Consider the following 120113-nt stretch of genomic DNA (forward strand, 5'->3'; position numbering starts at 1 on the left):
ATCAAACTTTTTAATGTTGAAAAACTCCTTTTCAGACATGGAAGAGGATGCCATGATGCAAATAAAGCAAAATCCCAAATGCTAGTGCCTGCAAGAGAGAATCACACCAAATACTAGGTGAACCCAAATGTGTATGCCACAATAGAGTGAAATATCACCAAAACTCAAAGCTCAAAGCATGAAAAGATACAATTGTCTCATATGCATGTACTATGCATCCATATGAGAAAATCTGGCCCAAAAGAAAATGCCAACTATAATGGCAATCCAAAATGCCAATAAGTGCCAAATGGCTCAAGCATAAACACCGTCCATGAGAGTTCAACATGGGAAAGGGTAAGCAATCTCCAGAGGAGGTTTCCCAATTTTGTATTCGATGCATAAACCATTCTTAAGGGGAAGGGAATGTTACGTCAGCCATAATCCCGGAACCATGTATTGTGATTGTGGTTAGGTGGGAAACCAGAGGGCTTGACAGTGCTTGCATACTATGAGCCTAGAGGGTTTGGGTCTAGGGTCACGCCTAGGCCTAGACATTAGTTAAGAGGTGCAAAGGGGAGCCCATGAGGGGGCTAAAAGGGTAAGGTCCCTTGTGGGACACATGGCACCAAAAGAGTAGGCCACTTTGCAAGCATTGGACTTGGGGGAGGTTTCGAGAGAGAGATCTCCAGGGTGATGAAAAAAGAAAGAGTTCTCACGAGGAAAGGGTATCACTGGGGAAACCGTGGCTGGGAGGAATGAGCAGAGAGCCCTCTTTTTATCTAGTTGTATCATTGCTATCAAATTCCCTTCAGCTTAAGAATTGCCTCCCTATAGTTTGCTGTGTATTGGACTAGAGTGTTTTTACCCATAGTGCAATTGTCCCAAGCCTCCCACACTCTTTCTAATTCATTTTCCAGTAAACACTCTTTTAGGAAGGCTTGTTCAAACTCAATCCAACACCTAGGAATTCTTTCACTCTCCCTAAGGCTCATCCACCATTTATAGGCTTTATTTCCAAGGGAAAAACTTGCTTCCAGGACTTGATTTTCAGGAGATGTATTCTTGAGTTGGTGGAAGTCTTGCCACTTTTGCAAGAACATATTAATCACATCTTTATTACGCTCCTTTTCTTCACCATTGAAAATTGGCGGATTTAAGTCCTTAAGGATGTTCGAGGTTTCTCTAAGTCGAGAGGTGGACCTCTCAACTTGATTAGGAGAAATCAGTGATTTTTCAATAATAGATACCGATTGAGAATCGGCTATCTTAGTTATAGCTTCAGCTAGGTTTTTTAGTATTTTACTGATAACTCCTAGCTGTGTTTCTATAGTTTCAAGTTTAGTGAATTCCGTATACAGAATTCCATAATCACCGTAATTTATATCCTCCATTTCCACATTATCCTCTTGAGTTTCAGTTTGTACCTCCTCATGTGTTTCCTCTCCAACTATTGCTTTTCCCTTTCTAGCCCTTTCCTTGGCCTCCCTAATCACATCATCCCTTTTTGGAGTTGTCATTTCAAAGTCGTATATTTTCCAAAAATTATAAAGCGAAACGCTTTATGTCAAAGAGAGAAAATGTAATGCCCACTTCCCTGATATTTGTTTAAGGCATTGGATTTGTCTTTGAAGTCGACGCGTGCCCTAATGTTTTTAATTCTATTTGCTTCGAACTTCTCGACCCGTTCTTCAATCTTCTTTGAGTTTGGGAGGCTAAGGAGATTGGAAAGAAGAAGGGGGTGAAAAGACTTTGAAAAGAGAGGGGGGCTTTAAACTTTAGAAGTATAAATACTCTCATGAGGTGGCTTTTTCCAAAGGTTTTGAAAACCTTAGATTACATGGCTTTTACAAAGCTTAGAACTCTGTGTGTTTATGCAGCATGCAGGTCGACGAACAGACGAAAGCGCCGATTTGCTTTCAAATATCTACCAGAATCCGTAAGCTGCCCCTGGAGTTTGGACCTCTGAGAACCTTAGTAATCAAAGGCTCCAGCACTGACAACCGCTCTAGTCTCAGTCCCGCAGTGATGATGACGGCCGCATGTAGCCTTGGAAGTTAGAAAGCTTCAGATTCGCAGGCTCGTAGCACTTCCACAGTCCCGGTGTGCAACTGTATTTAACAGTAGGCTATTAGTTATCAACGACGTCAACGCTCTTTGAGTGCAGAATCGTCCGTAGTTTTCCAAACCCCATCGTCCCACTGCGCCATTGAATTATTGCTACGCCATCGATCAGGATTTGTACCAGCTCGCTTTCATCAATTCGTAGGAGCTCGCTTCCATCAATTCGTAGCAGCCCGCTTCCATCAATTCGTAGGTCCTTTCAGTGAATCTATAAGTACTAGCAGGCTGCAGCACAACAGCAAAGCTAACAACCTAAGACGCCTTAATTTGCACACGCCTTCGACTTGATTCGCGAGCTACTGAAGATGGCAGTCTTCATCTTTTCCTTCATCATTGAACCTTACACTCGATACCAATGATACAACTAGATAAAAAGAGGGCTCTCTGCTCATTCCTCCCAGCCACGGTTTCCCCAAGTGATCCTTTTCCTCGTGAGAACTCTTTCTTTTTTCATCACCCTGGAGATCTCTCTCTCGAAACCTCCCCCAAACCCAATGCTTGCAAAGTGGCCTCCTCTTTTGGTGCCATGTGCCCCACAAGGGACCTTACCCTTCTAGCCCCCTCATTGGCTCCCCTTTTCACCTCTTAACTAATAATGTCTAGACCTAGGCGTGACCCTAGACCCAAACCCTTTAGGCCTCATAGTATGCAAGCACCGTCAAGCCCTCTGGTTTCTCGCCTAACCACAATCACAATACATGGTTCCGAGATTATGGCTGACGTAACACTATAGGGCATAGTTGCATTCTAATACTATCATAAGGTGGTCTTTATAACATTAGTTTAAGACTGAGAGTCTTTGGGTTTGGATTTGAAGTCCCTAATCCAGTCTTCATTTGCCTGCTTTGTATCTGCTTCGCAAGCTTCCTTTACTTTGGTGAGTTCACTGTTTCTTTGTATGAGCTTGATCGTAGTGAGCTCCTTACATGTCCAAATATTTGTGCCCTTTAGCTTACGTGTTTGTCTGAGGATCTTAACTCTTGTTGCCTTCCATCTGAAGTAGACATGTGCTTGTGTGCCATGTCTAATATTGCATGTCATTTTTGTCCCACTCAACTTGTGGTACTTCCTTCTTAAGGCATATAATTATGTCATCTATGTCTTTCTCCTCATCATTATGAAGGCAATTGCTGTCTTTCAATTCCCCAATGCGTAGATCAACTTATTGCATGCTGTGGTTTCATGCTCTTTTACTTACACATAAAGGTCTGCTTTATTGACTTTGTTGTCGACATCAGCACGACCTATTCTTGCTTGATTGAGTTCACTTGATTGGTGATCATATCCTTAACCATGGAGACACGTATCGGTGCCTGTAGGGATGCATTAGAGGTGTGTATGACCTCTGTAATAATTTCCTGCTTTCCACTATTCTCCATATCCTGCACTTTTCTCCCAAGGGCAGTAAGCTGAAGCTTGAGTTCTCTTTTTTCTTGTTGCAAAGAATAAATTCTCTCCTGTGGGTCTAAGATAATACTCTCTTTTGAAGAAGTCTTCACATAGGGAGTGGGTGTTGATAATGCTACAATGGCTAAGTATGAAGGCTTGTTTGAGGGAGTAAACGACTTCAGCTTGGGAGGCTTAAGAGACCCCATGTTGCCTTGCAAAGATTTGACTACTCCAAAGCTAAACTAATCGCCATGTTTGGCCAAGAATTCAACCCAACCTAGAGTTATGTGAACTTAATTGAACTAAAAGAGAGGGCCTAACTGGACTGAATTGAGAGAAATTGAAATGAGACAACTGTGTTCCGAATTGGGACTAAATTAAAAGCTCTGGGGGCAACCTGGAATGTGTAGACATTGTTGACCTGAAATGTGGCAACTGATGCAGTAAATATATAGTCACCTCAAATTAGAGGGGGTGTAAACCATAACATCAACCATGATTTGGAAACCGCATAGGGAAAGGCCAGACTTACATGAAAGGTTTCAAGTGGTGAGTGGGCAAGTCTTCTATAGTAAGAAGGAAGGCAAGACTATGTAGACAACCACACTATATCCATTATATCAAAAGTGGGATAGGATGACAATGAGAAAGAAGGACCCTTATAGGTTAAGGATAGATTATGCAAGGGGACACATTTTTAGAGAAGGACCACATGGGCAATGGAGACGTATGTCTATTTCTACATTTTCATGAATATAAAAGTCCATTAGAGCATTTAGGCGGGTGAAAAACATGTGCTACTGTGATTAACGATCACCTTTAATCACTCATTACCAGGCACTCTAATACTCTATCAAGCATGAAAGCCCGGTGACTAGTAATTTTTACTACACTCATAGTGATCATGCATGCTTAAGCCCGGTGGTGGGTGAGCAGGCCACTACGGTGGCTGGTAATTAACCGCCAACCCAGTGGAATCATAGCCACGACAGACATGGATGATGAGAGCCACCACTACCAGGCAGTAATTCCCACCTAAGAAAAGGCTTGTAAGAAGGGTAGGCATGCGTGCGTGCGTGCGTGCATGTGTGTGTGTGTGTGTGTGTGTGTGTGTGTGTGTGTGTGTTTGAGAGAGAGAGAGAGAAAGAGAGAGAGAGAGAGAGAGAGAGAGAGAGAGAGAGAGATTGACATCTACAGAATACCTCAGGGTCTATGATACAAAATACAATGTCCAAAAAGTGACCTACTACATTTGGATAACTAGAGAATTATAGGAGTGCACAAAGCTTCCTCCCCTCGAGTTATTATAGGGCATAGTTGCATTCTAATACTATCATAAGGTGGTCTTTAAAACATTAGTTTAAGACTTAGTCTCTTTGGGTTTGGATTTGAAGTCCCTAATCCAGTCTTCATTTGCCTACTTTGCAGGCTTCCTTTACTTTGGTGAGTTCACTGTTTCTTTGTATGAGCTTGATCGCAGTGAGCTCCTTACATCTTTGTGCCCTTTAGCTTATGTGTTTGTCTAAGGATCTTAACTTTTGTTGCCTTCCATCTGAAGTAGACATGTGCTTGTGTGCCATGTCTAATATTGCATGGCATTTTTGTCCCACTCAACTTGTGGTACTTCCTTCTTAAGGCATACAATTATGTCATCTATGTCTTTCTCCTCATCATCATGAAGGCAACTGCTGTCTTTCAAATCCCCAATGGGTAGATCAACTTATTGCGTGTTGTGGTTTCATGCTCTTTTACTTACACATAAAGGTCTGCTTTATTGACTTTGTTGCCGGCATCAGCACGACCTATTCTTGCTTGATTGAGTTCACTTGATTGGTGATCATATCCTTAACCATGGAGACACGTATCGGTGCCTGTAGGGATGCATTAGAGCTGTGTATGACCTCTGTAATAATTTCCTACTTTCCACTACTCTCCATATCCTGCACTTTTCTCCCAAGGGCAGTAGCGAAGCTTGAGTTCTCTTTTTTCTTGTTGAAAATAATAAATTCTCTCCTATGGGTCTAAGATAATACTCTCTTTTAAAGAAGTCTTCACATAGGGAGTGGGTGTTGATAATGCTACAATGGCTAAGTATGAAGGCTTGCTTGAGGGAGTAAACGACTTCAGCTTGGGAGGCTTAAGAGACACCATGTTGCCCTACAAAGATTTGACTACTCCAAAGCTAAACTAATCGCCATGTTTGGCGAAGAATTCAACCCAACCTAGAGTTATGTGAACTTAATTGAACTAAAAGAGAGGGCCTAATTGGACTGAATTGAGAGAAACTGAAATGAGACAACTGTGTACCGAACTCGGACTAAATTGAAAGCTGTGGGGGCAACCTAAAATGTGTAAAGATTGTTGACCTGAAATGTGGCAACTCATGCAGTGAACCTTGGGAGCTATTGAGAATTTTGGCGACTGGACTATTACGATTAGGCAACGAACTTTGAAGCTGTGGCAAAGTGTGGGCTACGAGGGAGGCGACCGAGAGGTTAGTGTGTGTGTGAGAGAGAGAGAGAGAGAGAGAGAGAGAGGACATCTAAACCTTCCATTCTTGTGACTTGCTTTGGTTTTGTCACTATCTCAACTCTTGCCATAAGCCACCACAAATGCTATGCCAATCCTAAATGGTTCCAAAAATCAAGGTCCCATTAGGCACTTCTTTTAAAGTCCAATCCTTGCTGCTTTTTACGTGTAGAGCTCCTACTTAAACTCTTCCACCAACAAGGGATCAACCAAGGGCAAAAGTACGTAAGTCAGGAAGTATCGTATTTCCGCTATATATTCAATTACTGTTATGCTTCTTTGAAGTCGAAAAGTAGGGAAGCAATTGGTTTAAAAAAAAATTTCCTTTGACTATAACACACGTTCTTGGAGCCACCAGATTACATTGTAGGAAATCAATTTCCAATTGGGCCAAAAGCACAACCCATGCATGCTTGCTCTAGCGCTAATTCCATTTTTCCATAGAGTGAGCCTAAGTTCAAAGGATGAGGAGGCACCCCTAGCACAAATAAGAGGTCCAAGAGATTGGCAAGAAATAGAATGGAAGCCATCTAAAGCAAAGAAGTAATGGATGAAATGAGGGAAGAAAGCTACAATTTACAATTAATATAGAGCTTGGAAAGAGATATAGGGATTGCATTAGGGAAGCAAAACTACTAGAGCCTTTGCATGTGTCAATAACTATCAACAAACAAGAGAAGAAGACAGAGATAGAAGGGAGCCAAAGTAAGTGTGGACAAAAGAGGCAACAAAAGACCTCAGTGAACCTCTTCTTATCCAAGTCCAGCCCTGAGATCTCAAAATTAGCAATAAAAATGAAGTCACAACTACTACTTCAATATATAGAGGCCAAAAAATGAGTTTTAGCCTTGCATAGCTCACTTAACAATGGGCTCAGAATCCCAAAAAAAGACACCAATACTTTGAGGCTAAAGGACCTCAATGTACAAGGTAAAAATTAGGGCATACAAGAGGAAAAAAGCAAGGTCCAATATGGGCGTATGGAATCGCACGAGTAGTAAACTAATGAAGTTTAAGATCCAAGAGGAGAGTCACACTCAAACCCTAAATGATTGATGTAGAAAGCCTTGCAAACCTAAGCCCTAGTGAAACCGTAAGCAACCCCCCCCGCCCCCCCCTATTTGAACTAAAATCAAATAATATGTAAGTATGGAGGCGATATCTATCTGCTTAAGTAGGTATTTGTATGTTTATTTACCGGATTTGAATAACACCAATTTAAAACTCTGCACCTTGGCTTCGCAATCCACACGATATCAGGAAAAGCACATGATATTGTCCATGGACATCTTCACATGGCACAAAAAATTAGGATGCGAATAGAATATATTGTGAAATGCTCTGTTACATCAAAACAATAAAATTGAATCCAGCAAGTTGCAGAGTCCTCGGCAACAATATTTTCCAGCATGCTTAATGACCACCCATGATCAACAGCATCTGAAATCCATTAGTGGAAACTAATCATGGGATTCGGTTGAAGATTTCTTTAAGACCCGTCAGGGATGCCACAAGCAATCGCATGACAAATGCAGTAATTGCCCAATATGTAAAACAGCTGCCCTTGCACCATACACAGAACACCTCATTTGTGAAGCTGTCAACGTAAATAGGCTGATGAAAGCCATAAAGCAACCAGCACCAACTCACTAACAACCACTGCAGGTGAGCTGATCCCAAAAACAGGGATCAGATCTACACGCAACCATGACTCAACAGCTCCTCCAAAGACTGCCCCAGCAACCAGGCCACCAATGGTCAATGCAGCTGCCTTTCCTGCAAAATATCGCACTTTAAGAAGACTTCATGAAGAACTAGGCCTTCAAAGTTAGGCTCTGACTTAAGGCATAGTCGTATAATTAGCCCATACAATTCACTAACAATTACAATGCATGCTGCATGCATGAAATCACAACTGTGGACTTTATCAGTATTAGCTCGCACTGTATATAAGGTGAAAATATCAGCCCATTTTTCCTTTTGTATGATTATAACACCCCATTCAATATTTGAGTATGCCACCCAACTTATTTGACATTTGAATGCCCTAAGAATTCACCAACAATAACAATGCATGCTGCATGAAATCGTAAATGTGAATTTATCAATATTAGCCCCCATTGTACTTCTGGGTTGTCCAAGGTGAAAATTCCATCGCATCCTTCAGTTAAAATTTTGTACTTGACTACACCATCCAATATGAGATTTGAATATACCAATTTATTTGACTACGCCACCTGACTTGATATTTGGACAGGAGGTTTTTTTAGTTGACGACAAGCCCACATTTATTAGGACAAGAACCCACGGCTGCAAAATGAGATTCACATACCCTAAGAATGATTGCCCTGATGTTCCCAAGATGATATTTTCCTCCCTTAGCTTTTCATTCACCTACAGTAAGTACACCTAAAGCAGAACTCCTGAATATGGGAAGCAGAAAAAATAACAAATGCAAGAAGAATAACTAAATAAACAATCGAAAACTTGCTTAGCTGTTTTAATCATATAAATGCCCCTCCATCAAAATTAACCTTAAAAAGGAAATTAATACTAAGTCAAGCATTACTTGCAATATGAAGACCAGACCTCTTTGCCTTTAGAATCTTAAAAAAAGCAAATAAACTTTGTTTTGTATTGCCTGCTCTGATTTCAATACTCAAATCATCAGCACCCAATGAAATCCCCCCATGTCCCCTGTTCTCTCTCTCTCTCTCTCTCTCTCTCTCTCTCCTCAGCATTTCAGCACATTCTTACGATATGGATGAACCACATAGATCTTTCTACTGGTGTGTTTCTTGTTGTATCAGCTGTTGGTCTCAGGCACCACTTTCAGTCTATGGTAAACTTTAACGAGGTTTTCTTTCTTTCTTCTCATCACTATACCTTACACTGTGTGTGTATTTTTGAGGCACAAGGTGCTCCTATGGTTTTGACTTGATATGGATGCTGTTTTAGCAGCCTTATGTTAATGAATCTCTCTCTCTCTCTCTCTCTCTCTCTCTCTCTCTCTCTCTCTGTGTAGCGATGCCACAGGTCCCTGAGATCAACAGAGCACAGCCACGTGTTACAGATTTCTATGCATCTGAGTCAGCTACCGGGGAGGCTGAGGGAGAGGAGCTTGATGAAATAAGAGCATCGTGGATTATCAGTGAGAGTCTCCGCCACGATGCTGCCAAATGAGAGGCACACACACCGCATGCTACACAAAGAGTGACTAGAGCACGCAGGACCGAGGTCCAGTCTATTTCAGCCCTCCTCAGAGGAGACCGGCAAAGATGAGGCGTCACCCTTGACGTAGCCCATCGGATACAAAGATCGAGGAGACCACGCCCTCCACTGCATCAAGAGACAGCTCGACACGCAGATATGAGATCTCCTCACATCCCATCAGAGAGCCACCAGGGTACCTGGATATATGGAGCCTGGGCGTGTACTAGGAGCATTAGCTCATACTCTTCTGCTATTTTGCTTACTAGTTTAGCACTTCAGCTTTCAGCAATGGCCTTAGTGAGCCCTTTGTACTTCGTCTCATAGGCCCACGAGGCCTCCTGTAGACGTTAATACATCTTTCTTCTTTCTCTCTGTTTTTCTCTTTTATGTGTGCTGATAGATTTAGGCTATTGCAATTCATTTGCGTAGTCCTTTCTCTATGACAGCATTGTCTCTCATAACTACCTTCTCAAAGAAAATTATTCGAGGGATGGAAAAAGGCACTTGCCAAGTGGGATTGAAAGGATACGATTAGCTTGCGCTTTACTACAGTATAACTGATTTTTCAAACAAATGTAATATCCATGGGCAATTGCATCTGGACAACTTGCCATGTGTGTTTTTTCAGGAGGCCTCACAGGCCTATGAGACAAGGTACAACCGTACAATCAAAAAATGGGAAGCCACTATGGGCTGTGGCAAAGGGCTCACTCGGGTCCTTGCTGAGTGCTATACTCAGAAACTCAACTCAAGAACTAGTAGTCAAAACCCAAATTCAGGAATCCTAAAACAGCAGTAGATGTGATCGACTTCGTCTATGATCGTCTATCCTGAGATGGCAAAAGATGTGATCGATTATCATATATTATCATGGTGCTATGGCAGCCCTCTGGTGAAATGTGAAGATATGCATATGTATCTCTTTCCGGTCGTCTCTCACTGCGGTTGGCACCGTGATATCTCTGTATCCGGCGAGTCATAACGAGTGTCATTTCGACTCTGATGACCCCTCTAAGTAAAGCCGAGATAGGCTGGACCTCCATCGTGCATGCTCTAGTCAACCTCTACACCATGTGTGGTCTCTAAGTCTCTAGCTCCACAACTCCACGTCGTCTCTTCCCGCTAATCCAATCGGTCCTCATGTCAGCTAGCAGAACTCCACTCCACTGTGTGTTGGGGCTGACTTGAATGTCTGTGAAATCTGTGACATGCCGCTGTGTCAGATCTATGTATGTCTCATATGACACAGGGACCTCCTATTGTTTGATCTGTCTCAGCAGCATCAGAATGAAAGTGGATGACCCGAGAGAGAGAGAGAGAGAGAGAGAGAGAGAGAGAGAGAGAGCGCAAAAGAGAAAGGAGCGGAAGAACGATTTATTGGTCGCTACAAAAGCTTAAAAATAGGGATCATGATATAAAATTTAGATGCATTATCAGGTTGTGGAAGCTTGGTGAGCTGCCTATATTAGAGATTGAGGTAATTGGTGGCATGAGAGGAGAGGACTCAAGCATATCAGATGAGCTTCGATTGATGTATCTATTAGATCAGTTTCTTCTGTTTTAATGGGTGGATCCAGGACTGTATGATGCAGGCTCCTTGTTAGAGGTGGTGACAAATACACGTGGTGATAAGGACTTTGAAGCCTTTACTTCTTTTGCATATGATGAGGATAGGGAGTATTGTGGAGTGGTTACTCATACGATACTTGTCTGTTCAAAGACAGAAAGTCCTATGGGTGCTCAAAGCTTGTACATGAGATGCATAATATGGTTTGCTTTATGATGGGGCAGACAAAATACCTTGGACCCTAAGAATATGTGTTGGTTATCCTTTTGTGGAGGATACCCTTGGAATTGTTGGAAAGATGGAGGCTTGAGAAGGCTATCTTCCATGGTTATGAAGAGGTTTTGATTGCTAAACAGGATAAGATCCATGGCAAGCATGAATGCCTATCCATAAGTCTTGGGGAGGGCAAGGATAGCGTGAAAAACGTGTTATTCGACACATGGTCCTTAGGATTGTTTACGCCATTGGCGCCAAAGTGAAGTATTGCGTGTATGGCTATATTAGGAAGAACTGAATCACGCGAGTCACTTCCCAACACAACAAATTCCAACAAGTCATTGCTTCATCAACCAACCCATACAAGACACTCCAACCTTCACCACATGAAATCTCTTTCATGCTAGAGTTATGAATTTCCCCTTAATAGAAGTCATGCAACACCACCCTAACCTCGTGATCATCAGATCACTTAATGCCAAAAAGTATACGTAGTCTTCCTCTTCTAGCAATATTGATTTCCACATGCATTCAAGTTGTCATCAACCTCTCTTTTTGTCCTTTTTTCTTTTTGCAAAGAAAGGAACCTTCTATTAATGCTTGAAAGACTTCATACAAAACAGCAGCCCCGAAGGCGCTGAGTATGGGAAAATTTGGAAAAGGCTGAAAGGAAAAACTGGCCTGTTCCAGAGAAACCTAGCTCACTACCTTGGGGATCTCTGGTACTGGGGCTAATAGCCAGGTGGGGAGACCATACAACCAGTGAACCCCTCGCCGAGTGAATCTGTAAAAAACTCCTGCAGACCAAGTCTTGCAGAAGCGCACCTCGCGACAATCGCCCTAGAGCCTCGGGTCCTACACTCCCAGGTGGAGTGGATGGTGTAGTTGATATCCTGCAAGACGGCGACCAAGGTAGCTGAGGGTGGAACCGGATGCTCACCCATCACCAGATTGCAGCAAGCAACCCAAATGTTCCACGCCGTGATACTAGCTACTACCTCCCATACGCTGTCCTCTGGAGGAGAATGGGGAACGAGGCTATCACAAGGGACTGCCCCATGGAGCTCTATCCTCTGAATGCTATGACCCTATATCCCGTAAGCTGGGGAGACCTCATCAATCTGGAACGTGTGTCCTCCCTCAGTAAACCAGGCCACCATCCCCCAAGTGTAGTCGCTATGAACGCTCTGCATCCGGGTCATAATCCTGAGGGCTCCCATCCAAATCCTCGCAGCGCTACGACAGCTCCAGAAGCAGTGAGGAATCGCCTCTAAAAAACCAGCAGAGCAACAATGACACTGCCCCTCCACCCGCATCTGCTCCAACCACGAGCCAATGGGCAAGCCACCGTGGGCGGCCAGCCAGAAGAAGTAGGAGATCTTCATCGGCCGCAAACTGGACCATAACCGCGTCCAAAACCTGGAATGGACCTCTTGGGGCACTCCCTGGGCCACCCAATGCCTCTCCCTCGAAGGGGTCCAAATCGAAGGGTCCATCTAAAGCCTCTTGCCAATCCGTGTGGTGTAGGAAAAGAAGGGCACCTCGTCCACCTGCTCGACGCCTCTCCCTCGAAGGGGTCCAAATCGAAGGGTCCATCTAAAGCCTCTTGCCAATCCGTGTGGTGTAGGAAAAGAAGGGCACCTCGTCCACCTGCTCGACAAGGCCGCCCATAGAGGGCCAGAACCACTCTCCCGGATCCCACTGGACCTCCCTTAGGGCCTACCCTCCCAAAGCCAAAGACGCCATCTCGGGGCATCTTGCGTTGGGATACTAGGAGGATCAATGTGCCACAAACGTCCCACCACTCTAATCATCTGCCAATAAATTCCATCCAGACTCCCATCCATCTCTGGGTCTCTCTCAATGAGTGCTTGGAGTAGGCCTCTAGGTCCTACACGAAAAAAACATGGCTGCTTGTTGCCTTGGTGCATCATCATCCTCAAGGGGACACCATTCCGAGAAAACTGACCCAACCATCTAGTGTCCATCCACAAGCGAAGTCCATCCCACCAAAACTCAAGGATGGCTAGGTCAATCTCTCTCATCTGCTGCCTTGCCCATCGCAAATGCGCTAAGACGCCAAGCCTCGCCACTACCTCCATGGATAATCTGCTCCATCTGCCAACGGAGCCAGTCCTATTGTGCCCACCCAATTGTGCCCACCCAATGTGAGTCCGTTGCCCAAGCATACGCCCATCATGATCCCTGATCTCCGAGTGTCAAACAAGAGGCTGACGCTCAAAACTCCTCTTTGCATCAGGGCTAAGAATGAATGAGGCCCCCTGCTAATCTCTGCCATCGAGGGGAAACCCTTCCCCGTAAGGGGGCCTCTAAGAAGATCCATCTATGTGAATGCTTCCACTGCCCCCAACGCATGGGGTATTCTTGAGAAGCCCTCACTGTAAGAGGAGCTTCCAAGGCTCTGTACCTAGGGTGAGGCCGCGCACAACCAACTTACCCAAGAGAGCTCTGCTCTGCATCTCAGGATCAATGATACCCAAGTCTCCCAATGCATGCGCCATGATCACCGTCTAGCCAAGCGACCCGATCTCTAGTATTCCTCGTGTTGTCCGATCCTACCCAAAGGAAGTTCCAAACCAACCATAGTAGCTGCCCAATGCACCCTCTGTGAGAACACCAGCAGGAGGCGATATACCAGGCCATGGCAAGAAGGACCTGGTTTGCCACTAAGGCACGGCCCGCTAGGGAGAGTTTGGCCGAGCTCCAATAGAGAAGCTTGCGCCGAACACTCTGGAGGACCAGGGTGATCTGCTGCTCTGCTGTGATATCAATACCCACCTGGCATCCGAGATAGCTCGCCGTCTGACCCCACGGTATCCAACGGAAGCCAAAGTCACTCCCCCACTCTCGAACCTCCTGCGTCTCCTCAGAGCCTGTGAAGAAACCTATGGATTTCGTCAAGTTGATCCGTGCACCCGAGGCCTCACAGTAGATAGCTAGGGCTCCCCTGACTCTCTCCAAACTTGTTGTGGTGCCCTCTACGTACAAGGCCGTGTCATCTGCAAACTCAGAGTCTAGCAGCTCCTCCTCCTGTTTGATTAGGAGCCTCAACCATGTGAGGCTCGCTATCTGTGATCTCAAGTAGTAGCCCAAAGCATCCACCACAAACAAGAAGAAGGAAGCGAGGGGACAGCCCTAGCGGACCGAGCAGGAGAGGAAAAGCCTCGCCCATGTGTCCACTGACAAGCATCTAACTAGAGCTCCCCGCATAAAGTGCAGAAACTCCTCTAATCCATCTGTCTGAAAAACCCAATCCCCGCATGGTACCCTCCAGGAAAGATCACTCCACCATGCCGTAAGCCTACTCAAAATCAAATCCAAGAGAAGAATGGCCAAAGGCTATGACTCCTCCTTGGACCAATCCACTACCTCCCAGAACGTGAAGATGTTGTTCAGGATGCTGCGCTCCTGAACAAACCCGGTCTGAGTATCGTGGACTATGTCAGTAAGATGGGGCCGTAACCGCAAACTCAAGACCTTAGCGAGGATCTTGTATGCAGTATCAAGCAAAGTGATCGGCCTCCACTGTCGGATCTTTGACCTATCTCCCCCTTTCGGGATCAAACAAATCCATCCCCTACTCAAGGAAGCCCGTGTAGAAGATCTCTTGGCAAGCTAGGCAAAAAGGGGTGGAGATAACCTCCCAGATGTTTCGAAAGAATGCCGTAGTCAAGCCATCCTTGCCACGACACTTGTGGGTCGGGAGAGCCTTGAGGGCTTCCCAAAGCTCCTCATTCGTGAAAGGCTCCTCCAGACTCCTGCACAAATCCTACGAGACTACCGTCGAAACATGGTCCCAAACTAAATCACGGGCCACAAGACAAGCTGGAGTCATCCTCTCTGTCTTAAAGAGCTGGCTGTAAAATCTTGTAGTCAGTTCTAATATCTCTTGTGGATCAATGTGCATGATGCCCTGCAGATCCCGTAGACGCAACTGCCTCCCTGCCGATCATGGCCCAGTAGTTTGCAAGAACTGCTTCGTCATCCTGTCCCCCTGCTGTACCCAACGGGCCTAGGAGGAGTGATAGGAGAACTCAGCCCACCGAATCTCCGTATCCTGAAGCTCAAGGCACGCGATCTCAACAACCTGCCACTAAGCCGAATCTGGCGGAGACTCTAGCACAGTGTCAAATGCTCGACCAATGGAGGGGAGGATGGCTCTATATTCCTCTGGGAGCCCTGGGAAGCAGAGTGTCACTGGAAAACGGGGAACATGGCGTGTTGTGTCCATGTCCTCCACTATAAATCCATGGTACCAAGGAAAGAGGTACACCAAATGTGGGCCAAGGACGATGGGGCTTTGCTCCACAAGTGTCGAGGTAGTATCAAGGGCACTCAACTGGATGAGGAAGATGCCTCTTCCATAGATGGTGACCTCCTGAATGTGGCCACCCTCTAGTACCAAGCTTGCCTAGATCCACTCTCGCACCTATCTCCTTGTGGGTGTGAGGCCCACAATTCTGCCCAAGATCGCCTTGTCCTAGAGGGACTGAATTGCTTGCTGTACTTGTTGCTTGTCGGCTTGGGAAAGGACCTTAACAGCTGTGGGATTTGAGGGTGTTCCCATAGATTCCCTCTCCCAAACCAATGGTCACTACCAAGATTTTCTTTCTCCGCACAAGACAGACGCTCCCGCTGCAGGGAGGGAAAAGATACAAGGCGAGGTGAGGCGGAGAGATGTCAAAGGAGGAGGCGGAGAAGAGGCGAGGAGGAGAGGCAGGCTGAGGGAAGGAGGAAGAAGGCAGGGAAGGCGGCGGAGGGACGGCGGGGGATGGCAAGGAAGAGGGGGCGAAAAGGCGGGGGAAGAGAGGTGGAGAAGGCAAGGAGGAGGAGGCAGGGAAGGAGTGGAGGCAAGGGGCAGCAGAAGGAGGAGCAACGAGAGGCAGAGGAGAAGGTGGCAGGGGGAGGCCGAAGAGAAGGCCGGGGAGGTGAAAGAAATGACGGGGGGGCGGAAGAGCAGGCGGAGGGAAGGAGGCAGAGGAGATGGCGGAAGAGCAGGTGAAGGGGAGGAGGCAGGAGGCGGAGGAGAAGGCGAAAGGGACGCCGAGATGGCGAGGGGGGCAAAAGAGATGACAGGGGGAGGAGCTGATAGGGGGCAGGCGGAGGAGAAGGACGGGAGGAAGGCGAAGGAGACTGCGGGAGGGAAGAGATGGCAGGGCAGCAACGGCTCACGCGAGAGCTCGGCTCCTCAACTATAGTCGTCATCAAACTAGCTAGAAATGCCCTACCCACTTACCTTCCAAAATGTCCAACACATTTAGTCCCTGATCCAACGCAAGCATCATCTCCAATTTCCAAATCAATAGATCTTGCATCTTCATGATACCAACTCAAGCCCATGCTCGGCTCCACTAGCACTAGCACAATGAGCATCATGAAAATAGTAATAGTAAGGCCCAAGTACTACATGCAAGGATATACTAGTATCCACTCTAACTTCCCTCTCTGCTTCTTTGCAATGTGGACAAAGGCATCACAACCAAACACACGGAAGCAGGAAACATCGAGCTTCTTGTCAAAATAGGCCTCAAAAGAAATTGCTTTGGGAACAATAGACATCCAGGTACTTACTACCGTGGCAATGGCCTCACCCCAAAGAAACCGAGGAACCGCCCAAACACATCATTCGAGGGCATCCTTGCCTAGTTCTTCACCGACATACCTCTTCGCATCAGGATGTGCGCACTCTTGTGTGGTAGCTACTTCGGGAATCATGGGTTCTCTGCCCTTGCTATGCATAAAATGAATGAAAATATTTATAAGTTTAAGTTAAAGGTCCCTCCAAAATGGATGTTTGAAGAGTCAATAAGACGTCCTCTGCCCTGGGTTGTCCCCCAAAAATGATTGTATTGTGTTTTACTTTGGTTGATGGTATTGACCACCCAGTTCAGAGTAAGGGGGGATGACAAGTGATGATTTGCCCTTGCCGGTCGCAAGCTGAATGAGAAGTCACTATCACATGGGAGGTGTTGGATAGTTGGACTTGCTCTTTGCAATATTGTGGTGGAGGCGGGATCGGTCTACTCTTGCGTGTTGGGTCTCACACCTCTTTGCTCTGAAGGGGGGTGTTGGAGATATCATAGTCAAAGAGTGTGTTAGTGTGTAGTACTAGGTGATCTAGTACTAGTTTATGTGTGTGAGTCTTGTGTGAGTGCCACGTGTCATCATGGGACTTATCCCATATGCACTAGGTGCTACAGTGTGTATTTTTAATACCACATTATGTCTCTGTAATAGTTGCAAACTGACATCGTTCACATGGCCAAATCTGGAATGCCACAATTTACATCTTTCATTGCAGAAGCTATTGTTGCCACACAAGCATTTTGCATGATGTTGTCATCCATATCCAGCTGCGATATAAACATGATGTAAAGTGCATGTGGTCTCTCTCTCTCTCTCTCTGTGTGGCAACAAGCATTTTGCATGCTGTTGTCATCCATATCCAGCTGCGATATAAACATGATGTAAAGTGCATGTGCACTCTCTCTCTCTCTCTCTCTCTCTCTCTCTCTCTCTCTCTCTCTGTCTCATATGTAGTGGAGGCAATTCCTCTCCATCGCCCATAGCCCTCCGTCGCCAGTAGCCCTCAGCTGTTCTACCCGTCGCGTAGCTCGCCCGGTCTGCCCATCGCCGCTCCTGTTTCCTGCCCTTTTAGTCAGCTTTAGCTGCAGCTAGCTAGCTGCGCTAGTAGCCAGCCAACAGCACTGCCAGCAGCGGAACCGCCCACAGCAGCTCCTTCGCTCCTCGCAAGCTCCTAGGATCTCTAACCCCAAGTTGGGCTAAACCCCCAGCCCAACCCAGGGGTTAGGTTCAGCTCGGGGTTCTACAGAAATAGCCAATATGGAATGGCCTATCCTCTCTTGCAAATCCCCCTCAACTCCATCAACCTCAACTATCAGGACACGGTACTCTACAGTTGCAGCCATGACACCCTCTCTGTATGCACGCAATTACCAACAAGAAGGGTCCAAACGACCCATCATTGGGCAACATGAACAGATTTATTATTTGCAGCAATCAGTCAGAGAGTTAAGGCTTGAGCTGGTATAAGTAAAAGCCCAGCTTCAAGTTTTAGAGGGACCTGGAAAGCAGGCAGTAATTGCTGAGATTGTGAACTCATGTAAGAATTCTCCTCCTACTCCTCAACTAGTCTCTCCAGTCAAAGATATGGTTCATACTGAAGTACAATCAATCAAGAAAGAAGTGAGTGAGGAGTTCGACACAAAGGCAAACAAGAATAATACCCAAGAAGAGATCAAAAAACACGAAGCCAGACGCGATGTCAAAGCAGCCATGCCTAATATTGAATGGAAGGTTGATGAGGATGATGATGATGGAGCAACTTATATCCGGCACTCCAGAGTACATGCTATCCTTAGACTTAAGTCGAGAGCTTTATGAATCAAGCTTTTTCGACAATCTTACAAGTTGAAAGGGACCAAGATATGGATAGCTGAGGAACTTACACCAGCTCAATTGAAGAATAAGGCAACACAATTAGCTAAAGTCAGGGCTGCTAGGAAGGATGGGAAATGGGCAGTTTACCGTGATGACATAGCACTAAACAAAGAGTTTAAATCCAAACCAAAAGACTCTCAGTCTTAAACTGATGTATGGGCCGATTACTCTTTCAGACTATTATGTAGGTACTCTAAATAATTGGGGTTGCTTTTGCACTCCCTAAAGCAGATGTACTAGATGGTTTTTTCCTGTCCCATAGACCTGTTGGTCTCCCATGGACATTAATAGACCTTCTTTCTTTCTTTCTTTCTCAAAATGAACTGATCACCCTAATTGTGACACCATTTCCTCTTCTACCACAAGAGGGAACAATAAATGGATGCTCAAGTATGTGTGGGTGTGTGGATTTGTATTTGTGAGAGCATATTTTTATACTATGGTCTACACCCACTGTTGAGCGTTAATGACGTCACAAGGGATGTCATAGTAGCTAGTCTCTAGCACTAAAGGAGAGGGCTAATCGAAAAGTAGTCCAAAATCTCTTCATTCAAGCTACAACTGCTTGTGAAGTCTAAACGATTTCATTTTAGCCTCTCCCAAACGAGCATCTAAATCTAGCTGATAGGGCAACGCACCATTTAAGATAGAAAGAATTATCGCAATACCAGCGGCCATAACTTGGACGAAACTTCACAAGGTGAAATTTGCATATCCGCTAATACGGCAGAAGCATATACCTAGATGAATCCAAGAACATTCCCAAACTCATCCTCTAAAAACACAACATAGTGTAGTTTCAATCTCACGATAGTCACTCATAAGATTGAAAACCATAAACTCCATCATGCATAGCAGAGACTAGCTCCTATGACATCCCCACTGACATCATCAGTGCCCAATAGTGGGTGTAGACCATAGTATAGAAATATGCTCTCACACATACAAATCCACACACCCACACATACTTGAGTATCCATTTATACAAAGTCTTCGTATTCATATTTTTTATATCTCAGGCAGACACTGCTGGGCTGAGACTACCCATGAGATAGGACGAGGACCTCTTGGATAGTGAGCTGGCTGACGATACTACTATTTTTTTGAATGCCATTGCATAGAGCCTCGATTCTTTTAGGGCAGCCTTGGATTTACTATGCTATGCAGATTTATGTTGACTTGCAAAAATCCTTTTGGAAGAGACAAAATTACTTTTTTTCTTTTGACTTTCTATTCATGGAGGGATTGCACTGAGAACATTGCTCATGGGACTGCAAACAGGTAAGGATTATCTGAAAAGAGATTGGTAGCTTATTGAGCACCTTTATGCACTCTCCTTTCTTCATGATCTAGGGCTAAGTAGACAAGCTCTCTCTTTCGCAACCTCAGATCTTTTATGGAAGCATGAATCTTCTCGACAACTGTTACGGAATTGTATTTCCGATATTTCTTGCTATGGAAATTATTTTATTTTAGTCAAGTGTGACTATGGCAAAGTATTCCATAAGAGCGCATCGGACACGATCGAGGTTTTTGTGGATGCTTTGTGGGGTTTAGTGGGGGACGCCTAACTACCTATGTTTTGCCAAGCTAGATGGTTAGTATTGTGGGTGATTCCATGTTAAAACTAATGTTGCTAGTGTTACTGGTGTTATTGCAATTGGTCACAAGGTGTGTATTTTGATGTTTGTATATCAAGCATACAATTGTGTTGGGATTAGTTGGCATGATGATTCATTAATTGATTGTAACAACTAACACAATTGGTGGCTTGAGTACAGATGATGAGTTGGATAACGAGGAACCGAGATCAGGACAGTGATTTGGATTGATTGGACAGTGATTTGGATTGATTGAAGTATCGAATGGCTGTCCCAAAGGCCATGGGCCACATTGTAAAGTAATGATTATTAAGCCATGGGCTAATTTATTTTATTAATTTTGGATCAGGGCATATTGAGCCTTGTGATATTTTGAGCTCGTGGAGCTATGTTGAGAAATTCTCTAATTGTGGACAAGGGATGCTTTTAGATGTACTATTATTGGCTCTTTGCTTTTTGGAATTACAATTATAAATATATACCTAGATGAATCCAGGAACATTCCCAAACTCATCCTCTAAAAACACAACATAGTGCAGTTTCAATCTCATGATAGTCACTCACAAGGTTGAAAACCATAAACTCCATCATGCATAGCAGGGACTAGCTACTATGACATCCCCACTGACGTCATCAGCGCCCAACAGTGGGTGTAGACCATAGTATAAAAATATGCTCTCACACATACAAATCCACACACCCACACATACTTGAGCATCCATTTACAATTATAAATACTCTAGATGGGAAGCAAGAGCCACCATCTAGGGAGCGAGATTGTACCCACTCTGTTGTCGCTATCGTGGTGTGATTGTGTTCTTCTTCTTCAATTAAGTTAAGTGGTGAATTTGTGGAAAGATCTCCCTTTTGGTTTCAGTGGTATCAGAGCCTGGCTATACTCTAGAATGATTGTGGGAGGCAAGCAACATCATTTTCTCCATGAGATAGTCAGTCTTAGAATGTTCTTCCTCATCATTTCGACTACTTGATCGATAGGTTTTGAGTTTATATGCAAAAGTTATAAAAGATGCTTTGGAAATCGACTCTACAATTACGATTGACAAAAAAGGCCCACACTGGCTTGTTCAAAGGATATGCACCATTTCTTTTGAGTGGTTGGATCACTATATTCCGACTTGAGGTAAAAAAATTTATGGTTGTTTCTTTTCACTGCCTACAATCAACAAATTGGTAGAAGCAATATAGGAAGATGAACAGCCACAACTAGAGATGACTTAATCTTAGGGCATGAGGACAGAAAAGCTCCATATTCTTATAGCATCATGTGATTTCAAGAATGAAAATCGCAACGGGGATGTCACTCTCCTAAGCGAAAAACCACGGCTATTTAATTTGGACGAAAGCAATAAGACTAAATGAAGAATCCAGAGCTACAGATGAAACAAGGACAAATAGATGCACTATATGCATGTTATTGCTTTGACAACAATCGGCAATTTCTCTTGTCAGCTTATGTGATACACAGTTCTATCACCCATCATGGAGATCATATGACTTAGAATGATCACATTGGATAATTTATTCTCGAAATGGCATACACCACCCATATGTACATGTCAATAGACAACTTTAGCATCTCCTCTTATTTAGAAATTTCCAAGTTTTTTTGCTAATGCATCACCATGCATATCATTTTGTTCATAGCCCCTTGACAGTAGGCCCTACACTTGTGCTTTCACTTCCTTTTTATCTTTGTTTAATAAACGTGTATCCCACCAACGTCCTGGTACATCTATCAACATCAGCCAAGACTAAAAGCCCTGGCCCTTTTATATATCTTGAGAGAAAGAAAACCTTTTATGGCTTGCCCACCATAAAGCTTGAAAGAAAGTTCTGTTTGAGAAAGACCATAAAACATGATGATAATAATTTAAAGGAAGACAATCATTAGGCCTGTGCCAGACTGAAATACATACTCCTGTGTCAATAATGCACTAGACTACCGGCACTGCTTATTATGGTTCTAGCCACTGTCCCTGTTTTTACTCTTACAAGCTCAGCAAAACCAAAAGTTAAGACTTCCTCACCGTACTTTACCACATCCTCATTTCATGTACCTTTCTTTCTCCCTTCTCTAATGGGTGTAAGCTTCAATATTCTATGCCCTGTCCAAGCATCACCAACACCCTCTCGTGTGTGAACGCTCCAACCTCTCTTACGTCATTAGAGACAGGCTTGCCTAAATCCCCATGCTATTCACTGAATGGCCTCATATATAAGTAGACATGATAGTCATAACAACATGTAGAAGAAGAAAAACTGTGCATGCCATATTCTCAATTAAAGCAAAAAAGAGAGTGTGACTCAGAATTTCTAATGCATATGTGACAAAAACCAGACAAAAGAGAGAAATAATAAATATACACGACAGAACCAGAAATATACTGTCCTAAGACCATTCCTATGTGGTTGAGAGGTTGCTTACCCAAATTAACATTCTGCTTTCTTAGAAAATACAGTGAAGAACCAAATCCAATTGCCAAGATAAGACCAGGCACATCTGCATGTGTGTTCAAAGATGACTCCGATGAAACTCCAGTTGCAAAGGTCCAAACCATCAATCCTGCATATACAGCAGTTTGAGTTCCAAGAGCAGTAGGTGATGGACTCTCCACAGCAACAGGAGATTTAATGAGGGCATCTCTGATCCACTGCGGTCCTCCATTACTCCCGAGAATCGAGGAGCTACTGGAAACCTTTTTCACATCAGCATAGCGAACACTGTTGTCAACAACTTTCCCTGACCTGCGCTGCATCAAACTCTGCATAAGTAGCAGATCGTATGCAGCCTCTACCTGCATTCACAAATAATGCCTTGCTATCAAAATAACTCCGTAGCTTTAATTACAATCACACAAAAAGTGACAAACGTTTGGAACTATATTGCAAGCTAATGTCACATCAGAACTGCAGAGAAAGGAGGACAGGCTAAACACTTCACCACTCTGCCAGAGGGTGAAATTTGCTGGCATATGCATAGACATTGGAGTCTTTACACAAACTAAAAAGTGTGAGCCTTGAGTAAATACTATTAGCTGAATTACGACAACACAATCACCTCACAACTGTAAACATCATTTCAAGCATAGAATAAACATAGAGAGAAATGTTTAAAATGGGGAAAAAAACACTAGAGCTGTCAGAGAAGAGAGTTGCTTGCTGTAGCCACTCTCACATGGCGGAAAGAGATAGATTAATACCACACAACGCCACTCCAAGAGCCAACTCACTCCATATGAAAAGACACTTCAGATCGACAGAGAGAGAAAGAAAGAAAGATGTATTAACTCTGCGGAAGGCCTCGCGGGCCTATGGGACAAGGTACAAAGTACACCAAAAAGGATGATCTCATACAAGCCCAAGTGGGCTGGAGCAAAGGGCGCGCTAAGGCCCTTGCTGAGTGCTAAGACTGCTAAACTGATAAACTGAAAATCTGATAACTCTGCAGAGCTCAATAGCTCGACCAAAATCAAAATCAGATATAACCCAGAGACTAGCAACCATCTGAGAGATGTAGCATGCTGAGAGCTGAGACTTTCCATCATGCCAACACTAACCAAAGGAGAAATGGAGGCTTCTTGGAAGTATGGGAAACTCTGACTCTTGCCAGGGGTATATCCTGACAATAAATTGCTCCCATGTACTCCTCTCTACTGCCAGCATCTCCCAGAAGGATGCTACACCCTACTTATCCTCCCCTTAGTCTAAATTGTTAAATTTTCCTAACAACAATCCAAAAGTCTACATCTAGGAGGCTCCATCAGCTGCCTCCAAAAAAAACAAGCCGTTGCTACCTACAAGTAGGATCATAGACATTAAAGATCCCTATTCTTAAAGTCACCTGAATGAATGCCCGTCTAGACTAGTGTGTCAGAAATGCTATGTCCAAGGACCCAAATAGATTTCTACTATTTTGGTATTAAATTTGGTGGTTTTGGCATCATCATTGTGTCTGGGTGGTAGGCTGAAATGAACAGTAGAGTTGTACCCAAAGATTCGAATAGTGAAATCCAAAAGTGACTAGAATGCCCCTGCTCAATGAAAATAGTGCACAGTGCACCCACTGGCCCCAAATGCCTTGGCGCCCCTTACGGTATTTATTTAATGCTTCTGAATGGAAATGCTTTACAACAAGGGTTCAACCCTGCTTCGTTCCTCTCTACAGATCCTCTACTTGTCTTCAAGGCATCTAATCCAAGTGCACCACTAGAATTCACACTGGCAAGGCATACTCAGGCATCCATACCTCTGACAAACTGAGTTTAAGGCAGCCTCAAGGCTATCACATGCATCCACAGTGTCCTTAGGCCTTCCATAGGAGCACCCTTGCCTCTGGGTGCTTGCTAGAACCTGTAGGAGTCCTAAAAGGACTGCAAACAACACGCATGCACTGCAAAAAGCTGCAAAACAAGAAAGAACCAAGGAAAAACAGAACCTGGAACCAATTCCTGCTGTCTGTGGTAGAGGGGCGAGCTCCTTCCTTGCACCTATCCTTTGTCCAGGCTCCCCGGAAGGTGCAAGTGTCTTCCAACAATCCGGATAAGAGAGAAATAAAGGTGAAGAGCGGAGGGTGAACAAGAAAAAGCTGTAGAGGAAAGATGGTCCACAAATCTGCCCTGAAATGACTGCCTCGAAATCTGTGCATGAGTCCTCCTAAGAGAGGATGCCAAAAGCAGCAGAGAAAGTTGCTCCTGCAGCCTGCACTAGTCCAGAACAGCTCTAGTAACCACCACGCAACAAGAAACACGTGCAGAAAGGTCCAGCATAGGAAAAGACAACCTCGGGCACCTGCTGGACGATGCCGTACACGTCCGTACGGATTCCGCACGAACGTCCGTACAGCCCGTACGAAAAAATGACTTCTAGCACTTCCTAGAAGTGCATACTAGCCTAGGAATAGCCAAAACACGCTTAAAACGGCTCAAAACAGGCTTGAAACAGCTCAAACAGCTCAATAACAGCACAAGAACAACAGAAAACGTCCGACACCTCTGGGAGAGTGAGGGGAGAGAGATGGAAGGTGGGGGAAGGGCATGCATACACATGTATGACAAATGGCACCTCCTTCTTGCCATTTGCCCCTTCATTAAAGTCCTAACACCCATACCAATGACAACGTTGGTTGCCCTTGGGGCCAACTTTTAGACCGCTCTTTTAAAGTCTTTGCCTTGCCCCTGGGACCTAGTGGTGCACCTAGACTTTGCCCCTAGGAACTTCTAGGAAGTGTGCACTTCCTCTAGCCAATCCCTCATGGCCAAACCATTACAAGACTTCACCATGGTTAATCTCGGGTTAAGCATAGGTTGAGTTACGAAGATACTTTACATCACTTTTCACGTTCCCATGACACGTGTGTCAAGTCAATGATTGACCAGCAAAGCCACATGTGTGTCAAGACATGTCAAAAACTTGTCATGGTGAAAAATCTTCTCTTTCTTAAATCATTGTTTCATGAGTGCAACATTCAAATGCACAACATGCAATATCATCGCAACCTCTCCCTGGTAGGAGATGGTGCTGACAACTGATATTTGCTATTGAAAAGAAGTCCACTACTCATCCTACCATCCCTCCCTATAGCTACTGGCAGAGTATAAAGTAGTATTAAGGCTACTGAAAAGAAGTCCACTACTCATCCTACCATCCCTCCCTATAGCTACTGGCAGAGTATAAAGTAGTATTAAGGCTACTGACACATCTGATTGTGGAGCTCATACTAGAGGCGATGGGAGGTATCCAGGTTCACCCTTCCCAAGCTATGGTCAGCATTTGGACCGACATAGTACACAGTGCACACTCTGATGGCCATATGGGCGAGCATGCAGGGATCCTCTAGAGCAGCCACTGCTAGGAGAGTTACTTTCTTTAGAGTTTGGAGAGATCTCCTTTCTTCTCTGAGTCTCCGTCGGGGTTGAGGTGGTATTTTCAGCCTCCGCCTTGGTCTTTTATTAGCTCCTTTGGAGCTGTTTTTTTCCCTCATGCATTGCATGATGTACTCCCACATTTAAGCTTGCTCTCGCGGTTTTCATTCATACTTAATGAAGTAATTTTCTTGAAAAAAGAAAGAAAGAAAGGAAGTTGATATTTGCCAGCAATTGGCAGCCCTACAGAGGAAGGGGCGGAAGTGTTCTATTGTTGCTTGGATTCAGGAGTGCCTTGCTACAGTAAGGACTCACCAGCAACTATTGTTAGATGAGAGAGCAACACTGCTACTTTTCATCTTGGTTTCTCCGTGGAGAGACTGGGCATAGGCTTCACAATGGGTGTAATCTGCCTGAGACCTGAGGTACACTACATACAAGTCACACATTGGTCACTCAAATAGTGCACAGCCAAATTGGGGGCAAAGGTCTCTTTCATGATGTAGTGGGCCCTCAACATAGGCATGGAACCTATCATGTCTTTGGTACGGTGATGCACAGATTTGGAATACTCCCCTTCCAATCCCCCTCCAAAATCACATAAGTACGATGTGGTGGTGCAGGCTCCTACTCATAAACAAGCCTTGTTCTCCTAAGCCTCTTCTCCATGAGTTGGACCATAATGAGCTAGAATATACACTTGACTCTCCAAATATGCCAAGCTGAAATGCTAGCCAGAATCTCCCAAGACGTGTCTACTAAGACATGAGCAGCTCTGAAAGGAGTGAAGAGAAAGGGAACAAGACTCCACTAAGTGTCGCCGTACAATGAGAGCTGGATCTGGATCCTGTCCCTTGAAAAACACCTGAGGACCAGTAAGAGATAACAAAGCTATTGAACCCCAGGTCATATAGAAAGGTGCTGTATGAAAGATACTGAATATCCTAGCAACACCTTTCCAGATCGTCCTAGCCTCTCTGTACTCCCAGCTGCAATGCTATACTGACTCAGCTGCAATGCTATACTGCCCGCATGTCACTCCTAGTGTGCAAAGCATACATATCCGATGCTTCCTAGGTATGCATGCTGCTCTCCCCGTCTCGATCCTCAACTAATGAGATGAAACACGGATCTAGCCTATGGCAATCCTCAGTGCATGCGAGACTCATCTGTCCTCAAGATACTGGGGTCTGATGATGAATCTCTCCTCTGATACTCTCAAGAAGTGGTCGCGGTAGAACTGGGACTTGGTGGGCAGCTCCTAGTCCCCCCCCCAGTACGAGATGTATGGAGCTTAAGGAAATTTAACCGTATGATACATTGATCTCATCTTGCGGGATTGACTCAAGGGTGCGTCCATGCTGCACTAAAAAGGGTGGGAGCCTGTCCATCTAGATATCGTGCCTGGTCAATCATGTGGATATTCATGCATACCATGTGTTTGCTCCGCTCTTTGCCAGTCGTCTAGATGACTCCAAGGCCAGTCTCGGTAATCTCCATCCAGGCAAGTCCCAGACTCTGTGGATGAAAGTCACTGTCTGAAAGATGGCATCAATCTGTAGGTAAGTCATGGTGAACTCTACATGTACTATCTCATGTGAAACTGAGGGCTTACTCGAATCATCATGGACCCCATAGTCACCTATAGCCGCTCAAATTCCCTCCACTCGGTCTTCGGTAAGTCACACCCCCAGAAATGTGTTGCATACATGGCCATCGGCCGCACTATTGTGTCGAAGAGCAAGCTCTTCGTTGGTGGATCCTGAAAGTGTGCCTGGAAGCATTGTCTCTCTAGTCGGGCCAAAGAAGGAGAGGGCTAGGGAAGAGGATGAAGAAGCTGATAGCCCAATGTACCTTCACTACTCGCTATCCGTCCCTCAAAAACACCTCCTCTCTGGTCTGAAAATGCCCTTCAAAGTCACCCCATGCTGGGCACCCAAATAGTCCACTCCTCGCACACGCTCCTCCTACAAGACACCTCCTAACAGCACCCTAAACCTCCCCTCTGTATGTTAGCTCAACACTCCCTCTGCTCCCTAAACCTCGCCTCTGTTGTTAGCTCAACACTCCCTCTGCTCCTCGGGTCTCTAGCCAACTGTGGCTCTGATACCATGTGAAGAGAGCAGAGGAAATGAACAAAAATGGAGAGAGAGAGTACATCTCACACACATCACACTGAGAGAGAGAGAGAGAGAGGAGCAGGAGAGAACTGCAAGTGATCTCTAGCAAAAGCCCCTCTATACCAACAGGCTGCTCTAGAGCTGAACACAACCGCTCAACAACCACCACAAGGAGCTGCTCACTAGTGTGGAAGAACTGCTCCACAACCTGCTCCAGAAGATGGAAGGACTCCTCCACCACAATGGCTGGAAGGACTGCTCCTGTGAGTGGGTAATGAGGGGAGGAGGGAGGCCCATATATAGCAAAGCATGAAGAGACATGCCCCGAAAGTGCTTTACCTTGCTTTAAGCTCGCTCTCTCTCTCTCTCTCTCTCTCTCTCTCTCTCTCTCATGCAGGGACTTGTCGACTCAGCTTCACCTATCGTGACGAGCCAATGGAGATAGTGCAGTCCTACACATATTTGGGAGCAATCTTCACAGGACCCCTTTTCACGAGGTACTACACTACTTTAACTTTCCTGCAAATTCTACTGAACTTAGTAGTGTTTACTGTTAGTTAGGAGCAGTCCTGTTGCATTGGTATCAAAGCACTTTTCGTGGGAATTTGTGGGAAATTCTTTGTCCAATCACTTTGAAATTTGGAGCATCTACTCTTGAGCCTACGGCCTACCTTTGTGCAAAAATTCAGTGCCAGAAGTGCTCTCTGTTGTGAGCTGCCACATGGCAAGCTCTGAGAAACCCTGATTTTCAAAGTGCTCAGAATTTGGGGCTTCTTGCATCAGTGAAAAGCCCTTGCTTCCCTAATCATTTCTATGTGTGGGAATCCTAAAATGGAGTATTGAATTAACATTGAGGGTTTTTTCTCTCTAGCGCAAGAATGTGAGGAAATTGACGATCTGCTGCTTCGCTACACCAAATAAGGTTAGATATGGCTTGAACTGTTCGCCCTAAGCTCCAATGTCTGCCCTCATAGTTTGGTGGAAATCCGAGCTTGGATGGAGGAGTTATGAAGAAATCCGACTGCTAGCTAAGAAGATTTGCGACGATCTAGGAGCTGACCATTCCGGTTTCTGATTTGCCTTTCCCCAAGGAGTCGCCTCTGCTTTAGGAACTCCCACACCAAGTTCCAACAAGATACAGGTCTGTTGCGTGGGATCTTCCCCGATTTTCTTTGTTTGGAATTGACGCGTACATTGCCTAGTAAATGACCTGAATACATGTCACTTCGTAATTACTCGTAGCTGTTGTTGAGGTGTCGTTCTAACTGCTGGAACCACTCCACAAAGCTTCATGTCAAATGAAGGAGGAATCTTCCAGATGAAGAACAGCAAATCTGATTTTACCTTGATCACCCTTTGGATATAGAAGGAAGTAGTCATCTATGTTGCTGAGCCATTCCTCCAATTCCTCAGGAGAGGTAGAATCACCTTTGAACTTAGGAAGTATAATCTTGCCTTTCATTTCTTTGTCTTGATGAACAGGTCCTTTTGATTCAATAGATTTAACTATTTGTATATATTGCTGGAATGTCATTGCTGCCCTAAGGTCTTCTGATAGCAACTTATATTCATGGAATTTTTGACACAACTCTTTAGCTACTGAACTGTTCTTATCCATATGAGCTGTAACTCCACTAGAGTGATAGGTCCTTCGGGCAGAAGCCATAAAACCAACCGGTTCAGTTACATGTATAGGATCATCATCATCATCATCTGAACCTGAGTCTCCATCAATTTGGGGATCCACAGGTCTCTTTCCATCATAAATTTGGCTTCTCTTGAACTGGTCAAACCTTTTATTAAAAGTGGCAGACATGTTCTGCATCCTTTGGTCAATCCTCTGATTATTGGTCTTAATCTCATTAGTTAACTCCTTGAATATCTGTAGCATTGGGTCCATACAACTCTTTGTGATCTGCTCTTGGTTAAGGGATGCTTGTACTTGAGGAGTTGCTGCTAAATCCCCTTGAATATTGCTAACATGAGGATCATTGGGCTCAGAAACTACAGTTTGATCATCAATTGCTTTCCTCTCTGAGATGGAATCAAGGATTCCCATTGGCTGCTTACTAGCTTGACCCGTAGACCTCTTTACAGGCATCTTTAATGACTCGAATCAAGAGTAAATGCATTGTCTTAAGCCCTGATCAAGAATAGCTCAATTTCCAAGGAGTAACAGACTGTTGCAAGGCTCCTTTTGCACACTGTGTAAACCAATCTGTATAGAGACCTATGTAGGTCTTTGAATTCTTTGGACAGCCAATTCCCTGTCAAAGCTATAGCCAGAAGCGCTGTTCGACAATATACTACTGTACCAAACTGTCAATGAACAGTCGGGTCACTGTCCACATCGCTGAACTCCAGGGTTGGTGGAGGCATCTACAGTTAGAAGGGTTAACTTTTAATGCTTCGGATAAATTCAAGGCTGAAATGCTTAAAACTTTTATTTCTCCTTTTACTAGAGATCAATATATTTGTGAGTGGTATGATCTTACCTTTCCCTTTGATCCAGGTGGGTTATCCATGTTTGACACCATGCTTATGGATGATAGTTTGGCAAGGTGCCCAAATAGATCTAGACAATGGAACATTGAAGTTGTTGAAGGTTATGAGGATGAGATCAGAAATTCTGATGGAAATGATGCTGTTGATGATGATGAAGTATATTGGGATACACAATCAGTTGTGTACAGCATATATCCTGATGTTTTTATGGGCTGCAAGGGCTCTCAAACCCTTAGGTTAAAAGGAACAATCAATAACAGACCAGTCCACATTTTGGTTGACAGTGGGAGCACTCATAACTTCATTAATGCAAAGACACTTCAAACAGTGAGGTTATGCCCATCCACTTTGGATCATGGGATCAAAGTTGAGGTGGCTAATGGTAAGCACTCCCACAGTAAGCAATATTGTCAGGCTGCTCAAGTGCAACTTTCTCAAGACTATACTTTTCATGGAGATCTAATTGTCTTGGAAATGGGACCTATTGACATTGTCCTTGATTGTGAATGGTTGAGAACCTTGGGAGAATTCTCTATGGACCTTAACAGCTTGTATATGAAGTTTATGCATGAAGGTAAGCACATCACTTTGATGGGTCACCAATCTCCTAAATTGTCCTTAATTTCTACAAGAAGAATGGCCAGAGACCTCAAAGGTGTTTGTGGAGTCTATGCTATTCAGTTGACCAAGTCTCAAGAGGGTAATGGGTTGTTGGTGGAGGATAAAGACATGCAGTCAATATTACAGTAATACTCTAATGTATTTGCTGATCTTCCCAACCATCTTCCTCCCATGAGAGATGTGGATCATGCAATTGTGTTGGAGCTAGGATCTAAGCCAATCAACAAGGCTCCATACAGACTTTCTAGAGCTGAAAGAGAAGAGGTGGCAAGGCAAATAAAGGAACTCCTTGACAAGGAATTTATTACACACAGTCAGTCACCCTTTGCCTCTCCTATGTTATTGGCTAAGAAGAAGGATGGCTCATTTAGAATGTGTATTGATTACACGGATTTGAACAAAATAACAATTAAGAACAGGTTTCCTATCCCTAGAATTGATGATCAATGAGCTTAGAGGGGCAAAGTACTTCACAACGATTGACTTAAGGTTAGGCTATCATCAAATAAGGATGGAGGAGGGAGATGAACATAAAACTGCCTTCAGAACAGAACATGGGCTTTATCAATTCAAAGTGATGGCATTTGGTCTAACCAATGCACCTGCAACTTTCCAGGCCCTAATGAACAAGGTATTGCAGCCTTTCCTCTATAAATTTGTGCTGGTATTCTTTGATGATATATTGATCTACAGCAAAACAAAAGACGAGCATTTATTGCATGTCCAGCAAGTATTGGAAGTATTGAGGTCACACCAGTTGTATGCCAAATCAAGTAAATGCACTTTCATGGCTGAAGAAGTGGAATATCTGGGCCATATTGTCAACAGTAGTGGGATTAAGGTAGGTAAAGTGTGTAAAGGATTGGCCTATACCTCAGGAGTCAGAATATCACCCAGCTGAGAGGTTTCCTTGGTCTAGCATCATTTTATAGAGGATTTATAAGGCATTTTGCCAAATTGGCAGCTCCTCTCACTGATCTTCTAAAAAAGAATGCTTTCCAATGGTCTAACAGTGCCAATAAGAGATTTGAAGCATTAAAGGAGGCATTAACTTCAGCGCCTATCTTGGTATGTCCTGATTTCTCTCAACCTTTAATAATTGAGGCTGATGCTAGTGGAAGGGGCATTGGAGCTGTCCTAAAGCAGAGTCATGGAGTTATTGCCTTTGAAAGTCGGAAATTAGGAGTCAAGTTTCCACATTTATGACCAAGAGATGTTGGCAATACTTCATGCAATCAAAAAGTGGCACCACTACATTTATGGCAGCCATTTCAACGTCAAGACCCATCATAAGACTCTCAGATATTTTCTATCTCAGTCTTCTCTATCACCCAAGCAAAGGAGATGGCTATCCATTGTGCAAAACTATGACTTTGACATAGATTACAAGATGGGCAAAAAAAATATTATGGCAGATTCTCTTTCCACGATATGGGCTTGTACTTTATCATCTATTACTGAGGTTTATAAAGATTGGATCCATGGCATTCAAGAAGAGTATCTCAATGATCCTCAAGCAGCTGCTATGTTCCAAGACTTGCCAGATCCTGACTGTCAGCAATATCCCAATTTCAAGTTGCACAATGGGCTCTTGTGGTATAATGATAGAATATTTCTTACTGAAAATTCCTCCTATAAGCTACTAATCTTGCAGGAATTTCACTCATCTCCTATGGCTGGGCATATAGGCCTCAACAAGACGTATGATAAGGTAAAAAAGAGTTTTAACTGGAAGGGGCTTTGGAAGGATGTTCTTGCTTATGTACAAAGCTGTAAGCCCTGTCAACAAAACAGGGAGTTGAATCTGAGACCAGCTGGTCTACTAACACCTCTCCCTGTACCTCAAGGTAAATGGACACATATCAGCATGGACTTTATTACAGGTCTATCAGTGACCTCTAAGGGTTGGAACAGCATCTTTGTGGTTATTGATAGACTTACTAAAGCTGCCCACTTCATTCCTACTAAGACACAATTTACAGCTTCCAAGGTGACTAAGCAATTCATGGAGAATGTGTTCAAATTACATGGACTCCCTCAGGAAATTGTGAGTGATCGTGATGCTAAGTTCATGGGGCATTTTTGGCAAGAGCTTTTCAGTTCTATGGAAACATTTCTCACCCCAAGTACAGCAGATCACCCTCAAACTGATGGACAAACAGAGAGGGTTAACCGCTGGTTGGAAGAGTATCTAAGGCATTTTTGCTTTGAGACCCAAGCATCGTGGGACCAATGGTTGCATCTAGCTGAGTTTTGTTATAATACCACCAAGCACACTTCAATTGGTATGAGCCCTTTTGAAGCCATGTTTGGTTGTAAAGCTTATGTTCCATCAACCATTATTGATCAAGCATTGACCAGCCAGCAAGCCAAGGATGATTTGGCTAACATGACTGCTCTATTACAGCAATGTAAAGATAATATGGTAAGGGCCCAAGCAAGGATGAAGGATTATGCTGATGAGCATAGGAGAGATCTTCATTTTGAAGAAGGGGATTATGTGTTTCTCAGATTACATAAGTCCAGGCATGCTTCTGATACCAATGTTGAACTTGCTCATAGGTATTATGGACCTTACAAGGTTTTGAGGAAAGATGGGGAAGTGGCTTATGAGTTGGAGCTTCCATCATCCTCTAGAATACACAAGGTATTCCATGTATCACTTCTCAAGAAGTATTTGGGGCCTAAGGAGCAAGTTATGGAAGAGCTACCTCCTATGGATGAAGAGGGGCAGATTGAGTATATACCTGAAAAGATCCTTGGATTTAGAGATCATGTATTGAGGAACAAGTCCTACATGGAATATCTTATCTAATGGAGAGGTCTACCTGATGAGGAGTCTTCTTGGCAGCCATCTACAATTGTGGAGCAGTACCCTCAATTGCTTAGCTGAACTCTGTGGCCAAAATTGCATCTTTATGAGCAGATCTGATTTTCTCTTGCTATATGGCATATATGGACATGTTGCAGCCAGCATTCACTAACCTTTCTTAGATCAGCATGTCTCACTGGATTTTATGATCAGATCTGTTATATTGGACAGCATAGCTCTGTCACCCGGTTGCTTGATTTCTTGGGAATATTATATGATCCATTTACAGATCAGCATGCCTACAAGGAGGTATTTGACTGAGAAACTTCATTGTTCAGCTGATATGACCAGAATTGAGCTATTCAGGTTTACAAGGAGCATTGTATGTCCAGGTTACAGCCTTTACAAATTTGAGGACAAATTTCTATTTGAGGAGGGAGGATTGTAACAGAGGGTTACTTTTTACTTAGGCTAAACCTAGGCTAAAGTTAGTGGAAAGGCCTTTATTGGCTTGTAAGTGTTTTTCCCCTTTCTTTAGGGGATACCATAAGTTGCCACGTGGCATTCTAGGAGGTAATCCCATAAGCAATACTGCTTGGTACTCCCCTGGGCCATGCTCTAGTTGTACTTGGCATATTCATTCATGACTTGTACTTCATTACTGAAATAGAATATACAGCAAGAGTTCAATACTCAGCTGAATTCTAAAAAGGATTGACTTCCTCCTGTCCTTGTGCAGCCGTGCAGCCCCTCACAAGTCCCTGTTGAAGATCCAGCCCATGATCTTCCTCTCCTACCCTTTTCCTAAACATAAGGTACTACACTACTTTAACTTTCCTGCAAATTCTACTAAACTTAGTAGTGTTTACTGTTAGTTAGGAGCAGTCCTGTTGCAGGCTGAGTCGGAGATGGAGGAGGAGACAAAGGTGGACGTAGAGGACTTAAGGGGTAATGATATAGTGGGAAATTTGGAACATGGGAAAAAGTAATATTTCCCACCATTTCTAGACTTTCCTATGATGTGGACGTCTTTGGAATTCTAGGGTTCAGAGAGGGTTGCATGGTTTAGGATGAGTCTAGGGTTGAGGAGAAGGCCCTCATTTCCCACAAATACACCAAGGTCAAATGCAGGGAGGAAAGGTGGGAAATTACAACCTGCCACATAGGATGAATTTCCCACCAAACTCAAAAAAAAAAACCTTTCAGCATATGGGAATACTGTTGGAATATAAAGCCAAAGTGAGTCTAAAATGAGTGTTCTAGGTGGTCTAGGGGTGTTTTATAGTCTAGTGAGTCCTAGACATGCCATGTGTCATATTGGGAGATATCCCATAGACATTGTGACTTTCTAGAGTCTAGTGGCACACTATATAGTGTTGTACTTGTCTATTGTCTACAATATCAGTCAACATCAAGCTCTTTGGTATCATGTGAGTACTTGTCCATTGCTTTCATTTTCTTTCCATTTCATTCCCATTATGATTGTTATCTTTCCTTTCCATTCCTAGTGTTAGCTTGCTTCTCTCCCTACCACTATGATCTTTCATGTGGTATCAAAGCCATGTTCCTAGCCCTGCTCTCTCTTTCCCTTTCCCTTCCAAGAGGTTGAGTTGAGGGAGGCCAATGAAGCTACTCTACCTCCTCCTTGGAAGGCTGCCCTCTTCTCTCCTTCCTTGAGCTCTCTTCTCCACGCCATGATCTGCCCCCTCTCTTCTCCTTTCTTCAGCTACATCTTTCTGTGACCTGCAAACGATGTGACGCTTCTATCCAGATCTAGAAGCAGAATCATGGCTTTGTGTCTTCAGCAAAGTTGTAGAGGACCTTGAGTACTACAAATTTCGTTTTTACATAATTGCAATCAGAGTTTTCTGTGAAAAGTTACAGCCCTAGCAAGAAGTGACGAAATTTGTTTCTGCGCGCGAATTTTGTTTTAGAGCTCAATGATTCGTGATCCAGCCAGCTCAACGTGGATCTGTCCATCCTCTTCATCGTTGATCTCTGCTCCAACCCGCCATTTGCTCCTTTTGCCCGACATTCTATTGGAGCTGCTACCTCTGTCTTCTCTGCGCGTCACTTGATGTGAGCTCTTAACATTACATTGCGGTGACTCCTTCATGTGACTACTCCAAACTTTGGTGAAGACTTCCCGAGCTAGATGTGAATTCTCCGATACTACTCCGACACACTTCACTACAGCGATGTCTCTAATTAGTGCATTACATCGAGCTTGATGTAGACCACTCTACATCAACAAGTGACTTCTTCAACATTGCTTATTCGATCGGTGGCTGAGGTACTTCGCATTGATTGACTTCCATATTGGTCGTGGTACCTGAGGCTTCTACTTCGACATTGCTAACTCTCCTTCCGGCATTTTAAGAGTCATCATGTAATTGCTTCATGTAGCTACCCATGGACTTCACCGACACATATTTTGGGGCATTCCTACCTAGCGCTTCATTGACATCGTCATCGTCTCGCAGGGATGTGCACACATGTGCATTAGCTACTTGGAGGACATATCTTACTCAAAGAGATCTATTTTTATTATTCCTACAGCTTCATGTATTTTTTGGGTCCTCTACCCTGAGTAGTCCCCCTAAAATGATATGCATCGAGTGTTTGGTTTTCATTGAGTCTAAAGGTCCTCTGCCTTGGATAGTCCTCCTAAAAAGATGTATTGGTTTTCCTATTTTGGTGTGTGGCTTCCTAACTGTTAGAATTATTGTTATAATTTAGCAGTGACCAATGTAATGTAATAAGTAGGTTCGGGGCACTTTTCCCTCATTTTAGAGGTTTTTTCCCCTAACCACAGTTAGTTCACTAACTACGGTTAGTAAAGGATAAGGTTTTGTCACTAAGACAAAACCTATCCCACTCTTCAGTTGTATCACACTCTTCTATTGCAACTATTGCTTTCAGCTCTCACTCTCCTACTCTCTTGCTCTCCTGCTCACACACTCTGCTCTCTCTCCCTTAGTACTCACATTTGGTATCAAAGCAACAAGATCCTGCTCTTTGCTTCCTTGCTCGCAAGCTCCCTTCTCCAAGCTCAACAGCTCGCTACTCCTTTGTATCTGCTCCTTGCTCAACACTCGACGTACAATCCGTACGACTTGCACGTACCATCGTTGCCCGTCCGTACAAGTACCGTTGTCCTTACAAGTGTCATCGTCCATACACAACAATACAGCGTCGTGCTACCGTAGCCCTACAATTGACAACAGCGCCGTACTACCTTCCACTTCAGTCGTACAGTCCGTACACTGCTCCTGTGAGCAGTCCATACTCTGTCGTACAAGCGCTGTAAGTTTGTTGTATTAAGCGTTGTTTGGTACAAATACCTGCGCCGTACCTCCGTTGTACGACTACCGTGCAAGTGACAACAAACTGCCGTACTGCTTCCCGCCGTACATTCCGTACATTCAGTACTACCTGCGTTTGTATTGTTCCAACGCCAGCTCTACAATACTAGCTCTTCTGTACCAGCAACTTGTGTCTCCGTACATCCGTACAGCAGTCTGAATTCTCTTCCTAAGTCTTATCTCAGCTTTCATACCTCGCTGAACTTATCATTGAGGGGGGGTGCAAATCCTCTCACTTTTCATGAGTTGATAGGACTTCTGCTTCAGGAAGAGCAGACCAGGAAAAACTTGGCTTCACGTGCAGGTGAACAAGCTATGCTCTCAAAGTTTAAGTCAAAAACAAAGGGATAGGCAAAGACATCAGTAAATCAGCCTTCCAGTGGGTCAGGACAGCCTTCACAAAAGGCTAAAAATGATGCAAGTAAGCCCAAGAAGAAGGGTTTTTGTCATTACTGCAAAAAGCCAGGTCATCACATTGCGGAATGCAGGAAAAGGCTTGCAAAAGAGAAGAAAAACAGCTCTGGTATGGCTGTTTCAGATTCAGCTCCTCATGCATCTGACAGTGGGGATGCTGCAGCCAACTTTGTTGGACAGGATTATGCCTTTTTATCTTGCATTTCAGATTCTAGGCTGGCTGCTCTAGATGCTCGGGATAGTACAGCCACTTGTAATGATGATACATATGCATTTTTGACTTACAGTTATGACTCTTCTACGGATGCATCTGCTTTCAGTGTCAATGAAACACTGAACACTTGGTATTTTGACAGCGGTGCATCCAAGCATATCACTTCTAGGAAGTGTCTTTTTACTTTTTTGCATCCACCTCCCGTTGGTAAGAAAGTCACTTGTGCCAATAACTCATCATATTCAGTACGTGGCACAGGAGAAGTTGAGCTTACTGCCATTGATGGCTCAGTTTTCCGACTTATCAGATGTCTTATATGTGCCTGGTATCACCAAAAATCTTCTTTCAGTGTCCACTCTTAAGAGAGCTGGATTTCAGGTCATCTTTGAGGATGACAAATGTGCTGCCCGAGATAGGGAAAATGATTATGCCTTAAGATTATCTGATACTCTACTGCGTGGGCTTTTTCAGCTTGATCTTTTTGAGAAAAGAGCAGCCCATGCTCTTGCAGTTTCTACCCCTACTGCTACCATGCAGAATGCAGAATTATGGCATGCCCGATATGGCCACATGCATTACAACAGCTTGATGACACTTCAGAAGCACTCTATGGTTGATGCATTGCCACCTCTTGAGATACCTCCTCCACATGCCTGTGAAGGGTGCATTTTAGACAAGATGCATAGATTCCCCTTCAAAAAGGATGGTTCAGTTAAAGCTGTCCGCAGTTTACAGCTTATACACAGTGATGTCTGTGGTCCCATGAGGACTCCATCATTGGGTGGTCATCTCTACTTTGTTACCTTTATTGATGATTACTCTGATTTCACTTGGGTCTTTGGGCTGAAACGCAAATCAGAAGTGTTCATGGTGTTTAAACACTTTTCAGCCATGGTTGAAAATGAAACCGGACTCAAGATACAGACATTGCGCACAGATAGAGGTGGGGAATACTTGTCTGCAGATTTTGATGCTTTTCTGAAAGGCAAGGGTATTGTGCATCAGCTCACAATGAGGCTGACCCCTCAGCAAAATGGCAAAGCTGAGAGGAAAAATAGAACTCTTATGGAGATGGATAGATGTATGCTGAAAAGCAAACACATGCCTCACAAATTCTGGCTAGAAGGTCTGATGTGTGCCAATTACATTTTAAATCGGGCTCCCACTAAGGCTTTAAAAACAAAAACTCCCTATGAGGTCTGGAATGGGAGAAAGCCCTCAGTGGATCATTTCCGAGTCTTTGGATGCCTTGCTTATGCTCATGTGCCAGTTGAATTTAGGCACAAAATGTCTTATAAGGCAATTAAGTGCATATTTGTTGGGTACAGTGCAGAAAGCAAGGGGTACCGTCTCTACAATCCTGCTACAGGCAAGATCATTGTCAGTAGAGATGTGATATTTGCGGAAATTCAGCTCACACTCAGGCTGAATTTCATATATCTTCTTCTTCAGAGGATGTCTTTGAGGGGTTGCTACCCATTGCCCTGGGTTCCCCTGCTGATATTTCTGATGCAAATCAGAATTTACAGCCACCTCCCGATGCTTCAGTTCAGCCACAGGATGTCTTGCCACCTCCACAGGCAGTGGAACAAGTGGTGCAGCAAGAAATTGCAGACATACATGCAGCAAAAACAGTCCCAAACTGGCTGTTACAGACTCTCAGGGAGAGTAAAATTGATGCTCCATTACCTGGCAGGACTCGCAGTGCAGCAAGGCACATGGAAGGTGCTAATTGAGTGGAATCAGCATATGCAGGTACTCTTCTTGATGAGGAGGAGCCTGCCACATTCGAAGAAGCACAAGACAATGTGCATTGGATGAATGCCATGCACGATGAGTTGCAGTCCATTGAAAAAAATCAGACTTGGAATGTTGTAGACTTGCCACCAGGGAAACATGCCATTGGCACACGATGGGTTTTCAAGGTCAAACGGAAGCCAGATGGCTCCATTGACAGATACAAGGCAAGGCTGGTTGCTAAAGGCTATGCTCAGAAAAAGGGCATAGATTATGAGGAGACATTTGCTCCTACATCCCGGATGACCACCATCCGATTTGTTGTTGCAATGGCTGCACATTTTGAGTGGAATGTTCATCAGTTGGACATAAAAACAGCCTTCTTAAATGGAGACTTGCTGGAAGAAGTGTATGTCAAACAACCTCCAGGCTTTGAAATTACAGCAAATGCACTTCAAGTATGCAAGCTAAACAAAGCTTTGTATGGGCTGAAACAGGCCCCTCGTGCATCGTATGCCAAGATTCATGCCTTTTTGACCAGCAAGGGGCTGCACAATAGTCCTACTGAGAGCACCCTCTACATCAAGATGGATGGGGGGGAAATTTTAGTCATCCTTCTTTATGTTGATGACTTACTGCTCACAGGGTCCAATGAAGATAAAATTGCAGATTTCAAAGCTGATTTGCAGACCACCTTTGACATGTCAGATTTGGGGCTGCTTCACTTTTATTTGGGGATCCAGTTCTCTCAAGAGAGACGTAGCACTGTTATGTCTCAGTCCAAGTATGTGCAGAAACTCTTGGACAGATTTAACATGCATGATTGTAAGCCCATAGCCACTCCCATGGAGCCGGGGCTGAAACTCACAATGCATGATGCAGGAGAATCAGTTGATGCCACATCTTACAGTCAGGCTGTTGGATGCGTCATATATCTCTGCAACACTAGACTTGATATTCAGTTTGCAGTATCTCAGGTGAGCAGGTACATGCACAGCCCAAAAACTATGCATTGGCAGGCAGTTAAGCGCATCTTCCGTTATTTGCAGGGCACGAAGTCTTTTGGCTTGTTATTTCCCAGGAGGGGTGACTTGCAAATGCATGCCTACAGTGAGCTGGTGATTATGACACTAGGCAGTCCACTAGTGGCAATTGTTTCTTTTTGGGTAAATCTTGTATTTCCTGGCTGAGCAAGAAACAATCTACAGTGGCTACCTCATCATGTGAAGCTGAGTACAGGGCCGCTTTCACAGCAACAGTTGAATGTGTCTGGCTGCGACGTCTATTTGCTGATCTTCATCTGTCTTTGGAGGGTCCTTCTCCAATTCTCACTGATAGTCAGAGTGCCATTGCAGTGGCAAAGAATCTAGTGTTTCATGCTCGCACGAAGCACATTGAGGTTCACTATCACTACGTCAGAGAGAAGTTGCATGCAGGAGAGATCAGTATGATCTTTGTGTCACACATGACAACGTTGCAGATATTTTCACCAAAGCACTACCACGTGAAAAGTTTGAGGCATTTCGCAGTGCCCTGAACTTATATCCGTGATCAGCCTTGTACATGACATTGGCACTGCAGGGGGGTGTTAGAATTATAGATATAATTCAGCAGTGACCAATGTAAATTAATAAGCTAGTTAGGGGCACTTTCCCCTCTTTAAGAGGTTTTTTCCCCCAACCGCAGTTAGTTCACTAACTATGGTTAGTGACTACTAAGGTTTTGTCACTAGGACAAAACCTTATCTCTAACTCTTTTAGTTGTACTCTTTACACTCTTCTATTGCAACTCAGCTCTCAAGCTTTCAGCTCTCAAGCTCACACTCTCTTGCTCTCTCTCTCTACGCAATCTCTCACAAATTGATGCTCCATTACCTGGCAGAACTCGGAGTGCAGTAAGGCATGGGGGAGGTGCTCTTTCAGTTGAATCAGCTTATGCAGGTACTCTTCTTGATGAAGAGGAACCTGAGACATTTGAAGAGGCACATGATAATGTGCATTGGATGAATGCCATGCACGATGAGTTGCAGTCCATTAAGAAAAATCAGACATGGGAAGTTGTCGATTTGCCACCAGGTAAACATGCCATAGGTACACGGTGGTTTTGAAAGTTAAAAGAAAGCTAGATGGCACCATTGACAGGTACAAGGCAAGGCTGGTCGCAAAAGGATATGCTCAAAAAAAGGGCATAGACTATGAGGAAACTTTTGCTCCTACATCTAGAATGACAACTATCCAGTCAGTCATAGCAATGGCTGCAAATTTTCAGTGGAATGTTCATCAATTGGACATAAAAACAGCCTTCCTTAATGGAGACTTGTTGGAAGAGGTTTATGTCAAACAACCTCCAGGCTTTGAAATCAGGAAATGCACTTAAGGTATGAAAGCTAAATAAAGCTTTGTATGGGCTGAAACAGGCCCCACGTGCATGGTATGCAAAGATTCATGCTTTTCTGACCAGCAAGGGGCTGCACAACAGTCCAACTGAAAGCACCCTCTACATCAAGAAGGATGGGGAGGATATTTTAGTCATCATTCTTTATGTAGATGACTTACTGCTCACAGGGTCAAATGAGGATAATATTGCAAATTTTAAAGCTGAATTGCAGACCACTTTTGACATGTCAGATTTGGGACTGCTACACTTTTATTTGGGGATCCAGTTCACTCAAGAGCAAAGTGGCATCAATATGTCTCAATCCAAGTATGTGCAAAAACTCTTCGACAGATTCAACATGCAAGATTGTAAGCCCATAGCTACTCCCATGGAGCCGGGGCTGAAGCTTACAATGCATGAAGCAGGTGAATCATTGGATGTCACTCTACAGTCAGGCTGTTGGATGCCTCATTTATCTCTGCAATACACGACCTGATATTCAGTTTGCAGTTTCTCAGGTGAGCAGATATATGCACAGCCCAAAGACTATGCATTGGCACGCTGTAAAACGCATCTTCCGTTATTTGCAAGGTACCAAGTCTTTTGGATTGATGTTTCCCAGGGGGGGTGACTTGCAAATGCATGCCTACAGTGACTCAGATTGGGCTGGAGATTATGACACTAGACAGTCCACAAGTGGCAATTGTTTCTTTTTGGGCAAAGCTTGTATTTCTTGGTTGAGCATGAAACAATCCACAGTGGCTACCTCTTCATGTGAAGCTGAGTACAGGGCAGCTTTCACAGCGACAGTTGTATGTGTTTGGCTGCGTCGTTTATTTGCTGATCTTCATCTTTCATTGGAGGGTCCTTCTCCAATTCTCACTGATAGTCAGAGTGCTATTGCAGTGGCAAAGAATCCTGTGTTTCATGCTCGCACGAAGCACATTGAGGTTCACTATCACTACGTCAGAGAGAAGTTGCATGCAGGAGAGATCAGCATGATCTATGTGTCAACACATGGCAATGTTGCAGACATTTTCACCAAAGCACTTCCACGTGAAAAGTTTGAGGCATTTCGCAGTGCCCTGAACTTATCTCCTCTTAGTGATTGATCATTTCCTTGTACATGACATTGGCACTGCAAGGGGTGTTAGAATTATTGCTATAATTTAGCAATGACCAATGTAATGTAATAAGTAGGTTAGGGACACTTTTCCCTCACTTAGAGGTTTTTTCCCCTAACCACAATTAGTTCACTAACTATGGTTAGTGAAGTGATAAGGTTTTGTCACTAAGACAAAACCCATCACTCCATTCAGTTGTAACACTCTCATCTAATTGCAACTACGTTTTCAGCTCTCTCTCTCTCCTGCTTCTTGCTCTCACCTTTGCTCTCTCTCCCATTCTCACACTTCAATCTTGCGATCCCAAAACTGCTTCCCAGCTGGAAGCGGCAGCGCAGCGCCAGCGCGCACCCAGGCTGCATACAAACAGCCGTATAGGAGCGACCTGTACAGCCAACCGTACCGACTGTACGGAATCTGTACAGGCCATCGTACCGGCTGTACGATCGCGTGACCAGCAAGGCAGCCGTACCGTACGGACACGGCCGTACGGAGGCGGCGACATGAGGTACAGGTCGGATTTTTTTTTGGGGATTTGTGCCCTCGTAGGTACAGGGTACAGCAAGTACCCTGCGCAGGTACAGCAGGCACAGATTTTTCTTGGGGAAGAAGGAAAAGAGAGAGCACTCTGCTCTTCATTCCCGAAATTTGTTCAGTTCTCAAAACTGTGTTTGAGGTACAGCAAGTACCCTCGTGTCCCTCGTGCTTGAGGTGACTAGTGCCACAGTGTGTGGTGGTTGCACAGTTATTTTGTTTCGGGAAGGTCAAATGCCTTGATTTTGCAGAGGGCTTTTATGCTTTTGCTGAGTGCAAATCTCAGCTTTCGGGTGACAATTTCAAAGGGCTTTTGCCTGGAAGTGTATGCAGTGTATGCCTTGAGGCAGTGTGGAGCCAGGGTGCCCACATTGGTCTTGTTTCCGCAGTGTATTCAGTGACATTTCTTTGCAGGTCACATTTTGTGTACAGCACTTAGAAAGTCTCAGTTGAGCCACGCTTGGCCAGGGCGCATCGAGTTTACTCGGTCCCTAACTGTCCATCGTTGACAGTGCTCAAAAAATTTTCTCTTTAGTGCTTGTACGTTGGGATCTGTGTTGTTACTGTGTACACAGGGCCGTTTATGCATTACATTGTCAGGTGAAAGTGCCAGGAGAGCGCTGTATTTTGTATGCTACCTCAGTGTTGAGGGTGTTTTTTCACTTGGTACAGGTGTCAAATCAAGGGGCTTTTGCCCAGATTTTGCTTGTGAGCACTTGAGTTACTGTTTGAGAACTTCAGATGCCTTTTATCCCCTTGGCAGAAGGGTGATTGTTTGGGATTTGTCCCATACTTTGTTGCAGGTTTGTGACAGGCTGAGGTGTTTGGAGCCTTTTTTCAGTGGACAAAACAGTGTATGACAAGTGGTTTATGCATATAAAATCAGTGCAATACCTCATCTGAGGTGGGAGAAGTGTCCAGGACAGCAGTGTTTTGTGCTTCGTCAGCTGATGATGCATTGATAAAGCACTTGTGGAACAGCTGCAGCATTCTGAAGTTACTGTTTTATGCCTATTTGAGCACGGTACAGTGTGTCAGAAGGTACAGTGACTGGAGGGAAAATTTTCTGTTTTGCTGCAGATTTTTTGACAGTAAAAAACAGCACTATTGTGAGTGCTCCTGGCTCTTGATAGAGCAAGTTTTCTGAGAAATCAGAATTTTATTTAGTCATTTTTTGACTTACAGGGAGTCAGGTACTTTCCTTATCTAATATGGCATCAGGGGGAAGTGAATCTTCAATTCTGAACATAAAGAAATTGGAAGGGGCACACAATTATGCATTATGGGCAGAACAGTGTTTGAATGTACTTCTGCTAAAGAAGATTTCTAAGCCCATAAGGGTGAAGGGTGTCAAGCCATCTGGGATGTCAGATGATGAGTGGGAGGAGCTTGATTTGTCCGCTAGGGCTGCTATCATGCTTACTCTCAGTGATTCTCTTGTGTTCAATGTTCAGGCTGAAAAGACCTCTTATGGCCTATGGCAGAGGCTAGAAGAGTTGTATGCCCAAAAGAGTTCAGCCAGTAAGGTTTATTGGTTGAAAAAGCTTGTAGACCTTCGCATGAAGGAAGGTACAGCTATGACCTCACACTTGAGTGAGTTCAATGCCATCTTTACACAGCTTATTGCACAGGGATTGAACCTTGATGAGGAGTTCAAGGCTACTTTCTTGTTGTGTACCCTCCCTGAGAGTTGGGACACTTTCAAGACCACCCTGTCTAATTCAAATGTCACTCTTATGTATGCTGATGTGGAGAGCTCTCTCCTTATGGAGGAGATGAGCAGGAAGAATAATATGGGCAGCAAGTCTTCCAATGCTTTGCAGGTACAGGAAAGAGGTAGGACTCAGCAGAAGGGGAGATCTGTTGGCAAGTCCAAATCCCGCAGTCAGTCCCGTGGCAAAAAGGATATTGAATGCTTTTACTGTGGCAAGAAGGGACATGTGAAGTCTAAGTGCTTCAAGTTTATACGGGATCAGAAAGCCAAGAAGGCTGAGGCAAAGGATGCAGGCAGTGGAAGCAAAGGCAAAGGCAAGGCCAAGGCAGATGACTTGGATACAGTGAATGTTGCAGCAGAGGACAGTGAAAGTGACAGACATGATGTTTTATGCTCTTCTGCTGTAATTGCACATACATTGGTTATTGATGGCCATGACATGCACACCTGGCTCTTGGATTCACGTGCTTCTTTTCATGTTACTCCTCATAGGGAGTGGTTTACTTCCTACACAGATACTCATATAGTTGTTCACCTTGGGAACAACTATGCATGTCAGATTGCAGGGATTGGCAGTATACAGATAGTATTCCCTGATGGACGCATATTTATGCTTGATGGTGTTCACCATGTGCCGCAAATCAAGAAAAATCTGATTAGCACTGGCTTGTTGGATGACAATGGTTACCACACCACATTTGGGGATTCCAAATGGGTGATTACTGATGGCCAGGGTGTAGTGGCTGAGGGTTATAAGAGTGATACCTTGTACCCTCTTTATGTTTCCAGTGTAGGTAATCATGTTGTTGCCATAACCGAGCTGCCAAAGGTTTCATTGTGGCATAGCCGGTTGGGACACATGTCCGTTAAAGGAATGCAAGAACTGTCACGTTTGGGTTATCTGCCGTCTCTTTCATTTTCAGATTTGCCTACTTGTGATCATTGCATATTTGGCAAGCATTCTATGACTCCTCATAAGAGGAGAACTCCCCAAAATAGAGCACCGCTTGATCTAGTGCACACTGATTTGTGTGAGATGCCACAGCTATCACTAGGGGGTGCAAAGTATTTCATTACTTTTATTGATGATGCCACACGCAAAGTGTGGGTCTATTTCTTGAAGCATAAGAGCGATGCCTTAGATGCTTTCAAGAAGTTTGTCGCTCAGGTTGAGAATCGGACAGGACGCAAGCTGAAATGCCTCAGATCCGATAATGGGGGTGAGTATGTGTCACATGCTTTTGTACAGTTTTGCGAAGCTAAGGGCATTAAACAGGAACTCACAGCCCCTCATAATGCATCTCAAAATGGTGTGAGTGAGCGGATGAATCGAACTATTCAGGAGAAAGTTCGATGTATGTTGTCTTATGCTGCATTGCCCCATGGCTTTTGGGCAGAAGCCGTGCAAACAGCAGTTTACCTAATTAACAGGTCGCCGAACAAGGCTTTGGAGTTGAAAGTGCCAGAGGAGGTGTGGTCTGGCAAGCCACCTTCATATAAGCACTTACGTGTGTTTGGCTGCGAGTGCTTTGCTCATATACGCAAAGAACTGCGCACCAAACTGGAGCCAAAGTCTTTCAGATGCATCTTTATGGGTTACGGTGACGAAGGTGAAATGGGGTACAGGTTATGGGATCCCGTCAAACGGAAGATTATACGCAGCAATGATGTCATCTTTAAAGAGGATAGTGTACACAAAGAACCCGTGCAACCTGTGGAATACAGGAGGGTTGTTTATGATGATGCCGGACAGCAAAGAATGACCATTAATATGCAGCAGCAGGCTGCTGTAGATAACCCTGTTCAAGAGGGTATACAGGCTGAAAATCAACCAGACAATATTGCCAATGATGCACCACTGGATATGCCAGCAAATGGGGCTGTAGAACAGCCAAATATGGTGGTACAGCCACCCGTCATGCATGACGAACAGGCTAGACAGCAGCCAAATCCGGAACATTTTGTTAGGAGGAGCACCCGTGTACAACGGCCTCTTGACAGGTTTGTTCCAGGAGCCAATAATGTGGCTGATTTTATCATGCTGACAGATTGTGGTGAGCCTTCCAGCTTCAAGGAAGCTATGGGAAGAACAGAGAAAAGGAAGTGGGAGAAAGCCATGCAGTCAGAAATGGACTCCCTACTTCAAAATGATACATGGGACTTGGTGCAGCTACCTGCAGGCAGAAAGGTTTTGCCATGCAAGTGGGTTTACAAAGTCAAAGTGGATTCAAATGCTTTACCGAGGTATAAGGCCAAATTGGTTGCCAAGGGATTTAAGCAGGAGAAGGGCATTGACTTTGATGAGATCTTTTCCCCTGTAGTCAAGATGACTACTTTGAGAGCAGTGTTAGCTCTTGTTGCTCATGAGGACATGGATTTATGTCAGATGGATGTGAAGACTGCTTTTCTTCACGGAGATCTCCATGATGAGATCTACATGAGTCAGCCAGAGGGATATGCTGTTAAAGGGAAAGAGCAGCTTGTGTGTAAGCTCAAGAGGAGCTTGTATGGACTCAAGCAGGCGCCAAGAGAATGGTACAAGAAGTTTGATGCCTTCATGCAGTCCCAAGGGTATCATAGGTGTGAGACCGATCACTGCTTGTACACCAAACGGGCAAAGGAGGGCAGTTTGATGCTACTCATTCTATATGTGGATGACATGCTGATTGCCAGCAAATCTCAGCAGGAGATTAGTGCTTTGAAGAAACAACTGCATAAGTCTTTTGACATGAAAGACTTGGGTGATGCAAACCATATTCTTGGTATGCGGATTATTCGTGACAGGTCCAAGGGACTTTTGTTTCTGTCACAGAAGGAGTACATTGACAAAGTACTGCATAGGTTTAAAATGGAGGGGGGGAAGTCTATTAGTACCCCGTTGCCTCCACATTTAAAACTCGGCAGTAAGGACAGCCCCAGATCAGATGATGATAAGGCTGAAATGGCCAAGGTTCCGTATGCATCTGCAGTTGGTTCTTTGATGTATGCCATGGTTGCCACTCGTCCGGATATTGCTTTTGCGGTGGGAGTCATCAGCAGGTATATGGCAAATCCAGGCAAGCGGCACTAGGAAGCAGTGAAAGGCGTCTTGAGGTATCTCAAGGGTACCAAAGACTTGTGCATATGCTATGGTAGGCAGGATGCATTGGTGCATGGTTTTACAGATTCAGACTATGCAGGGAATGCAGATAACCGGAAGTCTACTACCGGTTATATTTTCACATTTGCAGGAGGTGCTATATCATGGGTGTCTCGGTTGCAGAAATGCGTTGCACTGTCAACCACTGAAGCTGAATATGTTGCAGCCACTGAGGCTTGCAAGGAAGCAATATGGCTTACTCCGCTGGTGGGAGATTTGGGCATTACAGGAGATATGCCAGTTTTGCATTGTGATAGTCAGAGTGCTATCATGTTGGCAAAGAATCCGGTCTTTCATCAGAAGACCAAGCACATAGATGTGAAATACCATTTCATCAGGGAGGTACTGGAAGACAAGCGACTTGAGCTTGTGAAGGTGCATACTGATGATAATCCTGCAGATTTGCTCACTAAGAGCTTGCCTACAGAGCGGTTTGCACATTGCCGCCACATCATGGGATTAGGATGAGACCATTCTTATTTTATGGTCTTGTATACAGTAACTGTATATTGCTGTAATTTTTATTCTTTTCTCCCCTTTAGGCACATTGGCCTTTAGGTGGGAGGTTGTTGGGGTAAAGGCACATTGCCACCCTTTAAAATGTTATGACACCTATGACTGTCTTAAGACAGTCATAGGGTGAATCCCTAATCCTAATAAAACTCTTGAGTTTGTGGTGTGGCTCAACACTTTACACACCCACACCTCTTGTGTCTCCCTCTCTCTCTCTGTCTCCATCGTTTCACTCCCCCTCTCTTTCCCTCTCAGAGACTTCTGGTCTCCGGGAAAAGGATCTGGAGTGATGTTCGGACCTAACATTGAAGCCATGGCATCCACATGTGTGAGCGCCTGAACAATGCTAGTCAAAAGTGTGAGCATAGTCTGAATCCCTTGGAGTTGCTGTGTCAACCCCGTTTGATTCGTGTTAACTTGCTCAAACTTTCCATCAAGAGCAATGGTGAATTCAGTGAAGGCTTTTTTCGTAATCAGACCATTGTAGAGACCCTGGTCATCCTCCGCATGGTAGTTGATATCTTGATCTCCCATCGCAAGCGCGGGGTCTACTGAATCAGCCATATCTGAAACCTGATCTGATGAAGGGAGTGAACTTAGAGAAGTGACAGGTGGGATCGGAGCTTGAAGGAGAGTGGAGCAGAATGAAAAAACTGTCCCGATAGGAGGTGACGAAAGAGAAGAGGCTGGCCAATAAAAGAGGTACAAAGCTGACGATCAGCTCGAGTCAGTGAACCCTGAGACTCAGGCTGCTGGCCCCGCTGCTGGCTGTGCTGTACGGAAGTTTGCTGCAAGCCGTACCTAGGTGACGAAATCCGCCAGGGGTGTGGAGGGGTCTTCTTGTGCGCACTAGCATAAGCTGAGGCAGAACTATGGTCTCGCCAGGCTATAACGTAGAAGGTACAGCTTTTAGAAAGCTATGCTTTCTAAGAAAGCCCACCCTCCCAAACTTGGAGGGTTGGTGCTTTTTTTAGCATGCACACTGTCCCAAACTTGGAGGGTTGGTGCTTTTTTTAATCAGGAGATGTCCCCTCTGAGCCACGAGCTGAGCTACTGGCACGAACTCCCAACCATATCCTAACTAGCCTGGTGTCCCATACCACTAGGTGACACTGTGAAGCCTGGGATCTGCTGCTGGGCCTTGGGCTACGCTATGATGCAGGCGCGTGTTCGCGACTCAATCCAGGATCAAACCTAGCACCTGGGAACGAAACTTGCTCCCATCGGCTCACTGAGAAATGAACCTTTGGGCCCCTTATATAGACTCGGGCCCCAAGCGCCAAAAATAGCGAAGACCTCTAACTGGTTCGTACCCTTGCCACTCAACCCGAGAATCAAGCCTGCCTAGCTCTAAGCCTCCCCAGGCTACTTGAGCTAGTCTTGTGTACCCAGTACACGTCGGATATCAATCCGTGCGCATGACACTCCGTGAGCCAAGCCAACATCCCCCACGTGAAATTGGTGCTCGTACTTAGCGTGCTAGCAGCAATCCTGAAGGACACCAGCCATATCCGTTGTGTGACAGGGCAACCCTTAAGACGGTGCAGGATCGTCTCCAGAACTCCATCCACACAATCATGGCATCTGCCATCTATTCTTATCTGCTCTAGCCAAGGGCCGATGGGCAGGCCCCCATGCGCCAACAGCTAGAAGAAATAAGAAATCTTCCACAGGCGCACACTCGTCTAAAGGCAAGGCCAAAAGCAACCTATGACCTCTCTCAGAACATCTTGCTCTAGCCAGTGATGTTCCCTCGTGAGGGACCATCTTGCTGCCTCAAGCTGTAAACAGCGCCGAATACGAGTAGTCTACGAGAAGGAGACCTCCTCCACCCGGTCCGAATGCCCTATGCGGGCGGGCCAAAGCCGCTCCCATGGGTCCCATTGAATGTCACATAAAGGTCTGCCCTCCTAAATCCATAAGCACCACACTGTTCCCTTCGAGGTCGATAAGTCTATGGAGGGGTCGCTGTACCAGGTCCTGTCCATGCGGCCCACAATCCTGATCCTCTGCCACTCTAAAGGCCTTATGGTATTGGAGGGGTTTTGTGGGAAATTGTATTTGAAAGATCATAGTGGTAGGGAGAGAAACAAGCTAACACTAGGAATGGAAAGGAAAGATAACAAGCATAATGGAAATGAATGGAAAGAAAATGAAAGCAATGGACAAGTACTCACATGATACCAAAGAGCTTGATGTTGATTGATATTGTAGACAATAGACAAGTACAACACTATATAGTGTGCCACCAAACTCTAGAAAGTCACAATGTCTATGGGATATCTCCAAATATGACACATGGCATGTCTAGGACTCACTAGACTATAAAACACCCCTAGACCACCTCGAACACTCATTTTAGACTCACTTTGGCTTCATATTCCAACACCCCCCTATGAAGGTAAGGTGAGAGACTACTCGAATGGAACAAAGAATAGAACATGACAATGACGGTCTAAGTGAGGGACTATTGGAATGGAACCAAGAATAGAGCATGACAATGACGGTCATCAAACTGTGCACCCTATGTAACTTAGAGGCTAATGTCTGAGCGTGTTCAGAGGTTGATCCAAGCACTCTCATAGCTTGGGACTCAACATGCTCAGAGGCTCACATTATAGCATGGCTACATGACCAGCTCATAGGTCTAGGAATACACCACCATCCTGGAACTCGGCCAGGCCTGATAACAAGACCTATCAAAGCCAATACATGGCTCCTACAATACATCCCCCTCTAAACCTATCAAAGCCAATACATATGGCTCCCACAGTACATCCTCCCTTGGCTTCATAGCATGACATGTTAGTGTGAGTACTAAGGGAGAGAGAGCAGAGTGTGTGAGCAGGAGAGTAAGAGAGTAGGAGAGTGAGAGCTGAAAGCAATAGTTGCAATAGAAGAGTGTGATACAACTGAAGAGTGGGATAGGTTTTGTCTAAGTGACAAAACCTTATCCTTCACTAACCGTAGTCAGTGAACTAACTGTGGTTAGGGAAAAAAACCTCTAAAATGAGGGAAAAGTGCCCCTAACCTACTTATTACATTACATTGGTCACTGCTAAATTATAACAATAATTCTAACACCCCCCTGCAGTGCCAATGTCATGTACAAGGAAATGATCAATCACCAAAAGGAATAAGTTCAGGGCATTGCGAAATGCCTCAAACTTTTCACATGGAAGTGCTTTGGTGAAAATGTCTGCAACATTGTCATGTGTTGACACATAGATCATACTGATCTCTCCTGCATGCAACTTCTCTCTGACGTAGTGATAGTGAACCTCAATGTGCTTCGTGCGAGCATGAAACATAGGATTCTTTGCCACTGCAATAGCACTCTGACTATCAGTGAGAATTGGAGAAGGACCCTCCAATGAAAGATGAAGATCAGCAAATAAACGACGCAGCCAAACACATTCAACTGTCGCTGTGAAAGCTGCCCTGTACTCAGCTTCACATAAGGAGGTAGCCATTGTAGACTGTTTCTTGCTCAACCAAGAAATACAAGCTTTGCCCAAAAAGGAACAATTGCCACTTGTGGATTGCCTAGTGTCATAGTCTCCAGCCCAATCTGAGTCACTGTAGGCATGCATCTGCAAGTCACCCCCCCTCGGAAACATCAAGCCAAAAGACTTGGTACCTTGCAAGTAACGGAAGATGCGTTTTACAGCCTGCCAATGCATAGTCTTTGGGCTGTGCATATACCTGCTCACCTGAGAAACTGCAAACTGAATATCAGGTTGTGTATTGTAGAGATAAATGAGGCATCCAACAGCCTGACTATAGAGTGTGACATCAATTGATTCACCTGCATCATGCATTGTAAGCTTCAGCCCCTGGGAGTAGCTATGGGCTTACAATCCTGCATGTTGAATCTGTCCAAGAGTTTCTGCACATACTTGGATTGAGACATAACGATGCCACTTTTCTTTTGAGTGAACTGGATCCCCAAATAAAAGTGTAGCAGCCCCAAATCTGACATGTCAAAAGTGGTCTGCAATTCAGCTTTGAAATCTGCAATATTATCCTCATTTGACCCTGTGAGCAGTAAGTCATCTACATAAAGAATGATGACTAAAATATCCCCCCCATCCTTCTTGATGTAGAGGGTGCTCTCAGTTGGACTATTGTGCAGCCCCTTGCTGGTCAAAAAGGCATGAATTTTGGCATACCATGCATGTGGGGCTTGTTTCAGCCCATACAAAGCTTTATTCAGATTGCATACCTGAAGTGCATTTTCTGAAATTTGAAAGCCCGGAGGTTGTTTGACATAAACCTCTTCCAACAAGTCTCCATTAAGGAAAGCTGTTTTAATGTCCAACTGATGAACATTCCATTCAAAATTTGCAGCCATGGCTATAACTAATCGGATGGTTGTCATTCTGGATGTAGGAGCAAAAGTCTCCTCATAGTCTATGCCCTTTTTCTGAGCATATCCTTTTGCAACCAGCCTTGCCTTGTACCGATCAATGGACCCATCTGGCTTTCTTTTGACTTTGAAAACCCACCGTGTACCTATGGCATGTTTACCTAGTGGCAAATCCACAACTTCCCATGTCTGATTTTTTTGAATGGACTGCAATTCATCGTGCATGGCATTCATCCAATGCACATTATCCTGTGCTGCTTCAAATGTCTCAGGCTCCTCCTCATCAAGAAGAGTACTTGCATAAGCTGATTCAACTGAGAGAGCTCCCCCCCCCATGCCTTACCTCACTACGAGTTGTGCCAGGTAATGGAGCATCAATTTTACTCTCCCTGAAAGTTTGTAACAACCAATTTGGAACTGTTTTTGCTGCATGTATGTCTGCAATTTCTTGCTGAACAACCTCTTCCACTGCTTGTGGAGGTGGTAAGACATCCTGTGGCTGAATCGGAGCATGTGGAGGTATCTGTAAATTATGATTTGCATCAGATATATCAGCAGGGGAACCCAAGGCAATGGGTAGTAATCCCTCAAAGACATCATCGGAAGAAGTAGGCATATCAAATTCAGCTTGAGTGTGAGCTGAATTTTCTGAAAATATAACATCTCTACTGACAATAATCTTGCGTGTGACAGGATTGTAGAGGTAGTAGCCCTTGCTCTCTGCACTGTACCCAACAAAAATGCATTTGATTGCCTTATCAGACAACTTATGCCGAAACTCAACGGGCACATGAGCATATGCAAGGCATCCAAAAACACGAAAATCATCCACAGAAGGCTTTCTCCCTTTCCAAACTTCATAGGGAGTCTTGGTCTTCAAAGCTTTTGTGGGAGCACGATTCAAAACATAATTGGCACACATGAGACCTTCAAGCCAAAATTTGTGAGGCAATTTTTTGCTTTTTAGCATGCATCTATCCATCTCCATAAGAGTACTATTTTTCCTCTCAGCTTTGCCATTTTGCTAGGGGTTAGCCTCACTGTAAGCTGATGTGCAATGCCCTTGTCTTTCAAAAATATATCAAAATCTGTAGACAAATTCTCTGCTAGTCTTTTCTCATACATGTCAAGCTGAAAAAGACCACGTAACAAAGTGCCAGACAATCTCAAGGCATAGTCATTCTCTCTCTCATGGACTGCACACTTGTCATCTTCAAAAATGACCTGAAATCAAGCTTTGTTAAGAGTGGACACTGAAAGTAGATTGTTTGTGATACCAGGCACATACAAGACATCAGAAATTTTGAATGTTGAGCCATCAATGGCTGTAAGTTCAACTTCTCCTGTACCACGAACTGAATAGGAGTTGTTGGCACATGTGACCTTTTTACCAACGGGAGGTGGATGCAGAGATGTGAAAAGACACTTCCTGGAAGTGATATGCTTTGGGGCACCGCTATCAAAATACCATGTATTTAGTGTCTCATTGACACTGAAAGCTGATGCATCCTTGGAAGGATCATAACTGCATGTCAGAAAAGCATAAGAGTCATCATTACAAGTGGCTGTAATATCCGGAGCAGCCAACTTAGAGTCTGAAATGCAAGACAAGAAGGCATAGTCGTGTTCTACAAAGTTGGCTGTAGCTTCCTCATTGTCAGATGCATGAGGAGCTGAATCTGAAACAGCCATACCGGAGCTGTTTTTCTTTTCTTTTGCAAGCCTCTTCTTGCATTCTCCAATGTAATGACCTGGCTTTTTGCAGTAATGACATATACCCTTCTTCTTGGGCTTACCTGCATCACCCTTAGCCTTTTGAGAAGGCTGTCCTAAACCACTGGAAGGCTGATTTGCTGATGTCTTTGCTTGTCCCTTTCCTTTAGGCTTGAATTTTGAAAGCATGGCATGTTCACCTGTTCGTGAAGCCATGTTTTTCTTGGTCTGCTCTTCCTGCAACAGAAGTCCTATCGACTTGTGAAATTTGAGAGGATTTGCACCCCCCCTCAATGACAAATTTAGAGAGGTATGAAAGCTGAGATAAGACTCAGGAAGAGAATTCATAGTGGTAATCATCTCTGAATCAGGAATGATCTCATCAATATTCAGCAATTGCTCTCGTAAATCCTGTAGCTTTGTGAGGTGCACTGACATGGAATCACCCTCTTCCATATGTGTATGAGACAATTCTCTTTTCAAAAAAAACACCCTGGCATCATTCTGAGCTGCATACATGCTCTCCAAAATATCCCATGCTGCCTTTGAGGTCTTACACGACCGGATATGCGGAATGATGAATCTTTTCACTGAAAGAGAAATACACGACAAAGCTAAAGCATCACGTGAATCCCATCTCTTTTGCTCTGGAGTAGTAGCTATAGCTACACCAATAACTTGTCCTCCTGCAGCTGTACCCTGTGCACGACCTCTGCCTCCTCCTTGCTGGGAAGGGGTATTAGGTGCCACATTTGCTGGCCGGATCTCATCCCCATTTACATAGTCCCACAAATTACGGGAAATCAGAATGTTGCGTACCATAAAACTCGAGAGGGAGTAGTTGGTATCATCCAGCTTATCCTCTTGTGAGAGACCACTGAACTGGAAATCATTCTGATTTTGCTGGGCCATGTCTGAGAAAGAAAATACAGCAAATGCAAATCTGAATTCCCTTGTTGGGAATGGAGTGCACAATTCCCAAAAAAAAATACAGCCAAACACTGGCTGAAAATGCAACTCAAATCTCAGTAATGTCTCTGTCAGAAATCTACAAGAGCATCCAATCTCTCCCAAAACCTGCCAAAAGTGCTTCAAAACACTTACAAAAAGGCAGTGTGAACTGAAACCTGCAAAATTGCTCTCCCAACACAAAAGCCCCAATTTGTGGCTTGAAATTGTTACTAGAAAGGGGCAAATTGCCTGAAAGCCCCAAAAATGCAAGAAATTGCAGTGTGAAGCAAAAAGCTCCAAATTTTTGCAAGAAATTGCAACTCAAAAAAGGGGCAAATTGACTGAAAGCCCCAATTTGCAATTTATCTGCAAAAGGAGTAAATTCTACTGCCAATGTGCTCAAATGCGACTCAATCTAAGTCCAAAAAACCTACAAAGTTCCCAAATTGCTCTTCTTCTGGAAAGCAAAAACCTGCAAAGTAATCCTGAAAGAAAAACTGCAAGGAAAACCTGCACAAAGTGCAGACACCAACGAAGGGTACAACGCCAACGAAAGGTACAAGGGCCCAATTGTACGGACGACTGATGCCCAACAGTACGGATTTGCAGCAACAGTACGGATTGTACGGAAGATGCTTGATAGTAATCATCTCTGAATCAGGAATAATCTCATCTATGCTCAATAATTGCTCTCTGAGATCTTGTAGCTTTGTGAGGTGGACTGACATGGAGTCACCCTCTTCCATATGTGTATTACTTAACTCTCTTTTCAAGAAAGATACCCTTGCATCATTCCGGGCTGCATACATGCTTTCTAAAATAACCCACGCTGCCTTCAAGGTCTTACACGACCGGATATGCGGAATGATAAATCTTTTCACTGAAAGAGAGATGCATGACAAAGCTAAGGCATCCCGTGAATCCCATCTTTTCTGCTCTGGAGTAGTGGCTATAGCTGCACCGACAACTTGTTCTGCAGCTGCACCCTGTGCACGACCTCTTCCACCTCCTTGCTGAGGAGGGGTATTAGGTGCCATACCTGCTGGTCGGATCTCACCCCCATTCACATAATCCCATAAATTGCGAGAAATCAGAATATTGCGTACCATAAAACTCCAGAGGGAGTAGTTGGTACCATCCAACTTGTCTTCCTGTGAAAGACCACCGAACTGGAAGTCATTCTGATTTTGCTGGGCCATATCTGAGAAAGAGATTTAAGCATATACAAAACTGAATTCCCTTACTGGGATGAAATGCACAACTCCCAAAAAACACAGCCAAGCACTGGCTGTAAATGCAACTCAGATTTCTGCACTTGCACTGTCAGAAATCTGTCCAAGCATCAAAAACTCTCTAGAATCTGCCAAAAGTGCTGCAAAACACTTCAAGAAAGGCAGTATGAACTGAAAACTCCAAAATTGCTCTCCCAACACAAAAGCCCCAAAATAGGTCCAAAATTGCAACCGGAAAGGGGCAAATTGATCAAAAGCCCCAAATGTTGCAAGAATTGCGCTCTGTCTGCAAAAGCCCCAAATTTCACTGCGAAATTGCAGTGTAATTACAAAATCCACAAATTTCTTCAAGAAATTGTACTGCAGAATCAAAAGCCCCAAATTTCGAGCTTGAAATTGCAACCAGAAAGGGGCAAAAGCTCAGAAAGCCCCAAATTTCAGACCAAATCTGCAATATTTGCTCCAAGTGCAGCCCCAAATTTCTTCAACAGCTGCAAATTGATTGCAATGTCTGCAACAAACAAGATGCCCCAAATGTACTCCCAAAAACTGAGCCAAACAATGGCTGTCTGCAAGATGTGCCTGTCTAAGATCACCTGCAAGGTACAGCTTGTGCGCAGGTACAACCTGTACGGCCAGGTACAATCAATGTACGGATTGCAGGTACAATTCATGTACGGATGGGCTGCACACAGAAAGTACGAAAGATTGTACGGAACAGTACGGACGCCTGATTGACTGACGACGAAAATGACGCAGGTGCAGTACGGTCGATGCAGGTGTACGGATGGCGACAACAAACCGTACGAAACTGTACGGTGAGCCGTACAGTTAGGCGACGGGTTGTACGGCTGAAGATCGGCTGTACGGAATGGAGCTGCAGACTGTTGTCGCTTGTACGGATGTACGGCGCATTTGTACGACACAGTTGTACGGCGCTGATGCAGGACGGTATGGCAGGTACGAATTCCGTACAGTCGTACGGACAGTTGTTTGATTGCTTCGAGCAGGTACGGACGGGATGTAGCAGCAGGAGCGTGGCCTGTAGGCTGGAGCTGAATAAGGAAGGAGCAGGGAGCAAGATCAAACTGCTCTGATACCAAATGTGAGAGATTGCGTAGAGAGAGAGAGCAAGAGAGTGTGAGCTTAAGAGCTGAAAGCTTGAGAGCCGAGTTGCAATAGAAGAGTGTAAAGAGTACAACTAAAAGAGTTAGAGATAAGGTTTTGTCCCAGTGACAAAACCTTAGTAGTCACTAACCATAGTTAGTGAACTAACTGCGGTTAGGGAGGAAAAACCTCTTAAAGAGGGAAAAGTGCCCCTAACTAGCTTATTAATTTACATTGGTCACTGCTGAATTATATCTATGATTCTAACACAATTTTACTCTCCCTGAGAGTCTGTAACAGCCAATTTGAGACTGTTTTTGCTGCATGTATATCTGCAATTTCTTGCTGAACAACCTCTTCCACGGCTTGTGGAGGTGGTATGACATCATCGGAGCATGTGGAGGTATCTGAAAATTCTGATTTTCATCAGATATATCAGCAGGGGAACCCAAGGCAATGGGTAGTAACCCCTCAAAGACATCACCGGGAGAAGAAGGCATATCAAATTCAGCTTGAGTGTGAGCTGAATTTTCTGAAAATATTACATCTCTACTGACAATGATCTTGCGTGTGACAAGATTGTAGAGACGGTACCCCTTGCTTTCTGCACTGTACCCAACAAAAATGCATTCGATTGCCTTATCAGACAATTTATGCCGGAACTCAACAAGCACATGAGCATATGCAAGGCATCCAAAGACACGGAAATGATCCACAGAAGGCTTTCTCCCTTGCCAAACTTCATAGGGAGTCTTGGTCTTCAAAGCTTTTGTGGGTGCCCGATTTAAAACATAATTGGCACACATGAGACCTTCAAGCCAAAATTTTTTGCTTTTCAGCATACATCTATCCATCTCCATAAGAGTACGTTTTTTTCTCTCAGCTTTCCCATTTTGCTGAGGAGTTAGCCTCACTGTAAGCTGATGTACAATGCCCTTGTCTTTCAAAAAAGCATCAAAATCTGCAGACAAGTACTCCCCTCCTCTATCAGTGCGTAATGTCTGTATCTTGAGTCCGGATTCACTCTCAACCATGGCAATGCATCAACCATGGCATGGTTTTGAAGCGTCATCAAGCTGCCATAATGCATGTGTCCATATCTCGCGTGCCATAACTCCGCATTCTACATAGCAACAGTAGGAGTGGAAACTGTAAGAGCATGTGCTGGTCTTTTCTCATACATGTCAAGCTGAAAAAGACCACGCAACAAAGTGCCAAACAATCTCAAGGCATAGTCATGCTCTCTATCATGGACTGCACACTTGTCATCTTCAAAAATGACCTGAAATCCAGCTCTGTTAAGAGTGGACACTGAAAGTAGATTTTTTGTGATACCAGGCACATACAAGACATCAGAAATTCTGAATGTTGAGCCATCAATGGCTGTAAGTTCAACTTCTCCTGTACCACAGACTGAATAGGAGGAGTTGTTGGCACATGTAACCTTTTTACCAACAGGTGGTGGATGCAGAGATGTGAAAAGACACTTCCTGGAAGTGATATGCTTTGAGGCACCGCTGTCAAAATACCATGTATTTTGTGTCTCATTGACACTGAAAGCTGATGCATCCTTGGAAGAATCATAACTGCATGTCTGAAAAGCATAAGTGTCATCATTACAATTGGCTGTACTATCCCAAGCAGCCAACTGAGAGTCTGAAATGCAACACAAGAAGGCATAGTCGTGCTCCACAAAGTTGGCTGTAGCTTGCTCGTTGTCAGATGCATGAAGAGCTGAATCTGAGACAGCCATACCGGAGCCGTTTTTCTTTTCTTTTGCAAGCCTTTTCTTGCATTCTCCAATGTAGTGACCTGGCTTTTTGCAGTAATGACATATTCCCTTCTTTTTGGGCTTACCTGCATCACCCTTAGCCTTTTGAGAAGGCTGTCCTGAACCACTGGAAGGCTGATTTGCTGAAGTCTTTGCTTGTCCCTTTACTTTAGGCTTGAATTTTGAGAGCATAGCATGTTCACCTGCTCGTAAAGCCACATTTTTCCTGGTCTGCTCTTCCTGCAGCAGAAGTCCTATCAACTCGTGAAAAGTGAGAGGATTTGCACCCCCCCTCAACGACAAATTCAGCGAGGTATGAAAGCTGAGATAAGACTCAGGAAGAGAATTCAGAGTAGTAATCATCTCTGAATCAGGAATGATCTCATCAATATTCAGCAACTGCTCTCGTAAATCTTGTAGCTTTGTGAGGTGCACTGACATGGAGTCACCCTCTTCCATATGTGTATGAGACAATTCTCTTTTCAAAAAAGACACCCTGGCATCATTCCGAGCTGCATACATGCTCTCCAAAATATCCCATGCTGCCTTTGAGGTCTTACACAACCGGATATGTGGAATGATGAATCTTTTCACTGAAAGAGAAATACACGACAAAGCTAAAGCATCACGTGAATCCCATCTCTTCTGCTCTGGAGTGGTAGGTATAACTGCACCAATAACTTGTGTTGCAGCTATACCCTGTGCACGACCTCTGCCTCCTCCTTGTTGGGGAGGGGTATTAGGTGCCACATTTGCTGGCTGGAACTCATCCCCACTTACATAGTCCCACAAATTACGAGAAATCAGAATATTGCGTACCATAAAACTCCAGAGGGAGTAGTTGGTACCATCCAGCTTGTCCTCTTGTGAGAGACCACTGAAACCAAATCATTCTGATTTTGCTGGGCCATGTCTGAGAAAGAAAATATAGCAAATGCAAATCTGAATTCCCTTGCTGGGAATGGAGTAGTGCACAAATCCCGAAAAAACACAGCCAAACACTGGCTAAAAATGCAACTCAAATCTCTGTAATGTCTCTGTCAGAAATCTGCCAGAGCATCCAATCTCTCCAAAAACCTGCCAAAAGCGCTTCAAAGCACTCACAGAAAGGCAGTGTGAACAACAACCTGCAAAATTGCTCTCCCAACACAAAAGCCCCAATTTGTGGCTTGAAATTGCAACCAAAAAGGGGCAAATTTACTAAAAGCCCCAAATCTGCAATTTCTGAACAAAAGCCCCAAATTTGGAGTTGAAATTGAGCCAAATTTCACCCAAATAGCTAATCTCCTACAAAAGCCCCAATTTCTTGGCCAATCTTTGCAATTTGCTTGCAATGTGTGCCAAAATTTTTACAAAAGCCCCAAAACCTTGATAAATTTGCAATCTGCCTGCAATACTTGTCCAATCCACAAAATGCAAAGTGCAAACTACACCTGCAAAGTGGCCCTTGCAAAGAATCCTCTGCTGAAGAAGGCCCTGCAATGAAAACGACTGATGCACGAAGCAAGAAGGCCCTGCTGATACGGTAACTGCACGACAGAAGTACGGATGACCGTACTGTACGGACGACCGTACTGTACGGACGAGCTGTGTGCTGCAAGCTGTACGGCAAAGCAGTACGGAATGTACGGCCAAGCTGTACGCTGAATGTACGAAATGTACGAAGACTGTACGGAACAGTCCGTACATCTTGTACGGAAGGCAGCCATGGACGAAGAGCTAGTACATACAGGTACGGTGCATGTACAGTCATGTTGGTACGGAATCAATCGACGCATGTTGTACGACGGCTGAACGACGATGCAGAAGGTACAGTACGGGCGAGAGCTGAGACTTTGTACGACGTACGGCGCTGCTGTCAATTGTACGGCGTACGCAGTACGGCGCTGGTGCAGTACGGACGGGAGCTGCGGAAGTAGCTGTACGGAGCAGGCACAGAAATGTATGGACTCTTGACGAAGGTTGTACGGAAGCAATCCGTACAATGTACAGACTGTACGGACAAGGAGAAGGCTGAAGCTTTCGAGCAAGGAGCAGGGAGCAGGGTCAACCTGCTCTGATACCAAATGTGAGAATGGGAGAGAGAGCAAAGGTGAGAGCAAGAAGCAGGAGAGAGAGAGAGCTGAAAACATAGTTGCAGTTTGAGAGTGTTACAACTGAATGGAGTGATGGGTTTTGTCTAAGTGACAAAACCTTATCACTTCACTAACCATAGTTAGTGAACTAACTGTGGTTAGGGGGATAAACCTCTAAGTGAGGGAAAAGTGCCCCTAACCTACTTATTACATTACATTGGTCACTGCTAAATTATAGCAATAATTCTAACATGAAGCGCTTTCTATCCGGATTCAAGAATACACAACGGCTCTTACGTGCTATGTCATGCACTTGGAGCATGTGGACTTGTTAATCGATTTAAAACCCACGATATTCGAATTGGATGGAAGAACCATACTCTTTCTTTTTTGGATAAGGACACTCAATTTTGTATTTAGTGTGATAACATTCCCTCTTCTCAGGGACCTATCAGTGTATTTTGATTCCGCTTTCTTCATTTGTTGTCTCTGTTAATAACAAGAATGATTTAAGTGCGTTTGAACACCGTGAATTGAGAACATTGTTAGATGATTTCATGGATGTATTCCCTGCTCAACTGCCGGAAGGTTTACCTCCAGAACGGGCAGTAGATCATCGCATAGACTTAGTACCTGGGGCTCAACCTATTAATGTTCCCCCTTATAGGAGGAGTCAGCTTGAGGAGGATGAGTTAGCTTCACAGCTACAGGATTATTTGAATATGGGCTATATTCGCCCAAGTAAATCACCTTGGTGAGCACCTGTCCTCTTAAGAAAGAAGAAAGATTCTACATGGAGAATGTGTATAGATTATAAACGATTGAATAAAGTGACAATTAAGAATCGATACCCTCTACCTCATTCCGATGATCTAATAGACCGTTTGGCCGAAGCGAAGTATTTCACTAAGATTGATTTATGTACAGGTTATCACCAAATCCGTATCTATGCTAAACAGATAGATAGAACCGCATTCCGAACTAGGTATGGCCACTACGAGTTTCTTGTATTACCTTTTGGTTTGACCAATGCTCTTGCCACCTTCCAGCAAATGATGAACGATTTGTTCCGAGCTTTTCTGGGCAAATTCGTTGTAGTGTTCTTAGATGACATCTTGGTATATAGCCGAACACTAGAGGATCACATAGGACACCTCCGGATTGTCTTAGTCATTCTAAGACAGCATAAGCTCTATGCCAAGATGAGTAAATGTGACTTCTTTATGAAGGAGATCATTAATTTAGGACACAAGATTTCTTCTGAAGGTATTAGCATTGATCTGGATCGTATCCAGTAGGTTTTAGAATGGCCTATCCCTCAGACTATGAAACAACTTCGTTCTTTCCTAGGATTTACGATATTTCTACGGAAGTCTGTGCGTGATTATTCACACATCACGGCACCCCTGACAAACATATTGAAAGGTCGTGGACACAGGTCTACTCAACCGATCTCTTGGAATGATGCATTGAACAAGGCTTTTGAAACCTTGAAGTTAACTATCAAGGAAGCACCCGTTCTTGCATTACCCGATCCTACCCAGCCTTATGTTTTAGAGGCCGATGCGAGTGATTTTGCGATCGGGGCAGCTTTATTCCAAGAGGGCAGCAGACCTGTAGCTTTTGAGAGTAAGAAGCTAGACGACACCCAATATCGTTAGCCCACACTAGAAAAAGAACTCTATGCAGTCGTGTATGCACTGAAGGTTTGGAGACACTACTTGTATGGTTCGAAGTTTCTTGTATTGACCGATCATCAGTCAATCAAGTATGTGTGTGATGGGTCTGAATTGAGGGGACGAAAAGCTCGATGGGCAGAATTAATGCAAGATTTTGATTTTGAAATACGTTATCGCAAGGGTTCGTTGAATAGTCTAGCGGATGCCTTAAGTCGAGTCAAGTTTGTAAATGCTATGTCATTTACGAAAATATCCTCAGACCTATTTCAATCCTTGATAGGTCTTTGCGCAACTGATAGTCATTTCAGTTCTTATTGGCAAAAAGTCCAGGATGGGAGCTCCATGGTTGACCAAGACTCAAGGATTATGCCCCCTACGGTACAGTCGGCAAGAGGTCAGTGGATGATTAGGAACGGCTTGCTGTTCCGGAATGGAAAGATTTGTGTGCTAGATGTTCTGAAACTTCGATCCAAGATTCTCTGGGAGTGTCACGATGCTCCTAGTGCTGGACATCCGGGTATACATCGGACTCTGTCTCTTGTGAAGCATACCTTTTATTGGCCTAAGATGCGTGCATTTATTGAAAACTGTGGTAGGTTGCCGGGTTTGTCAAGTTACTAAGGCAGAACACCTTAGAAGCGTGGGTTTATTACAGCCATTGCAAATTCCAGGTAATAAATGGGAAAGTATTTCCATGGATTTTATTTCTGGTTTGCCTCAAACGCGCAAGGGTCATGACTCCATTTGGGTCATAGTCGACCGTCTAACAAAAATGGCTCGATTCTTACCTACTAGAACAACTATTTCAGCTGTTCAGCTAGCTCACGAGTTTGTGGACCACTTGTTTAAGCTGTATGGTTTGCCCTCTGCCATAGTCAGTGACAGGCACTCAAAGTTTACAAGTAACTTTTGGACACTTGTTTTTGAGAAGTTAGAAACTACTCTAAGTATGAGTTCCTCAGATCATGCATAATCCAATGGCAGTCCAGAGAAGGTCAACCAATTGGTTGAAGATATGCTTCGGGCATATGTTTCTAAGAGACAGTCTTCATGGGAAGATTATCTACCTATGATAGAATTTGCTTATAACAATGCAAAGCATTCGAGTACTGGTTACAATCCTTTTATGCTTATGTACGGGTTTCAACCTAAGTCACCAGTTATGGTTGGGTTAAAGGAAATCCAAAATGATGCTGCAAAGACCTTCTTGCTAGACATGCAGAAAATGTTGCAGTTTGCCAAGGAGTCTATTAGAAGTGCCCAAGATCGGGACAGATTTTATGCTAATAGACATCGTTCACCTCGAGAGTTCTCTGAAGGAACGATGGTATATTTGCGAATTCCCAAGGAATCCAAGAGCCTAAGTACTGGTTTGGTTCCGAAGTTAACCCCCAGATACTGTGGTCCGTTCAAGGCCATTAAAAGAATTGGACCAGTTGCATATCGACTAGAATTGCCTCCTGATGTTAAAGTACATCCAGTATTTCATGTCAATAGACTGAAAGAAGTATAGGGTGCGGATGATAAACTTGTTTCTCCTCAAGAAATAATAGAAGTTACAGATTTGACTTTTATTCCACACGAACCTGAGTGTATTCTTGAATTTCGTGAAAAACAGATTCGTAATAGAACTATCATGGAATACAAGATCAAGTGTAAGGATCGTGTTGAGGAGGATGCAACATGGGAGACATTACAGAACCTCCAGAGGACATTCCCGGGTTTTTTAGCGAACTCAGGAGTGAGTTCTTAGAGAAGGGGAAGTATGTCATGTGCACGGATTGGTATCCGACGTGTACTGGGTACACAAGACTAGCTCAGGTAGCCCAGGGAGGCTTAGAGCTAGGCAGGCTTGATTCTCGCGTTGAGTGGCAAGGGTACGAACCAGTTAGAGGTCTTCGCTATTTTTGGCGCTTGGGACCCGAGTCTATATAAGGGGCCCAGAGGTTCAGTTCTCAGTGAGCCGATGGGAGCAAGTTTCGTTCCCAGGTGCTAGGTCTGATCCTAATTGAGTCGCGGACGCGTGCCTGCATCATAGCGTAGCCCAAGGCCCAGCAGTAGATCCCAAGCTTCACAGCGCCACCTGGTGGTATGGGACACCAGGCTGGTTAGGATCTGGTTGGGAGGTAGCTCAGCTCGTGGCTCGAAGGGGACATCTCCTGATTCGGGATCACATCTGGTAGATGTCATGGTTGGGTGGTGAGCAACTTGCTCAGTTTCCTCACGTTGGTGTGTTCTTGTGTTTGCTTGCAGATCAGAGGTTTCAAGAGTGTTGGGGATGTGTCACCGAGGGAGGCCATGCCTTTGCGATCGACCCTGTAAAGTCGGCTTACAGGATACATGGACAGCAGGTTTCCCAAAACGAGATTCATGACGCAGTTTAGCCCTCACGTTCACGCCCACCACCTCTCCTGGAGGATGATTGTTTCTAGCATTACTGCCTAGAACATCTGAGTGGGCTCGATGCAATTGGGTGATGGGAAGTCAGGCGATTTCTCCAATGGCTACCCTAGTAGCCATCTGGCAAGATATTATATTCACCTTGCGCGCCATTTGGGAGCACGGTACTTCAGGCTCAAGCGATTGTCGAGAGACGGGAGTGCTTCCGCCAGATACAGCCGGCAGTCATATTCTACACCCTTCCCGCGAAGGGTATTCCTTGGGTATATAGACCACCACCATGGTTTCTAGCTCCTATTTCGGCATCTCTATAGGTGATGTGCCATGAGATCCGGAAACGAATGTTGTTCCTTGTAGCTGGGCAACTTGTTCCTTTTCTTGTTTTCATCGACAGCTCCTTTTGGAAGCTGCTTATATGGTTTTTCCAAGCATTAATAGAATTTACCTTTCTTTGGAAAAAAGAGAGAAAGGAATTTAATTTTGCATCATTGTAGGAAGCAAAACATAAGTGTAAGTGGTTCCTTTAGTTTTTTATGTTTTAAATAATTCTTTCTTTCTTTCATTAATAAATGAGAGAGAGAGAGAGAGAGAGAGAGAGAGAGAGAGAGAGGCTGAGATACTAAGATGCATACCCCACCACTCCTACCAACTGCTAGGGACCAGATCTCCGGGCCTCTCCCAGGGAGGAGGCGGTGACAGCATGTCACATCTGCTGCTAAGAACATGTGCTCCTGAATCAAGAGAAAATGAAATGGCCTGCCTACTAGAGCCCGCTACAATTCTTGGCATAAAATCACATGAAGCCCATGCACATTCCAACTTACCACCATCAAACTCATGGAGATGGGACAGGAGTGAACAAGGCTCACATGTGTGTGGGAGCCTGCTCTAGGAAGCCAGATTTCAGCGACTTTGCTGAGGGTTTAGAGGACAAATAATATGTGTCTGTACGGCAACGAACCAGCATTGCTACTGGCTCAATCCCCACTCCCCAAGCCCAATACTGCATAAAAGAAACATCTACACCAAATAGGTTGGTGCATTGCTGGAGCGTCCAATAGTGGAGCTGTGAAAAACTCTCTCATGGTAGGCGGATCACAGCTAAGGCCAAGCCTGATCCAGGCTTTACTGGGGAAAAGCCAAGTTTCAGAGCTACCATGGGCCAACCAAAGATCCATAGCCTGAGGTCCCATTCGCTCATCCATCATCTGGTATCCATGATGTTGCCAAAAAGCTATGGGGTCCACTTCTCCTTCCTTGTGGAGGCGAAATGGAGGATCCGAACTCAATGCGTGTAGGAACCCACCGCGTTGATGCCTCCTTTTCGAGGCTGCAGGATCAGAATGATCAGTTCCAAGGGCTAGGATACATATCCGCCGGGATCTCCAAATAGTTCCAAGGTCCCAGCCGCCAAAACCCCTCGACAACAGCCGACCCGCTCACATGTGAAGGTCTGAGGGCTCAGTCTCGGAGCCCCTCTCCCAGAAGAAGCTGTATCCTGAGTGGACTGCAACCAGGGAGAGGTCGGCGTAGAAGCTATTGCCTTCCCCTTACTCACAGAAGAGGAACCCCCCATCGGGCCTAGCGGGGTGCCCGAGCAAGAGGCCCCAGGCGAGACTACTGCTGTCTATAGGGAGGGAGAGGGGGGTAACGGGTTGGCGAGGGAGGGCGCGTGTTGAGGGTGGCCACAGTAAGAGGAACAAGCGGAGAAGGCTTAGGTGGGGAAGGCACAGAAGGGGGTGGCAGAGAGGGGGCAAGTGGATCTTGGGGGGGTGGGGAGGGCAGCTGGGTGGGGTCAGCAATTGTCGCAGTAGGAGGCGTAGAAGGTTGTTGCGGTGGTGGTACGTGCAATACCTATGTCTCCCTCTCTAGTCTCTGAGGGAGGGCCGGGACACTGATCCTCAGGGGGTCTCTAATGTCTGCTCTTGGTCCTGTTGTGGGCCCTGTGGCGGGCGAGAAGTCTCTCCTCTTGAGGGACCCGAAGAATGTCCCGAAGTTGAAGGCTCTCTCTCTGGGTCTCATGGTACTCCTATCTTCGGGTCACCAACTTAATCTCTCTTTGCATGTGCCGGTGCCTGTGCTCTCCTCTTGCGGTTGGCAGTTTGCTTTGATTCTTTTTGGCCCATTTGCTCTACTTCTTTTTCCCTACCTTGGTCCATCTTCCCTCTGAGGGCTCCATCCAAGGGGTCTGGGACTCCACCTATTGTCGGTGATATTGTTGTTGTGCCTGCCTGGGTGGACTCCAAGTCCCGCCCTCTCTCGTGTCGCTATGCTGCCCCCGTGTCTCCTGTGAGGAAGGATGCACCCTGCTCAGTCCTCTCGTGCAATCTATGGCTAGGTGTCCCTTTTGCGTACACCTTGAAGGAGTGAGGCCAACGATCCTGTCTACCACTGAAGAACATTCACTACCTGCTGTACATGTTGCTTATCCGACGGTGAAAGAAGCACTTTGACAGCTGTGGGGATCGAGGGTGCTGCCATGGAGCCCCTCTGGCCAGACTAAAGGTCACCACCAAAGAAGCATATCACTAGGATAAGCAATAAACTGCACCTCCCACTGAAAGGCGGGAACTAGGAAGAAGAGGGTGAAGAGAGTGGAAGGAAGCACCCGTGAGGAAAGGGAGAAGAAGAGAGAGTGCTTGTAAGGAAAAGCCCGCCAAGAGCACCACAATCACGTCACCGCCCAGAAAAGACCTCTAACTGAACCTTTGAATGGGAAAAGCTCAGAGGTTGAAGGTGAGCCCAATTGAGGTGCTTGTACAAGCAAGCTCACAAGCAAGGAAGAGAATGTAGTACATCGAGAAGCTGCTGATCAACTTGGGCTCTGACTGCTGGAACTGAGCTTGAAAGGACTGGCAGGAATTCAAAAAGGATTTGCTGGCTGGTTGGTTCACGCCAGTCCCGATGCAAGAGGCTCGCATAAGGCAAACAAAGAAAGGAGTAGCACTCAATACATCAAGGGAGCTGCGGACTGTTCGGGAGATGACAAGCTTGGTGCTGGCGCAGCTCTTTTGGAGCGGATCCCAAACGAATGGCTGTTTGTAGTAGCGTGGGGGCTACTGTCTCGGAGCCGGTCCCGTCTGCAGCCCGTGAGCCGTGGTGAATGTGAGGAGCTGGCTAGTACAAGGCCACAGCCTGTAAGCTGTGGCACGAAATGGCACATCGATCAGCAGCTCAAGGTCGCCAGCACAGCACATTACATTGCGAGGCTATGGCGCAGCACGCGGGTCTTCTTCCCATTCACAACACGAGCACAAGACGAGAGGGTTAGACGGGGGGTGCGGGACGGAGGGAAGGGGAAGGGGGGCAGGGTGCAGTTCACAGGGAGGCAGCCCCTTCTGACTCCTCATTAAATTCCTTTCTTAGAACTCCTCATAAAATTCCTTTCTTAGAAAGCTCCTGCATACTCTTTAACTCTTTCTTGAAACTAAAAGAAAAACGGGCTGTTCGGCTCCCCGCTTTTTTTTCCAGCTTATGTTCAATCAATTATTCTGATACACCGTAGATAAGACACTTCACATCTAGGATTGTGCATGCTTTTTACATTATTTTTCTTGGTTTATACCTTTCGTATATTAGCAAAGTGATCAAATTACTACATTGGGTGATAAAAAGACTCCTTAGTTGTAAAAAGGCCGGAAGAAATAACTCCATATTTTGCCATTTCTAATCAATGTGAGACATTTTTATAATGTGTAAACCACTATATTCAGGTTGTTGACGTTTATCATATATATCAACCTCTAATCCTATGGCAAATTGATAAGAGTCTGTTTCTAGAGCGAGTGGAGTGAGCAACAGATGAAGTGATATTGCAAGAGTGAAATGAACAATACAAACTAAGGGTTATGTACCCTCAAATAGCCCTAGCTAACCAGAACCGTCAGGCCTGCATGGGACGGATGTGAAAGCTCTCTTTGCAATACCCTTGACTGTAGGAATAAGGAGCAGAACCTAACAACCATTCCTTAGTTCGTACGAACACTCAAGCAACTACTCAAGAAAGAGCGCTGTGCGTCGAAATTTTCATACGTTTTGCGTGATATGCCTGGCTGAACAAGGGCGATATAGCCAGCCTTGTATGCTGGTCTGTGGCTGGCCACAAATTAGCCTAACATATGCTGTCCATGTGGCTCCACTCTCTATCCTCTTCCCCCATTTCCAACATTATGTATCAGAACCAAGCTTGCGTGTGCTGGCATATGTAGTACACCTGTTGCTGCTCCCACACACGTGAAGGGCTGTCCACCTCCCATGCCTTAAGTCACCATCAGCTGTACAGCACATACAACCCAACTGTACTATACCCATTGTATCGTCCGTACAGTTGCGACTCTGCGGTGCAACGTCTGCCCAACTGGTCGTACAGTTGTGCCTATAGATTCCGCTGCACTGTGCTGTACAGTCACGCCATACAGGTGTTTAAGGTACTTGGAAAAGTGATGCCCAGTCAGATCTGGAATGCATACATACATGCATTCTCTCTCTCACACACACACACACACACGGGCGTGGACACATTTTTTTCAGTGAAACCCATCCATAGTGTGGCAGCTGGAAGCAGCACTAAAAGATGCAAAGAAATGTCACTTTCTGGGTTTTATCATTGGTTCTTTAAAAGGGACCATTCCTAGCAGCCCTTTCTCTAGCCACCTGATTGACTTAGCTTGGAGTGAGAAGTTTGGGGCATTTGCCTCAAATCTATTCTTGTGCAGGATTTGATAGGTTCTGTTAATTTTCCACTTAGATTTGAATGAGAAATATGGGGATTGTGCCTCAAATTCAGTCATTTGCAGATTTGGGCAGTTTGGATTGATTTGTTGCAGGCAGATTCAATGAGATTGGAAGACATTTGCAAGACAATACAATTTTGTAGGCAATTCAATGGCATTTTGGTGTTTGTAGATTTGGGCATTTGCAGATTTCGCCTTTATGCTGCAGTGCTTGGGTGCTGCAGGCATTTACAACTTTGAAATATTCTGCTTTCCATCTCAGATTCCAATACTTTAAATGCAATCAACAAACCATGTGGCTTAAGATTGGTCCTTCCAGGCTAGCAGTTATGATGTCAATCATCAGATTATTTCACTTAGTGAGTGATGCTTCTGCTTCAGTCTCGTGTATCGGTGATTACGAGATCTGACACTCCACCAGCGGCAATTGTTTCTTTATTGGTAGTTCATGCATTTCTCAGCTGAGCAAGAAACAATCCACTGTGGCTACTTTCATCATGTGAAGTTGAGTATGGCCCATGGGGTAGCCTTCACTACTACAGTAGAATGTGTACAGATCAGGAAATTAATGGCAAATCTTTATGATTATTTGCAGCCATCTACTCCTGGTCTCATTGACAGTCAAAGTGCTGTTGCAGCGGCGTGCAACTTTTGTTTCATGCCCTACTCATTATACCAAAGAGAGATTGCATGTACGAGAGATCAGTTTGATCTACTGTCCTACGCATCAAAATGGTGCAAATCTTTTCAGCAAGGTTGTGCCCAAAGAAGTGTTTGAAGCTTTCCGCACAGCTTTACGCTTATTTCCATTTGGCGATTGATCTATCACCTTGTACATGTTCACACTATGACTAGAGCGGGAATTTGTAAGGTGTTAGTCGTGGGTTAGTAGAGCGGGAATTTGTAAGGTGTTAGTCGTGGGTTAGTATGAACACCTTGCCCAAGAGGCACGTTTATACCAACTTGACAACATTGCCGACATCAACCGGCCAACCAATTTCAAACATGCGAAGAGGACTACGGTTGCCAACCTCAATGTAAATGACTCGAACCCTTTCCCCTATTTGCCAAAAATTAACGGGATTAAGATCACAAACCTGTACAGCAGTTTCCTGGTCTCCACTGTGCCTGCCAAGCATTGCATTTTTGGCTCTCAAAATCTCTTCGAAGGAAGACCCCTCTGAAACTCCCAAAATTTTCAAAGCGTTCTCTAACGTCATTTCAGAAGGAACTGAATCGTCTGCTTTAGAGTTTGCGGAGACATGAAGTAGTCCTGGAGCACGGAGCTGTCGAAGCTTTGCCTGCTTCCATTTATTCCACTTCATAAGGGCTGAAATTCTGCGGTATCCCACGTAATGCTTTTGACCAGACTGTGCTTTTCCAACTCTTGAAACTTGAGGGCGAACATAATCGTTAGACGAGTGGACCGAAAGAGGAGAAGACACGTTGGACACTGTATTTAAGTTAGGTTTGAAAGCTCGAAAGGCGACGATGGAAGACGAGGGGCACATACATCGATACTGTAAAGGTTCGAAAGCGGAGGAAGATTCAAGAGGAGCAGTGACATTTAAGCCCGCCATTCACGACGTGGGTCTTTCGCAAAGGTTAGGCAGGCGAAAAAATATATTAGCGCTAGCCCGAAATGCCCACAAAGGGGAAGTAAGCAGGTTTCCAAAGCAGAGGAACTTGCATGATGGGAATGTCTTCAGGATGGCGAGAGGTGGAGAGGAAGTGTGGAGAACCAAGATGAAAGGGAGGAAGGAATGGGGATGAGAGGCAGTTATGGCGATGAGCAAGGTGGGTGTGATGAGCTATGGCGATGGAGAGACGGAGATGGAGATGAAGAGAAGACGACGAAGGCTTTTCAGGGGGCTTTCTGGAGAAGAAGAAGAAGAAGAAGGCTTTTCAGGGGCTTTCTGACCACATATCAACACTTCTATGCTTTTGCTTTTGAAGTAAACCTTCTATATTATTATGTTTCATCAGACCTCCCTTGCCTTCCCAGTAAGCCCTCGGTTTAACGTTCCACCGAGCCTCGATCTCAACCGTTGGATCTCAAACTTCCTCAACTAGGTTGCGGTAGGCAGCCTTTCCGTCGTGGAGCACATTACTCTGGTAACTCGAAATTGAACTTCAATCCTAACTTTTTATCAACCTTTTAAAGGGAAAAGGAGAATGAGTACAAATGTGGACATTAGACACGACATAGGGTCCGTTAGGACCCGATCCTCCCTGCAAAGGGTGGTGATTTATTATTGACTTGGCCATATTATTTGCGCATCTTGGGAGTTGAAGCCCAACAAATACATGAATAAGGCGATGCTCACAAGAGCTCATAACTAATCCTCATTGCAATATTGTCACATGGACTACAATCATATGAATAAAGGTGTCCATATCTTTCGATCTTGCATCTAGCTTGGATTTCCTTGCTCCCTTGCATCGAAAACATGCATCAAAAGAGAGGAATGTTGTAAGAATTTAGATTGAAAAGAAGCAATTTTGAATGGACCAGTAATTCAAAATATTTGTATGATAATATATAATATATAATTATTATAACCGCACATAGTGTGGGCGGGGAGGCGGTGCACTTCCTTCCCTAAAGAGTTATAATCAGAGGGAACGGGCCCTTCCCTATGCGCCGAGTTGGGTGGAGGAGGGTTGAGTTTAGAGATAGAGGATAGGGAAAGAATGTTAAAGGCTAAAGAGGGACTTGGGAGGTTGAGAAAGGAAGAGGGGAGGGAGTAGTCAATAGAGGGGGAGGGGGACTTTGTTGTAATTTCAAAGAGTAGGGCCTTAAAGTGATAAAAGGTGACAAAGGAGAAGATGACATCTTTAGGTAATTTTGTGACATCCAGTTTAAGAAGACAAAGAATTTGGCTTGTAAGGACCCAATAGGGAAACAAATGTCTAGATGGTTGAGTATGTGCCAAACAATATGTTTAAACCAAGTCTTTTTAATGAGGTAGGTACATATAAGTTCTAATAATATAAATGCCAAGAATATTAGCGCCGAGGATAAGTCTCGCAAATGGATAAGATATTGGCATGTTACCTGAGTGTCAATAGTCGTAATCGTAGTCAAACATGGTAAGTCCATTGCAAGTTCCCTTCCTCCCATCTCTTTGTTGATTTTTGAGCTCGAGTTCCCTTGACCAGCCCATCAATGAAACTTGCAGGCTTTAAATCCATTTGCAGCGTCCGGATTGATATGGAACACTAAATATCTGTGTCCACCCAATGAAGGAATTAAAAGGCATAAAGTTCTTCCAAAAGCAAAGGATAATCTGTGTTCTTTTCGAACAGGATGGGATTTCAGAGGGGTGTACGCCTTTTGTCCTCGAGGATCTTGCTCAACCCATGATTTCGGAGTCATTACCTTACATTCCTTGCTTCTTAAGCGCCACTCTTCCCTTTCCTAGCTTCTTCTCTTCATCACTTGTCGCTCCCTTCCCCGCCAAGGCATTCTGTTGCACCGTGGATTTGTAAGCCTCCAGGAAGGCATTGTGCAGTGGTTAGTAGATCGTCAAGCCTCTAAACAACCATATGCAATATCAAGATTAGAATGGGCCCTCTACAACACCTCTGTAGCTGCCGATTTGTTCGACTCTCAAAGGAAAATTTCATCCTCTAATTTGTTCGAGTACGGGAGCATAGTGAGAACAAGTTCTTATATGTACAACTTAGAAGATGTAGGACCTTCCAGCGTAAAAACATTGTGAGGCCGTTTAATTTCTTTTGGCAGCTCAGCTTGGCCTTTCCTGCTTCTTTATATATTTACATGGCCTCTCTACTTGCTGCTGCTCTTAGCAATTGTGTTTGTACTCGTGCTCTGTATGTTTTTGGACACGATGCCACCGGATTCTTGGAGGCTAAACTCGAGACAAAGATCAAATATAAGGATGCAGTAGCATGCGGGCTTCAATTTAGAGCTTCAACGTGAACGACTTCTGTAATTAAGAAACATGAACCATGAGAGAAAAAGGATTACACCAACGTTTGGCATGCCAACATAGAGTACGGACTCCACATTGCTTGTAGCAAGAACTCACGGTTGTTGATTCACAGCTGGCATTCATAGCATTGTCCATCAGCAATTCCACGGGATACCCATGCCCTTGCCGAATTATATGCCTGCATAGGTAGTAAGGCTTCTAGCGGATCAACAGGATCTTCTTGAAAGTAGCCGTACCACCACAAGCTTGAGTAACTTGAAAGTAGCCCTGCCACCACAAGCGGGATCTTCTTGAAAGTAAGTTAAGTATCTTGGATGAGTACGCTTCAGGATCATCTGAGCTGCACCCTTGCCACCACCATAAGCTCGGCGCTTCCAAGTTTCCACCCTCCCTTTACATACATAGTTGCTTGCAACTTCTCCTACCTTCTTGCACTATTTACGTTCTTCATTCTAGATTTCGAACTCCTTGCTTAACGCATGTAGCTCATATTTGAGCCTAGCGTTCTCCTTTTCCATGATACTCAAGCTATCCTGAAGCACATTGTTTCCAGCCTCCACTCGGGTTTTGATGCTGTCAAGTTTAGTGATACTCTTGGCCCACTCTTGAAGAGACTTAGACATTGCCATGTTCTTTGCCAAGGCCTCGCACAACTGATTATTTATATCTGTCAGCTTTGCCTCTAAGTCCATGCAGTTTTTCTCCCACTCGCATTTTCTTCACAATGGTATCGTGAATCTTCTACTCTTGCTCTTCTTGAACATGTTGAGGGAGGACTCACCCCAATAGAGTAGCGTGAAAGAAGGATCAGAGGAGGCATGCAACCAGCAGCATGGAGGGGCTAGGAAAAGCATATAACTCAGCTTCAATGTAGACACCGTGTTTGGGGTGAGGATTGATATAAGCTTTAGTAAAGCTTTTTGTAGCACCCAACACCGATGCTAACAGACCTCTTCCATGAACTCTCTTGCTCGCAAGCTGCATCTGTGATCTGAATCGATCGCTTCATCTACAATTTGAATCTCTCGCTCGTATGATCTTCCTTGAACAATCTCCCTTCTCCTTTTTTCGAAATCAAAACTGACTGCGGATTGGCTTTTGACATTGGCGGAATACTATTTGTATTTTTGAATTTACTCTTGACTCCTTGTTGGAGTTCAGAATGTATGCTTATTTACGTAACTTGAAAATCTGGTTGCTTTTCCCGCCGATGGTAAGCTTCTTGGGTTGCCTTGCTTGTTGCTAGCTTTTTTTTGCTCTCCCAGAAGTCACTTTTTGCTTCTTCTTTTGGATCTTTAGCTCTTTGTATTCATTTGCAATGGTGCCAGACCGTCGATGCTTGCAATTGTTCATGGGAAAGTCTTCATTCATTTGTGAATTTGATTGCTAATGGCTTTGTCGTGATGAGCGCTCAAACCTTTATGTTTGATCTCTGGGTTGTAGTTTAATTTATCTAGCTCACAGGATTCTTCTGGAATCCATCAATTGAAATTCAGCATCAAACCTTTCAGTCAAACCAATAAACCGATACTAGAAATCAAAAAAAGAAATTAAAAAATAAAGCAAATTCAGAATCTTAGATCTAAAAAGATCATTCCAAAATCAACGGCTTAAAATTATACAAGTGGCTCAACCATGGCTCAAGAAAACCAAACATGCCCTTACGCTACCTACCATAATCAAAATCTGCAAACACCGACTCTTTTCCCAAAATCTCCCAAAATCCACTCGACACATCACGTTTGATTGGGTATCGCACGAACTGGCAGAAGCAATTAAAATGCAGTAGATCTTCTCGTTAATCCTACCGTTGAGATTAAGCGCTCTTCGTGGACCATTGAATCAACTTCGTGATCCTACGATAACCGCATGACACCTCTTCTACACCCTTAAATCAGAACTTCGATCCTACGGCCAAGCAGTGGCCCTTCTCGTGTACCCTCATATCTACATCCAAGCACCTGGATTTGCACCACATGTCGAGCCACCTCCCCAAGCCATTGACGGTCGAGAATCGGCATGGGGTGGACATTATGAGGACTGGTTGCCGATTTCGTCGATTTTCGGGCTATCCACCCCACGCTAATTCTCTACTCCTTAATGGCCTCATGCCATCACTAGAGCCTAGCAGCAATGCAAGGCCCTCTTTGTAGAAGTTTGTCAGATGGCCTCTAGGTGGTGGGAGACCCATCCCCATACATCATGTCCAAAACCAATTCACAGCCATGGCTACGAGCTGAATTGACCAAAACGTCTATGGTAGAAAGTTTGATGCATTGCCCACGTGCCATTGATAGAACCACCACATCACCACTTGCAAAATATAGGGGGTCCTAGAGGTACCATCGAGCACCCCCCAAATCGGACGGTCCAAAGGTCCAAAGATGGAATTGAGGATAACACCACTGCCACATGTCCGCACACAGACAGTCGATGCAACCGAGAATGGAAGATGATCGGCATCAACTTCCAACACGTAGGGACATGATTTCTATGGCCGCCTCTTTCCAACAATAGTAGTGGCATAGAGAGATCCTCTTAGGGAAGGTCTGCCCATCCTCCAAACACATTGTAGACTATTTGCTTCACACAATGTGCATATAGTTTGATGAGCTATGGACTTTGTTTGTTGAGGTATTAGAGGCGTCTTGGTTTAATGGCCCACCTTTTCATATGTTACGTACCTTTGGCGACGTGGGGAGGCTGCCTATCAAATTCTGTAATGGACAACAAAAGTTTTTGAATGGCCTATTAAAGACTGCCATGTGGGAATGCCCTCTTGTTCCAAATCCAATGGGCAGATTTTTGGGAATCCTACCTTAATGCCTAGGTGCCATTCAGTCCAGTGTTCATGGAGAAGTTTTATGTAGAAACCTTCAACTTTCCATCTCATAGGTTTTACCTATAACTTTTCGGGTTTTAAGCCCAAAGTATAACTAAAATATGAAAAATATTCATGAATTTTAAAAATTGCAAAGCTAAATCTCACATGTAAATTGAAAACTTGAAGTTTCATTATACATAGGTTGCCAGATTTTTGTGACGACTGCTTCAATCACCCACCTGTTTTTCCCTATTTTCCCCCACAAAACTAGTGAGCTCTTGACGTCAATGGTTTAGTCGGGAAATGAGGGTTGAAAATGACATAAAATCCACATTTTCACCAAAGATTATGATACTCAACATGGGGAATTAGTTTTTCCCATAAAATCCCTTTTCCCACCATGTCATTGGGTGTCCATATAAAGTGCTCTTAATAAAAAAATTTGAACCTTTTTTTGCACAAATGGTATATGTTTACATTATGATGTCCATTCTCTCAACTTACAATCACCATCGCTTCTACTTTCCTAGAGCCTTCAAACAAGTAAGACATTCTTGTAGTTTCAATTTAGACTAAACCCCTAAAAATACTTAACAAAAATCATAAGTAAAGCGACATTCCCACCATCCAGTGCTACGTTTATATCTCCTTCACAAACGGTATTCAAAGTACCTATTCCAAGGGCTAAAATTTCAAGCATATTTAGACTACTATTAACAGATTTCCCTTTGAATCCCAAAGGGAATGCACACTTTTGATGAAACCCTTACTTATCCTTCTTAAGTGGTAGTGGGGATAGGCCCTTAGGCTTCTTTTTGCCTTTGGTTATGCCTTCATCATCAGTGTCCGAAACTTTCATAGTAAGTCATATGTGAAAATTTTGATCACTTGGCACAAGATTATCACATCCAATCAAGATTTGATGCATTTAAAACGTAATTTCTCACCCTGAAAAACTCTGAGTATTGAATCTTTAACTCAGTATTGAACCTTTAACTCTGTGAAAATTATTACCATCTTTTTTCACAAGTCTATTTCTAATAGTCTCAACCCCATAAAGCAATCATCCCTATTCAATGTGGGATTTCCCTTGTTTATATAGGTGAGCGCCAACTATAAATTACAGAGACGTGTCCTGGATATCACACTAGCTAAGAGTAACAGGAAAAAATGTATTGAGTTGGGCTGTTTGAGGAAATGCAGATCATATAGAGAGAACCAAGGCTTATATAATTCATGTCAAAAGCTTGAAAAGCATGGAAACCTCATAATAATCACAAGTTGAAGAGAAAAAATACTATGAGCCTTTACACCATTCATCCATAGATACATTCCTTCCATCTGTATAATACTAATTATTGAATGTCCTACTTAAATGGGTCCTTCGACTTAAAAATCATAACAGTGCATAGGATTGTCAAATTGAATCAAGGTTTAATGAATGTCATAAAATTGCATAGTATTGTTAGATGAATGAGTGGTAGCCTTTTTGGAGGAGCGGCCTCATAAGAAGATGATGCAAAATAGATTTTGAGGAAATGTAAAGCGTGGAGAGGGAATCATAACTAATGATTATGAAAAGAAAAGAAAAGCTCAAAATCAAAAAACTAAAAAGCACTACTAAAAGTTACGTCCTTCCTTTACAAGCTTATCCAATCCCAATAGTAATGAATAAATTTCAGATTTTTTTCAAATTAGAGGACATTTGGAATTGAAACTTACAAGTATTCCTTTATACTTCCAAACTTTTGGTAATGCCTAGGGTGGAGACATCACTTATTTTTTCAATCATCACTCATATACTCACCCCTTCCATCCCCAACCCAATCTAACCCCTCTACACTCGTTCATGAGTTTTAACCTTGGCCATACACTTAGCCCATCCCTCCCCAGCTAAGGTGTAGCCTTGACCATCTAGCGTATCACCTCTAAGTCAACCTAATTTAGACTTGAACATGGCCTTGGTATGACATGGATGGTGCAAAATATGTTAAGATAATTTACATGGGGTGTAATGAGATGAGTTATCAAGAACCAAGAAAAGGGTGCAAGCTATATAATTGCACCACATTGACAGGTGGTTCCTCCCTAGGTGGTTTATGGTGCCTCTCTCTCTCTCTCTCTCTCTCTCTCTCTCTCTCTCTCTCTCTCTCTCTGTGTCTCTCTCTCTCTCTCTGTCTCTCTCTCTCTCCCTATCTCTATCTCTGTCTCTGTCTCTGTCTCTCTCTCTGTGCCATTTCTGATGCTTTGACAAGTCCAATGATACCTTGAAATTGTGAAGACTGCTGTGAGCATCTACTTTTTTTGTGGTGGAAGTGGTGGTTCATCATCTGATTCCATCTCCTCCGGATTAGGTATGTCGACAATCTTCTCTGTGCGGCCGAGATTTGCCATGGGCTTTTTTGAGCAGGGGTGAGAGATCGCTTAGGAGCCATGGCTACGTCTAGGAGCGTTGCTATGCTCAAGAGTTGGAGGTTGGGCTTGGGCTCTTCAGATGTGCTAGGAAATGTGAGGCGATGGCCACATTTGGGTGCCATATGTAGAGGAGGCTCGTGGGAAAAGCTTCTGTCGATACGGTCTGTTAGTGGCGCATGCAACGAATTGGCAATGGTTTTTGGCATGTGTGAGGGACAAGTTATCAGCTTTTGTTTAGCACTGCGGGATGTATTTTTTATGATGGATTTCATCGAGGAGAGGTCAGGGAGAACAGCTACTATGGAGGTGTGAGCCTCATGCGAGTGAAAAGGCTTGTTGATAAGGGCCGGATTCATATCGAGTACGTCCGTTGGCTATCATGTCTATACATAGGATGGAGTGCATGTGAGACAGATTCCCTTGTTGTTGGAGTAGGGTCGGGGTGTTGTCGGAGACCCTTTTGTAAGTCGGAGCTATGTCAGATGGCAAAATGGTAGTCGGCAGATCAGAGGCGTATTGTTCACTTTTGCGTGAAGTGGAGCGAAAGCATATGTTGGAGTTGGATGTGAGTCAGAGTGGGGTCAGATGGGATGAGTAATGTCACACGTGTTGGGCGGCGGTCGGAGACATTCACCCATTCACAAGCGCTTGTTGGATTGGCGTCGGAGTCCGACACTGTGGTCGGAGTCAGAGTGTACTCGGAGTGCATAGTCATTTGTGTTGTATCCATAGGATTAGAGTCGAAGTTGGAGTCAGATCTAGTCTCGTCGAACCGTTGTCGGCTGGTCGTTGGGCCCAAGCTCACCACTGTGGGCGCTTCGTTTAAGTTTGGCATACCTGCATCACTTATTGGATTGGGCTGGTAGGGATTAGAACATACCTAAATGTTTGTGTAAATGAAACAACATGTTTCACATGTGTATGTCGGACTGGTGTCGGACTACAGTCAGAGTCTGATGGATATAAATTTGTCAATGTGAATAGCTGAAACAGATATATCATCTTGATTGAGGTCTTTGCAGAGTTGCAGAGAGATTGTGTTTATCTTTGCTTGAGTGGGGTCAAGTCCAATATAGGTTTTGAGCCTGAAACCATTGACTGATTTGTCAAATGCATTCCCATGACGGTCAGCTAATTTGAAGGTACCTTGATCAAAAACTTCAAGCACCTTAAAGGGACCCTGATATCTGAGCTTGAACTTTCCTGGCATTTTCCCCAACTTTGTGTTAAACATTAACACCAAATCACCTTTTTTGAACAATTTGAACTTGATGTTTCTATTAATCCATGCTGCCCTCCTTTTTTGAATAATATCAATAGTATGTGAGCTTGTTAGCCTATCCTCATCCAATTGCAGAAGTTGTTCTAATCTTGCATTGATGGATTCTTATGAGGATAATCTATTATCTATTGCCACTCTTAGGCTACCTGCCATAAATTCCATAGGTAATATTGCTTCATAGCCATATACCAACCTGAAAGGTGTTAACCCAGTTGCAAACTTGTGTGTTGTTCTAAGTGTCCATAGTACTGAATCCAACTGCCTGATCCCAACAATCCTTAGGGTGATCAGAAACTGTTCTTTTGTAGACCTTTTTCATCAGTTTGTTGGAGCTCTCAACCTACCCATTGGCTTGTGTGTAATAGGCTGTAGAATTTTTATGCAACATCATGTGCATTTTAGTCATCTTCCTAATTGTTTTGTTGAGGAAATGGGTTCCTCTGTTTGACACTATTCCAATAGGAACACCAAACCTGGTGCCAAATATTGTGATAAAGGAAATGAGAGTGCTCTCAACGGAAGAGGGAGAGAGAGAAACAGAGAGCCACACAAGTTTTTGGTGGGTGTAGAACACCCTAATCTTCTTTTTCATTCATTTATATATGTGTTTGAGTATTGTACACAACTAGGGTAAAGGCACAGCGACATTTAATCCCCACAACCTTCCACTTAAATAACAATGTGCCTTTAAAGGAAAACAACCAGTGAGCATACTATCCAATGCCCATTTTGACTAGGTAGACTCTTCGTCAACATATCTGCAGGGTTATCATCTGTATGAACCTTGACAAGCTCTATGCGCTTGTCCTCAAGTACTCCCTGATGAAATGGTACCTAACCTCAATGTGTTTGGTCTTTGCATGAAAGACCGGATTCTATGCTAGCTGAATAGCACTCATGGAATCAATATGCAATGTTTGTACACCTGTATGAATCCCCAAATCTCCCACTAGCCGATCAAGCCATATAGCCTCCTTGCAACCCTCTGTGGCTGCAACACTTGTCCGCTGTGGTAGACAAAGCAACGCACTTCTGTGCACGAGACATCCACGACACTGCACCACCTGCAAAGGTGAGCACATAACCAGAAGTGGATCTCCTACTATCCATATGCCCTGCATAGTTTGAATCTGTGTACCCAAGTACATGCATGTCTCCTCTACCAAAGTAGATGTACATCTCCTTGGTACCCTTCATGTACCTCATCATGCACTTAACTGCCTCCCAATGCCTCTTTCCTGGATTAGCCATATACCAGCTAACAACTCCCACTGCAAATGCAATGTATGGTCTAGTAGCTATCATAGCATACATAAGACTCCCAACCGTTGATGCATAAGGAACCTTGGCCATCATGGCCCTCTCCTCATCTGATTTGGGACTATCTGTATGACTCAGTTTCACATATGGAGGCAATGGAGTACTCACTGCCTTCCCCCCCTCCATATTGAAACGTTGCAATACTTTTGTAACATACTCCTTCTGTGAAAGCCAAAGGAGTTTCCTACTCCGATCACACGTGATGCGCATACCAAGAATAAGACCTGCAAGTCCCAAATCCTTCATATCAAAGGCCCTCATGCAACTTGGCCTTTCATGCATCTAGCTCATAAGTATTCTTGCTAGCCAATAGCATATCATCCACATATAGTGCCAGGAATATCAGGCTATTATCCTTAGCCCTTTTAGTGTAGAGGCAGTGATCAATTTCACTCCTTCTAAAACCCTGGGACTGAATGAAAGCATCAAACTTCTGATACCATTCTCTAGGCGCTTGCTTAAGACCATAGAGACTCTTCTTCAGCTTGCAAACTAAATGCTCTTTGCCCTTTTCTTCAAAGCCTTCCCACTGCATCATGTAAATTTCCTCATGCAGATCCCCATGCAAGAAAGCTGTCTTGACATCCATCTGCATAAGCTCCATATCCGCTGCTGCCACTAGGCCAAGCATGCATCTAAGAGTGGTCATCTTCACAACCGGAGACAATATCTCATCAAATTCCACACCCTTCTCTTGCTTGAACCCTTTAGCGACCAAACGGGCCTTGTACTTAGGCACATCATCACCTGTGACCATCTTGTAGACCCATTTACATGGCAATGCTTTCTTTCCATGTGGCAAAGAAACCAAGTCCCAAGTCTTATTCTTCATAAGTGAACTCATCTCTGATTGCATATAGCATACTCCCACTTGCATTGATCCTCGTGCATCATAGTCTCTCTGTAGCAAGAAGGCACCCCGCAATCAGTAAGCATCACATAGTCTACCCCTGGAACAAACCTGTCAGGTGGTCTAGACACTCTAGATGATCTTCTTAAGGGCATTTCAGCTTGCTGTCTCACCTGCATATCAGCCACATTTGGCTCATCATTTCCACCAATAGATGATCTACCCTTGATTGTATACTTGTGGGAGTACTTGGTGGTACCATTTCTTGCACATTTGGTGCATGGATAGCTTGCTATCTATCAACATATGCAGGTGGATTCACGTCCTGGAAAGTGATTCTCCTCATTTCCACATCTCTCATGGGTGCCTTATGCATCTTCTTCTCATTGAAGGCTACATCATGGCTACGTATGATCTTCTTTGCTTTTGGATCTTAGAGACGATACCCCATCTCTCCACTTTCACCATAACCCAGAAAGATGCATTTCCTAGACTTAGGATCTAGCTTCTTTCGAAGCTCTTTTGGCACATGTGCATATGCCTCACACCCAAATATATGCAAATGAGAGTAAGAGGGCTTCTTCCCACTCCATGCCTCTTCAGGAATACCACCATCCAAACTCTTACTAGGTGATCTATTGATTACATGCACTGTAATCTTCATTGCCTCAGCCCAAAAACCACCAGAAAGACTTGCATTGGAAAGCATGCATTGCAAACTTTCTTGAATGGTACGGTTCATCTTTTTTGCAACTGGATTTTGCTCTGGAGTATGAGGGGACGTGAGCTCCCTCTTAATCCCACGTGTATCACAGAAATGCTGAAAGTCATGAGAGAGATACTCTCCACCATTGTCAGTCCGTAGGCATTTAAGCGTTCTACCTGACTGGTTCTCAACCAAGGCCAGCCATTTCTGAAATACTTGGAACACATCACTCTTCCGAGCTATAGCATAAGCCCACACTTTTCTAGTTGCGTCATCAACGAATGTCACATAATATTCAGCCGCGCCTAATGATCGTGTAGGCATGGGACCACATATGTATGAATGCACCAAATCAAGCTTTTCAAACTCTTTCTTTCCCCTTCTTTTATGGGCTGATTTAGTCTGCTTCCCATAGAGACAGTGCTCACAAAATTCAAAATCAGAGAAACCCAAATATGGTACATAACCCAAATGGCATAAGAGTTTCATCCCATTTTGGCTCATATGGCCCAACTGGCAATGCCATAAAGAAGTGCTTGGCTGCTCGGTTATTGCAACAATATGATCAAACACCCCTGATACATGTAAGGGATACAAAGTCCGACACTTGGCACCCCTGGCCAAAAGCATAGAGCCCTTCTGAATTTTCCAATTCCCAGAACCAAAGGTAGTTTGAAAACCAGCATCATCTAGCTGACCCATTGAAATGAGACTCTTGGTCAGCTTAGGCACATGTCTCACTTTTTTCAAAATAAATGCAGACCCATTTGCAAAAGAAAACTTTATGTCACCTACTCCCACTATGTCACATGCATAGTCATTTCCAAGATGCACACAACCTGTCTTTCCACTGTCATAAGTGGAGAACCATTCCCTATGGGGAATAACATGGAATGAAGCACCAGAATCCAAAATCCAATCCTAGGAATATGCATCATCTGAAGTGCTAAGCAACTATGCAGATAAACTAGACATGAAGAGAATGTCATTGTCACTATCATGTGTGACTGCATTGATCTCCTTGATCTTCACTTTTCCTTTTTCCTCCCTTGGACTCTCTTCCTTCTGATTTGCACCCCAATTTGCATTCTTTTTCTTATTTTTTTGCTCTCTTTTCAGCTTGTAGCAATCCTTTTTCATGTGGCCCTTCTTGCCACAATAGTGACACTCAATGTTTCATGCCCTGGACTTGCTACGGGACTTTCCTCTTTCTTGAAACTTCCCCCTGGACTGTGATCTGCCCCTTTGCACATTTAAGGCTGCATCCTGCTTGTTGCCTTCCATTGACTTCCGTCTAATCTCCTCGGCCACCAAGCTACCAACCACATCATCAAAGTTCAATACTCCACCAGGTGCAGAGTTACTGATAGCAGTACGAAAAGTATCCCATGAGGATGGTAATGAGCATAAGAGAAATATTGCCCTCATTTTCGCATCGAAATTCAGCTTTTGAGCTTGAAGCTGACTGAAAATGATTTTAAATTCATTCAAGTGCAAAGCTATGGATACTCCCTCCTTCATCTGCAGCTCAAACAATCTCTTCATGAGATAGACTTTGTTTGAGGCAGTCTCTTTCTCATATGTAGCACACAACTTTTTCCATAAAGCTTCCGTAGTCTTTTTAGTGACTATTGTGAAATAAACTGTCTCCTCAAGATGAAGTCTAATGGTAGATTTTGCCAATGCATCCAACTCATTCCATTCATATGTGGACATAGCTGCAGGCTTAGCTGCAAACCCTTGCAAGGGTTTTATATGCTTCTTTTGAATAAGCACATCCCTTATCTATTCTTTCCACAAAGAAAAGTTTGTCCCATCAAACTTTTTTTAATGCTGAAAAACTCCTTTTCAGACATGGAAGAGGATGCCATGATGCAAATAAAGCGAAATCCCAAATGCTAGTGCCTGCAAGAGAGAATCACACCAAATACCAGGTGCACCCAAATGTGTATGCCACGATAGAGTGAAATATCACCAAAACTCAAAGCTTAAAGCATTAAACGATACAGCTGACTCATGTGCATGTACTATGCATCCATATGAGCAAATCTGGCTCAAAAGAAAATGCCAACTGCAATGGGAATCCAAAATGCCAATAACTGCCAAATGGCTCAAGCATAAACACCATCCATGGGCATATGCATCAACAATATCTCATCCAAGAGAGCATAACACTATTAATGCATCACTTGCAATGTGTCAAATAGTTGTCCCTCAGCATAAAATAGCATCCATGTGCAAAGCGTCTATAAAAAATAGCATCCCACAAGGTAATCTGGGCCTATCAGCGCATCCAATAAGGATTGCAATGCATCCAAAATGCAATGCACCCTAGTTGCAGTTGCAATGCAACTGCAACTAGGGTGATCTACATAAGGTATGCTCAAGAAATCATGGTCCCATGGCAATGACCGCTATTGAAAATAGAACCTGAGATGCCTCAAAACATGGGCGCCATTGCATAATCAGACTCAGCAAGACAATCTGCAAATATCTCTCTTCTACTGGAACTCCAAAATCCCAACGGACAGAGAGATGAAATCAAATACACAGTGATCTATAACTTTGAAAATACTCCACCGAATCACGCAAGAACTGACAAGTAGGGGTTTTTAGGCGTTCAGAACGCCATGGGACAAATGGTTTTGGAAACCGTGGTCCCAAATCACTGGGTCCAAGACACGGACTGAAAAACGTTTTTGGAAATTGAGCTATTTGTAAACTCCACCGGAGTGCGAATGATGAGCAACATAGAAGTTTTAGGACTTCCTGAGTCCACCAAAACTGACAGATCTGCAAATGGTTGCTCCAAACTTGAGTTCCAACACTCAGGCAGAAAAACATTGAAACTGACACAGTGAGTCAGTAATCCAACGAAATGATCCAAATTCAAGAATGAAGGTGTTTCCAAGCTCTTGAAGTGAAATGGACACCAAAAGCAGGCAATGGTTGCCTCTACAAGTCAATACAGAGGCTCTATCATCGAACGGAACAGGGAAAAGCTTAAAAAATAACTTTTTCTTTGAAAAACACTTAATAGGATCTCAAGACCACTTCGCAAAACCAATGTGACTTTTCCAAAGGTTCCTTCTAGGTCTCTGTGCACTCGGATGCAAGTAAAATCACCCACAAATCTTCCCACAGAGCTTCTCCCACAGAACTGCTGAGCTTCTAGGCATTCACACACGCTCAGCTAGATCACCCGCACTCTAATACTAGTTGAGAGTGCTCTCAATGGAAGCAGAACGGAAGAGGGAGAGAGAAAAACAGAGAGCCACACAAGTTTTTGGTGGTTGTAGAAGAACGGAAGAGGGAGAGAGAAAAACAGAGAGCCACACAAGTTTTTGGTGGTTGTAGAACACCCTAATCTTCTTTTTCATTCATTTATATATGTGTTTGAGTATTGTACATAACCGGGGTAAAGGCACAGTGACCTTTAACTCCCATAGGAAATGTGCCACAATCCTAGCCTTGCATGTTTTGAGTGCTATGGCTTCAACCCATTTTGTACAATAGTCAGTGGCACCCAAAATATGTTGATTACCTAAAAACTTTGATGTAGGTTTGATGGGTCCAATAAAGTCCAGTCCCCATTTCTAAAATGGTTTCAAGGGGAGAATTGGTTGATGGGGCATCCTATCACTATCCAATGGTCTATCATATCTTTGATAGAGAAAACATGCTTTGGCCTAATTATGAGCATCTTTTAAAACTGTAGGCCACCATAAACCAGCTTGCAAAATCTTGTTACTTGTAATGTCTCCATAAAAGTGTCCTCCTACTGGTCCTCCATGGGCTTCAGCTAGGACAGCTTTTTGCTCATGATCTTGGACACATCTTCTGATTACTTGATCAATTTCTCTTCTATACAAAACACCAGCAACAATGACTAGGAAAGGCTTGCTCTGTAAAACAAGTTTCTTTCTCTGATCCCTAGATAATGTTTTAGGGATCAAACCATCAGTAAGAAAGAACATCATTTATCATACCAATTTGGTGGTTCTTCAATTCTTACCATGAAAATGCCTACATCAAGAGTTCATCTGGTATTCCTATTGGAGCTTCTCCTGATAGCAACTGGCTCAAGTAATCAGCAATTGCATGTTGCTTTCCAAGCCTATGCACAATGCTATAATCAAATTCCTGTAGCAAGAGCATCCATCTGGCCAATCTTCCTACTGTTAATTACAGTTTATTCACTAGGTAAATGAGAGCTTGATGATCCACATAAAAATGTACTTTGTTTCCCAATAAATAATGTGTGAATTTGTGCAATGCATAGATCATTCCAAGTGCTTCCCTTTCTATGACTACATAGTTCTTCTCATGCTTGGTTAAAATTCTACTGGCATACTAAACTGGTATGAACCACTTTGGTCTTATTTGTTGCATAAGTACTGCACCTACTGCTGCATCAGAAGCATCAACAAAAACTTCAAATGGAAGAGTCTAGTCAGGGGGATGTAGTATCCCCTCAATCTTGCATGCATCCACTATGCAATGATCCTTGAGGAAGCATTGAATACAAGCAAGAAAAGCAATGCCATATCATGTCTAACCCTCCTATACCTTTTGTGACAAGAAACTAGAACATGTTCTTAAACCCATGGGTATCCTTAGGCCTCCCCTCCTAGACAACTTAATAGTAACCATTGTCGAGGAAGTAGGGGACAAAGTAGTGTACATGATAGCCATTTATATACTAAATATAGTGTGAACATGATCAAAAATATACACATCACCCCTTAGGTCATGGTCTTTATTCCCTTACAGTCCTCTATGAAATAGTGCAATTTACGTTGCTCTTAACACCCCCTCTTAAATTGCAATGTGTAAGTAGAGAGTACATGTACAAGATATGTTTTTTTAACTAAAAGTTTTGCTTGGCGCATATGATAGCAACCAATAATTAAAGATGAAAAGCTAATCTTTAAAAGCTAAAAAGATCATTGTAGTATGTGTTGGCTATAGTAACAATACAAGAAAAGTTTTTGTAGCAAGTACATCTTGTCTAACTTGCCTTACAAACGAGTACATCTTGTATAACTTATCAATCACTTCCCATTTGAGGTTACAGTTGGTGAAGACCAAGATGATGTCAAAAGTGTCTTAGTGAAGGTATATGTGACTTGCTCTTATGTCGGACAATGAACCAGGTCAATCTCTTCATCGAGGACTTTCTTACGAATGAAATGATAATGCACTTCAATGTGTTTAGTTTTGCCATGAAACACTAGGTTCTTGGCTAGTTGAATGATTGGAATAGAGAATGTTGAGAGTTCACGCTCAACATCATGTGATCATGTGTGCATAGCACCATCACGTGATCATATGTGCATAGCACTAACCTTATAGAGTGCTATAAAGGAAAGGGTTAGATCCCCTAACCCTAACCCTAAAAGGGTTTGTATATATTCTATTTTTTCAACTAAATCTAGTGTAAAGTTAGTCATTTGTGGTGTGCTCTCTAGCTGTGCCCTCTCTCCTCATCTCCACTCTTCTCCTCTCCCCTCTTCATATTTTGTCATGGTATCAGAGCTTCCTTGTCTTCCACTGAGACATTGTGATTCTTGAGAGTGTGAGAGAGATTGAGAGATTGAGAGGTAGTCTTTCATTGTGTTCACTTCCGTTGAGTGAAGGATTTCTGTTCATTGAAGGAGAGAAATTTTCTTCTCATTGAGAAGAATTTCCATCTATGGAGAGAGAGATTTCATGAGAGATTTCCATCCAATTTATTTGAGATTTCCTTCATTTGATCTTTATTGATTGAGAGAGAGAGATGCTTGAATTCCTTGAGAGATTTCCATTGAGAATGAAAGTGAGAGTTGAGTTTAGTGAACACTGAGTTTTTTGGAAGCATTCCGAAGCTTTCATTGTTCTTCACCTTGTGAGCAAAAGAGAGAGAGCTTGGCTTCTCTGCAATACGGGCTTCTTCAAAGGCTCCTTCAAGATCTACATGCAGAGAGGGCGACCTGCAGCAGTAGCGAGAGACTCCAAGATCGCCATCTACAGTGATGTAGACACTGACGGGCTCCTCGTCTCCAAGCCTTAGCAGCTTCTCAGCCTGGCGCTCCAATGCACAGCTTCACCGCTGATTGCCCACAGCCTCTTCAACGAGCCGAAGTCTCAGCAAGGTAGCCCTCTGCAGTACAGCCCGACTCGCTCTAGCAACCAACCAAAACGGCCTCCCTTCCATACTGTCGACTCTTGCAACTAGAAACGAAGCATACCGACTCTAAGCCATAGCGTTGTCTAGCCCCAACGACTCTCCATGCTCTTGCGTCGGCCTACTCAACTGGAAGCGCCCTCAATGATGCCATCAAGCTCCAAGTCCTCCTTCAACATAGATACTTGGTAGCATCGGCTTTGCGAAGCCTACTCCTTCAACGGCTCTTCCCAACAACACAACGGGCAGCTGCATCGACCTCATCGCCTCGCTCCTTCACCGACCAAGCAAGGTCGTTGGACTGCGCAACCCGATAGGAGCACTGCCAACCGACCGACTCCTGTAGCAAAAGTGTACTCCAACGAATGCTCAAAGTCTTCACAGCTAGCTCGGCCTCTCCACTGGCTCCCGCTACAGGCGTCGCCTCCTCAACCGCTTGTCAACAAGCAAGTGCCTATCTCTCCAACGACTTCAACGAGACCCGCTCTGCACACCATCGTATACTACAACACGAGCGCCACCAACGAGCGGAGATCTCCAGCGACTCAGAGAGCCCACAGAGCTCCATCGAAGAAGAAGACAGAATCTTTGAGATTCCGTCAGAATCTCAAAGATTCCGATCATTGTTCTTATGACACATGGCAGTTGACTTGGACCCTATCCTCAGGGTCACCACACCCTAGAGCTTAGTCAAGGACCAACCACGTGGCAACCTTATCCAATCCTATCTACCACGTCATCAGCACCACGTAAGCAGGCCACATCATCTTACCATGTCATCACCGACTGCCACGTCACTTACCACATCATCAGTGACACATCATCAACCACATCATCAGTGACACGTCAGCATTGCCACATCACCTTACTGACATCATCTGTGCCACCTCAGCACTGCCACCTCAGCAGTCCAGTCAGCACTGACCCTCTGCAATGACCTTAATCTAATCTAGGCTTAGCTAAACCTGCTCTGATACCATGTCAAAGTGCAGATCGTACTAGCCTAATCTATCACTTAATGAGCATAAATCACGGAGGATCAAACCAAATATGGTATGCCATGGAGAGAGAGAGACAGGAAGTATGAAACACTCAATCTATTGCAATGTGTATTCTCAACAATACATGATAGGCTTCTTATATAGAGAGAGCCTTTAGGATAGTCAAACCATGTGGGATCCTCTCATCCACATCTCTCCTTGTGGATATCCTCAATCCACATCTCCACATCTTGTAGTCCACATCCTAGGGTGGCTACTTTAATTCTTTCCTATACCATACCTTAGTCCTTTAATCTATGTGCTCATGGCACCATATCTCAACACACTGTAGATGTGCACTATCTCATGATGTAGGTAATGAAATCCCTTGTATCATTGGAGCTCATGGTTGAGTTAGTATAGAAGCTATAGTTAGACTATCAAAATATGACAAAGCTTTGTCAATGATAATATCCTTGGATATGATTATTAGTTGCTTGATTGGATCATAGAATTTTCAACTTACCCTATAAAGACACGTTTGATTGACTTGACACCAAATTTGTTCATTTTTGTGCTTAGATTCCATTTTGGTATTGAGTGTATCTATTTGTGTGTGAATTGGTATTTGATTTCTAAAAAGCCATTGAACTATGTGAACTTGTATCCCCTCCATTGTCATAATGGAAGACCTTGATGTGCTTCCCAAATTGGTTTGAAGTCTTTGAAGTCATTGAGTCTGACAAACTCCTATAGCAGGAAGTAGATCTAGTCCTAATCATCGGTGAATGTCATGAAGCACAATGTTGTTTTGAGAGATTGTGTGTAAGCATGACATGATACATCAGAAGGCATGATCTAAAGAAGATATGTACTTTGAGAACAAGATGTTGGAAATGGTTGTTTGTGGTACTTGCCCATGCAACAAGACTTACAAACATCTTTTGGAAATATATATGTGGAATTCCATGTGCCATATTTGTATGGGCTTTTTCTTGTTCAAGGATACAAGGCTTTTGATATTGGGATAGCTTAAATATATGGATGATTTTGACACCATAATCCATGATTGAGTTGGGAATCTCAAGTTCCCTCATTGTGCATACATATTTGTTGGAAACAATCTCTATGTCACTTTCTCTCATTTGTGTAGACATAGAATGCATCACCTATGCTGGATGTGGGTGCCTACATCATTGTGCAAAAGTATGTTTTTTATTCTTTGATTTTGTGAGGTGTCATCACCCATCACAACTCCTCTAGGATTATATTAGGGCAAAGGTCTAAAAACCATTCCGTCTTCAAGTCATGTGGTTGCTTTCACTATAATCTAACCACCATACATCTTCATCCTTATGATTTTGAGTCACTAGCTTCTCAAAAAGAGCATGCTATGAAATGATAATCTACTTGAAAGTGTGCATAGTGTTGCTAGTCATTGCCTTAATAAGGTTTTGAGATTTTTGGGGTCAACCAATGGGTGAGTCTATTTGTTTTTTCTTGCAATTTTGTTTCTCAATGTCCTGAAATGCCATAGTAGTTGCAATTTCCTACTTTTTTAGTAGCTTTCCTCTACCTCTGGGATTCCATGCCTTCCATGGAATATGGTTTTGATGCTGATGTCTTGATGAACGAGGTGCACCTCTTGTGATTATTGCAGCCATCAATTGTTCATAGTCCTTTTCTAGGACAATCTGGACTATAGTCTCTCAGGCTTGATCTCTTGACCAATTGATGCTCATTTATCTCAAATGCCCTACAATTTGATCGGGTAATCTACATCTATCTCAACTTGTAGCTTGGTACCTATATCCAACTAATTTCTAGTAGTACGATGATTCTGGACATGTTCTTGGCATTGAAATTGCTACTAAGAGCCTTTGATGCACTCATAGTAGATTTCTAACCTTGAAAGATGGGTACCATGACATCTTTCAATTGAAATTTATAATGTTGTAAGTTGTTCTAAGTGAATGATGCAATAGTGCAATAGGAGAGAGCGCATGCTAAATTGGTGCAAACAGAGAGGGGGTTGTCCATGTAAATCTCACATTCCTATTAGTTTCACAATTTTTCATGAGAGGGGGATATACTTTGCCTTGTGATTGTATTGTGGGAATGGTGTCTTGCATTTTTTATTTCATGAGTAGTTTAGACACCAAGGGCTAGTTATGGCTAGTTCTATCATGTGTCATAAAGAGCTTTGTCGCTTGTTTGACACTGTAGTGCTAGATGAGACATATAATTTGGGGGGAATTCTTGGCAACCATCCTCTTATTGGCCCCTCTATCCTAGAAGAATCTCTTTGATATGATGATTTCAAAATGTCCAAATCAAAGATCCTTCTTCTAAGAGGACCTCCCATGCATGCTCTTGTGATGTGCTTCCAATGCCACTTGTGTCACTAGGGCTCTAGAGAGCAATGAATTCTAGCATTACAGTGCCGAGCTACTAATGGCATTTACCCCTATGCCAGCCTACACTTGGAAAGATGGAATGGGAGATTCTATGAGAGGATGTCAAATGACATACCTCGCATTGTTTCTCCTCCCTTCTAATTTCAAATTTACCACTTGGACATCCCAATCATCATCGAGCTTGCTGTTGTGGCGTTGCTATAGATGGTGCTCCTTATAAGTCCTACTGACCAAGATGGAATGGGAGATTCTATGAGAGCAAAACCATAGGGGTAAGATGGAATGGGAGATTCTATGAGAGAAGCAATAGGAGGAGCTACCATTCCTCCTATTGTTTCTCCTCCCTTCTCATTCCAAATTTACTACTATGGCTTTGCTATAGATGGTGTTCCTTGCAAGTCCTCTAACCATAGGTCTCTAGCTTATTTTCCTTCTCTAACAAGTTTGCATTCCTCTCCACCCATTATCCACATTATTCTCATTCATCCTCCTTTTACAGGATGTGCTTGACAGGAGAGTAGAAGTTCACTCAGTTCCTCCTTCAAAAACTTCCATCACCTCATCCGATAACACAATGCGCATGCATTTGTATGTAATGTATTGTCATTTTGTTGATTACCTTCCTCAATTGCATCCATTTGTCGATTCAAAAGTATAACTCATGTTGTTGCTAGCTTACTCAACTTTGCAATCCCTTCACAAGAGAGGTAAGGAGGGTGGGACACACATGTAGCAAGGCAAGGAGAGCCTTCCCACTACGTATTTCTATATTTGATTACCTATGTGTTTTAGTGACTCTTTGTAGCATATCTCTCTCACAAATCTCTGTTACTTATGTAGCTCAATTGTAGGAGCTAGGTTCAAGTGACAATAATAATATGGGATGGATAATACTTGTATTGTTCGTATAAGGCTCACGATAACTTGATATCTTTGAAATTCTCATTCAATGGCTAGAGGCAAACATACAAAAGGAGGGTGGATCAAACAAATTCTCAGTCATCATGAGTCCTACATGACTTGTATATGAAATGTATAATCTAGAGATGAAAGCAAAACAAGTACTACATGCCTTGTATATGAAATGTATAATCTAGAGATCAAAGCTAAATAGTACAACCAGATAAGACATCTAGCCCGTTTGATGACTACACATGTATAATAATTTACACACGTAGTATTTGCATGTGACAAACATTAGAGGCCATCTCTATGGTTTCCATGCAAGTTGTGTGTAGCATTTTGAAAGCTGAATTCTGAGGTAGACTCATCTAGCCCATCCGATGACTACACATGTACTTTAATTTACACACAGTATTTGCATGTGACAAAATTAGAGGCCATGTCCATGGTTTCCATGCAAACTGTGTGTAGCATTTTGCAAGCCGATTTCTGAGGTAGACTCACACACCTCATCATTGGCGTTTAAATGTTAGATTGACCGAGGAGACATCGCAACAGCAAGAGATTGTTTGCATGTGTTGATTGAGAGAGACATTTGTTTTCTATTTGGTTGGCAAATGAGAGATTCAGCAACAAGGTTGTAGGCTAAAAATTCATATACATAATTCAAATGATGATCATTATACAACTTCCAAGGCTCCATGGACTTGGTCTTGTTGATAATATTTAGATCTTGGTTCTTGATCATGAACTAGAGAGTTTACTCATCAATAGGTTGTAATTTGTAAGTTCTAAGTTGTAAGCTCTTAGAGTGTTTGTAGATAGATCTTTGCATCTTCTTTGTAGACATATTCATATTTCCCATTTGTTTTGCTTCTCACAATAGCTTTATATCTTTGAAACTCTACTTTAACACATATATCCTTTTGAATGTAAACATCTACATTCATGCATAATGTGAGAATGCAGACATCTACTCTTGTGTCTATTTCTTTGGTAAATCTAAACTTCTACTTTCAAGTATTTATACTTCTCTACTCTTGTGTAATGCAGTTTGAAGATGGAATATCGACAAACTCAAGCTCCCGATCATCACAAACTCCTCGACTCCCATAACCCCCCAACCATGCATTTCCAAATACCTCTCCTTTGCACTCTCTTGTATGCAACCGAATGTCCCCCAAGTGATCGGAAATACCTTTACTTCACATCCATGTCACATGCATCTATAAGCATCGCATCTCACATATCAACCTCCTACCCATATGCATGCATTTAACTATGATTCACAAGATTGTATGCACCAAGATGTAGATGTTGTGGCTTCCATGCAAGATGTGCATACCCACTCCCTTGCATTCTGAAATGGCAAGATTTAGGCACTTCATATCCTATGATAAAGCCAATGCCTACTCATTAGCAAAACCACATAGAAAGGTTAGAATCTCAAGCCTTGGATTCTACCATAGTGCCTCATGGTGGCAAGTCCCCCATTAAAAAACTCCAAGCCTGAGATTAAAAACAGAGAGCAAGGTAAAGGGGGTTCAGGGGAGGGCAAGTTGAAATGGTTTCTAAAATCCATGGGCATTCTTTTGCGAGTGTAAATCCAAGTTTGATAAAAATGCAAACAGGGGCACAAATCTATTTAGCATGTGCCTAGCAAGGACTTCATTCATATGGGAGCAAGCCCATGATAAGTTTAATAAGCTATGGCTAACATATAGATGTGTCATTGATTGGGAGAATAATACTCCATCTAGGAAATTCTCTTACTTTTCTAGGGTTTTGTGGATGAGCACGAAGAAGAGGGCCTTACCCTTAATGACGTGGGCCTTAAAGTTCATAACATGATAAAAGATGTGTTTGGAAAATCGAGGGAAGTGGATTCTAGGGTGGTGGGTCTTGACACCTCGGTAGAAGGTGTTATCAACTCCCCATATCATTTGATCTTTCATCTTATTTTTAATATTGTTCATCCTAAAATGGAATGTTGTGTCAAATCTTATTGAAATATATTTAGATCCACCACATTCCCCCATTCATGGAAGAGAACAATCATGAAGAGTAGGCAAAATAGCTCTACATTGGCATTAATTATTTTGGATGCCTCCACTTTAGGGACCTTCGGAATTCATAGAAAGACAACATATGATCTTGAGCAATCAAAATCTCTGCAAGCCACTTGGGAAGGCCCAGAGGGGGAGAATAAATGCCTAAAAGGCCTCATAATAGCCCAAAAGAGTTCAATAGAGGGATAGCCTCCTCTGTTAAGTTAGTTGCCAATGCTTTGCTTAGGATTGTGGAATGGTTTATGAGCATCTATCTAACTCATTAGAATTTCTATGTTGTGATTTTGATCCCATTGGATTCCACTGCTATGGTGAACTTTTGAGCATCTAGTAACCTATTCCATCGGATTCCATTCTTGCATTGCCCTTGTGATTCTTGGTCAACAAAAAAGAAACTGAGAAAATATTTTTATAAGCATTAAATGGCAATGTATTATGATATTGTTTGTGACGAGTAATAATGTTTGCTCCATTTCATTCTTGTAGTATTGAAAAACGAGTCATGATTTTGCCACATAGTATCTTGTTCATGTGATTGTCCTACCCATTTCCATTTTGTATCAACTAGCTACTAGCTATGGAATTGTTATTGACTGTTGTTGAATCCATGTCAATCGGAGAGGATGGTGATGATGAGGAGAAGTGGCCCAACACTTATTGAATTTCAATAGTACGGCTCTCCAAGCTTTGGTGGACTTGCAAGGCCTTATCGATCCCGCTATAGGTTGATGGTAGATTCCATGGTCGAACCACTATGTTTTCTATGTCCATGCTGATGATAAGAGGTTTTTGAGTTTTGAACTTGTGAGTGCGATTGTTCACGACATTAAGCATCATGTTAAGTGATGATTTACAACAATAATGACGTCCTAATGGCCTATGGAATTTTGCTAGTTGCATCTTCCTCGTGAAGAAGAAAGTGGCCATGTGCATATTGAGGCTTGTGTCTACGATGAAATTTGTGCACTTGTCAGAGCAATATCATTCCACAACATCTAGGTTAGTAATGCAATTTGTCAGAGCCATTTGGCGATGATTGGTCTCCCAAATGTGTCTGGGTCCATTGACTGTACACATATACTTATTGAATGTATACATGTTGTTACTGAATCACCATCAAAGGAAGACATCGCCCATCGGTATGACAAACATAAGAACTTCATCATGATTTTGCAAGCGATAATGGATTTAAACATGAGATTCATAGACGTGAACATAGGATGGCCAGGATGCAACAATGACAAACGGGTGATTCAAAATACTAGTTTCTAGGGAAGTGTCAAGTTGTGGAGCAGCTGGTGGTTCTCATGTGAGAGAAGGATCCACATCTTTTAGGAGTACATAGTTCCAGATAGAGGTTTTCCACTACTTCCTTGGTTGTCGATCCCCTTAAGGAGTGATCAGGTTGGAGGAGCCCTGTAGCTTAGAGATTACAACTAACATTTGTCATCCAATTCCATTGTTATGGAAATAATTTTTGGACGATTAAATGCTTCATGGGGTATCCTTGCTTGGCCCATAAAGAATCCAAGTTTACACCATCTTCCATGGCTCATTCATACATGTTGCATCTTACACAACATGGCCCTTAACTATGATGATGATGGGGATAGTGAACATGAGGTCGATGTGAATGGTGGCCTGATTGAGAATTGTCTGGCTGGGTATGCTCGGAAGAAGGACATGCTAGAGGCAAGGAAACTTGAGACATGATGTTGTACCTGAAGACATTGGATCCAAATCATTGAGGGTATATTGTCCTTCATCCAGTGGCTTGTTGAGCTTTGTTTTAGTGTTACTATTATTTTGATTGAATAAAACCAAACATTTCACTTTTATTTTTTAATTCGTAAAGGGGATAACCTTAAATTTGATGAGAAAGGGGAGTCATATGTGCCAAGGCCCTAAGTTGCCATCTTAACATCGCATCACAAAACATACAATTGCAGTTCTTGAGCTTCTAGCCCAAGGCTAAAACCCTTGCCTTGCTTTGGGAGGCCATGGGTTCAAGTCTCAATGGACACCTAACATGTGTTGCAAGTTATGTGGACACGTGTAGGCCGCCATGCCCATACGATAGGTCTTTCATTAAAAATCGCACAAGGCTTCATGTTGTCCACCTTGACTTACACCAATCACCTGATGGCTTCCACGCTCTGTATGCCTTCAACCACAACCATTGAGCTCCCGAAGGACATGACTTCGACATCAAACCTCTATGGACATGATGTTTTGAATGATGCATGACGAACATGTTGTGCCTAACTTTGTTGGTGGTCTTGATAAATTGCTTGGTTAATTGGTAATTATTTCGAGGGGGATCTATCCGTATAATGAGTGATGGGTGTGTTATAAAGACATCGCTTGGTGGTAATTCCCTAAATTCAACAAAGCAAATATTAAATTGAAACACATATTTTGTTTTATATGTTTAAATTCGATAAAGCCAAGATTAAATCAAAACACATATTTTTATATTTACGGTAGGCAGCCTAGAAGGAAGTTTTCCTTTTCTAAGCCCTCGTTAAGCCATGTGTCGTGATTATAGGCGTTGATCTTTATCAAGATCCAAGGGTTTGAAATGTGTTTTTTAGAAAAGAAATTCTTTTGTGAGCTCTCCTTAAGCCACATGTACAATTTTAGGCCCTTGATTTTAGATTGATCTGAAGGACTAAAACACTCCTTCCAAATTTGACCCAAAAGCATACTTTTTAATTCATTCTTCCCGCAAATCTATTATATAAGGAGGGAGAAAATTGCATGTTTTCTTTCTAGATTGTGTAATTGTTGGACAAAGCTCATGACCTTGCTACTGAAACTCCAATTGGATAATAGTGAGAATTCAAGTTCAATTTGGAGTTAGAGCCATGACGGAAAGGCTGCCTATCGCAACTTTATTAAGTATGTATCATGACTTTGAGCTCGCCCCACAAGGGGAAACACCAAGCGAACCGAGGGGGAAGACATTATCCTATTGGCACATAGGGGGAAGATAGTATCCTATTGGCAGGCACAATCATGCAGACAAGTTGCCGGGTGTCATCCGATAATATTCATGCACGTGGATAACAGAGGGCAAGCTTGTCTAGCGCACGGCCCAAATGCATTCCATGCACGACGGAGTCCGTAAACACCCTTAGAATTGTGGAATCAAGGGACAGCTTAGTCTGCCCAACATATGCACACCAACGAAGAGTTTAATCTGCACCTCCAGCATAGCACTCCCAGTAACGGGCTTTAACATCAATGGAAACAATCTCATTTCATGGAAATGTCCACTCTGATCGGAGGAAGCAATTCCAATTGCACTGTGGTGCAGCTCAGCACGGTATCCCGTCTGAAGTTCTATCAGTGGGTCTCAAGTCGATCAGCAGGAATAGGGCAGAATTAAGGACGGAGAGAAGCCTTAGAATGAGCCGGCATGCACTGAATACTCTGAACCATGATCCTGGGGCACAGCAGAGGAAAAACAGGGTGCGCCCAGGGCATTCTGATTGAAAAAGATCTCTGCTACCCCTTCCTGAAGTAGACAAGTTTTTTGTATACAATTCACTAACGCAATATTCTTCTTTGTCTTGGTGCTTGCAACTCCATGCCATCTACTTTTTTTGTTTAAGTTAGTTCTCGATTGTGTCGCCTACGAGAGCTATTGAATTTTATTTCATTTAAGATACTTCTGTGCTTGGGTCTTCCTTTATTATGGGCAGGCTCTCTGTCTGCAGTCATTCCCTCGTTGCAGGCAGGCTGAATGAGGTCAAGAAAATTCATAACCATACTGTGGGACGTTTAAATGATTTTCCACAGTATAAGGAAAACAAATCGATGCATCTGTATGTGAAGCGTGGGAGCTTGGTGGATGCTCGCCATGTGTTTGAAAACATGTCAATGCGTGACGTAGTATCATGGAACATTATGATCTTGGGGTATGCCAAGCAGGAAGAGGGTGCACTGGCTTTGGATTTGTATGCACGGATGCAACAGGAGGGTTTCCAACCGAGTGCTCGAACCTTTGTTGGTGTATTGAAGGCTTGCAGTAGCTTTCTTGTACTGGAAGAGGGGAAGGCAGGTGATGCGGATTCTGTGAAGATAGGATGCTTGGAGAAAGGTAGAGCCATCCACTCTCAAGTAGTAAAGGCTGGCTTTGAATCAGATGTGTTTGTTGGAACAACCTTGGTGGACATGAATGCAAAATGTGGCAGCATGGAGGATGCACGCTGTGTCTTTGATGAGCTGCCTCATCGTAATGTAGTCACCTGGAATGCCATGATCCTGGGTTATAGCAAAGAAGAAGAGGGTGCTCTGGCTTGGCAATTGTATGTACAGATGCAAGAGGAAGGTGTCATACCGGATCACCGTACCTTTGTGGGTGCATTGAAGGCCTGCAGTAGCCTAGTAGAAGTGGAAGATGTGAAGCAAGTTAATGGGAAACGTGCAAAATCAAGATTTCTGAAGAAAGGAAGAGCCATCCACTTCCAAGTATTAAAATGTGGCTTTGAGTCAGATGTATTTGTGGGAACCACCTTGGTAGATATGTACGTAAAATGTGGGAGCATGGAGGATGCCCGACATGTCTTTGACAAATCTTCTCATCATGATGTGGTTTCCTGGACAACCATGATTATGGGGTATAGCAAGCAGGAAGAGGGCGCACTGGCTTTGGAACTGTTTGGACGGATGAAACATGAAGGTGTCACACCAGATCATCGAACCTTTGTTGTTGCATTAAAGGCTTGCAGTAGTCTGGTAGCACTGGACGAGGGGAAGCAAGTTGATGAAAACTTTACCAAAATAGGAGGCCTGAAGAAAGGTAGAGCCATTCACTCCCAAGTTTTAAAGATTGGCATAGAGTCGAATAAGAGTGGCTTTGACTCAAATGTATTTGTGGGAAACACTTTGGTGGATATGTATATGAAATGTGGGAGCATGGAGGATGCACAGTGTGTCTTTAACAGGTTGCCTTATCATACTTTGGTGTCCTGGAATGCCATGATCCTGGGATATAGCAAGCATGAAGAGGGTGGACAGGCTTTGGAATGGTATGCTCGGATGCAACAGGAGGGTGTCACACCCGATCATCGAACTTTTGTTGGTGTATTGAAGGCTTGCGGTAGTTTGGCAGAACTGGAACTGGGTAAGGAATTTGATGGGAAAGTTGTGAAGACAGGCTACCTGGACAAAGTTAGAGCCATTCATTCCAAAATAGTAAAAAGTGACTTTGAGACAGACATATCCGTGGGAACCACCTTGATAGAAATGTATGCGAAATGTAGGAGCATGAATGATGCACGGTGTGTCTATGACAAGTTGCCATATCGCGATGAGGTTACGTGGGCTACCATGATCTTGGGTTATGCCGAGGAAGAAGAAAATGAGGAGGCTTTTAGAATCTATGCAGAAATGCAAGAGCAAGGTCTGACATCTGACAGCTGGGCCTTTGTTGCCATCCTAAAAGCTTGTAGCAACACAGCAGCCTTAGAAAGTGGAAAAGAAATCCATTCTCAGATTTGCAGGATTGGACTCGAGACTGTTACAATTGTGGCGAGCAGTCTTATCGACATGTATGCTAAATGCGGAAGCATGGGTAATGCCCGAAAGGTGTTTGAAGCATTGTCCACTAGGGATGTTGTAACATGGAGTTCATTGATCGCAGGATATGCCTGCCAGGGACAGAATGAATGTGTGTTTCATTTATTTGAGAGATTGAGCCAAGAAGGCATACTGCCAGATGGGGTCACATTCCTTAGTGTTCTCACAGCATGCAGTCATGTGGGTCTAGTGGACAAGGGCCGGAAATACTTTCAGGCTATGACCGAACAGTATGGTTTTATCCCCACAATGGATCACTATATTTGCATGGTTGATCTCCTTGGACGTGCAGGCCAAGTGCATCAAGCAGTGGCAATGGTGGAGAAGATGCCTTTCAAACCGAATCTTGTTGTATGGTTGACCGTGTTGGCTGCTTGTCGAACGTGGAAGAATGTAGAGGTTGGAAGGCATGCCTTTGAAAATGTAGTGAGATTAGATGCAAACCATCCTGCAGCGTATGTCTTGATGTCAAATATATATGCAGAGAGTACATAAAAGATGCAGGTTATATGTGGAACTCTCAAGCATACAAGATGCCAGGAAATTTCATGAGATTAGATGCAAACCATCCTGCAGGGTATGTCTTGATTTCAAACATATATGCATAGAGTTCATGAGATGCAGGTTATAAAAGGAACACTCAAGCATGCATGATTCCAGGAAATTTCATGAGATTATAGATGCAAGCCATCCTGCAGCATTCAATCGTATATGCAAGTCTATGCTAAGATCCAGGTATTGAAAAGAATGCCCAAAGATGCAAGAAGTCAGGAAGAGATAGTGGATTGATTTTTGTGGAATCGTGCATATGATTATGGTCAGTATAGGAGGCATCCTTGGACCATTGAGATATCAATGGAGGAGCAAGATCCATGCCTGATTAGACTGTGCTCCATATGAAATAAAGTGATGATGGATATGAAGATGCAATGTTTAGGCAACACTGAGAAGCTGTGTACCGTTTGTGCCGCAATTGATAGATTCAAGGGGATAGCCATACAGGCAAAAATTGCGATGATTTACCAAGGCTACTGCTCGCATACGATGGTCAAACACACAAAGATTATTACAAAGATTCAAGTCATATTCTTAATAGGTCTCCCCAACATGAAAACTTTCTTAAATGTATTAATTAGTGGAAAGGGAGGCTCATTGCTTCTTGCTTCACTGCTTCGCTGCTGCTGATCCCTGCCAGGCATAGCTGCAGACTGCAATTTTGATTTGTGCTAATCTAGCTTGAAGCGTTGGTGGTAACTCATCCATCAGTCGGCGCATGGGCTTGTTTACAGCGCATTCTCCTGATTGCAAAAAGTGGAGCCCTGTGGACTATACTCAAGTTCCTCAATCTATGCAAAGTGCATACAGTCACTTGGCATGATTTATCCGCGGCAGTAACTCCCAGGTCTAATCGCAGCAGTCCAATTGCATCCTTGTGACATGGATCCATGGCAGCAACTCCGAGGACTAAATCTCAGCAGTCAGTACTCCCTTCTTGTGCTTATGCTCCAGCTTATGCCATCTTAGAGGCAAATTGCCTCCAACTTATTCATCTTACAAGCAAATTGCCTCCGACTTGGGATCCATTTGTTTATGGTACTGTTTGAAAGAAGCGTCCCTGACTGCAAAAAGTGAGCTTTGTTTAATCTGATGAATCAAACATTCTTTTCCTACTATTTTATACTACACTAATAATTCTCCTCCTACTTCAGGGGATACATAATTGGGGGATTGGGGTGCAATTTTGTGATAAATGATGGGACAAAACTGAGGTTCACAAAGCTAATCCTCATTCACAAATAAAGCTATTTTGTGTTGATGGTCTGATTTGCTCACTTTCCTTTGGTTAACTTATGGGTGCTCAGTGTTTTGTGCTCGTGAACCCTTAACCCAACCCATGCAATATGCATGCTGTTGTAGTCCATGGTGAGCTATGCGTGCAAATGTACTTTGGTGTGATGTAGAAGGACGTCAACGGAAACAACTTGGAGGTCGGGGTTGCTATTGAAAGGGAAACCGTATGGTGACGGGGGGTTGAGCGTAGAAAATAAATAGAGAACAATATAGACAAAATGGAAGCAAACCACACATGTATTGTATTAAGGAAAGACTTTGTTTACAATGAAGCCGCCTCCGCTTGAACTGAGCACTCAGCTATGCAAGCTCCTAACCTAGCAAGCCACAGAGAGGTCACACAACTCGTGAACCACCAACTTGCTCTCTGTTACAATGTTTTACTACTAAGTCTTACTGCAATCAACTTCTATTTCTAACAATCGCGGTTTGTTGAACCGCTGCTCATCATTGGTTTGCTGCCCTTAGCTTTAAGATGACGGCTCTGAACAAATATGGAGAGAGGTGAGGAGAAGAGTGGAGATGAGGAGAGAGGGCACAGCTAGAGAGCACACCACAAATGACTAACTGTACACTATATTAGTTGTAAGTAATCAATATATACATCTCTTTTAGGGTTAGGGTTAGGGCTTCTAACCCTTGTGCCTTTTTAGCACTCTATGTATTAGTGCTATGCAACACGTTATGTTGAGATGAATCCTCAACACCTTCCCTCAAGATCAACATCATGAAGTAGGCCTTCCCTCATGATGATGATTTTGGGGAATCGAAGAAGGGCTGAGCATTATATTTCATCACACTCCCTTAATGGGAATGTTCTTCCTTTGTGTCAAATCAAGAGCTTGTTGGTGCTTCTCGAAAAGCTATTTTCCAAGTGGTTTGGTAAAGATATCTGCAACATTCTCTTTGCTATTACAATGCTGCAGTGTGATGTCACCAAGAAACACTCTTTCTCTGATGAAGTGCTCTCTGACATCAATGTGCTTTGTTGTCTTGGAGTAGTGTATTGGATTCTTGGCCAATGCTTGAGCCGATTGATTATCACAGTATGTTGTTGTTGGCTTTGATTTATCAAAGTAATTTGTTTATGACAATAGTCTTCAGAGCCATATAGCCTCACATGCACATGTTGTGAGTGCCCTGTGCCCTATATTCTACTGCCGTTGAAGACAAAGAGAAAGTTGGTGTTTGCTTGATAACCATGATATTGCACCTTTACTAAGGAAATATGGATATCCTTGTGTGAATCTCCTGGTCTCATGATCTCCTGCATAGTCACTATCACATTATCCATGCAACCTTGGATGACTTTCTCTGTACTCTATTCCAAACTGTCTTGTACCTCTGATGTACCTTAAGACTCTTTTGGATGCATTTTAGTGACGGATTTGCTATAAACTGTGCTATTGAACTTATTGCATAACAAATATCTGGTCTTGTGATAGTCAGATATATAATTGATCCAATGAGTTGCCGATAGGACCTATCATTGACAGTAGGCTTGTTTGGTCAGGTTCAAACTTTGTTTTAATGGGAGTGGCTGCAACCTTTCAATCTTCCATATGAAACTTCTTCAGAAGACTGTCAGCATATTTTAGGTGACTCATGAAGGTGCTGTCTGAGTCTCTCCAGAACTCAATTCCAAGACGATAGTGCATAAGTCCAAGATCTTTCATGTCGAACTGTACAGATAATTCTTGTTTCAGCTTGCTGATGAAGCTATCATTACTTCCTGTCACAATCAAATCATCTACATGCAAAAGTGCAATATTGATGTCTTCCCCTTGAACTTTGTAGTAGAGAGTATGATTTGCATTGGACTTCATGTATCCCATATTAGCATAATACTTTTTGATTCTGTTGTACTAACTTTTAGGTGCTTGCTTTAAGTTGTAGAGACTTTTCTTGACATGGCAAACTGGATTCTCTTTCCCTGGTTCAACATACCTTGCTAGTTATTGCATGTAGACTTCCTCGCCTAGGTAACCATTGAGAACATCATTCTTGACATCTAGTTGGTACACATTCCATCTGTTGAGTGTCGCTAGTGATATCAAAAACCATATGGAGTCCATCTTTGTTACTAGAGCATAAGTGTTATCATAGTCTTGGCCATATTGTTGTGCAAAACCTTTGGCTTTGTATCTTTCAATGCTTCCATCTGGATTGTACTTCACTTTGTAAATCCATTTTTTTGCTAGGTGGAAGGTCACATAATTCCCAAGTGTTGTTTTTGTACAAAGCTTCCATTTCTTCATTCATAGCAGTTTGCTATTCTGGCTTGTCAGCTGCATCTTCAAAGTACATTGGCTCTTCTTTGGCCATGATGGTAGTCATAAGAGGATAATTGGTAGTTTCAACTTAAATTGCTTTGTCTTTCTGAGCATCTATCAATCTGGCTGGTGGTTTACTTTCCCTAGTAGACCGTCTGAGTTGCTGTTGGTGCTTATGGTAATTCTTGCTCTTCTTCATCAATCTTTTCTATAGATGACTGAGTAATTAGTGTGTCTATTTCCTTTGTATTGATTTTTTACCATTCCGATTCTTCATAAAAAAGTCAATCTCTGGATATAATGACCTTTCGGTTGATGGGATCATACGGATTTTATGCTTTGCTTTCTTCATTGTAGCCAATCATGATGCATTTATGTGACTTAACATTCAACTTTTTACGATGATTGTCATGTATGTGGGCATATGCTATGCAACCAAATATGCGGAGATGCCCAATGCGTGGCTTTGTTGGAGAAACCATCTCAACATCATGTGTTAGATATGTGCATAGCGCTAACCCAATAGAGTGCTATAAAGGAAAGGATTAGATGCCCTAACCCTAACCCTAAAAGGGTTTGTATATATTCTATATTTTCAACTAAATCTAGTGTACAGTTAGTCATTTGTTGTATGCTCTCTAGCTATGCCCTCTCTCCTTATCTCCACTCTTCTCCTCTCCCCTCTTCATGTTTTGTCATGGTATTAGAGCATCCTTGTCTTCTGCTGAGACATGGTGTGAGAGATTGAAAGATTGAGAGTTCTCTTAAGTGTTCTTCGTGAGAGTCCACTTCCAGTGAGAGATCTTCATCCTTTCTTTGAGGGTAGTTTTTCGTCATTTGAGGGAAAAAAATTTCCGTCCATAATTTCGTTCATTAAGAGTCCTTTGTGGGAATTCCAATCTGTCTTGATTTCGCTTATTGAGAGAGAATTCTCTTCTTCTTGCTTGAATGATCAGAGAGAAAAAGAGCGAGAGTCCTTCATAGTGATCTAAGAGAGTTGAGAGAAGTTCATCTCTATTCAAGAGAGTTCTTTGAGTGTTCCTTACTTAATTTGTTGAGAGCTTTCGAAGCTCAAGAGAAAGACCCTCTTCTAAACTATGAAGAGAGGTGGCCAACCCCCTCCTCTACTCAACAACTAAGCAACAAACATAAGGCAACCTCTAAGTCGGTGACAATAGCTACGACTCAAAGGCAACGAGGCAATAAGCAGATTTGAAGGACATCTCAACCCATCTGCAGCATGGGCAATTCTCACAGCCCATCCACCATTATCTACAGCCAGCCAAGCTATCAGCCATCGCTCCAAACAATCCACGCAACTTCTCTGCACATGGATGGATGCTCTCGGCACTCAGCTTCTCTCCTTGAAATCTATCGGCAACTCTACAAGGCGCAACACCCTAGCGTTGGCGATCAACTACGACCTCCTAGAGCAAGGTGGCTCCTACAAAGTCCATGCATGCACTGCAAGTTTCGACTAAGGCAACCTCTAAACCTCCAACAACATGCTTAAATGAGCTCCACAGCTCACGGTTGATAGGCCAACCTCAATTGGGTGCACTAACAAACAACCTCCTTGATTACGTGATGAATAGCCTCCTTCATCAAATGATGACTCCTCTAACGAATTGCCTCACCAACTACCATCTCAACCTAGGAGCACCACATATGGCTTCCAACAGCTCCTACCCATCGGATCTCCAACTTCGTCCAACGACCTACGAGTTCCAACTACAGGTGCAACGAGCTACACATGGGCACCGACCTCCAACTATGAATGCCCAAGCCGCTCAGCTTCTATCATCCCAATTGGCCTCACCAAGCTTCACGACAAACTTCTAGCTCACCAATGGTATCCTATGGGCCAACAATGCAAACACCTGTGCGTAATGCATCTTCTCTGTTGACGAAATCTTTCATAGATTTTGTTAGGAATCTCATAGATTTTGACGACGCTTGAACCTTGAGTGGTAGCCGTTTTGCCACATGGCACCCTACTTGCAAGAGCAGGTATTCCTTATCTGCCATGTCGGCAGACCCTTATCTGACACGTCATTCTGCAGGCCAACTACCATATTATCATCGACCACTGTGTAGCAGTCACCTGCCACATCAGCCTGCATAGTTAGTGCCACATCATCAGATGATTCAGGTACCACATCACTTGGCCACGTCACTCCATGTCATCTGTGCCACATCAGCACATCCATGCCATCAAGTTGACTAGTCAAAGTGCCATGTCATCTGCCATGTGGCATTGACCCTAGTTACCCCTGTACAGGCACACTGTACAGGCACACTGTGCACACTGCTGCATGTGCACACTCTTCACACCTTAGCAGTGCCCCATAGGCATACCCATACATGTGACCCTGAGTGCCATATCATCATTACCACCCTTTTTGCCCCTCCACCTAGATCAAGCCATATCTCTTGATCCATAAAGAATTTGAGGGTGCTTTAAGAAGAAAAAATGCTCAATTTTTTATGCTCTATGCGTTGTCACATCACCAGCACATTTTGGCTCAAGTATCACACTTTTAAGCCTTAGCAACAAATCCACTTCTTGCACGCACATTAGCCTCTACATCAACACATCTGACCCAACACCTAAAGCGAACAAAGAAAATGAATTATTTGCTGCTTTTTCATTGCTTGACGGTTAGTCTAGTCGTAGATCAGAGTACATTAGATCATCCATAGCAGAGAGAACTCCAAAGTAGCCAATTGAAGCCATGCCGAAAAATTTCCTACTCTGTGTTAGTCCCTACGCTCACATGCGGTTTCACATCATCACATTTCTTGAAACTCGACGTTCCATAGTTTAGTGATCAGAATTCAGAGTGTTTAGAGCCATTGACCAATTGATCCGAGGGTAGATTGCACATTTGTTCATTTTACACACACATGCCATCATTGGAGAGCCTTATAGGCTATTTTCTGGCATTGTGCACATTGTTTCAAGCTTGTAAAGCCTCTTGGCTATTCTCGGCATCATTTGCCACAAGTCTTGTAACAAATTGGGTTATATATTACAGTTCTATCTTCACCGTGACAATTCAAATTTCACTTGATACAGTCAGTGTATTGCAGTTGATCTAGACAGTGATTTTTCACAATAGATTGAGTACATTTCTTGCACCATGTCTATGACTAGCAACCTCAATTTGGAGGCATCTGTTAAGCTACACAACTCCAATTACGGCACATGCAAATACCGAATGGAGACCATTCTTGTACTTCAAGACAAGGGAGTATGTTGATGGGTCTCACTAGCAGCAGCGGGATCTACAAAGGGATCTATAGCTAGACCTATTGCACCAACAATGACCGCACCTATAGTAGATCCTACCATTGCTCGAGCACAGGCAGAATGGGACAAGAAAAACAAATATGCATATCATTTGATCAAGCATAATGTGCAAACTGCTTGATGAATCAAAGCCAACAACAATATACTGTGATAATCAATTGGGTTAAGCGTTGGCCAAGAATCCAATATATCAATCTAGGACAAAGCACATTGATGTCAGAGAGAGCACTTCATCAGAGAAAGAGTGTTACTTGGTGACATCACAGTGCAATGTTAAGATAGCAAAGAAAATATTGCAGACATCTTTACCAAACCACTTGGCAAAGAGCCTTTTGAGAAGGATCGACAAGCTCTTGGTTTGACACAGAGGAAGGGCATTCCCATTGAAGGGTGTGATGGAATGTAATGCTCAGTCCTTCGTCGATTCCCCAGAATCATCATCTTGAGGGAAGCCCTACTTCATGATGTTGATCTTGAGGGAAGGTGTTGAGAAACCATCTCAACATCATGTGTTAGATATGTGCATAGCACTAACCCAATAGAGTGCTATTATAAAGAAAAGAAGTAGATGCTCTATCCCTAACCCTAACCCTAACCCTAACCCTAAAAGGGTTTGTATATATTCTATATTCTAAAAGAATTAGATGCCCTAACCCTATTCCTAAAAGGGTTTGTATATATTCTATATTTTCAACTAAATCTAGAGTATAGTTAGTCATTTGTGGTGTGCTCTATAGCTGTGTCCTCTCTCCTCATCTCCACTCTCCTCCTCTCCCCTCTTTATATTTTGTTAGGCTTGTGTCTAGTGAATGCTTCATAAGGTGTCATACCCTGAATCGGTTTGGTCAGAAGCCAATTAAGCAAGTAGTTTGCAGTGGTAATTGCTTCTATCCAATACTGATTCGGAAGATTCTTCTCACAGAGCATTGCTCTAGCACTATTTGCTAAAGTACCATTCTTCCTTTCAGCTCTTGCATCTATTGAGGAGTATCTACACATGTGAATTGTCTTCGAATGCCATTAATTTTGCAAAAGTTCATGAAAGATGAAGACATGTATTCACCTCCTCTGTCTGATCTCATGACTTTGATCTTCTCCCTATCTGGTTCTCTACCATGGCTTTGAATTCTTGAAACTTGGAAAATACTTCAGATTTCTCTTTCAAAGAGTAGACCCAACAATATCTGCTATAGTCGTCGATGATAGTCACGTAGTAAAGTGAACCATTGATGTTGTGGGTCTGTGCATAACCCCATATATCTGTGTATATTAAGTCAAGAATACCTCGTGCGTGAGAGGTGCTTCTCCCAAAATTGGTTCTCTTTTGTTTATTGAAGCAACATTCTTCGTAAACTTTTCCATGAGATTGTAGTTTTGGAATTCCAATTGCCATATTCTAATTTTTGGGCTGTATCAAAAGCATTTGAAATTGACATGTCCATATCTCTTGTGCCATATTGTGGAAAGTGTAATCTGTTGCAATTGAGATGACATGGCATCCAAATTTGGAATTGGAGCTAGCATTATAAATAAGTGTCCTTCCTTGACTGCTTTTCCTTATATCATCTAGATTTGTCTCTGATACTGCATTCATCTCCATTGAAGATGACTCGATACTTGTGTTCCATCATTTGCCCAATTGATAAGAGGTTCTTGTGCTGAACTTTAGAACATAGAGTACATCTTTCACTAGTCCTTTCATACCGGTGATATTGTTGAATTGGATTCGGTGTGTTATTTATAGTGTAGGTAACATTCTTTTGTTCTTTGAGTGATTTCATCTCTGTGAACGATTCCTGATGCTTCACCATATGAGATGATGCGCCGCTATTAATATACCAAGGATCTTAATCTTCTTGAATGATGATAACTGCATTCCCCTTTTGAATTGCACTCAATGTCAAGATACACTGTATCAGTCTTCTACATATCCTCACTTGCAAGAAACATATTCTGAGGTTCATTGGCATAATGATTGTGACTTGAATGTCATGAAAAACCAAAACTGCAATGGTTTTGAATGACCCACTAATGCCTCTTTTCCTTCACATGAGTATCCCTTTGCAAATGTTTTGAAATCAAGAACCTCTTGAATTACAAATGGGGATGGACAAGAGGTTTGGCATTCATTGAAAGATCACATTAGATGAGGAAATGTGAAAGTACAACTTGTTCTTAGTTTCTCCAAGAATCTACTAAACAATGCATCGATGTCCTCATGTGTATATCCCACCATCAAGAACCCTAGTTGGATCATTTGAAAGACTCCACGTGCAACAAGCAGGGATAAGAATGCAAACAAGTATCTATTTTAATTCTCAAAACCACAATTGTCTACTTGTAAGAGTAGTACTCGTAGAAGTTGCCTATACCCTTTACTGGATGAAGTTATCCTTGAGCTTGTTGTAGCTTGAATGCGATATTTATTTAGTTCTCCTGTCGAAAGTCCATCTTCATGCATGTGGTAGTCTAATGCATCTCTAGACATCAATGTAGAGAATAAATCTTGACTTCTGCTATCGTGCTTGTTTGAAAGATCACCATACATGTGCTTGTCTAACCTCTCAAGGTTTTGTAAACATAGTGACAATGAACCAATAGTGAAATTAGGGTCATTCTTCCAATACTATAAAGAGAAGTTTCCATATGCCAATTGCCCATGTCCCATGAGTGAGCATCCCTATTAAGGCTACAGGAAGTTGCATGATACGATTCAATGATTTTGGTATAGGTTGTAGCCTTGGTATGCAAGTCTTCACTTGATCCATCTTGTCATCATGAATGATGCAAAGATTTTGCTTTGGGTCCAACTCTAAAAGACAACCTCCATGCATAATATAGACTTCTACAAGACATTTGCTGCAAACTGTGTGCTCGTCTCTTTAGCAACAACCGTTCTCTCTCACTTTCTATCTTTGTTCTTTCTAGCTTCATTTTAACTTTAGAGCAAGTGTTGCACTTGGAGAATGTGCTTGTCTTTGATAGACTAAGTTGTTTGAATACAGTTCTCCATAATCTGTTGAATGTTGACCTTGACAAAGGCTTGTACTTTAACCTATCCATTGTTTTGTTGACTTCTCAGCAAATATCCACTTGCTTATATATGGACGGGATGACCATTTGTGTCTCACATTCCCCTGTCATCATCATACGACTTTTATGGGGCATTTTATCTGGAATATACTTAACAAACAATTGAATCACGACTTTCCCAACCTCCACATGCCTCATTCTATTTCATATTATCTCCTTATTTCCACGCATAGCATTTCACACTCCAAGATCATATTGATTCTTATACCTATATAAGGTTGTCTTTGGAATTCCTTGTATTGTGTACCAAGCCTTGCAACAAACATTCATGTTTCCTATAAAGAACGTCAATCCACTTGTATGCCCCTCAACCCTCTTGGATGGTTGTAGGTTGTTGTAAATGTGATTCACGCGATCAGCAAAACATTGGTCATTAAAAACCATTTCTCGATTAGCAACTTGACATCAACATCCTTTACAACAATCAATAGTTGCAACCCTTTGGATAGCCTTGGGGGTAGTCTTCATGGCCAACCATGTTTCACTTTCATTCTTTTCCTTCTTTTTCCTATTTATCATCTTATATGGACGTTTCTTTTTGAGATGTTTGATGTTTGCCCCATGTAAGTCATCAGTAGAAAAGAAAAACTGTGCAATATTGCCCTCATTTTCAGAAGGTTCCCTTAGCAACAACTTACTCCCATCCTCGAATGTAACTTGTTCAATTGGCCATTTTAGCAACTTTACCTGAAGACCATCATCTATAGATTGATTACTAGCACCATCTTGCATAATCACTTGAGAAGTGGCTATCCCCAGGTGATCATCCCCTAATTCTTTAGAATCAATTGCTTCATATGGATGCACAAGAAGTATGTAACCCTCCCCTAACTTTGTTTCTAAATGTTGTGACCATAAGAATACTTTTCTCCCCACCCAGTCATCTCTACTTTCCATTTGTCCTTTCTCTAGTATCATCTTACAAGCATGTCCTTGCATAGACCCTTAAACAAGAAACATGATAAAAACATCAGCCATTGAAGCTAACCACTTGTCATAAGAAATTGTTTATACATAATCCAATCTAAGAGTATGCGCATGCCCACACACTTGAAAGTTGTGTCACAACATTTGATATATGTGTGCTAGTGCCCGAGGTTGCCTTTGATAAGGGTTGTATTGCATTAGAGTGCCAATGCACAATACTACCAAGTGTCTCTTTGACATAAGATGCACCCATGTTAGGGTATGGAAGCTCAACATCAAAAGTTGTACAATAGACATCAATAGAAACTGATATCACCCCATTCCCTAATGGTTGGAAGTGGCAAGAACCATTTGGAGCAATTGAAATAATTGTCCCCTCTGCTACCTTCAATCCATCCTTTAGTAGAACAACTTTGCATTCTAGCTCATATTGTGCCATGCCTATGTTTGACAATACCCCAATTCAGACAACGGTTACTTTTTAAAACACACACACTCTCTCTCTCTCTCTCTCTCTCTCTCTCTCTCTGTGGCTTAGTGTGTCAATTTGAGTAAGTGGATTTGACCAATGTGTGTGCCTATGAGTGGTAGTGTGTGTGTCTTGCATTAAAATCACATGGTGGCACGTGCACACGTGTGCGTGCATGTACACACACACACACAGATATGAAATGGACCTTGGGTCGATATGAGAAGTAGGGCATCAAATGCAATCACCAGGCTTTGCAAATCGACCTTAGGTCAATTTGATGATCACTCTCTCTCTCTCTCTCTCACACACACACACACACACACACACACACAAACACTTACTATCCCTTCCTCCATTAGTTCGGTCATACCCACAGTCCATTCATTTCCCTCGCATTTCCCACACACTTCCTACACTTTCCTCTCTTTTGGTTAGACCCTGGCCCCCTTGTCTCTCTCTCTCTTTCTCTCTCTCTCTCTCTCTCTCTCTCTCTCTCTCTCTCTCTCTCTCTCTTTCATGTTTTTTCTTATATCTTCCTTAATTTCTTTTAAATTTTTTAGTTTCCTTTATTTTCCCTACTTCTCTTTGGTTTCCCTAATTTTCCTTATGTATTCTCCCTTCTACTAACATTTTATCTCCATTTTTTTCTATTTTTTCAAAAAAAAATTACCTACCTCAATTTTTAAAATTTTTTGTTAATTTTTTTGCTTTCTCCCCTCACTTTCCTTGTTTACTAACTTTTCCTAATCCCTTATTTTCTTATTTTATTTACTGTTCAAATTTATTTTTAATTTTTAATTTTTACCTTCCTATTTAATACCCTCTTTTCCAAATTTCCCATTTCCCCCTATTTTTCCTATTATTCCTAATTTTTTCTAATTTTGTTTAATTTTCTTCCTAAATTCCTTAAATTTTTTTCTAAATATTTCCTTTTTCCTTTGATTTTTTCTTATTTTAGTCTAAATTCTTGTTTCTCATTTAATGTCTTTCCTAATTTCCTCTACTTTTTATTAATACTTCTCCTTTCTCAAGACTACCAAATTTTCGTAAAGTTTTTCCTTTTAGTTCCTATTTCTCCCTAATTATTTTCTAATTTCTCTCCTAAATGATTCCCCTATTTTTTCCTAATCATTTCCTTTTTCTCTCTAATTTTTTCTAACGTTTTCTAAAAATTCCCCCTTTCCTATATCTTTAAGTTTATTCCCTGTATTAAGCTCCATAAATTTATTCTTTTATTTAAAAATAATTTTCTTTAATTTTTTATTTTACTTAGCTCCTTTTATTTCATTTTAGATTTCCTTTTCCTAAATTTTCTAATAATTATTGTTAGAAACCTATTTTATTGGTTCTATTATGCCTAGTCCCTACCCGCTATAGCACTTACTACCCTACTTACCCCCCACTCCTCGATATCTGCATGACCTCCATCATTACAAGGTGTGTGCTGCCCCATTTTTCTCGGGTCTCACCCTCCTCTCCTACCCAACCATCCTGAGTGCTCTCACCTCTCCCTATTTAAACCCCCTCTACCAAGTACCCCCTCACTTACTCTAAGTTTGCCCACTACCTAGCGCCCACTACCCATGTAGCCTTGATTTCATACGTGTGCTCCTTTCCTCTCTTGAAACAGCTACTGTAGTGCGAGCCCACGCCCTACTTCATTGCACGCACTGTCCTAAGGCCTTCTATAAGATTCTTGTAGTACCCCGTAGTATGCTCCCCTACTTTATGACACTATAGGCCAACTCTGCTCTGTGGCTTGCAGTCTACTACCCACGCTCTAGCCCACTCTGCAAGACACACACATCGTAGCCATTCGGTACCTTTTGTAACCATGCAATTCCTTCGTCTTGACTGTGACGAGCCACGGTGCCTTTTTCATCTACCTTGAATACCCCGTGCATCGTCGACTCTCAGATCCTTTTTAGTCCCTCTCATATTACATTCTTTATTAAACACCCCCCCTTCTCCCTTTAGAAACGTTTAGAAAAACCACCCTTCCCCATTAATTTTATTTACCATTTTCAGTTAGCTTCGTTTTTTGAATTTAACTTAAGTTTCCCACTACTCTATTTACATGTGTGTTGATTAAATCTCCTACTAGTCTATTTACATTTGTTCCATCCTACCTTACTTCCTTGGTTTCTAGTATAGATTTTTTCCTCTCACTAAGGTTATTTTCTACACTACCCTTTTCTTTTTTCAAAATTTTTGGGATTAATTCTCACACACTATCTCTCTTACAACCCCCTTTTTTTCTGTCCATTCTAAATCTGACTTTTCCTATTTAATTACTTCTATATCCCTATACACTTACTCACTCTAACCCCTTTTAAGCCTTCAACAAAACCTTTAAACCTTTTCTTCTCTCAAAAAAATTTCCCCAATTTTTTTCTTTTCCTTTATTTCTCCTTCCCCCGTAATTTTTCATCCTCCCCCCCACCATTGCTCTCTCTTTCTACATCTTTATACTTCTCCCCTCATGAAAACTCACTTGTTTTTCCCCCCCCCTTCCAATTTTTTTTCTCTTCCCTGACTCTTTACACCCAACCACCAAACCTTTTTTTTCATCTAGCTTGTTAAGTACGTGGTTAAGCGTTTATTTTTATTGTGACCCTGATAACAAGGGAGGGTTGTGTATGACACCTATCTTCCCAAATAAGTTTAAAATTGGTTCTTGCCATTTTTCTTGTTGGATGGTGGTAGGTAGGCAGACTCCCCTCTTCAATAAAAGTGATGCTTGCCAAGACCTATCCAAGCTCAACTTCCATACAGTTTCCACAGTCTTTTCTACAAAAGTGCCCACTGCTAGTTTTCTTTATAAATCAGGGTTTCACGAACTTGTACAAACTTTTCCATTAATTAGTCCTATTTCATTGTCTAGCTTCGCTCTTTTGTCTTTTCACTATGCAAAGGGGTGTTGTAAAGTCTTCCACACACACACACACACACACACACACACACTCATGCCTCCTAAAAGATCTAGCCTAATGAAAGGTCATGGATCCACCTAGGCAAAATGAGGGAGGCCCCTTAAGAGAGGAAAGTATAGCATTCCCTTAAATTGACCAAAGAACCAACAATTAACCATTGGTAAATACCACTTAGAGTAATTGAAAACTTCCCCCTAGGAGGACTATGGCAAAGGAAGAAGGGGGCCGCCAATGAGAATACGCCAATGAAGATGAGCTTATGGGATATGCCTGATTAAAATTCACCAAGGGATAAAGACTTGTCTAGCATAGAGCAATGGATTAATGCACACCCCCACAGGGGCATATTCCCCAAATTACCTTGGAAAATAGATGAGACCTCATGTGTACAGAAATTTGAGAAAAGAAAACGAAAGAGGCATGAGATAGCCCCCTAGTTGAGGACAAAATACTGCAACTACAAGACAAGATATATGTGTATATAAAATATACCCTGTGCCCTAGATCATTGGACTAGACGAGGTATGGGAGGCATGGGCCATTGAGAGCTGGGGCACAAAAAGCTATGAAATGGAGAGATTAATGACGGCACCTCCCCCAACGTAGATAAGCACTAGGGAACTTTGGATTCTCTGGGCCTTCCCAACACCCCCACATACTAGCTCTACAGCACAGAGGGATATCACCTCAGGTAGAGGACTAGCCAGAGAGCCTTCGGCTCAACGGAATGAAAGGTGAAAAGATCTCGAAGATCTAATTATGATCGAAAGTGCAAACATGGGATGTGAAAGGCCCACTGCCCCAAAGAATGGTGACATTAAAAGGTCCCTAAACTCGAGCCACACAACAGCATCGTGAGTGGGATGAGGACATAAGTGGACATTCAACACACTATTTCCTGCCTCTCTCAATAGTTGGAAAAGCGCTCGGAATCCAAAGCCCCATTAAGCTCAACACTGGTGTGACAACCACAGTAAGGGAGTACCAACAGGCCTGAGAAGGATCCAAAGGACCTTGTGTGGAGTGCCATCAGTAGGTTCTCAACTTGACTCTCGAGGAAGGGTGAATGATTAGAGCAAGGAGGCTCCAACGGGCACTTACACAAAACCACCTGGAGGTGTCAGTCGTTGCGAGCTAGCAGCAGGCTCCTGATCTTGGGAGAGACCGAGGAACAATGCCAGTGAACCAATTCCTTACAACCTAGCAAGAAAATGGAGACTACAGAGGTGAGTCATCTGAGGCTAGCTTACCAGATTGTCATCCATGCCTCCTCTCATGCCATGCTATGCTCTCGCTCCCTCAGGATGCATAACCTTCACTGAGGGCTGAAAGGATCTCAGAGAGATAGCAAGGGGAGCATACTCCCACAATCATCCCCTGGAATATGTTCATATGGAGAGAGAATTATAAGAGGACATGATGGCAGTAGCCATAGAGTAGTAAGCTCTTCAAAATAAGGTAGATTCCAATCATGAGGTGGAGTAGGATATGGGAGATCCATAATGATATAGCCAGCCCAATCATGCACCCCACGACAAATTGAGTGGCAGAATAGTGTAGAGAGCTCAATCCACTTGGACACAGGAGAATCTTAGGTAATACCCTCGAAGATTATGAGAGGCGGCAAGACAATGTCCTTTACTCAAGATGCCAATAAAAAGCTACCAGTTAAGCACCTCTTGTATGATGAGAAGGACTGATATTTTGCAGGTATGCAACTCCCCATCAAAAAACCTTGTCTACCTCCCCCATGGGGAACGTACCTTAACCACTCATCGCTTGAAGAACAATAAGAAAGGATTTATATCTTTAATGTTTAATAACCCCCTTCTTGACTATTTCTCCATTAAAAAGCTACTTTCAGATTTCTGTTTGGTCCATAATTTACCACTAGCTAGTACACGTTTGAATGATGTCCTTATTAGCTAGTCCTTCAAGGATAACATGGGAGCTAAACTAATGAAGCCATGGCTGATCTTTAGGGATGAAGGTAACGTAACCTGTCATTGCCTCGAACCCAACATGGCCAAGTTCATTAACAAAACTTGGAACCATGTGATAACAATGGACACTAACATTATTCAGAATGAACAGCTCCATAATGAAGTACAAAAAGGCCTGAACCATATCCTAAGGGAGGGAATACAGCTAATGGACACACTCTCTACTTTAATGCAAGCCTGGCATCAATTGATAGGCTTGGTTGATAAAAATGAGGGGACGGCCTCTACAAATTAAGTAAACATTTTGAAAATTTTGCAAGAGATTTCTTGAAACACTTAATTGAATCTAGGACCCCTCCTAGAGGGGAACCCCTACCCTTCTCCTACTCTTATGAGGTGCAAAAGGAAATGGAATGGATTACATCTACAGTCCTGGTCACCTTCATGGATAAATCGGCATCCACTTCGATTTTTATATGCACTGAACTTGCCTTCTCCCTAGCATATGAAAGACTACAAAGCCCAGACTTTGTTCAGGTTAAGCATGGGGACTTCCTTGGCCGATTGGTCAAGGACATTCTATCCTTTCAAATATGTCTGCTCATTGAGCGACTTTCACTACCCTACCTAA

At 43.3% G+C, this 120113-nt stretch overlaps 2 protein-coding genes across 6 annotated transcripts; one reads left to right on the forward strand and one right to left on the reverse strand.

Annotated features, from left to right (window-relative positions):
• Positions 1 to 7300: 7300 nt before the first annotated feature.
• Positions 7301 to 73149, reverse strand: LOC147906027 (uncharacterized). 5 transcript variants are annotated; one of them, XM_087382753.1, is made up of 3 exons: positions 72298 to 73148; positions 22547 to 22916; positions 7301 to 7797 (listed from the first exon to the last, which is right to left on the reverse strand). In XM_087382753.1, exons 1-3 carry the CDS (start codon positions 72778 to 72780, stop codon positions 7622 to 7624), a joined length of 1029 nt encoding a protein of 342 aa, XP_087238879.1. In that variant the 5' UTR covers positions 72781 to 73148; the 3' UTR covers positions 7301 to 7621. The 5 variants fall into 5 exon arrangements, with proteins under 5 accessions (XP_087238879.1, XP_087238896.1, XP_087238906.1 ...); XM_087382770.1 differs by lacking the exon at positions 7301 to 7797 and adding an exon at positions 8365 to 8430 and having other exon boundaries at positions 72298 to 73149; XM_087382780.1 differs by lacking the exon at positions 7301 to 7797 and adding an exon at positions 8382 to 8415.
• A 25523-nt stretch (positions 73150 to 98672) lies between these two features.
• Positions 98673 to 103172, forward strand: LOC147906028 (pentatricopeptide repeat-containing protein At3g09040, mitochondrial-like). Its single transcript, XM_087384095.1, has 4 exons — positions 98673 to 98755; positions 100799 to 101594; positions 101730 to 101995; positions 102095 to 103172. The coding sequence occupies exons 1-4, from the start codon at positions 98673 to 98675 to the stop codon at positions 103170 to 103172; spliced, it is 2223 nt and encodes a 740-aa protein (XP_087240221.1).
• Positions 103173 to 120113: the final 16941 nt, after the last annotated feature.

This window comes from Dipteris shenzhenensis, chromosome 1, assembly GCF_047967505.1.
Source record: "Dipteris shenzhenensis isolate YYH24624 ecotype China chromosome 1, Dip_SZ_1.0, whole genome shotgun sequence".
NCBI lineage: Eukaryota > Viridiplantae > Streptophyta > Polypodiopsida > Gleicheniales > Dipteridaceae > Dipteris > Dipteris shenzhenensis.

Excerpts from the sequence above, each read along its gene's own strand:
- LOC147906027 (XM_087382753.1), bottom strand. The coding sequence starts at position 72,780 with ATGGCGGGCTTAAATGTCACTGCTCCTCTTGAATCTTCCTCCGCTTTC. Across the intron at positions 22,917-72,297 it reads ACCAGGAAACTGCTGTACAG|GTAGAGGCTGCATACGATCT; the intron begins GTTTGTGATCTT and ends TTGTGAATGCAG. Across the intron at positions 7,798-22,546 it reads AAAGCAGAATGTTAATTTGG|GAAAGGCAGCTGCATTGACC; the intron begins GTAAGCAACCTC and ends GATATTTTGCAG.
- LOC147906028 (XM_087384095.1), top strand. The coding sequence starts at position 98,673 with ATGGCCCTTAACTATGATGATGATGGGGATAGTGAACATGAGGTCGAT. Across the intron at positions 98,756-100,798 it reads ATTGAGAATTGTCTGGCTGG|GCTCTCTGTCTGCAGTCATT; the intron begins GTATGCTCGGAA and ends TATTATGGGCAG. Across the intron at positions 101,996-102,094 it reads GGAAACACTTTGGTGGATAT|CAAGCATGAAGAGGGTGGAC; the intron begins GTATATGAAATG and ends CCTGGGATATAG.